The sequence below is a fragment of the Arabidopsis lyrata genome (genome assembly GCF_000004255.2).
Source record: "Arabidopsis lyrata subsp. lyrata unplaced genomic scaffold ARALYscaffold_2, whole genome shotgun sequence".
NCBI lineage: Eukaryota > Viridiplantae > Streptophyta > Magnoliopsida > Brassicales > Brassicaceae > Arabidopsis > Arabidopsis lyrata.
This window is the reverse complement of record NW_003302554.1, coordinates 18,741,539-18,869,564: the sequence shown is the minus strand read 5'-3', so window position 1 is coordinate 18,869,564 and position 128,026 is coordinate 18,741,539. Positions and strand designations below refer to the sequence as shown.

At 35.8% G+C, this 128,026-nt stretch overlaps 30 protein-coding genes, 1 long non-coding RNA gene and 2 pseudogenes across 50 annotated transcripts in view; 19 read left to right on the top strand and 14 right to left on the bottom strand.

Moving 5' to 3' along the window:
- The window catches only part of LOC110224260 (cinnamoyl-CoA reductase 2), a 2,130-nt gene extending 846 nt beyond the window's left edge, over positions 1-1,284 (top strand). The window contains exons 3-4 of the mRNA XM_021010219.1: positions 1-326; positions 967-1,284. The exon at positions 1-326 is cut by the window's left edge and continues 27 nt beyond it. Of these exons, the coding sequence (XP_020865878.1) occupies positions 1-326; positions 967-1,153 (513 nt within the window). The 3' untranslated portion in view covers positions 1,154-1,284. The remainder of the gene's footprint in view (positions 327-966) is intronic.
- Positions 1,285-1,595: 311 nt separating this feature from the next.
- On the bottom strand, positions 1,596-4,869 carry LOC9325336 (metal transporter Nramp1). Its single transcript, XM_002887763.2, has 12 exons — positions 4,749-4,869; positions 4,428-4,540; positions 3,970-4,048; positions 3,846-3,886; positions 3,688-3,766; positions 3,501-3,605; positions 3,295-3,404; positions 3,021-3,202; positions 2,701-2,944; positions 2,378-2,614; positions 2,194-2,289; positions 1,596-2,100 (listed from the first exon to the last, which is right to left on the bottom strand). The coding sequence occupies exons 2-12, from the start codon at positions 4,524-4,526 to the stop codon at positions 1,792-1,794; spliced, it is 1,581 nt and encodes a 526-aa protein (XP_002887809.1). The 5' UTR covers positions 4,527-4,540; positions 4,749-4,869; the 3' UTR covers positions 1,596-1,791.
- Positions 4,870-17,208: 12,339 nt separating this feature from the next.
- Positions 17,209-19,148, top strand: LOC9323873 (probable WRKY transcription factor 40). Its single transcript, XM_002889226.2, has 4 exons — positions 17,209-17,532; positions 17,976-18,317; positions 18,413-18,529; positions 18,644-19,148. The coding sequence occupies exons 1-4, from the start codon at positions 17,446-17,448 to the stop codon at positions 19,004-19,006; spliced, it is 909 nt and encodes a 302-aa protein (XP_002889272.1). The 5' UTR covers positions 17,209-17,445; the 3' UTR covers positions 19,007-19,148.
- Positions 19,068-21,755, bottom strand: LOC9323872 (DNA-3-methyladenine glycosylase 1). 2 transcript variants are annotated; one of them, XM_021034976.1, is made up of 5 exons: positions 20,495-21,755; positions 20,032-20,089; positions 19,848-19,931; positions 19,619-19,760; positions 19,068-19,525 (listed from the first exon to the last, which is right to left on the bottom strand). In XM_021034976.1, exons 1-5 carry the CDS (start codon positions 20,910-20,912, stop codon positions 19,256-19,258), a joined length of 972 nt encoding a protein of 323 aa, XP_020890635.1. In that variant the 5' UTR covers positions 20,913-21,755; the 3' UTR covers positions 19,068-19,255. The 2 variants fall into 2 exon arrangements, with proteins under 2 accessions (XP_020890635.1, XP_020890636.1); XM_021034977.1 differs by having other exon boundaries at positions 19,068-19,471.
- A 100-nt stretch (positions 21,756-21,855) lies between these two features.
- LOC9325335 (phosphatidyl-N-methylethanolamine N-methyltransferase) lies at positions 21,856-23,025 on the bottom strand. The gene is made up of 2 exons (XM_021034978.1): positions 22,620-23,025; positions 21,856-22,302 (listed from the first exon to the last, which is right to left on the bottom strand). The coding sequence occupies exons 1-2, from the start codon at positions 22,859-22,861 to the stop codon at positions 22,053-22,055; spliced, it is 492 nt and encodes a 163-aa protein (XP_020890637.1). The 5' UTR covers positions 22,862-23,025; the 3' UTR covers positions 21,856-22,052.
- A 3,178-nt stretch (positions 23,026-26,203) lies between these two features.
- LOC9325334 (probable N-acetyltransferase HLS1) lies at positions 26,204-29,326 on the top strand. Its single transcript, XM_002889225.2, has 3 exons — positions 26,204-27,213; positions 27,367-27,497; positions 28,318-29,326. Exons 1-3 carry the CDS (start codon positions 27,007-27,009, stop codon positions 29,162-29,164), a joined length of 1,185 nt encoding a protein of 394 aa, XP_002889271.1. The 5' UTR covers positions 26,204-27,006; the 3' UTR covers positions 29,165-29,326.
- Positions 29,327-31,744: 2,418 nt separating this feature from the next.
- On the top strand, positions 31,745-34,196 carry LOC9323871 (putative receptor-like protein kinase At1g80870). Its single transcript, XM_002889224.2, has one exon. The coding sequence runs from the start codon at positions 31,936-31,938 to the stop codon at positions 34,030-34,032; it is 2,097 nt and encodes a 698-aa protein (XP_002889270.1). The 5' UTR covers positions 31,745-31,935; the 3' UTR covers positions 34,033-34,196.
- Positions 34,197-34,505: 309 nt separating this feature from the next.
- LOC9325333 (pentatricopeptide repeat-containing protein At1g80880, mitochondrial) lies at positions 34,506-36,830 on the bottom strand. Of its 3 annotated transcripts, none has more exons than XR_002328886.1 (3): positions 36,205-36,830; positions 34,906-36,120; positions 34,506-34,834 (listed from the first exon to the last, which is right to left on the bottom strand). XR_002328886.1 is itself a non-coding variant. In XM_002887760.2 (2 exons), the coding sequence occupies exons 1-2, from the start codon at positions 36,777-36,779 to the stop codon at positions 35,070-35,072; spliced, it is 1,626 nt and encodes a 541-aa protein (XP_002887806.1). In that variant the 5' UTR covers positions 36,780-36,830; the 3' UTR covers positions 34,506-35,069. The 3 variants fall into 3 exon arrangements, 1 of the variants encoding a protein (XP_002887806.1); XR_002328887.1 differs by having other exon boundaries at positions 34,506-34,807; XM_002887760.2 differs by having other exon boundaries at positions 34,506-36,120.
- LOC9323870 lies at positions 36,756-37,695 on the top strand. The gene is made up of 4 exons (XM_002889223.2): positions 36,756-36,834; positions 36,936-37,109; positions 37,321-37,461; positions 37,533-37,695. The coding sequence occupies exons 1-3, from the start codon at positions 36,804-36,806 to the stop codon at positions 37,410-37,412; spliced, it is 297 nt and encodes a 98-aa protein (XP_002889269.2). The 5' UTR covers positions 36,756-36,803; the 3' UTR covers positions 37,413-37,461; positions 37,533-37,695.
- A 484-nt stretch (positions 37,696-38,179) lies between these two features.
- On the bottom strand, positions 38,180-40,484 carry LOC9325332 (magnesium transporter MRS2-10). 2 transcript variants are annotated; one of them, XM_021034504.1, is made up of 5 exons: positions 40,091-40,484; positions 39,273-39,882; positions 38,739-39,200; positions 38,606-38,653; positions 38,180-38,518 (listed from the first exon to the last, which is right to left on the bottom strand). In XM_021034504.1, exons 2-5 carry the CDS (start codon positions 39,861-39,863, stop codon positions 38,288-38,290), a joined length of 1,332 nt encoding a protein of 443 aa, XP_020890163.1. In that variant the 5' UTR covers positions 39,864-39,882; positions 40,091-40,484; the 3' UTR covers positions 38,180-38,287. The 2 variants fall into 2 exon arrangements, with proteins under 2 accessions (XP_020890163.1, XP_002887805.1); XM_002887759.2 differs by having other exon boundaries at positions 40,241-40,483.
- A 213-nt stretch (positions 40,485-40,697) lies between these two features.
- LOC9323869 (vacuolar fusion protein CCZ1 homolog B) lies at positions 40,698-43,686 on the top strand. 3 transcript variants are annotated; one of them, XM_021034502.1, is made up of 11 exons: positions 40,698-40,789; positions 40,869-40,971; positions 41,152-41,360; positions 41,496-41,589; positions 41,686-41,869; positions 41,949-42,058; positions 42,139-42,234; positions 42,388-42,813; positions 42,894-43,049; positions 43,149-43,363; positions 43,464-43,686. In XM_021034502.1, the coding sequence occupies exons 3-11, from the start codon at positions 41,179-41,181 to the stop codon at positions 43,492-43,494; spliced, it is 1,494 nt and encodes a 497-aa protein (XP_020890161.1). In that variant the 5' UTR covers positions 40,698-40,789; positions 40,869-40,971; positions 41,152-41,178; the 3' UTR covers positions 43,495-43,686. The 3 variants fall into 3 exon arrangements, with proteins under 3 accessions (XP_020890161.1, XP_002889268.1, XP_020890162.1); XM_002889222.2 differs by lacking the exon at positions 40,698-40,789 and having other exon boundaries at positions 40,796-40,971; positions 41,153-41,360; XM_021034503.1 differs by lacking the exons at positions 40,698-40,789; positions 43,464-43,686 and having other exon boundaries at positions 40,796-40,971; positions 43,149-43,367.
- Positions 43,687-43,736: 50 nt separating this feature from the next.
- LOC9323868 (chaperone protein dnaJ 8, chloroplastic) lies at positions 43,737-44,790 on the bottom strand. Its single transcript, XM_021034505.1, has 3 exons — positions 44,386-44,790; positions 44,201-44,269; positions 43,737-44,094 (listed from the first exon to the last, which is right to left on the bottom strand). The coding sequence occupies exons 1-3, from the start codon at positions 44,626-44,628 to the stop codon at positions 43,915-43,917; spliced, it is 492 nt and encodes a 163-aa protein (XP_020890164.1). The 5' UTR covers positions 44,629-44,790; the 3' UTR covers positions 43,737-43,914.
- A 688-nt stretch (positions 44,791-45,478) lies between these two features.
- On the bottom strand, positions 45,479-49,771 carry LOC9325331 (pre-mRNA-splicing factor CWC22 homolog). The gene is made up of 7 exons (XM_002887757.2): positions 48,167-49,771; positions 47,876-48,065; positions 47,474-47,577; positions 47,254-47,350; positions 46,848-47,149; positions 46,413-46,718; positions 45,479-46,208 (listed from the first exon to the last, which is right to left on the bottom strand). Exons 1-7 carry the CDS (start codon positions 49,505-49,507, stop codon positions 45,855-45,857), a joined length of 2,694 nt encoding a protein of 897 aa, XP_002887803.1. The 5' UTR covers positions 49,508-49,771; the 3' UTR covers positions 45,479-45,854.
- A 931-nt stretch (positions 49,772-50,702) lies between these two features.
- LOC9323867 (protein HEADING DATE REPRESSOR 1) lies at positions 50,703-52,116 on the top strand. Of its 3 annotated transcripts, none has more exons than XM_021033969.1 (4): positions 50,710-50,848; positions 50,929-51,046; positions 51,294-51,625; positions 51,709-52,116. In XM_021033969.1, the coding sequence occupies exons 2-4, from the start codon at positions 50,929-50,931 to the stop codon at positions 51,901-51,903; spliced, it is 645 nt and encodes a 214-aa protein (XP_020889628.1). In that variant the 5' UTR covers positions 50,710-50,848; the 3' UTR covers positions 51,904-52,116. The 3 variants fall into 3 exon arrangements, with proteins under 3 accessions (XP_020889629.1, XP_020889628.1, XP_020889627.1); XM_021033968.1 differs by having other exon boundaries at positions 50,924-51,046; XM_021033970.1 differs by having other exon boundaries at positions 50,703-51,046; positions 51,294-51,548; positions 51,709-51,815.
- Positions 52,117-52,205: 89 nt separating this feature from the next.
- On the bottom strand, positions 52,206-55,285 carry LOC9325330 (lysophospholipid acyltransferase LPEAT1). 2 transcript variants are annotated; one of them, XM_021033967.1, is made up of 9 exons: positions 54,409-55,285; positions 53,931-54,056; positions 53,758-53,795; positions 53,559-53,623; positions 53,287-53,355; positions 53,074-53,207; positions 52,825-52,965; positions 52,656-52,719; positions 52,206-52,358 (listed from the first exon to the last, which is right to left on the bottom strand). In XM_021033967.1, the coding sequence occupies exons 1-9, from the start codon at positions 54,916-54,918 to the stop codon at positions 52,339-52,341; spliced, it is 1,167 nt and encodes a 388-aa protein (XP_020889626.1). In that variant the 5' UTR covers positions 54,919-55,285; the 3' UTR covers positions 52,206-52,338. The 2 variants fall into 2 exon arrangements, with proteins under 2 accessions (XP_020889626.1, XP_020889625.1); XM_021033966.1 differs by lacking the exon at positions 52,206-52,358 and having other exon boundaries at positions 52,470-52,719; positions 54,409-55,284.
- A 2,119-nt stretch (positions 55,286-57,404) lies between these two features.
- On the top strand, positions 57,405-59,542 carry LOC9323866 (aspartyl protease family protein At5g10770). Its single transcript, XM_002889220.2, has 2 exons — positions 57,405-57,678; positions 58,113-59,542. The coding sequence occupies exons 1-2, from the start codon at positions 57,492-57,494 to the stop codon at positions 59,393-59,395; spliced, it is 1,470 nt and encodes a 489-aa protein (XP_002889266.1). The 5' UTR covers positions 57,405-57,491; the 3' UTR covers positions 59,396-59,542.
- Positions 59,183-61,800, bottom strand: LOC9325329 (probable folate-biopterin transporter 3). Of its 5 annotated transcripts, none has more exons than XR_002333730.1 (6): positions 61,205-61,799; positions 60,856-61,115; positions 60,676-60,771; positions 60,433-60,603; positions 59,634-60,303; positions 59,183-59,272 (listed from the first exon to the last, which is right to left on the bottom strand). XR_002333730.1 is itself a non-coding variant. In XM_002887755.2 (6 exons), exons 1-5 carry the CDS (start codon positions 61,578-61,580, stop codon positions 59,713-59,715), a joined length of 1,494 nt encoding a protein of 497 aa, XP_002887801.1. In that variant the 5' UTR covers positions 61,581-61,800; the 3' UTR covers positions 59,483-59,556; positions 59,691-59,712. The 5 variants fall into 5 exon arrangements, 2 of the variants coding, with proteins under 2 accessions (XP_002887801.1, XP_020889623.1); XR_002333728.1 differs by lacking the exon at positions 59,183-59,272 and adding an exon at positions 59,465-59,553; XR_002333729.1 differs by lacking the exon at positions 59,183-59,272 and adding an exon at positions 59,472-59,556.
- A 2,148-nt stretch (positions 61,801-63,948) lies between these two features.
- On the top strand, positions 63,949-67,113 carry LOC9323865 (AP2-like ethylene-responsive transcription factor At1g79700). 3 transcript variants are annotated; one of them, XM_021034888.1, is made up of 9 exons: positions 63,950-64,244; positions 64,333-64,415; positions 64,650-64,658; positions 64,991-65,079; positions 65,315-65,388; positions 65,470-65,520; positions 65,604-65,680; positions 66,567-66,956; positions 67,030-67,113. In XM_021034888.1, the coding sequence occupies exons 1-8, from the start codon at positions 63,979-63,981 to the stop codon at positions 66,938-66,940; spliced, it is 1,023 nt and encodes a 340-aa protein (XP_020890547.1). In that variant the 5' UTR covers positions 63,950-63,978; the 3' UTR covers positions 66,941-66,956; positions 67,030-67,113. The 3 variants fall into 3 exon arrangements, with proteins under 3 accessions (XP_020890548.1, XP_020890547.1, XP_020890546.1); XM_021034887.1 differs by lacking the exon at positions 67,030-67,113 and having other exon boundaries at positions 66,567-67,004; XM_021034889.1 differs by lacking the exons at positions 64,650-64,658; positions 67,030-67,113 and having other exon boundaries at positions 63,949-64,244; positions 66,567-67,004.
- LOC9325328 (nudix hydrolase 3) lies at positions 67,056-72,252 on the bottom strand. 2 transcript variants are annotated; one of them, XM_021034885.1, is made up of 22 exons: positions 72,145-72,252; positions 71,975-72,072; positions 71,440-71,619; positions 71,290-71,367; positions 70,989-71,085; positions 70,769-70,902; positions 70,513-70,594; positions 70,320-70,406; positions 70,125-70,231; positions 69,738-69,909; positions 69,405-69,652; positions 69,225-69,306; positions 68,976-69,041; positions 68,719-68,796; positions 68,521-68,616; positions 68,327-68,433; positions 68,073-68,241; positions 67,900-67,983; positions 67,732-67,826; positions 67,560-67,650; positions 67,326-67,472; positions 67,056-67,245 (listed from the first exon to the last, which is right to left on the bottom strand). In XM_021034885.1, the coding sequence occupies exons 2-22, from the start codon at positions 72,037-72,039 to the stop codon at positions 67,192-67,194; spliced, it is 2,319 nt and encodes a 772-aa protein (XP_020890544.1). In that variant the 5' UTR covers positions 72,040-72,072; positions 72,145-72,252; the 3' UTR covers positions 67,056-67,191. The 2 variants fall into 2 exon arrangements, with proteins under 2 accessions (XP_020890544.1, XP_020890545.1); XM_021034886.1 differs by lacking the exon at positions 72,145-72,252 and having other exon boundaries at positions 71,975-72,103.
- A 274-nt stretch (positions 72,253-72,526) lies between these two features.
- LOC9323864 lies at positions 72,527-75,234 on the top strand (annotated as a pseudogene).
- Positions 75,235-76,338: 1,104 nt separating this feature from the next.
- Positions 76,339-78,653, top strand: LOC9323863 (wall-associated receptor kinase-like 22). The gene is given in 5 exon segments (XM_021034131.1): positions 76,339-76,984; positions 76,987-77,100; positions 77,209-77,331; positions 77,423-78,511; positions 78,514-78,653. Coding segments are annotated over 5 exon segments (1,644 nt in total). The 5' UTR covers positions 76,339-76,785; the 3' UTR covers positions 78,633-78,653.
- An 82-nt stretch (positions 78,654-78,735) lies between these two features.
- On the bottom strand, positions 78,736-79,881 carry LOC9325326. Its single transcript, XM_002887752.2, has 2 exons — positions 79,559-79,881; positions 78,736-79,237 (listed from the first exon to the last, which is right to left on the bottom strand). Exon 2 carries the CDS (start codon positions 79,197-79,199, stop codon positions 78,918-78,920), a length of 282 nt encoding a protein of 93 aa, XP_002887798.1. The 5' UTR covers positions 79,200-79,237; positions 79,559-79,881; the 3' UTR covers positions 78,736-78,917.
- Positions 79,882-81,918: 2,037 nt separating this feature from the next.
- On the top strand, positions 81,919-85,384 carry LOC9325325 (ubiquitin receptor RAD23b). Its single transcript, XM_002889216.2, has 12 exons — positions 81,919-82,196; positions 82,459-82,620; positions 83,031-83,069; positions 83,158-83,187; positions 83,270-83,340; positions 83,560-83,737; positions 83,814-83,939; positions 84,022-84,087; positions 84,388-84,435; positions 84,527-84,636; positions 84,759-84,843; positions 84,930-85,384. Exons 1-12 carry the CDS (start codon positions 82,131-82,133, stop codon positions 85,044-85,046), a joined length of 1,098 nt encoding a protein of 365 aa, XP_002889262.1. The 5' UTR covers positions 81,919-82,130; the 3' UTR covers positions 85,047-85,384.
- A 304-nt stretch (positions 85,385-85,688) lies between these two features.
- On the top strand, positions 85,689-90,942 carry LOC9325324 (serine/threonine-protein kinase OSR1). The gene is made up of 23 exons (XM_002889215.2): positions 85,689-86,023; positions 86,142-86,195; positions 86,309-86,489; positions 86,579-86,833; positions 87,052-87,176; positions 87,281-87,325; positions 87,419-87,500; positions 87,572-87,640; positions 87,731-87,901; positions 88,006-88,071; positions 88,187-88,255; positions 88,334-88,429; positions 88,574-88,641; positions 88,759-88,989; positions 89,213-89,325; positions 89,423-89,517; positions 89,615-89,659; positions 89,786-89,905; positions 89,999-90,047; positions 90,151-90,215; positions 90,306-90,367; positions 90,445-90,496; positions 90,609-90,942. The coding sequence occupies exons 3-22, from the start codon at positions 86,331-86,333 to the stop codon at positions 90,494-90,496; spliced, it is 2,037 nt and encodes a 678-aa protein (XP_002889261.1). The 5' UTR covers positions 85,689-86,023; positions 86,142-86,195; positions 86,309-86,330; the 3' UTR covers positions 90,609-90,942.
- A 2,259-nt stretch (positions 90,943-93,201) lies between these two features.
- On the top strand, positions 93,202-96,138 carry LOC9325323 (probable protein phosphatase 2C 18). Its single transcript, XM_021035945.1, has 5 exons — positions 93,202-94,017; positions 94,438-94,866; positions 94,943-95,060; positions 95,144-95,367; positions 95,463-96,138. Exons 1-5 carry the CDS (start codon positions 93,763-93,765, stop codon positions 95,940-95,942), a joined length of 1,506 nt encoding a protein of 501 aa, XP_020891604.1. The 5' UTR covers positions 93,202-93,762; the 3' UTR covers positions 95,943-96,138.
- A 343-nt stretch (positions 96,139-96,481) lies between these two features.
- Positions 96,482-101,420, top strand: LOC9325322 (probable leucine-rich repeat receptor-like protein kinase At5g49770). Its single transcript, XM_002889213.2, has 19 exons — positions 96,482-96,905; positions 96,985-97,108; positions 97,237-97,308; positions 97,396-97,470; positions 97,580-97,651; positions 97,734-97,895; positions 97,981-98,055; positions 98,139-98,210; positions 98,296-98,367; positions 98,455-98,523; positions 98,605-98,679; positions 98,764-98,835; positions 98,916-99,050; positions 99,128-99,603; positions 99,686-99,838; positions 99,979-100,118; positions 100,222-100,441; positions 100,508-100,743; positions 100,817-101,420. Exons 1-19 carry the CDS (start codon positions 96,797-96,799, stop codon positions 101,321-101,323), a joined length of 2,916 nt encoding a protein of 971 aa, XP_002889259.1. The 5' UTR covers positions 96,482-96,796; the 3' UTR covers positions 101,324-101,420.
- A 257-nt stretch (positions 101,421-101,677) lies between these two features.
- Positions 101,678-105,976, top strand: LOC9325321 (sodium/hydrogen exchanger 6). Its single transcript, XM_021010238.1, has 22 exons — positions 101,678-102,002; positions 102,109-102,160; positions 102,327-102,386; positions 102,519-102,543; positions 102,636-102,721; positions 102,810-102,921; positions 103,014-103,076; positions 103,183-103,202; positions 103,291-103,385; positions 103,639-103,667; positions 103,754-103,785; positions 103,884-103,931; positions 104,048-104,108; positions 104,199-104,296; positions 104,397-104,472; positions 104,573-104,592; positions 104,720-104,817; positions 104,902-105,011; positions 105,145-105,228; positions 105,339-105,439; positions 105,548-105,648; positions 105,753-105,976. The coding sequence occupies exons 1-22, from the start codon at positions 101,816-101,818 to the stop codon at positions 105,800-105,802; spliced, it is 1,608 nt and encodes a 535-aa protein (XP_020865897.1). The 5' UTR covers positions 101,678-101,815; the 3' UTR covers positions 105,803-105,976.
- Positions 105,977-106,142: 166 nt separating this feature from the next.
- On the top strand, positions 106,143-108,978 carry LOC9323862 (uncharacterized aarF domain-containing protein kinase At1g79600, chloroplastic). Its single transcript, XM_002889211.2, has 4 exons — positions 106,143-106,641; positions 106,725-106,952; positions 107,062-108,507; positions 108,594-108,978. Exons 1-4 carry the CDS (start codon positions 106,321-106,323, stop codon positions 108,720-108,722), a joined length of 2,124 nt encoding a protein of 707 aa, XP_002889257.1. The 5' UTR covers positions 106,143-106,320; the 3' UTR covers positions 108,723-108,978.
- A 1,319-nt stretch (positions 108,979-110,297) lies between these two features.
- Positions 110,298-115,175, bottom strand: LOC9323861 (annotated as a pseudogene).
- Positions 115,176-115,255: 80 nt separating this feature from the next.
- LOC9323860 (metal transporter Nramp1) lies at positions 115,256-116,881 on the top strand. The gene is made up of 3 exons (XM_021034137.1): positions 115,256-116,121; positions 116,199-116,442; positions 116,531-116,881. Exons 1-3 carry the CDS (start codon positions 115,793-115,795, stop codon positions 116,795-116,797), a joined length of 840 nt encoding a protein of 279 aa, XP_020889796.1. The 5' UTR covers positions 115,256-115,792; the 3' UTR covers positions 116,798-116,881.
- Positions 116,882-117,325: 444 nt separating this feature from the next.
- Positions 117,326-119,043, bottom strand: LOC9323859. The gene is made up of 3 exons (XR_002333781.1): positions 118,749-119,043; positions 117,841-117,890; positions 117,326-117,570 (listed from the first exon to the last, which is right to left on the bottom strand). It is a non-coding gene; the product is annotated as an uncharacterized LOC9323859 (long non-coding RNA).
- A 2,524-nt stretch (positions 119,044-121,567) lies between these two features.
- LOC9323858 (syntaxin-52) lies at positions 121,568-123,674 on the bottom strand. 3 transcript variants are annotated; one of them, XM_021035988.1, is made up of 6 exons: positions 123,562-123,674; positions 122,848-123,069; positions 122,521-122,726; positions 122,337-122,437; positions 122,211-122,255; positions 121,568-121,969 (listed from the first exon to the last, which is right to left on the bottom strand). In XM_021035988.1, exons 2-6 carry the CDS (start codon positions 123,063-123,065, stop codon positions 121,838-121,840), a joined length of 702 nt encoding a protein of 233 aa, XP_020891647.1. In that variant the 5' UTR covers positions 123,066-123,069; positions 123,562-123,674; the 3' UTR covers positions 121,568-121,837. The 3 variants fall into 3 exon arrangements, with proteins under 3 accessions (XP_020891647.1, XP_020891648.1, XP_020891649.1); XM_021035989.1 differs by lacking the exon at positions 123,562-123,674 and adding an exon at positions 123,370-123,509; XM_021035990.1 differs by having other exon boundaries at positions 121,848-121,969; positions 122,207-122,255.
- A 2,271-nt stretch (positions 123,675-125,945) lies between these two features.
- The window catches only part of LOC9323857 (protein SOMBRERO), a 3,045-nt gene continuing 964 nt past the window's right edge, over positions 125,946-128,026 (top strand). Inside the window, exons 1-3 of one of the 2 annotated variants that reach the window (XM_002889209.2) lie at positions 125,946-126,336; positions 126,871-127,110; positions 127,834-128,026. The exon at positions 127,834-128,026 is cut by the window's right edge and continues 79 nt beyond it. In XM_002889209.2, the coding sequence (XP_002889255.1) occupies positions 126,921-127,110; positions 127,834-128,026 (383 nt within the window). In that variant the 5' untranslated portion in view covers positions 125,946-126,336; positions 126,871-126,920. Of the gene's footprint in view, positions 126,337-126,363; positions 126,612-126,870; positions 127,111-127,833 lie in introns of those variants that run through there. The other variant, XM_021034173.1, reaches the window with a different exon arrangement.

Genomic DNA, 128,026 nt, shown 5'->3' with positions numbered 1-128,026 from the left:
GCGGAACAATCCGCGTGGGAGACGGCGAAGGCAAAAGGTGTGGACTTAGTGGTGCTAAATCCGGTTTTGGTTCTCGGACCACCGCTCCAGTCAGCGATCAACGCCAGTCTAGTCCATATTCTCAAGTACCTCACCGGCTCAGCCAAGACCTACGCTAACTTGACTCAGGTCTACGTGGACGTCCGTGACGTGGCACTAGCCCATGTTATGGTCTACGAAGCACCCTCCGCCTCAGGCCGTTACATCCTCGCCGAGACCGCCCTTCACCGCGGCGAGGTTGTTGATATTTTGGCTAAATTCTTCCCGGAGTATCCACTTCCCACCAAGTAAGTCATTGTTTGGCTCTTTGACACTTTGGTCAAAATTATATCAAAGTCAACACGATTTCGTCGGTCTAATAAATACAACCTTTGATTTACAAACTATTTCTGTTTAGTTTTTAAGACGCCAAAAAAATTTATGACTACTTGAACATATCTATTCAAAATTATACGTAAAAAAGAAATTAGTTAGGATAAAAGGGGCATGAGTGGTATTGGCCTATGGGGTATTCTTATGACTGTTGTCCCATTTCCCATATGTTTTAAAAATGAGCACTTGTGCTTGTGGTGAGATTGGTGTGTACTCACTCTCACATCACAAAGTCCACGTCATCTGTCACCTACTGCTGACGTTGAGATCTTACAAGATCTTATAGTACACGTGTTTGGGTATGTGTTTGTACTGAAAACTCAAAAAAAGTGTACTCTTGCGAAGGGTCAAATACCGTTTGACAAACACGGGAGTGTGTGAATGTTTTTTCTTTACCTACTCCAATATTTGGTCACTAGTTTCATGACTTGTGTGTCTCCTTTAGTAAATTAGTTCTATAGTTAATACGTTACTTCAAAGTGATATACAAGAAATCCTTTTCACATTTCGTATTCTGCTGATTAACCAATGTACTTTGTTTTTTAATGTTACTAGGTGTTCGGACGAGAAGAATCCGAGGGCTAAGCCATACAAGTTTACTACCCAAAAGATAAAAGACTTAGGCTTGGAATTTAAACCCATTAAGCAATCTCTTTACGAATCTGTCAAGAGCTTGCAAGAGAAAGGTCATCTTCCTCTTCCTCAAGATTCGAACCAAAACGAAGTCATCATCGAATCTTAGAACACATCCACGACCCTAGAATACGATCATACCCACATAAAAAGCTTTATTCTGAAGTTATACATACGTTTGATTTTGACTAAATTATTGATATATCTTAAATCATTATATATAGCTGATTGTTCTTTCTTTCTTTTGTTGTAATTGAGAATATGTACGCATATGTATTATATGATAATGGAAGCGGAAGCAATGGTTTTATTATCCGATGTTATTATAACGCTGCTTCTTATATAACTGACTAAAAAAACAAAGACAAAGCGATTCTTGTAAGGTCTTCCACTAGTACTATCGAAAAGTCTTTGTGAACTTGGTTTCAGTCTAATTATTGTTTAATCTTATATCATTACATATATATATATATATATATATATATATATATATATATATATATATATTGTTCTTCCTTTTCTTTATTTTTGAATATGTTACATCATGAGTATGAAATGATAATGGAAGTAATGATTTTATTATCCCATGTGTTATTTATAAGGTTGTTCGTACGAATATCTGATAAAGAAAAGATGCAAACCAATTCTTATAAAAAGGTCGAATAACCTTTTTTCTAGTACTATCGAAAGGTCTTTATGAACTTGGTTTGCATCTAATTTTATTGGAATCCTAAGTTTTATGAATACTCAATCAACATCGGAGGTAGACACTCTACATGGTAACTGCATGTTGACAATGTCCTGTCTTGGAAGTGTCTCCACATTTTGTGAGTTTCTTGATGCAAGAAGAGGAGTGGCTTCTCTGTTTTTCCGGAAGACAAGGTAAGCTATGGCGGCTAAATAGAGAGCAATGCCTGCGAACCCAAGAATTCCACAGAAGACGACGAGGGCAAGCTTCATATGACTATGGATAAGCAGTTTGATGAAACTGCTTACTAGATAGTATATGTTTATTCCCATGATTAAACCACCAATGACCCAAGTCAAAGCTGAAATCTGTGAATAAAGGAAACATATGAAGTCAGAGATGATGATGAAAGTATTTCACCGTTTTTCTTTTAAATGAAAATGTGTTTGATTGTTACATACCGCCATTGGGTTGACGTGTGAACCCATCTTGGTTTTGCAGCTAGTGAACTTGAGAAGAGGAACCAACGCGAACGGGAGCTCAAAGGATAAGATCATCTGTGTTAAGATTTATTCAATTGATGATTTGATATCGTGTAGTAAGTCATATATACATCATAATTAGAGATAGAAATGATTTTGGTACCGAGGCAATGATGATTAGCTTTCCAGCTCCAGCCGAACCGCCTATGAGAGCAACAATTAGACTCGGGATTATGGCTAAGCATCTTGTTAGTAAGTTTCTGAGCCATGGCTCGAGTCTTAGATCAAGAAAGCCCTGCATTACGTATTGTCCAGCATAAGTTCCGGTTATGGTCGAGCTCTGACCAGAGGCAAGAAGCGCTATTGCAAATAGCTTTGAGCTCCATTTTCCCACAACGTTCTGTTTCAAAACAGAGGAAGGACATCACTTAAATGTTCTGAAATATTATGGAAAGAAACAAATTAACTAGGAAACAAGCAATATACCCGTAGCAGAAACGAAGCCTTGTTTAAGTCCAAATCCTCACAATTAGCTCGATCTTCAGGGCTTAAGTTTGGGGCATTACAAACAGCCCCACTTACTGATATCACAGAGACGTTTATGAGAAAGGCCACCATTAGAGCCAATCCGCTTTCTATCAAGTAAAACCTGCAAGCTTCCTTGATACCAGAAGCGGAACGAGGGATTTTCCTGGAGAGAACCAAGGCCGAGTGGAGGAAGAGATTATGCCTGCGGAAAACAGACGCTCTCAGAAGATTTATCAAAGAATCTTATGATGAATAGGGAGAAGAGAGAGTGAGCTTACGGCATAACCATGGCTCCGAGCAAAGAGATTGCAAGACCAGTTGCACCATTTCCTTTAAGTTGAGGAACAAAGAGACCATGTAGGACTTCTCCTGGGTCTGGCTTTGAGTAATGAAGCTCAACAAAGAAGCATATAGCAATTGTGAACACAAGAAACGCAATCAAGAACTCCAACTTTCTCACCTGTAAATACCAAACAAGAACAAATATCATAAGTTTTCACCATACATAGCACCGTGAACGAGAATAAGAGATGCAACTGTCAAAACTAATACCCCGTATTTTTGAAGCGCGAGAAGAATCAGAGTACTTAAGCCTGTCAAAAGAACACCAATCCACACCGGTATGCTAAAGAGCATGTTCAGAGCAAAAGCTGTTCCGATAACTATATATATAAGGAAGCCCATTAAGGCAATTAGTATCCAAAAAGAGGTTAGAGAAAAGTATTGAATCACACTAAAAGAGTAAAGAAGTGTGATACCTTCAGGTATGTCACAAGCGACTACTGCAATTTCTGCAACGACCCATAACATAAAGTTTGGAACTTTGGAGTACTCGGCTCTACATTGCTCAGCCAAATGTTTGCCTGTGATCATGTAGCGGAATTTAGTAAACTTGGATCATAGAACTAAAAGATACAGCGGATTTTTGTGGTTGAATGAGGTAACCTGTGACAACACCAAGATTAGCAGCCAGAGATTGAATAACCAAAGCCGCACACGAGGCCACCAATATGATCCAAAGTAACTGTTTTAACAGAGAAATCAGGATTTTATAAAATTGCAAACTAAGAGATAAAAGAGAGTAAAGGAGAGTAGGAGCACACCTCATACTTGTATTGTGCTCCAGATTGCAGATCAGTCTCAACTGCAAAACACAGGAAGAAGAAAGAAGCATTAATCATCTAAAAGATAGTACTTATAAGAAAGTGATGTGCTTTATGATCTTACAATTTCCAGGATCAATATATGCGATTGAAACAAGAAAACCAGGGCCTAAGTAAGCGAAGAAATTCTTCCAGCTCTTCTTCTGCAATTATGATACAAAGTTAATGATCAAAACAAACTCTTTATCATTTTCTGAATCAAGAAATGCAAAATCAAGATTCTCTGTGGTTTTTAGTCTGATATGTTGACTCTGACAGATATTTCTTGACTCAGAAGCTGGTACTTAATTAGTTTGATTAATTACTAATCAAACGCATGCGAGTTTTTTTACAAGATTAAAAATAAATAAACAGATTTTCAAGGGTTTTAAGCCAAATCCATTAACAGAGTTTAGCCATTAACGATTCTATCCATATTCAAGTCGTGTGTAGACCTAGTTCTTGAGACTAGATTTTTAGAAGAGATAACAAATGCAACAACAACAACAACAAAAAAAAAAAAAAAAAAGGAAAGGAACAAACCTCAGAGACAATAATCTGATTAGAATCAGAGTTCTCGATGCTTCGGTTACCGCCGGAGCTGGAAATGAATTGAGACCGTCCAGATCCTGTAGCCGCCATCGCCGTCTCTCTTCCTAATCTCTTCCTAATCTCTTTCTTGTTAGTCTATAACTCTACAACGATATGCATATATAAGGGATGCGATTTTTTGGAGATAAATGTAAGTTAATTTTATTTTTATTTTTTAACTCGGGGATAAGCTAATTTAGAGGTGGGTTTTATTTAAGATTCTTGTTAGATAATTAAAAAAAAAAATTAGAGGGTTCTTTTCGTTGTACGTACCTCGGAATCTCAAAGGAAAATAAAAACAGAGTGAAAGAAGTGTGTAGCAGAAAAAACGAAAAAGTAAGAGATCTCTGGAAAAGGAAGTTCAAAGGTTGTGAGAGACAAGACGAAGTGTGTTTTTTTTATTGGGTCCTCAAAGTACATTAAAGACAATATTTATATACTTTTTGTCTCAACATGTTCTTTTCTTTCTCAATTTTGTTTTATCAAAGTTATGAATCTAGTCCAAAAATTTGTAGGGTAGGTTTGCAAAATATTCGTGGAAATTGAATTCAAGGTATTTTCCAGATAATATGACTATATACCCAAATTTAATCGGATAGTGTTGTTAATAAAACTACTAGTACGGATAGTGTTGTTAATAATGTTAATTGAGTTAAAGAGTTTAGTTGTTGTTAATTGAGTTAAAGAGTTTGAGATATTAAAAAAAAGAAAGGAACAAGTTGAGTGGGTGGGTCCTATATGAGAAGCTAAACGTGATTGGATCTCAGCGACTGCGATCGAGGGTGGGTCCTATTCACACTTTCAGTTTTATTCTCATAGATTCTCTGTAGAAAGTTTTTTTTTTTTTTTTTTTTTGGGCGGCTTTCTTGTTTTCCTATCAAGATTAGATTCGGTTGAAACATGGATTTGGAACACAAACACAGTTTTCATAAATCTTTCTGCAGTGGATCGTGTTCGTCAAAACTCATTGATAGAACCAAATTAAAGTCTTCTATACATATAACCTAACTATATATATATATATATATATATAGTATTGTGCTTGGTTGCCAAAATTTTCTTTGTTATTTTCTTTTGGTATAGAGAGCCGAATCATATTAACAAATCACGGCACTTGATTTTTCATCGTGCGACAGTTCTTTTAAGCCAATTAGTGCTCCTAATAAGCTCATCGTCGTTGTTTAGTTTTGGAGTAGATATTTTTTCCAAAAATCTTAAAAGTTCACGAAATAACCTTATATTCTAGCAAATAAAAATTGGAATAATTAAACCGAGACTAGAAACCGTAAAATCCGCAAATTTTGTGTTACAATTTTAGTATGCCTTACCAAACGTGTGGTGGACGTGGTCTAATGGTAAACAAAAGGGTTGATTTTATTGTGTGCTGAATACAGACCCGGCTCAAAAATAAATGGGACTTTGTGCCCAGTTAAAAAAAAAAGGTTTATATCTTACACATATGTTTAGATTTGGACCCTTTTTATATAATTTTCAAAAACATAGGACTCTAATTGCTTTAAAAAATGACTTAAAAAAAAAGTGGACCATTTGCAAATGCACTGTTGGCACACCCTCTAAGTCGGCCCTGGCTGAATATAATCTCCCCTTAGAACGGATAAACATTCTTTAAATCGGAATTGACTAAAAGTTGGTTCCAAGCGTCGAGGGCCAAAGGTCTGAAACTTCTGCGGTTTAGCAAAAAAGAAAAAGAATTAAAAAAGTATGTCTTAATTTATTAGTTTTGTGAAACTATGGGTATTTTTTTTATAAAAAAAAAGTTTTTGGCAAAAGGCTTGTGAATTTATTGTTAGAAAAAAAGTAAAAATCTGAGGTATGTGACTTTTTCACATGTAAAAGAAATGAGTTAGCGAGTTAGCGAGCTAAGACCATCCTTATTGGGAGGTCCTTAGCTTAGTTCTTAACTCATGAGTGATTAAAATTAAAGGTTGAAATGTTGATTTTGCTAAGGAATGGTTCTTAGTTAAGAGCAAAAAATTGGCTTAAAAACAAAAAATTTGCTTAAGAACCAAAACTAAGGCCTCCCCAATAATGTTGCTCTAAGAACACTACTATATAGCTTTTATTTGTCTCGTTGTTAAGTGAGTAGAGTAGCACGACCAGCTTTACTTAAGAATAGGAATGTTTATTTTGAAGACGGAAAGAATAAAGTTTTTCACTGTTTATTTTAGTTGACTAAGATGCTTTTATTACCTTTAAGCCGTACGATCTAAGATATGAGCCATTGATTGCACTTAATATTATCCCAAAAACGGAAGCATAAGTATTGAGAATATGCCAATGTTTAACTTATGTGACCCCCACAATCTACGGCCATTATTTATCAAGAAGAAGAAAAACAGCACATTGATAAATTTTAGTAAGATACTAAAGTCTTCTACCACAATTTCGAAACTACAAATAGGGCACTATTTAGAAGTCAAGATAAAATCGGTAGATACAATTATGATTTTTTAGAAAAGTTGACTTACGGACATACGTTCTTATCTCAATTATCATGCATTTATGTATATTTTTGAACTTATTTAGAGAAGCTACCGGTGTAGAGTTATATGAAATGATCGCGACAATCAGTAATATTATATATGAAACCCTTTTTTTGAGAATCTACGAGTGTAATGTTATAGTATGAAATGATCGCGACAGTATGTAATGTATATTTATGCATATGTTACAGACTTATATAGGTGTCACATGATTTACATTGTCACTGGACAACATATTAATGTATATAAGATATTTTAAAATATGTAAACTGGAAAAGACTTTTGATAAATTAAGTTATCTGATAAAAATGAATCTAATAATCGAGAGAAATACTAGTATTTTAATAAGTTTATTGGTTTGTTCGGTTATTATCTTCGTCAACGGGAAAAGGAGAAAAACAAAAAAATAAAGCTTCGTCAATGGGAGAATTTGATTAGTGGCGTGAAACGGTAAGTTTGTGAAATATGGAGCTGGGATTCCAACTTTCTATTATGACTTTTAAAATGTTTGGGCTTTATACGGGAAAGTTTATGGGTTTAGTTTAAACAACCAATAAATGAAATATATGGGCTTTACATATTGAGCAGAGAATGCCCGTGTGATAGCTTTTGAACATCGTTATTAAAGTTTTTAGTATTTAGACCAATATTATTAATTAGTTGGAAACCAAAAGAACTATATAACAAAAAGGAGAAAAAACAATCTCGTAATGTACTTGTTTAGTCATATGTTTTTTTTTTTAATCTTACCTACTGACTATGAATTAGTTGATAATCTTATCACCATCACGTGTATAGAGATATAATAATTTTAAAGGATAAGAGTTTCACGTGTGAATATATGCTACTTTTTAAAGTGTGCAAGCCTAAGGCTAAGGGTAAGAATGAATTACATGTTCATAATTTTGATCGAGAAAGAAAACTGGCCGAAAGAAAATGACATTTTTGACTCTTTTTTTACCATTTATATGCAATTATACGAGTTTTTGTAGGTTTAGATCCAAGGGACCATGCTATAACAATGCAATGAATGAAACATTAAAATCTCTCGCGTCGACTAGACGAATTTTCATGCTACCATAGTCGTCATTTAGAATGGGATCATTTTTTTTTTTTTTTTGATAATTTAGGGTACATCTTAAACCTATGGAGAGGCCCAGACTAACCATGGGGAGGTGCAGCCCATGGATAGATCTTCTCTCCGGATATTCAAATGGGCCGAAAGTAAGAGTCTATATCCATGTGGGTGTCCAGAAACAATGTGTTGGAGTTTCACGCAGCAGATGGATCGAATTTGAAACGTGTTGGCACCTCAAGCCCATCTCTTTACCATTTGACCACAAGGTCCTGGACTAGAATGGGATCATACAATTTTCTTTTCTTTGATGTAAGTTCAGTCTCCAATTGAAAGCACGTGGAATTATTAATTTATTATATATTCGTCAAAGTTTAGACTTCAATTACATCATCAGTGGAAGAAAGACAAAAAGTTGATAGGAATAGTAGTATGAAACTACGTATATTTTATTAGATACACGTTCTAGCGCTGAGTTATCTAATGAATTCATCAGGAGAATAATTCATGGACAGTCCTTTTTGTTTTGGTCGGCCATCTAGCAAGACTACCATAAAGAAAACAAAACTGCTTCAACAAAACAAAACAGACAAGTGACAAAAAAAACGTAAAGCCAAATCGACAGCATCGGAATACAAATATTATTCTACAAAACAAATGTCAAAGAAAACGTGTAATTCACGGATACGCACTGTTCCTCTGATGGCTAAGAGTAATATAATAATAGTATGTGAACACATATGAGTACATTTTGATGGTAACGTATATTAGTTGAAGAATCTTTAATTAGATTTATGTCACTTGGTGCACACAAAAACAAAAACAAAAAAGATTTATGTCACCATATGTAATTGAGTTCCACTTTTGTTTCATTAAATACGCAATGAAGTTTCTGTAGATTTTGTTTTTGCAAAATGAATTGTAAATGGTACTTTCAATACTCTATCACAACTATATATAGAGCAAAATTGTGTATTACTACTATTATGCAGCCTTTTTCAACAACCAATGTAAAATCGAAGTACTAACTACTAAATTAGGAATAGAAGAAAAGTAAAAGAATTCGCCAGAGTGGAATCTAAAATTTGGGATTAGTCTTTGATTTTCAAACTTGGTCATAAAATAAACTTGGTCATAAAACAAAAGCCAAAAGACCATTTCCAAAAAGGCAAGAAATTATATATTAATTAATATTTAACAGACAACACATGTTTTAGACCTTTACTAGTTCATGAACCCTTGAATTGTACGGCCTTTTTTGTTCCTTTAACTAAGTTCAATGCATCCTCTAGTAGACACCTACTGCTTAACTAACCAATATAAAAAACAAAATATCCAAAGAAAAAGACTGATTAAAGTTTTCACGAATAGTATTGTTGTGATACTTTTACACAAATTGAAAAATCCATTGAATATTGTAATATACCGTTAAAGAATTGAGATTTTTCTTATCAAATACTACAATGAAATTCCAAATATTATTTTTTTTAAACAAAAATAATAATAATACGAAACGTTAGTTATTAGTTTTTTTTTTTTTTTTTGTTATTAGTTCTTTTAAAACGAATGAAACATTATTATGCTTAGTTAACAAGTGAAAGTCAAGAATTTGTAAATAGGTATCAAAATAAAACAAATGTATAACTGAAAGTTCGAGTGTGAATTGGTTCTGTCACTAAAATATTCCGTTTAAACTCAAGTCTAAGCAAATGTGCGGATATTATACCTTTCGTTTTCTCCATCTTATTATACCTTAAAAAAATGTAAATCGGATGAGGAACAAAAAAAGACTTAAGAAAGAAATATTAATAAGCTTTTATAAAAGAAAAGGAAAAAAAAGAAGAGATAATTCAACAAGACCAGAAGAAGACAGGCACAAGTAGGGGAGGGAATGGGGAAGTAAAACCAAACCACTCGTGCGTTGTGTGTTAGGATTTTCCCGAGTCAACAAGGTCAACGGTCAAAGAGGTCAAAGTCTTTAAAATACAGGAAAGGAATTGTGCTTTCGTGACTACTTGGCCTTCTCTGTTTTTCTTCGGACGAGAATAGTTTTGTTTTTGCTTTCGTTGAATTTTTGTCCACTTTGTATTTTATTTTCATGACTTCATCACCAGTGACGTCTAACAATTCCATCACCGACTGCCCCTTTTTTTTCTTCTTCTTTTATTGTCTCCACAATTTTGTTTATTTTTTGGTCGGTCAGTCTTCTTATTTTGTCTGTGGACGTCCCATTCCCAACATGCATAGTGTTTAACAAATCAATATATATGGCAGCTATAACTTCTAAGTATAATTCTTTTTTGAATGAATTCTACGTATCATTCGAGATGAATTAAATCGTTGAATATGTATACTTTAGGTTATGAGTTTTTGTCTTCTGCAAGATATTATCAATGATGGTTTGCGACCAAATTGTTCGTTGAGTGTTGTAAGAACCAACCTATTTTCAATCTGTTTTTTAAAAGAGAAGGGAAAACAAAGGAGAAAAAACTATTAGCAGCCCTACTTTTCTATGAGAATAATATTAGTCAGTAGGGAGAATATAATTCGTTTTAATTTGGACCGACTGATTACAATAACTGTTAAAGATTAAACCGGCGGAACTCAATCTTATATAATTAATTAGTGTATAACAATTTTTTTTTGGTACTGATGGTGTATTACCTTTTCGCTAGGGTTTATAGATTATATTTATACTTCCGCAAACAATTAGACTTCCATAAAGTTATAAAACAAATTAAACTGAAAAAATTTCTGTGTTGCCTGTTTTATTATTTGTGGAGAAATATGATTTACGACTTCTGAAATGCTATCAACGATTGGTTTCAGATCTAAAGAAACTATCTGAAGAAATTCCGAGATATCTTAATTAGGATATATATCTTTTTAAACTTTCAAGTTGTTATATGTTAAACAGTAAATGGCGTACTCATATAGTAGATCGTAGTTAGGCACCACTACAGGAAAATGAAGCATCTGTAGCGCCCGAATAACGCTATATAACTCTACTGTAGCGTTTTAACAAGCGCTCTATCATCGTCCGTCATAATAGGTCGGAGACAAATTATAGCGGTTTTTTGCTATGCTACCAAAAAGTTCGTTATTACAGCGCTTTCCTTTATGCAATAATTAATAATATAATAGAGCTTAATATTTGATATTAAATACTATTATTGACAGGATATTTATTTTGCTACATATAAAATGACAATAGCAGTTACTAAACTGCAATTGTTTCAATTAATGGCATTTTGTTTTGGTGCAATATGTGACCATCCATTTCCAGTTCCAATTCTGTTTTGATCAAATTATTTATAAATTAATATTATATAAAACAAATTTAAAAAGACAAATTGAAATTTATATTAGATAAACATGTCAATGTAAGTACTCAAGTCACATGATCATGCCTTAGCAAGTACTGAATTCACCAAAATAACAAGATTATGTTTAGACATACATGATTTTATCATTAGGCCAAGCCACAATACTACCTACTTCATCGACAATGGTTTGAATTTCAGAGTTTGGTCTCCACACAGCTGCACCTCCAACCTTTGACACTTCCACCCAAACCTTGGGTGACTTCATGTATAGCATTCGCAAGGTATCCCACGTTTCATGTCGTAACACCAGCCATACTGCAACCAAACATCAAGAGCCTCAATGATTAGGACGGATTGCATTGAATGTGAACTCAAAGATTTCTAATCAGGAGAAAGTGAAGTACCTGATATGGCCATTGCGGGTCATATAGATGTGATATTCGCTTGTTAACTAAATACCTACTTGGTAACGTGCTCCCATGATAAAGGCGATCCTAACTTCTCAAGGCTTTCTCGCAAAGTAGTTCTCATGTTCTTAAACCTCTTCTCAACTATGAAAGGTTTCGAGTTTCGACAATGTAAGTTGTATATATACGTAGTATAAGTCTCCATATATACTTCTACCAGAAAGAATGGAGATCAAGGAAAAATGAACGTAGTGAATGAAGCTCTACCGAGGCAAAAGAAAAGCGAAGGATAATGGAAGAAAAAAGAGAAAAAAAAAAGGATGATGAGATTTAAATTAAGATTTTATTATTCATAATTTCTGCACTATACAATGTATATATACAAGAATAGGTTTGTGCTAAACCAAACTCGAATATCAGATATATATTACTCTCTCTGTTCCTAATAGTTTGATGTTTTAGAATTTTCACACATATTAAGAATTCAATCAGTGTTTAATCATTTGAACATTAATTTTAATATTACATATTTTAAAATAATTATCAACCAATAGTAATTTAAGAAAGTTAATTATTTTCAATCATTACGCCTTGAAGTTTACGATTTATTATTATAAATTAATAAAAATAAAGAAAAAATGTAAAAAATCAATTTTTGTGGAACAAATAACAAAAGCTAGAACATTAATTTTCTAGAAAAGGAGGGAGTACTTAGGTTCGACTGTAAAATGAGGTGAAAGGAATAAATATTATATGATGTAATACATGAGAAAGTCCAAAATGATCGGCATATGGGATATAATATAATGATTCCATGTAGCTAAGTCAAGTTACTATTTCGGATAAATGGATAGGTTTTAGGTCAATATGTATAAATGGTTTTTTCTGTTATCTCCAAACCTAAGAATCTATTACATTTTGACATTCTTGAATCGTTTAAGGCAAAATAAGTGGGAAAAAATTGAAAATGGAAGAAGGATACTGAGATTTGATAAAGTTCGTCAGCCAAATTTGTCAAGTGTCATTTTGAAACGCCGGTTAAGCTTGACTTTTAAGAAAATACGTATGCTGATCCAAAAACAAACCACTAAATAGATTTTAGTTCAAGAAAAATCGACGTAACAAAAATATTATCCAACATATAGTGTGAGAATTTACCAGCTACTATTATTTATCATAACACGAATCAACTTAATTATGATATAGAAATGTTAAGATATGATATATAGTAAGATACTTTAGTATAACTGTGATTAAACATAATAATTTCACCAAATATATATTTTTCTCAATATTCAAGTTTAACAAAATTATGATACGGGTCATCCTAGAGTAACTAATTTAGCATAGGAAAAATGAGAGGTTTTTTAAAGAGTTATATTAATTGATATGCATAGAAGACTGAAAAATTAAAATTCTATCCCTACTTATTTTTTTATTAGTTCTCTTTCCTTTGATTCAATTAATACCAAAATCATCCTCAGTTATTTGTGAGCGCTAACAAAAATAATAACAGGATAAATTGTTTAGTTCTAACAGTAAAAATAACATTATTATTGTCGTTGGAAATACTATTCATTATCGGAACGAATAAGAAACAAATAAGAAAACAATGATTTTTGTGGTTATCTATTTTATTAATAATGTAAATCGAATTGTATCGCGATAACCAAAAAGTAAAAACATTATTCAACCAACATCGAAAACAGTATTCACCACGAGAGGCAATAAAAAGATAGTGATTTTAGTGATTATTTATTTAATTAGTAATATAAATCATATTGTATCACGGTACTTTAAAAGTTATACGGTTAACTTATATTTATCGTACTAAAATATTTATCATATGATTGTTATCAACTAACTTAAATAATAACATATTTATTTATTTTAAGAATTTATTTATTACCATTAACTTATACATTAGCATATTTATTTATTATGATAATTTGTTTATCAGAGTTAACTTATGTGTTATCATGGACGTTAAAAAAAAATCATCTTCTCTTCTCAAGCATCTTCTTCCGTCATTATGTCTTCCAAAATTTTCTTCTTCTTCTTATATTGTCACCTGCAACTCCATCCCGAAATTCTTCTTTTCACACCTCTTTCTCTTCGTCCTTTCCATAATTCTCATCCCCAAATTCTTCATATTAAAAGTTTAATCCATCCCAAACTCGTGTAAGTACTTTTTATTCTTTTCTTATCTTTGTATTTCTTTTCAAGCTCTCTATTTTTGTAATTTATATGGTAATGATTGTGTGTTGCATATAAAAGCGATAAAGTTGATGAGCCAAATGGAGAGTTAGATTTAGAAATCATTTGTGAAGAAATAGATGTGACAACAAAGAAAGAATAGGGTTTGGAAGAGAGATGGTGATTGGAAATAACAACAAAAAATCTCTGGAAATAATGTTGAAGATCCATAAAATATTAAGAGAAAGACAAATAATTAGATGAAGAAAACAAAGGTAAAACTGTCAAAGCATCAATCTTTCTCGTGTTCACTTAATTAAAAAAAAAAAAAACATGCATAAATACTTAATTATTTGGTTGTCTGAACATAAATAGTTATAATACTCTTTTTTAAAAGTATAAAACTGATTAAAAAAAAACATCCAATTGGAGGGTTCAATGTGAGTATTATCACTTCAGCATATATAATATTAATATATATAATGATTACATATATTATAGTTTGTTTGTAATTTTGCAAACTTTGGTACTCGACATCTAAATCTATTCTGAAAAATTAGTCCAGTTATAAAAGTTAGGATCTTCCTCTTATTTTTTTTTTTTTTTTTTAAGGAAATCGAATTGGTGTTCTTAAAACGAAAAGAAGGAAGAAGGCAATTAAGATTTGTTAAAGTTCGTCACATAAAGTTCGTCACGATATTGATGTCAAAAAAAAAAAAAAAAAAAAGTTCGTCACGATAGTATTGTCAATTTGTCTAGTGGTTTTTGAAAAGCCGCGTGGGCTTGACTTTGACCGAACAAGGCACTCGTATACATTTATTTAAAAATACTTAGTACTATACTACTGAAGAAATCTCTCATTAGAACATACAAACCACGTTCCGCACACTCTATTATACTATTATTATTACTATCGCCAACTAGTTGCACTTTTTTGTCAAACGTGCTAACTAACTAATTCACAATTAAACTTCCTAATTAAGCACGCCTTTACTACATTTCATTATATACATCTAATCAACCATTTCTTTTATCGCACATGTCATTTGTAGTCCTTACTTTATGACTTTTAAGTTAACTAAAAAATAAAATTATTGTCTGATATGTAGCTCTATTAGTTGTTGAACACAAAATAAAAATAAAAATATAGGTCTATTAGTTAAATCCATGAAAAAATTAAACTAAGATGATATACAACATATGTATTTAATCACACATTAAGCTTGTCACACAATAGTTTTTTTTTTTAAGTTGAAAACTTGAAAAGAATAGAAGTTCAATACATTTTTGGCTGAGGCCCCAATCGGCAATAACTAAGCAATTGTTTGCATGTCCAGTTTATACATACGAGGAATTCTTACAAATTATTGATTTAAATTAGAGTAATTTTTTTTAAATAGAGTATACTTGTTATACGACAACCAATTAATAAACGTCAAAAAAATAAAAATAATAATAAACGTCTTCAAACAAAAATATGATGTAAATACATTTTGTTTTATGTATGAAGAGTTTAATATATAGACACGGAAAATGCAAATTATTTATAAACGAAATAAATAATAAGAATTGAGTAATTGAAAGATTCGTTTTGATGGATGTCTTGAATTGCAAAGCTACATATTCTGAATATATTAGGCCGGCTAACGAAACAAAACACAAAAAAAAAAGAGCTTTTGCAAAAATGACACTTTTCAAAAATATCCCTTTTTTAAAACTTTATAAAAAGGAGAAATTGTTAAAAATGCCCTTTTTTCAATACTCTTTTCAAAAATGCCCCTTTTGAGAGTCCATTTTTAAGTTTGTCCTCTTTTACTTTTTAATGACCATTTTACCTTTATTTGAAACAAAATTAGGTCCACAAAATACAAAACACTTGTAAAAAGCTTTAAAATACCTTGTAAAAATTTTCCCGCCAAAAATTTTTTTTTGCGGGAAGAGTGATTCCGCAATTTTTTTGGCGGGAAAAATTTACAAGGTATTTTAAAGGTTTTACAGAGTATTTACAAGTGTTTTGTAAGATTTTACAATGTATTTTAAAAGGTTTTACAAGGTACTTATAAGGTTTTATAAGGTATTTATAACTTGTAAAACCTTATAAAAAACTTGTAAAAGCTTATAAAATAGCTTGTAAAATCTTATAATATCTTATAAATATTTTATAAATACGTTGTAAAACCTTTTAAAATATATTGTAAAACCTTATAAATACCCTGTAAAAAACCTTTCAAATACCTTGTAAATTTTTCCCGCCAAAAATTTTCCCGCAAAAAAAATTGCGAAATCACTTTTCCCGCTAAAAAAAAATTTTTGCGGGAAAAAATTTTACGGGAAAATTTTACAAGGTATTTTAAAGGTTTTACAAGTTTTTACAAGTGTTTTGGCGGGAAAAATATTTTGTATTTTGTGGACCTAATTTTGTTATATTTCCTTATATATTTGTGATATCTTTTATTAAAAGAAGGATAATTTAGTCATTTTGTACATAAAAAAGGGTATTTTTAAAAATGGACATCCAAAGGGGGCATTTTTGAAAAGGAGTATTAAAAAAGGGGCATTTTTGTGAGTCTCCCTATAAAAAATATAAGATTTACCCAAATATGTATGTAATATTATTAAAACACACACAAACTACATTTCTATGTATCTAAAATCTTATAAATACTTTATAAATACCTTATAAATGCATTTTAAATACCTTTAAAAACCTTTAAAATATCTTGTAAAACCTTAAAAATTCTTTAAAATAACTTGTAAAACCTTTAAAAACACCTTATAAAATCTTATAAATACTTGGATCGAGTCTTCAAGTAGTAGTTACAATCCATAAGTACCTTATAAACCTAATAAAACTTTATAAAAATTTCATATTTAAAAAGGGACATTTTTGAAAATAGACATCTAAAAAGGACATTTTTGAAAAAGGACACACCAAAAGGAGTATTTTTAACAATTTCCCAAAAAAAAATAACTAACATATAAATGCAAACGTGGAAAAGAGTCATATTTTTAGTAGACCAATCACAAGCCAAATGTTTGTTTAACAAAAAAGAATGTCAACCAACTATCCAAAATAAAAATCAAGAATATTAGTTGCATTTCATATGTATCCAATAAGTTTTTTTTTTTTTAAATGGTAATAAAGATTGGACCAAATACGTGTGCGGGTGGACCCGATAGAAGCCGAGTTGAGTCTAAAGACTAAAAGTAAACAAGAAATGATAAGACCATCACTTAGTTTATTGCATGAAAATGAAAAGCACAGGCTCCTCTTTCCTCCTACTTTCCTCTTAACACTCCCTTATATATAGAATCAAAATCTTTCTTTCTTCAACAATCCCACAATAAAAAAAGAAGAACCCAAGATCGACTCTTACTACGAATCTCTCTCAACTTTTTTTCCTCAGCTTACGGAAACTTCCACAAGAACCCATATCGAAGATTCATCCTACATATATTTACATGGATCAGTACTCATCCTCTTTGGTCGATACGTCATTAGATCTTACTATTGGCGTTACTCGTATGCGAGTTGAAGAAGATCCACCGGTATGCTTCTTTCGGATTCTTCATACTCTACATCTTCAAAAAAATTCAATTATATTATACATATCCATGGAGCTTTTAAACTTAGTAGTTCATCATTATGTACTATACACATATATATTTTTCATTTTTTTTGTGGTTTTGAAAATATGAACTAAACTCAAATATCCATAGATCATTTCACATGTATAATTTATAAACATAGATATTTTCATATACTACACATAATTTTTTTTTTAATTAATTTATACTACACATAATTTTTTTAGATATAATTGGTGTTCATAAGCATAAACTTTAACAACAAGAAAAAATCGTTAGTAATTCATGTGGTGGGTTCATGAAATATAATTGTAACGGTAGATCATAAAATCAATTAAACTTCTAGTATGAAAAAATAATGTGGTTACTAACTTCATGCAATATATATAAATGATAAATTGCAGACAAGTGCTTTGGTGGAAGAATTAAAGCGAGTGAGTGCTGAGAACAAGAAGCTCTCGGAGATGCTAACTTTGATGTATGACAACTACAACGTCTTGAGGAAGCAACTAATGGAATATGTTAACAAGAGCAACATTACCGAGAGAGACCAAAGCAGTCCTCCCAAGAAACGCAAATCTCCGGCGAGAGAGGACGCATTCAGCTCGGCGGTTATTGGTGGAGTGTCGGAGAGTAGCTCAACGGATCAAGATGAGTATTTGTGTAAGAAGCAGAGAGAAGAGACTGTTGTGAAGGAGAAAGTCTCAAGAGTCTATTACAAGACCGAATCTTCTGACACCACCCTTGTAAGCCTTCATGAAAACTATCAAACTTGGTATCTATTTATCTTTAGAAACTTTATTTTATATGGTTTATTGATTATAGAAGTTGTTTCTTATAGGTTGTGAAAGATGGGTATCAATGGAGGAAATATGGACAGAAGGTGACTAGAGACAATCCATCTCCAAGAGCTTACTTCAAATGTGCTTGTGCTCCAAGCTGTTCTGTCAAAAAGAAGGTAATTGATAAAGAAAATAACCCGATTCTCGCTTAAAATCTATGAATTGGAATAATACAGATTTGATGATAAACTTATTAATCTGATTCTAATTCTGTGTTTGTTTCTATTCAGGTTCAGAGAAGTGTGGAGGACCAGTCCGTGTTGGTTGCAACTTATGAGGGTGAACATAACCATCCAATGCCATCGCAGATCGATTCAAACAATGGCTTAAACCGCTACATCTCTCATGGTGGTTCAGCTTCAACACCCGCAGCAGCTAACAGAAGAAGTAGCTTGACTGAGCCAGTGACTACCGTAGATTTGACTGAATCAAAGAAAGTGACGAGCCCAACATCAAGAATCGATTTTCCCGAAGTTCAGAAACTTTTGGTGGAGCAAATGGCTTCTTCCTTGACCAAAGATCCTAACTTTACAGCAGCTTTAGCAGCAGCTGTTACCGGAAAATTGTATCAACAGAATCATACCGAGAAATAGTTTAGTTTCAAATTCCGTTAGTGTTTTTAGATTGAAATTGTCATGAGTTAGAGAAAGAGAGTACATTATAATCCATTGTGATACTGAAAATGTAAAATGTAATCGTTTTCATACAATCTCCAATACATTCCGGCTTAGAAAATCTTTTTGGTTTGACAACAAGAACATCTGTACAAATACAAACACAGTACAACACCAAACCATCATCCTAAGCAGCACAGTGTTAAACTATTCTCTCTTGGTTTTTCTTTAATTACCAGTCTCGTCCTTTGTCATGCAGTCATGGTGTCTGAAGCAGCAAGTGAGATGGTCGTTTGTGAGACCAGCTGTTTGCATGAATGAGTAAATAACCGTTGGACTGACACTGCGAAAGCCTCTGCGTACTAGATCTTTGCTTATCAACTCGGCTTTGGAAGTCTTCACAGGGACTTGGCGTGGGTACCGGAATTGGCTTTGAGTAGGTTTCTGGTTAACGAAGTTCCAAATGTACTTGTCAAATGATCCAAATTCAACTATTAACTGGATTTGAGAAAACCAATAACAGTAAGAAAAAAGGTAATGTTGTTAAGGAACACAGAAACTATGATCAGGCTTACATAGATGATAAATTACCTTGCAAACTTGGTTAGCATTCTCGAGGATTGACCGTAACTTTTGCTCTGATAGTAACGTAGTGGTAGCAATCTCAGAGGATGTTATCTTTTTATTAGTTAGTTCAGATATTGCAATTGGATCAAAGTCCATGAAAACTTCCCTGTATAAAATAAGGCAAACGCATTTTGAGATTCGAGCTTGTAAGAAGTCTGAAGATGTAACCACAACAGCTTTGGTTCTGGTTTACCTGAATAATTGTCTTTTGGAAAGAATGTCTTTCCAAGATAGTTCAGCAAGGGCACCAGACAAGCTTAACAACTCGAATAGTCTCCTGCAAAAAATTCACTGCATAAGAGAGTGTATAATCCACAAAGAGCATCCCTCAGATCAGTAAAACATAGTCAGTAGTATAAAGAGAAAACATCACGTACTTGTCGTCATGGACAGGAACTCCCCATTCAGTATCATGGAAAGCAATGTAACATTGGTCTTTTACAAGAAACAAAAATAAAATAAAATTATCGGTCAGTCATAGCAGATGAAAAGATTCAAACCAAAGCAAAGTCAAGGCCATAGCCCCATCAGCGTAGAGAAATGACAAAAACTGATCTCTACAAATTCCTGTTTCTGTGGTCGTTGTTCAATAGAGATATGATCTGCCTGATCACAAAACATACTCAAGATTTGGGCTCTACATTAAAAAACTAACTTCCAAAGCAAGAGAGTACAAATCTTTTAAACTAGTCAAACTCAAAAATCTTCTTCAAGGACACTGACACTTCAATTGCTTAACCGGTAAAGCCAAGGATCAATTATTCTATACTGCTATATAACAGTAGCTGATAAGTGGGAACGAAAAAAATGAAATTGATGAATGAAGAGAGATCGAATTACCAGATTTAGGCGTGATCCAAGCGCATCTTTTACGACCGTCAGAGAAGCAATCACTAGCCTTCTCATCTCTCTCCTCCGTCAGATTTCTTCTCAGGGAAGAGGAAGAAGAAAGTGACCCACTTCGCCGCAAAGCCCTCTTCCCGCTCGAAGTCGACGCCACACTTAACGGCGACGACTCGCACGAAGATGACGCATCTGAAGAATACGAAGCGGTCATCGAGATACCGTTTCGTCTCAGAATTGAAGGGCTTAGAGGCGAGCATTGCGGCATATTCTTCGTAAAGGTTAGGTTTTTGGTTTTATCAGCCACCGGCTTCTTCAACGGTTTCTGCTGCAGCTTATTACCGGCGGGACCAAGAACTGATCTGAATTCTCGGTCGGATGAATCCACAGACCGAACTCGCGGTGGAGCCGACATTGACCTAAAAGTCTCCGGTTTTCGAAAATGCCTTCTTCACTTAAAACACACTCTGGATCACGAGTCACGTCGACTAAGGAATTGCAATTTCCCCAAAAGAAAATCTCAAACCAATTTCGATAAACCCTAGAAAGAAAGGACCTGCATTTACAATCTTAAAAGTAATGAGTCGTCACCTAAAAATTTCCCAATTCTTCTAGCGAAATCCCAAAGCTGCTGCTCTTTAGGATCACGGGAATGAATGAGTAAGGTTTACACATTCATAAGAAAGTGAAGAAACACACAAAAGACAAATCTTTGGAATAGTACCGAGAAAATCCTTATTTTTGACTTCGGCGAACCAAAAAAGAGATGATTTTTTCCGATCGAGAACGAAAGGAATCCGGAGAGTACCAAGGAAGAGTAGTTGCTGTTCGCCAGTCACAGTTTTACACGTCATCGTTTGGTTCCTCCTCTTTTCCTAATTAGCCCGACCCGAAAATAACCGGGTCAAAACTTACTAATATATCGGATCCAAAACTATGGGTCGTCTTCTTTAACTCTTAACCCGATAAAGCCAAACAATAGGTTTGCGATCTATATACACTAAAAAATTAGTTTCTTGCTTAATGATTCCTAGACAGATTAGGAATGTTTTGTCTTGTATCAGTCCATGCCATGACAAGAGATTTACAAATAAGGTCGAAAAATAAACAAAACTTCTTTCGTACTCGAGTGTCTCCCGACAATTTGTATTTACGTGTATACAATTTCTCGTTGTTTAGAATAATTACATATATTCCCGATAGTTTGTAACTATTATAGATATTTCCTACAGATTTATTTATGTCAAGATTGCTCCTAAAAGTTCTGTTTATTACATTTTGGTTCCTTCAGTTTTTTGTTTATTACAAATGTTTCAAGTTGGTTCTTTGTAGCAGATGCATCATTGACTTTGGCATAAAGGGAAAGATGAATCTCATACTTGCTTCGACAATTCTATAGACTACCGCTAACCCGAGAAAAAGGTAACTGCATTATCCATGGAAGTGTAGAATCAGTTTGGGTACAACGGAGAATACAAACTCAAAAAGAAAACCTTCAAGACCTGACGTTCCTGGGAGTTTTGCTCTTCGAACACAAGTGGGTTATGCTTAGGAATCATGAGAGGGATTTGGCACGAGCACTTGGATCTTCTTTTGATTCCACAAACATCATGAAAACATAGCCGAGAGACCAGAGGAGAATGTATTGGAATGGAACCCAAGAGAGGCATGCCAATAGAGACATGATACTCCCAACATACTGTGGATCTCTGATGACTCCAAATGGGAACTCTGTAACCCACGGTATGTTCTTCCCGAATCGAACACCGTAATAAGTTCCAGCTTCACCTAACAATTGGTATACCCTGCAAAGATGTGACCTTTTTAAGTTAACCAAATTTTACAACAAGAAAGCTCAGTCACAGAACAAAGAAGTGTCCATATCAAACATCACTCAATATCCATTTTGTTGCGGCATAAACACAACTCTTCACCTAGCAGTCAAAGATGTGACCTTTAAGTATCAACCCTTTACAAGACTAAACCAGATTCGATGATTGAACTTGAGAAAGGACAAGACTTTCACAGCGTCTACAGATGCGATTTCAAACTCAAAAATGGGTTGACTAAAGATCCCTATTTTCATCGATCTCAATTCAACAAATTGAGAGAGGAACTGGACCTGAAGTTGAGAAACTGGCCAAAGGCCATGAGAGGCCAGAAGTAGAGCGGAGGCCAGGAGAGAGAAGCGACGGAGAAGAGAGAGAGGAGTTGAGCAGCCTTGAGCACGTGAGATACACGCGCCATTACCGTCGATGGGTCTCTTCCTCGGCCGCAGAGATTGACCCATGACTGAGGATTCGTCCACAGCCACCAGTAAAACGGAAATGGCAACAGAACTCCGATCGCGGCCAATAATCCCATTTCGCTTACGTTTTTTTTTTTTTTCTTGCTCTGTTTTTTGCTGATGAGAAAATCAGAGTATCGCTCAAACAACTGTTATTGGGTCTCTAGATAGGCCTCAACAGATTCCTTCGGCCCAAGGGTCTCTAAATAGGCCTCAACATATTTCTTCGGCCCAAGGGTCTTTAAATAGGCCTCAACATATATCTTTGGCCCAATACATTGTCTGATTGTCATAGTCATTTTCTCTTCTTCTATTAGTGACTTATCACAATCATATTAATCATACATCTTGAAATCACCATTGCAGCATTAATGACAATGACGTGTCATTGTCCGTTCTTTTTTTTTGTATTCATTGGCTACCTCAATTTTTCTCTTATTTTTGATCAGAGAATTCATACTAAATGAACGGACTTCTTTATATATGGCTAATGATTGGAAATGAATACTCAATTGAATCAAGTTATAAGATCGCTCTAGTACAGGTAGACGACAGATAAGTAAAAATGCCTAGAGGCCCCATCGATTAAACCGGTCAAAGAAAAAGTTTGAAAGTATACATCTTCAATTGAATTGCGCATTTTATGTGGCAGGTATTTTTGGACACAATGACTAAACAATCAATGAAAGATTAGTGTTACGACATGTTGGGCTGCCTTGATAATAATAATATCGACAATGAATTGCATAAAAAACATCATAGACATTTTATATTCTTATTATATCACTGGTACAAATAGCTTTCAGGACCAAGGAAGTGGCCGGTCTTCACAACTGAGTTTAGTGAGTTTGAAACTTTACACGGTTCGTTTTCTGCTTACGAATTGGTGCATGATCCTAAAGATCAAAATATAAAAGCGGATTTCTTTTTGTAAGAATGGTAGGTTTTGTAACATCTTTCGCATCCTTATCTAGCACTCGTATACCTTATTTGCATGCGGAAACATCCATTATCAATAAATGAAGTGCCATTTGTGAAAGCTAAGAAATTGGAATTGAATACTTACATTTAATGATCGTTATTCAACCACAAGACGATTAATACTATAACACTACAAATTACTTTTTTGTGCTTTAATCTTCATCAATAATTTACACACTTAAAAAGTTGGATTAGTATTACAATACACTTGCAAATCACTAGTGTTTATGTTTTGATATTACGTGCCTTATAAAAAAAATTAGCAACTAAAGTGGAACTTAATTATAGTTCGTGAAAAATATGGCATGAGGATTATGGAAAAAGGAGACGAGAATATATAATATTCTTGTGGACGTTCTTTCGGCATATAATATTATATATAATTAATGTTTATTCTTCTAATGAATAAAGAATAAATATTAATTTTGGTTCAATAAAAATTAAGAGTTAATCAGAAGTTACACCTTGTTCCACTTTTAGTTCTAGTTTTAATCTCACGAATCATTCTCCCCACGGTAAGAAATCATTAGAACTTTTTGTTATATTTAAGATATGATACTCATGAAGGGATCATATAATATAATTTAATCTACATGTGGGAAGTGAATTAGAATTTGTTCCATCACCAAAGTATATGGAACATAAATCTTTATAACTCATTGCAAATTGCGACGCACTATCGAAAATTACGGCTCTAAAAGTGGTAGTAAATTATAAAATCAACTTCAAAAGCTTTTCCTATTTAGATTGTATATATAGTTGGTGAAAGTGAAAACACACACACACAGCGATAGATAAATATAGATATGAACAAATTAAAGACTTGATAGAAATTGGAAAAATAGTGAAGGTTTATATTCTTCTGCCCATCACCTATTCACCTATATTTAGAAAATCGTTTTGCTAAAGAGTTAGTAGGTATATTAAGGTTGTGAATGGTGACCAATACCGCACCCAAAACTTCACCGCAACAGTGTTGTAACAGTGTCAAAATATCTGCATATACATATGTATCTATGTATTTTCGTTACTATTTGAACCGCACCGCATTTCTCCCGCACCGCAAAACGCAGTTACCATTCTTTAGTTAGTAGTTATATTACACAGTTATTATATAAAATAAGAAAGAAAAATCATTTTAGAAAACACAAATGGCAAGGAAAAAAAAAAGAGAGCAAATTGAAAGGAACTCATGTGATATAATCATATATGATATGAGTAATGCATTCTTATCCTTACATTCTTATCCTTATGTTTTTTTCTCCTTCAACCTTTTCACATGTATTAGAATTTCTACATTTATGTGCTGTCGATTTTGTAAATTATATAAAATCATATATTCTTCTATTTTCTGTTTCAAAAAATAAATAACAGTTAAATTTAACTACAGTTATTTGCTGTCGATTTGTACATTGGCTTCACGCTGAGGATATTAGTTTCTTAGAGGTAGTTGTCGTTTGGAATTTAGATATTGAATTAGGTTTGAAGTGCTTATCGGATGTCCTTACAGTACGATTTCGTTTTCAATATATCAAAGACACAAAATCTAAAAGAGATATTAGCCAATGAGAGAGACCCAACGACCAAAAATCGCAAAGAACAAAAGAAATCCATAAGTCCCAAAATAAATTATAAATGTAATATGTTTTCTTGGCAAAAAAGTTATTTTAATATCTGTTTTTTTTGTTTTGTCATTTGCTGTTTGTCTCTCTGGTTCATACCATACGATGTTTTCTATTACTTGTTTTTATTTGTCAAATGATGTTTTAAATTCATAAATCAACTATAATAGGTTAGAGCTACTCACCAATATTCAGCACACTCAAGTTCTCAATTATATGAACCTGAAGTTTGTCCTTTTCTGAATTTCGTTTTGTACTATCAATTAGTTATTTCAAATGTTATGTCATGTCATTATCTAATAGCATGTAATCAAGAGCCACTAGCAATCTTACCGACCTGTATAATAACGAGTGTTCTAAAAAGCAGTATAGGCAGTCGTCTAAGTCCCGACTAAGCGCTAAGCTCTTATGCGACGCCTAAATAACCGCTTTGACCACCTAAAATTACACATATCTTGTTTAATGTATTTTTTCAATTTCAATTAGAGTTTTATTGTATATATAGTTATAAATATTTATATATTGTTTAATATAAATATAAATAAATATTTTATCTAGTTTTTGTTTATAATTTCATAATTTTTAGTTTTATATAGATATTTTATATAACTTTTATATATAATATTATATTTATAATGTTTTATGTTATAAACGTCTAGACCTTCTAAAAAATCGCGACCCGATTAGGCGTTCTAAGCCCTAAACTTTGGATCACCGCCAATTTAGCACCTATTGCTTTTTTGAATACTGATAATAACAACTGGTTAAACTAAAATTATTTCCATAATCAAAATCTAGGAATAAAACAAAAAGCTTGATATTTACGTGGCCTTAAATCTGAACTCTTATAGTACTATTTCTCTATAAGTCTTTTATATATCACTGAATAATTACAATTATTTAGCGTAAAGAACCGCCGCCATATGCACTAACGACACACTGATGCCTTGATTAACAATTTACTTCATTCCCTACCATAAGTTGCTGTACAACTTTAGGCGCCTTTCTCTTGGGAATTTATACCTGATTAAAACTTAGTTAAATACTACTAGCTAGAGTTTTACATATCTTGTTTGGAGAGACTAACTCTGTTGATGATTAATTTTTTTCATAGATTTTAATCTAATTTCTTAGGGACCTGTGATCTTATGGACCAATTTGTGGATCAAATGATAAACATAAAAAAAAAAAAAAAAAAAAACTAGCTAGTCTAATCGGCTCTCACATGATCGACGTGCTTGGCACAGTTCTATCGAAAATTTTCGTCCATATTCACCAGATTTCCTGTTTTATTTCTGATCGCACAATAATTAAATTCACATTATTCATACCTTTGTGATTCGACAAACCCAAAAAGTACCTGACCAACCGGTTTAATAAACTCGAATATGATGATTATTATTGTACCATTTAGAAAAAAAAATACATTCAAAGATTTTTAAATAATAAAAAGGTTTCCATAAACTTTGCAAAGCCGTCTCTATATAATATATATAAATGACATCACGAAATAATCACAACTTATAACCACCAATAATAAATCAAGAACCCTCTCTCGATCAGAGTTTTTTACTAAGACCCACCACTCTTATTATTCTTCGTCTCAACAAGTTATATATATGACGAGTAAAATAGTGGCCGCCGCTGCAGTTGCGACCGCGGTGGTGGTGATCAGAGAATACGATGAGGAAAGGGACAAGCGTGACGTGGAAGATATGGAACGAAAATGTGACGAAACCGGGAATCATGGCAAACCGGTAATGGTCTCTGATCTATTGGGCGATCCGGTTCGTCGCGTTCGTCATTTTCCGTCTCACACTATGTTGGTAATATATAACTAATCTCTTATTTTACACATTCACTATTAGAATATGTATGTATCGGTGAGTAAGTTATTGGTTTTTTATCGTGACTAGGGTATTTTTTATATATGGAATTTGATGATGTGATTATAATGAAAAAAATGCGAGGAAGTGTAGGTTGCAGAGTACGGAGAAGGAAGAAAGATAGTGGGAGTTGTAAGAGGATGTGTTAAAACTGTGACTAGAGGCAACTCTATATTTGTCAAACTCGCTTATGTTCTTGGTCTTCGTGTTTCACCTTCCCATCGGTTAGTAATTTCCTTTTTTTCATTCTACTAGATCCATTAATTTTTACATAAAAGTATAATTACTCATGATTTGTAATTGTATGTCTTACGGACTACATTAATTTGTTGACAAAAAAACAAATATGTATTTTACATTAACTTCATTAATTGGCAAACAAATTATAGAAGTCAAAAGTCACTCTCATGCTTTTCCACAATAATCATGGACGAGCAATTTACCATTACCGTTATCTAATGATCATAAACGTGACAAGGACAAATTTGTTCACAAGTTTTTTTCGCTATTTGTTTTCTTGAAGTCATTGTTTTTACAAAATACAAGATGCAAAATTTACGTGTCCATTCCATGTTTACCCGTTTCCTTATCTACCTTCCACATATATAGTCACATCACTCACATAGATATATGATAAATAATTTTTCTATTCATGATTTCGAAATAGAAATTTCTTAGTACTAGAAGAGATATACTTTTACATAAAACTCACTTAACTTAAAAAGCATTAACATCATTTAAAAATATTCATTTTGCTATAGATTATAATATATGACAATATATGTTCTGCTATTACAAAATTCGATTCAATTCCACATATTAAATAAACTCTAAAGATAAAGTTGATGATAGATTCAGTTAGGTATTATTCAAAAGAAAGAAGTTGCCCTTAGTCGACACTTGTATCCACCCAATTAATCCTTCCTCTCACATAATTAATCTCAAAATAAACTAATCTCTTTTCTACAAATCAGACTTAATTTTAAAGTATAATAGGTCAAGCACTAATCCTTAATTAATTTTTGAATTTGATTTCTTGAGCAGGAACTTAGGCATAGGAACGAAATTGGTGCAAGCACTTGAAGAATGGTTCAAGCAACAAGGCGCAACCTACGCGTACATGGCCACTGATTGTACCAACGAGCATTCCATTAACTTGTTCACCAAGAAATGTTCCTATGTCAAATTCCGTACACCGACAATGCTGGTTCAACCGGTTCACGCCCACACCAAACCGATCAGTTCAGATGTCGCAATTCTCCGACTAACTCCCCAAACCGCCGAATCAATCTACACCCGGATTTTCAAAAACTCAGAATTCTTCCCTAGTGACATTGATGCAATTTTAACCAGCCGCAACAGCTTAGGAACGTTTATAGCCGTGCCAAATGAAAAACACGGTCCCAAATCAAATTGCTTAGACCGCGATATCCCGGCTAATTTCGCGATACTAAGCGTTTGGAGCACCAAAGATGTATTCAGGTTGCAAATGAAAGGCGTTTCCCGGTTAACACACGCGTTTTGCTCCGGTTCGAGATTTTTGGATTCTTGTATGCCATGGATGAAATTACCTTCGTTCCCTAACGTGTTCGACAAGTTTTGGGTTTATTTCATGTATGGCATGCACATGGAAGGCAAAGACGGTCCACGGCTCATGAAAAGTTTATGCTCCTTTGTGCACAACATTGGGAGATACGACAGAGGATGTGGAGCGCTAGCGGCAGAGCTTAGCCCATCAGACGCAGTGGCTTTAGTCGTTCCTCATTGGAAACGGCTTTCGTGGGCTCAAGATCTCTGGTGCCTCAAGAAACTCTCCGATGAACCTGAACTGTCTGACTGGACTAGGTCGAGATATACTTCGGTGATTTTTGCTGATCCTCGTGATATCTAATGAATGCTTGAAATTAAAAAGGGTTTAACTTTATTGTACATAAAGATGATTAAACAACATTAATGTGACTCTTTACTTTAAGACTCTGTTCGAAGTTTTAGGTATAGGAGAACATTGTAAGTACTCAGCTTAATTTCTCTGTATCAAGTGCATCAAAATCAGGTTCTGATTGCTTTCTCAGATTTATTAACTCTTTGAACTCTCGGAGATCCTTAGTTTATGATCCTTAAGTTCGTTAGCACCAAAGCTTGATGCAAATACCGGGGAACACAATCTAGAACTTGATCCAACAGAACTATTCACTCCTTGTAGCCATACCCAAGTTATTATCTTCATAATTTATTTGTTCTTATGTATAGACTCTGCATTTTTTCTTCTTAAGGATCCATTGATGAGAGTAAAACCTAAAACTCTGTTGAATCTGACGACTATAAAAACGCCTATAACGACTTGCCACAAATCTTCAGCTTCTAAGGCAACAAAAACCTCTACTTTAGTTAGAGCTTTCACTGTTCTTGTGTACGAAGGTTAGTTTGACGGTAGAAATTTCCCCAACTGTCATTTTTTGGGACGTTAATTACAGCAGAAATTCAATTTACAAAGGTAAGAAAACATAGACGTCAAAAACAAAACAAAAAAAAATCTAAATTGCTTATCTTTAAGACATGCCACAAACAACACAGAAACCAAAAAAAAAAAAGACAACACAGAAACCTGCGACAAATTTTCTCTATTCCTTTTATTTTTTTCAAGTTAGAATTTGTTTTTCATCCAATTTCAAAATCTGTGACTATGCTGGGATATTGTGTCATCGGCAGAAAGGAAAGATCAAAAAGCTCATCCAAACGTAAGCAAGAAGCAGAGAGGTGGATTCAGACTCTGTTCAGGACGAGTAAAGGTTTGGTGTTTTCTATTTCTTATAAGGAATCATATACTTATTATATCTCGAAGCATCTTTATGTCATGTTCCTTGTCAATGAAGCACCATCGTTTTGAATCATACTTAGGATCTGAACGCTAAATTTCGTGATTTCATATACTTTTCCTCTTGTGTTGATGTAAATCGTCTTTGAGAAATTGATGTTTGAGGATAATTAAAATAATGCATGGATATTTAGTCCTTTTAAAATATTTGTAGCAAATTTCTTGTTTTCTTTGTTGCAAATATAACTTCTCCTTACTTATTTGAAGGTTGGTAATCAAAAATCGTCAAAAACAGAAAGATGCCACAAAGAGAGGATTCCGATCCATCAAAGAATATCAATACATTATCGGCAAATCTATGCTTGGTTTGACACCAAAAATCCCATGACCAGCCAATGCTTATTATGTGGTGCTTATTACATAACTTGTAGAGAATAGATTGTACTAGCAATTTTATGGAAAGCATTTTAGACTATGTGAAGTTTTGATAGACTAGAATTTCTTTTATGGATTTGAATAGCTAGTTTCTATAGAAACTTCTGATATTGGTAATTACCTATATAAATTCCCTTTATAGTTTATAAAATCAAGCAAAATAGCACTTAATCGTGTCTTCTTCACCAATTTCTAAAAAGAGAAACTACTGATGATAATAATGGTTCCAATCGAACGCTGTAACTCTGTAAGGCCGGCAAGATAACAAAAGACAGTGGAGATTCTTTTACTCTGACTCACTCTCTTTCATTTTTATTTTGAATAACGAAAAAATTCAAAAATCTGAGTGCACATGACATTGTTGGTCCACATACACCCACTTATGACTTTATCACAAACATAAAGAATGGGACATCCCATAGAGTTTTTTGTTTTCTTACGAACTTGACATTACATTTGTCGTAACAATACCAGAATCGTTATGGATCTTTCTATACCATAATACGTACTCACAAGTTTTTGTCGAGTTTTAAACCAAAATATCCATTTGCAATCTTTGAGATTCGTGTACGTTTTGCCAAACAGCTATAGAGTGTGTCCTTTTCAAACTCGAGTGTGTGATCAAAGCAATGCTGCTTTTCTTATAGAGTCACTTGAACATAATTTCATATGCTAAAATATGTGTTTAATGTGCAAGACTACAAAAAGGGGGTGGGTGGGATATGTGCATATTAAAGATATGGGGCAAAAGTACAAAATTTATGCATAACTCCCGAAGCAGTCAAAGCGGATCTTGAACACTTCGCCTCCCAACTCGATCGTTAACTAATTTCTTAAGTATCTCTTTTTTCTTGAATCTCGTTAACATACTAACTAATCTCTTCTTTGCGTTATCCTAATCACCCAAATATTCAATCCTAACTTAGCAAGTGAACGACTAGGCACAAAAAAAAAAAAGACACAAAAAGTCTAATCTTAAGTTTTTAACCTCATCACTATGTGATCCACTACCAAAAGCAAGTAACATCATCATTATAAACAACATTATCATTTCCTTTCTTTCTTTATTAATCACAATTTTTTTTTGTCCTTTTATATTTTTGTCAAATCCATCCACTATAAAATAATAACTTTTCTTTTCCTATTTTTTTCTCTATATGTAATTATTACGCAGTTTGAACCTCGATTTTCTTCGGTATAGTTTGTTTTAAAAAAGTGACATAATTATTTAATTCGCAAAGTAAACTTATAAAGAAATAAAGCAAACTAATGAAACAGCTTTTTTCGTCTAGACATTCTCAACGACTAGCTAGCTAGATTCAGAGTTAAACCTGATCACAGAGAGAGAGAGAGAGAGAGAGAGAGATACCGAATGTTCACAAACGATTCTTCTATCTTTGTAACAGAGAGACATGCCTTCAAGACCAAATCCAATCCGACCAAAGCTATTCATCAACAGAACAAAAACGCTCTTCTTGATTCTCACAATCTCATCTTCTCTTGTAATCTTCTTCGCAATTCTCTACTTCATCTATCACCTCTGGATTTCTCTTCTTAACCGCTCTAGAACCAACCCTTTCGACGTTGCTGCTGCGTCGCCATTAAAGCTCCAGCTTTTCACTTACAAAGAGCTCAAACTAGCGACAAACGATTTCGACGAATCCAATGTGATTGGTAAAGGCGGCTCTGGTACTGTGTTCAGAGGCATCACAAGAGAGGGCAAGCTTTTCGCGGTTAAGAGACTCGATAATCTCTCTATTCAAACAGAGACCGAGTTTCAGAACGAGTTACAGATTCTTGGCGGGTTAAAATCGTCTTTTTTGGTTACCCTTTTAGGTTATTGCGTCGAGAAGCATCACAGGTTCTTGATTTACGAGTATATGCCAAACAAGAGTCTTCAAGAGCTTCTCTTTAACGAAGATGGAGATTCGTGCTTGCATTGGGAAAGGAGATTCAGTATCCTCCTCGATGTAGCGAAAGCTCTCGAATTTATGCATTTCGGGTGTGACCCACCAGTGATTCATGGAGATATCAAGCCTAGTAATGTTCTTCTGGATTCTGAATTTAGGGCAAAGATTTCGGATTTTGGTTTGTCTAGGGTTAAAGTGGAGGGAGGTTATGGGGTTGATTTGTTCAGCCAAGAACTTTCTGGGAATTTTGGAGGAGAGAGCACTCCTCAGACCGCCATTGGTACTCCAACGCATCCTGAGGTTGATTTTGCTCTTGCTCTACAAGCTTCTTCGTCTTCCAAGAACAGTAGAACAAGTCGTAACGTTAAGGGAATGAATCTGAATTCGATGAGTTTAGCAATGGAGGGTGAGACAAAAGGAAAAGAGGTTTCACACGATGGGGATGATTCTAAAGTCAATCATGTTGTGTTGTCATGTGAGGATCATGAGTTTGATCAGGGCAATGAGATGAATTTGAGCCCTAATTCGGTTCTTGATTTGGGGAAGGGGTCTAAGCAATGGGGGAGAGATTGGTGGTGGAAGCAAGAAGGGAGTGGTGAATTGTGTAGTAAAGACTATGTCAGGGAATGGATAGGGAGTCAGATTGACACGGCGAATCCGGATTGGGATGATGAGAAGAAGGTCATCACTACTCCTGAGCTGGGAGTTTCCACTAGGACAATCGATAAAGCAGAAGATCGAGATGAGTCTGGTTTGAATGAATATAGGTTTGACACTCTTGGAGAGAAGTTTGCGAAAGAAGAGATCAACGAAAAGACGAAGAAGAAATTGAAAAAGAAGAAGAAGCACAGGAATATGGAGGAATGGTGGAGAGAGGAAGAGCATCAAGATGAGATGAATAACAAAAAGAAGATTAGAATTCTGAGAATCAAGTTCAAGAATCATTTGAAATTCCCACATTTTCGTTACTGTTTTCGTCAAAAGGGTGAAAACAGCGTGCATGACCGAGAAGGAGAAGGAGCGGGAGAATTTAGCTTCAGAAGAGCATGGAGAAGGGAAAGCAATAGCAGCAGCAAGAAGAAGAAGAACTACAATAGATCAATGGGGAATGAGATGTGGAGTGGTGATTTGTTCAACCGCGAATTAAGCAGCACGACGACGAGTATGAGAGGAACATTGTGTTACATAGCACCGGAATATGGAGGCGGTTGCTGTTACTTGATGGAGAAAGGCGATATCTACAGCTTTGGAGTACTGATTCTAGTGATAATCTCGGGTAGGAGGCCTTTACACGTCCTTGCATCACCGATGAAGCTTGAAAAAGCGAATTTGGTGAGCTGGTGTAGGCAATTGGCTCAGTCAGGGAATGTTCTTGAGCTGGTCGACGAGAAATTGAAGGATGTGTATAACAAGGAAGAAGCAGGATTGTGCATTAACTTGGCTTTGGCTTGTCTGCAGAAAGCACCTGAGTTACGGCCTCATGTTAGTGAAATTGTGAGAATCTTGAGAGGGGAAATGGATATTTCCTCGACTGCTTACGAGTTTTCTCCATCGCCTCCGGCAAAATTTTATGGCAGTAGATCGAAGCGGAGAAGTTAAAACAGGGAAATGCGGAGTAGTACGTAGTTCGAGGTTTGATCTGATCTTTTCATTTACGAAATTGTTAGATGTAACTTGAGAGAGTTTTCGCTTTTGAGAACTGTATTATGTTGTAATGTTTGTAAACTATAGTATATATGAATGAGATGCAAATTTCATCAAAATCCAGAAGAATATATATATATATATCAATTATTTCATCTAGAGACATTTCTCGCTTTGATCTTCAGGCAAATTTATTGCGCTAGACCGCTAGTGAAGTGCCCTAAAACCTATGGCTAATAAATATTCCTTTTGTGTTTAATGGGCATGCTCTCAATGATAGCCAAGTTTGGTTTTAAAATAGCAATAATCAATTTTCGGAAGCTGCAACTAAATAAAGTAAGCGAGCCATAATCAAGGGACCCATAGCTTTTCTGATGGAGTAAAATGATGGTTCCTTGAAATGTGGCATGAAAATTGCAACAGTCAAAAGCGAGCCATAATCAAGGGACCCATAACATTCATTATTGATTCATGAGTCATGATACAGAAGAATTATAAAAAACGAAGTCCAAGGACAAAAGAATACAGAAAAAGACATAATAGACAATGAGAGCTCTGAAGATCTTGCCTTCGAAACACATTGAGCATAGCCTTTGCCTGTTGTGCGGTCTGGCTCTTATCATAACACATTGAACCGTAACTTCTTGTAACTTGAACGCGCAGCGATGCGTGGGCCGTGGGCGTGTAACAATCAAGAATCACACTAGTTTCTAATGTCTTTCATGTAATTCTGGAGAGAGATTCCTGAATCAGCATACTATAGTCGCAAATGATTAGTATTACAGATTCATTGATATTCTCCTTTAGGAAAACGGACGAAAAGACTACCTGGAAAACTGCACGGCAGATGTAGTGAAAGCAGACAAACCAAATGGAACGGATAGGCTGGGAACCAAGCTTCTGGTGTCGTGCAGATTGCACATAACATATTTCAGAAGAGTGGAGACCATGAGGTCTGAGAATTGATACATGAGTTGTTTGATCCACACTCTTCAAGTCTTACCCGTATCTGATTCTTTTTTGTATATTGATCGCTGACCCTTATAGCCTCCCTGAGAACCAACTTTTTGAAGATCTATCCTCTTGCTTTTTCTGATCCCCTTCACCTTTTGCTCCTCCAGAAGTTTCTGGAGCATAGGATTTCCTGGGAACCCCTTTGATTTCATCTCTGAATAGATCTCTCTGGCCTTTTCAAGCCACCCACATGACAAGAGGCCCTGTACTGTAGCCAAGTAAAGAGCAGGATTAGCCACTATCTCGAAACGATCCATTTCTGCCCAGATCTTCAAAGCATTTTCTGGTTGCTTTCCCTTGAACAATTTTCCAAGAATAAGAAGAAAGGTGTCTTCTGTAGGACCTAAACCAGAAACCTTCATTTGGCCTAAAACCTCCAAATTTGTATCGAAATTTACAGCCTCAAGGAATGCATGAAATGTATCAACTGTTGGACTAAGGTTCTCACTTATCATGGTTGCCAATACATTCCTGGCTACGTCCAGCTTTCCAGCCTCACAAAGGGGACGTATCATTGAGTTGTAGGTGACTGAACCTGGTTTTAATCCTTCCTCGTCCATCTTTTCCAAAAGCTTCATAGCTTCATGAAAGCAATTCTCACGGGTCAACACATAAAGCAAAGAATTGTAAACTACAATCCCTGGAGCCAATCCCCGTTTCTTCATCTCATCGTATAGCCTGAGAGAATCAAAAAGGTTCCCAACTTTAGAGAAGCAAGAGATCATGTGACTGTAAGAGTCCTTGTTAGGCGTGATACAGTAATTCCCCATCTCTCGCCAAATCCTCTTTGCTTCAGTCACATCAGTCCAAATGTTACACCAACCATTAAGAATGATGTTGAATCCCTCAACATCGACCGGAAAGAGCTTTTTGCTTGCAAGCATGAACTCTTGAGCTTTTTCAATGTGCCCATGTCTACACAAGGCATATAGCAGTCCTTGAAATGCTTCGTCATCAGGGGTGTGTTTAAACTTATCCATAATATCAAATGTCCGAATAGCTTGGATAGTATCATTAGCAGCAGCATATCTACAATGAATACCAAGCCACCAAATTCAATTACCTGGTAAAATCTTTCAATAACAAATTCAACAAAAGAGGCTGAAACCGAACCTGTCCATCATGAGAAACATGGCCTTTCTAGTATCTTTTGAAACATGAAACATATCACGGATCAAACACCAAGCAATGTTGAACTTTTGATGATTACCCAAGACCCAGATCATCAAATCACAAGCTTTCTGATCATCACAGCCGCGTTTCTCTCCCCATTTGAATGCTAGGAAGGCAAGCCTCCATTCCTCTCTTAATTCCCAGATTAAAGAGTAGAAAGAGTCATGATTTAGATCAAAGGATGATTCCTCTAGAGATGCCATGGCATCCGCCTCTGACTCTAGCTCAGAGACATGTCTGATCAAATCAATCAGACCCTGTACCAACGGAGCCAAGGCTTGGTTGACATCAAACATGGCGGAGATGATTTGAGTGGAGAAGTGGTTGGAGGAGACAAAACGTGGGACATAGCTTACGATTTGAGAATGCACAAGACCTGCTCGATGAAATGCTGAAGGGAAGGAGTGGTTTTGGAAAGATGAGTGGGAAAACAATGAAGTCGACACTAAACGTAGAAGATATTGTTGTTGCACAATCGACCATTGTGCAGTTCGCGTTAGTCTCCTAGCAGCCATAGCTCATCATGAGAAGGCCGCTTAATGGTCTTAATGGGACGAGGATATGAAATTCGTAAGTTAATGGGGTCAAAACTCAGTAAATATGGGGTATAAATAATATTGTAATATAAATGGGCCTAAAATTTTAGAAATCTAATTCCTGATAAACCCTAGAAGAAGCAAAACCTGTGGAGATCGAGATGGGAAATGAGAGCAAGAGCAATTTGGGAGGAGGATTTAGGGCAAAGATGGAGCACTATGTCTACAGTGGGGAGAAGAAGCACGTTTTGGCTGGGATCGGGATTATCTCCATCATCTTCGGAATCCCCTGGTATCTAATGAATCAAGGTTCGTTTTTCTGGGCTATTTATATATAACTATGTTTCTCTTTAGATTCCGAATTGGAAGAGGATGATATATATATATATATATATATATATATCTGCGGTACTGATTCGGTTCTTATTTGCTATATGTGACATTTGGTTCCTTGTTTGGTTCTCTTTAGGCTAGTTGTTTATCTTATTGGCTCTTGTTTGGTAAACCTTTTTTCTTTTAGGATCAAAGCATCGATCTCACCAAGATTACTTGGAAAAAGCCGATCAAGCTCGAAAAGCTCGTCTCTCATCATCTTCATCCTCGGATAAGTAGTCATCTCCCCCACTTGGAATCCTTTTTGGAGACTCTAGTCAACTACATTCTGTGATTGAGTTCAGATATCTATTTTTACATTCTGTGATTGGAATCCTTTTTGGAGACTCTAGTCAATGACTGTGAATGATCCATACATTGTTTTCCATGTCTTCAAACTCAGTAATGTCTCTGTGGTTGAGTTCAGATATGTATTTTTACACTCTACTCTGAGGTTTCTATATCGAAGATAATGAGATGGTTGTAAATTTGCGATACGTTAAATGCTGTTTCTTCTTGTAAAGGTCACATGTGGTTAACATATTAATTTAAGGAACATAAACACTAATAGAATCTTCTACTTGTCACACTTAGTTATTTCGTGTAAACATGTTGAATCTAGAAAACCTTTTAAGTTTTGAATACACCTTCTGAAACTTATAATGTGTATTCTATAATGTACTTTAGAGTCTCTTCATGTTTTAGGAAATCTTTAAATAATGGGATTGTGTTGTAAACCACATTACGGATGGACTCCATAACCGTGGCCCATATCCATGTTCTAGAAGGTCCATGTCCATGTTCTAGAAGGCCCATGTCTATCTTCTAGAAGATTCGCCCAATGACGGTTTATGTTAGTCTTAGTGGGCTTTGGGCTTTAGGGTTTCCTAGTCCAATTGGGATTTGTCTCCCTTATTGTATATATTCTATAATGTACTTTAGAGTCTCTTCATGTTTTAGGAAATCTTTAAATAATGGGATTGCCCTTTATTTCCAAAAAAAAAAAAAAAAAAAAAAATACTGTTTCATCTTGTAAAGTAAAGGTCACAGACGATTAATATATAAATTTAAGCAAAAAGTAAAACAATCGTCTACGTGTCAGGGCAGTTATGTCTTCACAGAGGCATGAGTCTTCTACGTTTGTAGAACCAAACGAATGCCAAAAATACAACAAGGCCACACACTCCAGTAATGGTCAAAACCCATTTGAAAGCACCAGGCTGTTCAAAGAAGTCTATTTCAAAATTCATCCCAAAGATCCCGGCTACAACCCCGAATATGGCTACAACGAATGTCGCAGTAGTTAGCAGCAGCTCGAACTGGATCAGCTGATTCCGTACGTTATCCTGCAAATTCCAGAAATTTTCAGCAGACTCTTACGGTTTCCTAAGCAAATAACTTGTCTAAAAAAAGATCAAGATTTCAAGGTATACCAATTGAATGTTGATGAAATCTTCGGTATCATCGATGTATTCCTTTAACTGAAGAGTAAAGAGAGTTGCTTTTAATTGCTGTTAAAACAAGATGATGAATGAACACAAATGAGCAGGTTTTATGTTATGTTACCGAGGTAAGCTTGTTGAGAGTGCTATCGATGACAACAAAGTATGCTTCCAGCAACATCTCTAGCTCCTCTATATTCTCGGTTGCGCCTTCTGAGCTCTTAGCGCTGTCATGCCGGCTCCTTACAATGCTCAAGCTTTTCTCAAGTCTACGGGACCCAGGAGGAGAAGAAACAGGAGACACTGGTGCAGACAGAGAAAAACAATCATTTGATCGGTAAACAGGTAAAGATTGATCACCATATAAAGATCCTTCCATTCTCTTCTTCTTCTCTGTTAGATACATTTCTGCCATATCCCCATCATCGTCCATTAGCTGTTCAATCTCATCCCGAACCTTCTGAACTCTTCTCGTCAATGCTACAAGTCTGCTCTTTAGTCTACGTGCACGCTCCAAGTTTAAAGTACTGATCTTTGAGGTAAGCTCATCCAATAATGGGTATGCCTCAATCTCTAACTCTGAAGCCTACAAAGGGAAATCTAATATTAATGCTGAGCATACTAAATTCAAGAAGTTCTGAATCGATCGATCACTGACCTGGGAATCAAGGAAGGTACAAGCAGCTTCAAGGGCAACTTCAAGAGCCCTGAACTCGAAAGGTAAATAATCAGGGGATGAGTTCTGAAACACATTGTCTAAACTTCTACTCCTCCTCCTGCTCAATTCGAGTGTGTCCTGATTCCAAACCTCAGTAACAGAACTTGCCTTTAGTCTCTGCTGCAGCTCAACAACATAGCGAAGCACATAGTTGTCAAGGGAATTCAAGAGCAAAACCTCATCCGCAGTAATAATACAACGGATCTGCTCTAAGTTAACAACAATAGCCTTCTCTCTGCCAAGAATGGTTGACGGATACACAAACAAAGGATCAAGCAGCCTTAAATCACGTGCTGGTAAATCACATCTGCGCATCATAGTGAACTTATCAACCTCAATGACCTGAGAATTGGCAAAAGTATCAACACGAATCCAAGACTTAAGCCCTTGTCCACGCTTCTTGAGACCCAAAACATCAACTCCAAGGAGTGGTTGTCTCCCTGATGGAGAAGGACGAGAACCTGCATCCCCTCTAAGGTTTATAGCTGACGCAGGTCTTGGAGGAAGCAAACGCTCTTTGAGTTCAGACATTGTTGGCAATCTCCAGATACTACAAAACCAAGTAAGTACAAGGATGAAATATAATAAGAATCTCTTCAAGGTCTATCTGATAAAAAGTCAAGAATGGAAATGGAAATTTAATAAATACATCCTACTCAGCTGTAATCAGAAAACGAAGAAGAAGCCTCACAAACTGATCAAAGATGGAAGCTTTTTCGCACAAAATAAAAAATTTCAGAGGAAAAAGAAAAGCATACATGACAAGGCAAAGATCAGAATATATGATTGAGTGTTTCCTCGGTCTAAATGCCACAAAATCAGATGGATCGTCCCAAAACAATAAAACAGAGAAAAATATACCAAAAAGGTCGGAAATTGTACAGAAGAAAAAAAAAATCAACAAACACCTCCAATAAACAATCTCCGAACCCTAACGAAAGGGGGATTGCGGAAGTGACTGGGCTGGATTCCGTCTTCTACTTTGTTTGAGTGAATGCGAAGAAGAAGCAAAAGTTTTAACTTTTTTTTGTGGACGGGAAAAAAATCATGTAGAAGAGAGGTTTCAAACCGAAATGCAAACCGATTCTTAACTAATTTATATTGGTTTAGGCTCTAACTTATCGGTTTAACACAACTTCGTTCTCTAGGTATTTATTTAATTAAGTTTCAATGCATTAATTCAATTAGTAGTTAGTATCGTACTAATAATCCAATTATTTGATCCAAGCGTGACGATTAAATAAGAGAATGATATGTCAAAATGTTACTATAACCGGTTTAGGAATTATTATTCATAGATAGATTGAGGAGACAAAATCAAATTATTCGAGTGTACGTAGGTGACAACAACGTGCGATTAGAAAATAAGAGAATCATTGGAAAAGACAATGGATGACGTAAGCCGATGAGAATCTGAAGATCCTCTACGACCCGACTCCATTTTAGATCCTAACCCGGTAACTTTATCGACCCGTTTCCTCTCACCACCTACCCGCTGCTAAATTTTTCTTGATCGGTTCGAGTTTTGATTGGTAGATCTGAGTCCACAATCATCGAAATCAACTTTGCGATTCTCGTTGTTGAACTAATTGAAGGCCGATCACTCCTTGGACTTTGTTCTTAGGGTTCATCCTCAAAGGTAATCAATTTATATGGATTACGCATTTTTCTGGACGAAAGTGATCACTTTGCAATGATCTGAACCCCCAAAACCGTAAATTTTAGGGTTCGACGGTGATGATGTGCCTGAAAGTTATGAATTTCAGATACAGAGTTAGTTTTATTGCCTAATTTCCGATACACATTTTTTTGTGCTTTAGGGGTGGTTGATGAGCTCTTAGAAGCTATGGGAATGGCGTCCATGAGCTCTGGTAGTGAAAGCCTTCGTCTTTGCGTGTTTGACTTAAGAAGAGGCCAACACGAAGGACAAGAACTCGACAAGATCTTGTTCTTCTATCCTCCTGATCTTACCTTCTCGACTCAGCTATCCGTTATCGGGCTCAGCGAAGGGCTTATCACGTTCACCAGGTTAGCTACTAGAGATTTTCCTTCTTTACAGAGATGTTCAAGCTCATGGATTGATTGGTGTTGTCTCATGTTCACATGAATTTTGCCTGTATTTTTGGTTGTTTCTGAGATGTGGTTTATGGAATATAAATGCAGACTTTTCTCCCCGGAGGCAGCTTGTGAGGTAATTGAAGCAGAGAGACATTCCCATGTTTTCTATGAGGCCGAGCCCGATATCTGGATGGTCATGGTACAGCATTATCAACTCTTTCACTTGTTTTAGCACTTAATTCGTACTTTATTCATATGCATAAAGAGAACAAAAATTTGATTTAGACTTTGGTAGGTTGTAGAGAAAAATAAGGAGATTGAAGCTGTATGGAGGATTGATGCATTGCGGAGAGTTCTTAAGGAAGTACACTCTCTCTTTGTTATGTTTCAAGGGTCAATTAGGGCATTGCTTGAGAAAGAACCAACTGGAGGACTTATAAGATCGCACTTGTATCCATTCATCACAGACTATTTAAATGGTAAGCAATATCCACCAAGTCTAGCCCATAAACTCCCTGTGTAATAGCACTTATCAAAAGGTTTTCTATTTTGGCGCAGATCTTTTTGTTTGTAAGAAACATCAGTTACCTTCCTTCCGTGAAACTTTGACAGAGCGTGGAACAGTTCAGATGCTAACTTTAGCAAGAGATGCAGCACTTGAAGTTCAGGTTTGTTTCTCCGTCAGAAGATCTGTTTCGCAATACAACAATAGTTCACTATTTTGACTACTATTTATTTAGATGTACAGTCTCTTGTCGGAGTGCTAGATTCATGTGCTGGGACCGTTCGATGCCACTCTGTGATTCTATTTCATGATCTACTGGTGTCAACAACTCTCTCACCTGTATGTTTTCAAATCCCCCACTCACAATATTCATTTTAGCCAAGATTGTTGAGTCGTTAAGATTCTTAAATTGTTGTGGTCTGTGTAATCTATATTTTCCACTAATACTAAAAGTGTAGACCATATCATCTCTCTCTATCTCTCTTTTGACAGGATGATACCGTCGACTTGTTTGCATTTTCTGTCATGAGATTGACCACAAACGCACTATCCTCTGGCACAAGTTCCTGGTCATATCTACGCAAGGGATCCGTGACACCTCAAATATCTTCTAGATCTACCTCAGTGCTCCCTCTTGGTTCAGGTGGTACATTGCCTTCAGGAAATGGTAGTAGCACAGGTCGTGTTATTAGACCCTTGCAGCAAGATAAGTGGTCGAAAGGGAAAGACGGGTTTCTTGTAACTGATATTTGGGGTATAGATGCCACACCGACAATTTTGATACAGAAGACACAGGAAAGATTTTACTTTTTGACATATCAATACAAAAGTCTGACCTTGGTTCTTCTCGTGCCTACCGCTGCAATTGTTAATGGAGAGCTAGACATCTCATTCGTGAAGCAGCAAGTTATTGAAAACGTTAGCTCACCTCTGTAAACCTCTCTTGCTTCATTGTAAAATCTTTTTCCATCCCTTATCATCTCTATGCTATTTTGTAGGCATCGGCAAAAATCTTGAAAGTCGAAGAGAAGCTATCGAAAGGGTGGGGTGGTGAGAACGCTTACCATGTAAGCGGTTACCGTTACTTACTAGTTGATAATGACATGGAAGTTTCCAGAGCTTCTCCGGCAGGAAAGGTAGCAACTCTAGCAAAGGTGAGAGAACTCCCACCAATCATATTCATATACTGCGACCTCTGTGAGTAGCATAACCAAGAGTGTATCAAATTTACAAAATTGTCTCTGATTTCGTAGGAGTCTTTGCTTGCACTAAACAAGCTAAGGGAAGAAGTGGATACAGAAAAGAGCCGCTCGAAGCAAGAGAAAGACATGGAAACATGCATTCGAGCGAAGAACAACACGTGGGTCATTGCGCGTCTAAACAGAGGTAAAGAGCTTTACATGGCTTTAGAGAAAGCAAGTGAAACTCTTCTTGATGCTACAGACTCTGTCCAAAGATTCAGCAACAGGTAAAACTCTTTAGTTCCTAATACTAAAGTCATAATCCATGAATTTGAGTTTCCAAACAAAAAAAAAAAAAAAACGAAATGATGTTGCCATCTTCTTCAGGTACTGCAGCGGAGCATTCTCCATGGATTAGATTCTGCAATTGTCTGTTTTGATAGAAGGAAAGTGTTTTTGAAGTATTTTGATATGTTTAGATTTTCATTATAAAAATATAAAGAAACCGTTACAAAGAATGAGAATTTGGTGACTTTTTGTCTACATCTAAAAGCAAACGTGGAACTTGACCCTTGTCGGTTTGAAGAAGTCAAAATTAACCTTCTCATAATCTTAAAGATTACTTGCAAATTCAGGAAAGCTAAAAAACGCTTTAAATTCTGAATGTTTGAGATTTACACGAAGAGGAGAAACTACTTTATTCACATTTAAGAAATCATTAAATGAGACAATTTTTCACCTATTTACATTGTTGTGCTTTCAGTCTCTCTCTGATTGTTATTTATATACATAACACATTTCGGATGATTTCGAAATTAATTAGTGAAATCATTCGTTTTCAAGCGTAAGGATTAACATGAGACGAGTAATCACGGGTCCCTGCTCCCTCCCATCCCATCCATTCTTCCCACGTGTCGCAATCTGGATCATTCATTCCGTTCAATCCCTCATCGTATACATCGAACGGCTCAAATTCCTCCGTCCCTTCCATCTGATTCTTTATTTGCTTCAACACAATCTTCAAAAAAGAAAGAAAGAAAAAAAAAGAAGAGATCAATTTTTCATTACCAAAGAAGCGAATATAAATCTGTTTTAAGTTAACCAAAAAAAGAATAGTTGCTTACATCGTAAGCTTCGTTAATTGTCTGAAACTGAACCCCACAATTGCTTCCTCTACAAACATCAGGATGATACTGCAACAATCAAAAACAAAATCGATCAGAAACCCAGATACCCAAAAACGAAACTCAGTTTTGAAAACAAGGTTCATCAGATCTAAAATGATGGAGCTTAAGGAAAAAGGTCAAACCTTTTTAGCGAGTTGTCTGAAAGCTTTCTTGACCTCGTATTCAGACGAATCGGGTCGGATCTTAAGGGTTTTATACGGATCCATTACAGAAGATGAAGAAGAACAAACGACTTTTGATCTGTTGAGCATCTTCGTGTTCTTTCTTCTGCTGTTTTTTAATCGAAACGATGAAGATGATGATGAAAACGACGATCCGGGTAGACCCGAGAACCCGTTTCCTCCGATCGTTAAAGCAATTGTCATTTTTATCTCCGGTGGTTCACAAAATGGAATCAAAGAGAAAACTCAGAGAAGATTATGATTTTGTAATAGAAAGTGAAATAAAGGAGAGTTTTTTTTTTTTTTTTTTTTTTTGGGGTTCAATAATGGATTTAGGATTTAATGAATTGGATAAAGAGAGAAGCGGGATTTATTTATAAAGAAAGGAAACGGTGACTCATCCTTAAAGTGTCCTTATCCATAACGCTACCGATTTCCACGGCCCAAAATTTTTTTTTTTTTTACTATTTTTAATCTACTACAGATTAAAAAAAGTTATCCAGTCCTACTTTTTTGTTATTATGTTTAAAATTTTAATATTTTTTTCCAAAATAAATTTTAAAAAAAACATCTACTTTGTTCAAACAAAAAAAGAAAAACATCTACTGTATTGAGGTGTAAATTCTGGTGTGGGTTAACAAAATGTGAAAGACCAAGGAAATGGTTGATAGGTTGGTACTTGGCATGTGTTTAAAGCTGTAGTTAAGTACAATTCAGTTTTCTTTACTAATTAAGTATGTTTTAGATACTGTGGGTAGATTTAACACTAAACTAAGAGCACCCAAAACATTTTATTTTAAAAAATAAAAGTAAAAACCATTAGTAGCTTTGGAAAGCTTTTCACCATAGTATACTTTGAAGAAATAATTTTTGCATAGATTTGTTTTTGAAATGGTGATATTTTGACTTTGAAATCAGAAAGAAATAATATCCGTTCTTATCCAAAAACCAAAATCATCTGAAGAACAAATATACGAAAAAAAGATTCCTTGGCAATTTGATGCTTTTCACCATTCAAAATATCTCATGATTCCCATCCAAACACGCAAATAAATTTGGATCACAAAATATAAATCTACGGACCTATCGAATATCGATCAAATTTAATTAAAACAGTTTAATACAATTGATATTACATTTAGTACAAAGCTATTACGTAGAACTTAGCTAATTTTCCATAAAAACCATAGCAAATTATGTATAAATGTCATTAAAATTTTACGACAACAACACAAACAAAAACATTTCCGTTCACAACCTCCATTGTCTAGCGTAGCTAGTCTCTTGTCATCAGGTTATTACGTAATTGATATGCAAGAACAGCCCCATATGATTGCTCAGCGAGTTCTCATGAAAAATTCAAGTTGAATTACCAAAACAAGAGGTGAAAATTTCAAGAAATTTGGTGGAGATAACAAACAGAACAGTCTTCAAGATCTTCTTCTTCGCTTCCTCTTCTCTCTGTCGCTTTCATCCGAACTAGAAGAAGATGATGAGTCTGACTCAGATTCAGACTCGGAACCAGAACTGTCAGATCCAGATGATGATCCTGATTCTGATTCCGCAACTTGCTTCTGCTGTTGCATGATGAGGCTTGGCATGTTCTTCAGATACTCTCTGAGATTCTCTGTGATGCCTCCAAGACCAATGGATGTAAAGAAGTTGATTGCAAACCTAGTGTTCTTTGGATTATCCTTAGGGAAGATAGATTCAAGTGATTCCTGCATTGTTGGATCCTGAAGCCTCTCATTAAGCAGCCTAATCCCCAAGTGTTCTGACAATTCCTGCAATCAATGCAAAAGTTGTAACACCAAATCATTACAACAGTCTCAAAACCAATTTCCACACCTTTAACAAAATTCATCAGCAGAGTCCTAATTGATCAATCACATCAACCTATCTCCAATCAAACTAATGAGATGAACAGCTCTGAAATGGTAAAATGAGTTTCATGGAATGGTGAAATGAGTTTTAAGAATTCCAGTTACCTGGAATAGGATCTTAATGAAGATACGAGATGAGGAAGTTGTGTCCTCCTCGGTTAACCGAATGTAGGCAAGCACATGCCAGGGGAGAGCATCTGTGCCCAGTAAATGGGCAAAAAACTTAGCCACGTTACGCAATTTGTTTGTCTCCAGACGATGAATCATGGAATACTGCTGAACAAAGCATTTCTCAAAATTCTCTTGATGAATTTTGTTGATCATACAGAAACGCTGACCCAACAATCCATAGTACCGCAGATAGGTTCTCTCCTGAGAGCAACATTCCAGGAGCATTATGCATAGTTCCATCTGCAACATTGATTGGATAAGAATGTTATAAGACTTGTGTACTTCCAGCAAGTCACAAACTTTAAGATGGTTTCATTGCAACATCAAACAGTAAAACTAAAAAAAAAACATAAGAGTATCATAATTTACCTCTTGACCTGGTTCAAGCTTAATTTTAAGTAATTTGTGACCTGCTTCCTCAAAATCAACACTGGACATAATGGTCAGGTAGATTGTCCTCCTAAGATTAACAAGATTAGTCTCTGTCTCGTCTCTTATTCTCATTTGTTCTTCATCTTCTTCATCAGATTCATCTTCATCCTCATCGTTATCTTCTGAACTAGCATCAGAGCCATCGTCATCCTCAGACTCCTCGTCACCGAGTAACTCTTTCTTCAGCGCCTCATATTTCTTCTCGTTCTCAACGAAGTCAGGATCAGGTTTGAAAACATCTGCAATCAGAAAAATGTAGAATTAAGAGCAGTTTAAGTAATTCCAAAATAGTAACCTATCTCTAGAGCATGGAGTAAATTTTAAAATACAATACCAAGCTTACCAAGAGCAGTTTCAGGATCAATTTCCTGATTAAGAGAGAGATCGTGCGAATATTTTTCTTCAACAAGATCTAGCTCAGGACGAACGGCCGGATATCCCTGAAAGTAAACCATCAACAAGATTTTATGAGCATTATGCTATCCGTGACAATAAGCATACTGTTACATCTATCAAAACTGATAATATCAGATTCGAATTCAATGTGTCAAGGAGTATATTACCTGAAATTTCGCCTTCCTAGTAGCATGGAGACTTTCTATCAAATACTGAACTCTCTTATCTATCTCTCCCTCGTGCAGTATACCACGAAACCGCTCAAAAATCCCTGTATTAACAGCTGGAAGAGCTTAGATATGCAAATAAAAGGAAGAGCCGTGGAAATATAGAGCATGTATGTATGCCATGAAAAACTGTTGAAGTTTGAAATGAAACAGCTAAGACACACAACCAAATTTCAACATCATCTTTTTCCAAAAGAACTAGATTATCATACCAGTGTATGTCAATAGTCATTGGTGAAAGAATATGATGGATTAAGTGTAAATACAAATAGTCTAATGTTTCTTCAACATATCAAAACAAGATTTCTATCCAATAAAAAGAGAGGCTGAAAGGATTTTTACCATTCAATCCTTTTGGTGTAACGTCTTGAAGCATCGCACCACAATCCCTCACAAACCCAACAGCCACCTCGACACTGTCATCAGTCGGCTCATCCAGAAGTACCTCGACTAATTCAAGTGCTATGATCTCCTCAGCGACTTGCTGGTTTACTAGATGCGCTATAAATTTTACAGCAGCAAGCAATTGAGGCTGCCACAACAAATATGATACATAACAATGTATAAATATGATATATATAAATCAAAATGCTTTAAAAAAGAATTAGATTCGGACAGCAAAAAAAGACAAACCTTGTCGTTACGCTTATACGCTCTCTTTAGCTGCAAAATGACCCTTTTCAATAGAAGTTCAGCAACTTCAGGGAATTTGGCATTAATAACAGCGACTAAAGCTGCAAAGACATCAGTGAATCCAGGAGATGCCATTTGAGACTTCATACATGAACGGCAGAAAAGTCCCCTTCCTCTGATGAGATTTTCAGCAAACAGTTCAGGGATTATGTTCTTGATGTTGCTTGCATTAACCTTATTAACGAGCCCATTAATACTTTTACGGAGAGCATCCCATGTAAGCCGTTGATACTCTACGCTGCTCTTATCTTCCACCTCCTTCATCATGCGTGCTAGCTTGAACGGAGGAATATAAACTCCTCCTGTTTTTCCCAAGGCCATAGCATTGTTCTCAGATGGATTGAGTTCTGCCAGCTTGGGCTTTGGAACCTCAATCTTCTCTTCCCTTTTCCTGCTATCTTCCTTTCTCGCCTTGTCTCTTTGACTATCATCATATCTATCATTGTGTCTCCTTTCTTTTTCATCTCTAACTCCATCATCCCTCCGACTCCTATCTTTCCTTTCAACTTCCCTACGCCGACTCCCATTCTCATGCCCATCAGTCAAGTCTCTCTCCCTCCGATCCCTCTTTAAGAGACCTTCATTACCTCTATCATTCCTCTCTTTTCCTTTTCTCTCACTCCTAATCTCACCTTCCTCGTCGTCGTCAGATGCTCGATGATCCCTGCGCTTCCTCTCGCTTTCACGCCTACCTCCCCTGCTCCTCTGCCTATCATCTTCTTCATCAGAAGGTTTATCAGCTATGACTCTACTACCCCTATGACTTCTCTCTCTACCATGTTTCTCCATGACTTTGGGGCTTCTCCTCCTTCCACTCCTACCGTAATCATCTTCAACCTCCATAGTTTCCTTTTTATTCCCCTTCGAATCATCTGCTTCTTCATCAGAAGAAGTGTCAGCTCTAACTCTATCCTTATTTTTCCCTTTACTCACCCTCCTCTCACCATCAGCATCACTACCTGCCTCAATTTTTTTACCTCTATCATCCTCAGAACCAGAGTTTACTTCTTTCCGATCCTTTCTCGACCGCCTGGATAATTCCTCATCGGAAGAAGTCTCTTTTCTAACCTTATCTCCACGGCGCCTCTCACCACCACCAATCTCAAGATCTCGTCGCGAGCTCTTATGGTCCTCATCATCAGAAACCCTAACACGACGAGCAACATCATCTGTCTCCGTCCTCGATCGTCTAACATCTGGGCTTCTCTCTCGTATTCTCCTATCCCTTCTTCTAGCTCTCTCTTCTTCCTCCGAGGAACTATCGTATTCGTGCCTACCCATGGACGAGAAAATAGTACAAAGAACCCAACTACGAATTACCAGAGATAAAGTAAGAACCTTTATCGATTAGCAGATATAAAACTCCCCTAGGCCTATCCAAAGATCTGAAACCTGTAGCAAGAACCCTACTGAGATCTGGAAATCGGCGAGCAAAAGTGTGATAGACTGGCCAAACAATAATCTGCTTCGATTTGGGTTTTTGGGTGATGATGGCGCTCTTTCGCCGACACGATGTCCTTTAATTGATTCTCAAAACGGCACAATGTCTACATTGGTTCTCAAAACGGCAAAATAAGCCCATTGGGTCAAGGCCATTTCAATCATACTTTTGACTAAAGCCCAATAAAATCTGCTAATTATTTTGACCAATTCTTGTAACCTGAAGAAAAGAAAAAAAAACAAATTTGAGATTGATGTAATTACTTGTAACCCACTAATAATCTCCAATTAAATTCGATGGTTAGCTTCGTTTATTGGTAAAAACTAAAAACCTACCGAGGTTGTCGCTAAGATCTGAATTGGGGAACAAAAAAAAAATTTTGGGTCGATACGAAAAAGAAAATAAAAGCCTAATGGGTCAAGGCCCAAATTTAGATGACGGTTTATACTAGTACAACTGAGCCCAAGAGTACATTTTATATCAAGAATTAAATTCGAATATTTGCATGTTGTAATAAGACCGACGCACATTCCAAGGATTACTAACTTCAAGAAAGATGCTCTGGTTCGTGGCATCTGCTCTCAGCAAATTCCAAAAATTGATTCTTGTTTTAATGTTGACCCAAAAAAAACACAAAAAATATATTTATCTATTTCAAAAACAACTTGTGCGGCCTTAATATTTTTTTCTCTCCATGGAAATATTTTTTTTTTTTTTTTTTTTTTTTTTTTTTTCCCCCCCATGGAAATATAACAACTAAATTTCTTATTAATTTTAAGTTCAAATTAGTACTACCAAATCAAATGATAATATGACATTGTTTTGAAATAAATCTAAGCAGTCGGTCATTGATTATAATACTATTACTTTGACAATAGTAAAAAAAGAAAAAAAAAAAAGTGTTTTAGGAGAGTACTTTTTAAATCAATTAGGATGCATGAAAATTTAGCGAAGGAATAAAGAGGGAAGGGGTCCCACATTAAAAGAATACGATAAGACAACTATTTTCGACTTGTAAATATTTTGTTTTTTAAAGAATAAAAAAAAACAGTTCACAAGTTGTGAATTCTGATGCTGAAACACAAAGCAAAAGCCTTTGGTAGTCGTAACCAAAACGCCAAATCATTACCGTTCAACTGAAATCTTACAGAGAGCCTCTTTCCTTGGAATTTCGATCCCGTGTACGTTATCTTCTTCTTTTCCTCCACCTCCTTCAACTTCTCTTTCTCCATAATCGTGTGTGGGGAAATTTTCAGATTAGATGGAGAAAGGGATTGGATTTGAGAAAGAGAAGAAGACAGTGAGTGATGATGGGTTTGTCGGAGGTTTTTTCCCTGTCTCTACCACCAAGATCGCGTGGAAGTCAAGAAAAAGATCAGGTTTTTTCCACTCTTTCTTATTTTCTCAGACCATCAAAGATTCTAGTCTTTTATTAGCTACCTTTTCTATTTCTGGTCTGAAAGATTTGGGCTTCGTTTAAGCAGTCTGAAATTATCAATCGTTTAAGCCATGCTTGAAATTTAGCGAGCTTTAGCTTGGAAAATCAATGACTCTACAACTTTAGTTTTGATCTGATCCGTTTGCATGTGAGTTTGGAACTCATAGCATTAACTATTTTGATTGCAGCGTCTGCGAACCCAGACAAGGCACCGGAGGTTGTTATGGAGGTCACACCAGAGAAGAACGAGATAACAGAAATGGAGACCGACAAAGTTGGGGAACCAACGACCACAACTCCTCTCCTGTCCGAGAAAAGGAAAGCTCTGTTCGAGCCACTTGAACCCATTACGAACTTGAACGGAAAGCGACCAACAGCGGCTGATTCATTGTTGCCACCGCCGGATTTCGAGACTGCAAACTACCCGAAAGGCTGGTTGATCGGTAAGAAGAGGAAGCTTGTGAATGTTGATGTAGTTGAGAGCATGCGAAGAATCGCTGTCCTAGAAATGAACAGAAAGGTAAAACAAGCTATACACAATGCACATTTTTGCTGCTGGTGTTTTGTTGTTGTTGGGGATCTTTGATTTAGGGATTGTGACAGGATCGAGAGATAGATGGGTTAAACGAGCAGCTAGAAGAGGATTCACGGTGCTTAGAGCATCTTCAACTTCAGCTGCTACAAGAAAGAAGCAAGAGAACAGAGATTGAAAGAGAGAACACAATGTTGAAAGAGCAAGTCGATATGCTTGTCAACATGATACAAGAAGATGAAGAAGAAGAAGCTGAAGAACCCTAAGCTATTTTTCCATCAAACTTATGTCCCACCTATAATAGCTGTGCTCTGTTTGTTTATTCTTTTGTAGATTTGTCTCGTCGTCCATAAGAAGGAAGAAAAGAAAGAAGCTTTACCATGTATTATTTGGTTAAGCTACTGTTGTTCCCTTGTGTTAGAACAATTACATATCAAGAACATTATTATATATTCTAAGTTCTGAGTTCTCCTGCAAGATTTGAACCTGGCATTTGATTGAATCATTGAAGTTCTTCCGAGGATGAAGAACCATTTGGTGTGTGTGTGTGTGTGTTGCTTCAGCAAGAAACAGAGGCAAAAAAATACAAATTTCAGAAATGAGATATGTTCAGTGTATACTACTAAAGTTGTGTTAAACGTGTTGTTTCCTTCTCCTATGAATAAATGAAATATTCAGACCACGAATTTCGAGTGTCCATATTAGCTTTTGCAAAACAAACCTGCACGAACATGAAAGAGATGCTTCAGATTTACATGCCCAAACTTTCCATCCCAGCCACAGCTTCTTTTCTGATTTTTTTGAAAACTCACTATAACACAATAGCTAAAAAGGACACCAATAAAGAGCTGAGTTGTGTTGTGTAATCAAACTTTTGGTTTTTATTATCATCACAAGAACCATTATTCAATCATGGTCATGGTTATTTTTGGTAAAGACTACTACATTACAAACATTGTCAGGCCAGTAAAATTTCATTCTTCTTTCTGATGGAAATCACGGGTTTGACTAAGATTACCATTGAGAGTTGCGTGATATATCCTTTTGTCGCTAAGTCCCAACTCCGATAGAATCAAGTTACCCTGCAAGTAACAAGAAGAAAAGTAGAGCCAAGCGTTGGTAAGTAATAACACACCAGCCAAAATTATATATACAGCTCTAGTTTTACTGTGTTTAAAAGCAAATACCTCGGTGGCCATTAATCTCCGAACATTGCTAGCATAAAGTTTGGGATCATCTTTCTCTTCTTGGGATGGGTAGTATACAGGTAACCGTATGACTTCCAAGTGATTTACGAATTGACAGAGAAGGAATAAAATGTGGCGTGCCTAGAAAACAAGAAACATGACTCTTAAAACTCTACTAATGCAAAGCAGATTTTTAAAGCGGAAACTTCTGAGAAAACCGGAATTTTTTAAAGATGAATGAATACTCACCCCGGATATTGTATCCCATGCCACACTGAAGCGCTCGTACGGATATTTTAAAACTACCGGAAGGACAGGAGTTCCAGCCAAAAATGCACCTGTCTTGAATGTAAGTAAGTAGTCTCCATTGGTCGTTGTTCCTTCTGCGGTGAGACCAAATAACAGTTGTAAGGAATCAATGATGGGTTGGTCGATAAATCGATTGTGAGAGCAATACTGAACCTGGAAAAAGCATAATAGTTGGAGCAGATTTATTCCTATGTGCTTCTCGAACTCTTTCATTCACTGTGCCTGTAAAGATTAAAACAGCGGTTAGATATACCATATGAAGACTATTTAGAGTAGCATTAGAGATTTACAGAGGATTCGGTTCATAAATTTCTAACTATCAGATAGATAACGCAAAGTGGTAACAAAGGAAATTAAAAAAACTAGAAAAGAAAACACTAGCTGAAGATTTTTAAGATTTCTCTTTTTTTGCAAGCATCACATACCAGATACACCCTTGAAATCAGGCGATTTTGCTTCTCTTTGAACATAGACACAACCAAGGCATTTGCTGTCAGGCAAAAAAGAGAGGAGATATAAGTTTGAGATGAACAATACAAACGAATAACAGAAACAAGGACACTTTGAAGTTGTGATGAGATACAAAGATTGTTTCAAGAACTTAGATAATCATTCACAACTAACCTAATGAGGCCAACAAGAGGAAGTTTGCCCACTGATCTCTTGAGCATCAAAATCATGAGGAAGAACAGACAAACAAATGTTAATGTCATTGCCATTATAGAATACCCAAAATGTGAACTTCAGATAGTAGTTTAATAAAGCTATGATGACATAGCCTATTTCTATCAACTAACCTTAGCAACAAAACTTGGAAAAGAAGCAGACATATGATACAAAATGTCCAAGTACGAAACGTGATTGGACACAATGGCTCCAGGTCTTTCAGGTTCCTCCGTGGCGGCTTCCCCTTTCTGGTTAATCTGCAGCCAAAAGACAGGACTAATGAAGATAAAAGACAAACGCCAAGCCATCAGTAGGAACTAAACCTTAAATCAATTTCAGCAAAAAAGAGGTCCCAAATAAGGACGATCTTAATAAATTGTACAGCAACCTAACTACTCCTTTGAGCAAAATCGTCGTACCAAGCTAGAATCCTACAAATAAACTGCCCCAAAACTATATCTTCGTACAACAAAGTCTGACACTTTAAAGTTTCTTATTAACTAACTATCCAAACGTAGAAAATCCTCCAACACTATCAAATACAAACACAATAAACAAACGGAAGCAAAAACTTTAGCTGGTTTATAAGAGACTTAGCTAAGCTTATACCTCTGTAGAAGTATTTTTATGATTGGAATCCATGTCTGAATCTCGATCAGGACGGCTCTCGTGAATCCAATAAAACCCAAAAACGAAAAGCAAAACCCTAGAGAGAAACCTCCCAGAGCGCACGATAACAGTCCGTTTCCATCCTTCCATGTGAGCATAATCTTCCTGAACAACAACACCACCTTCGTCTTCCTCTTCCTCTGCCCCACGATAAGGAGCAGAAAAGAGCGTAAATACCCTACAAATCAAGTAGTACAGAAGCAAGATGCTCATCGAGAGAATAAACCGCAAAGGAACAAGCGTCACCAATGCAACCGCCAACTTAATCTTCTCCGTCATCGGAAAAGGACCCAAACCCATGGTCCCATACAAATCAGTCCTCGCGTAAGGTGCGAACTTTTTGTCTAGCTCTTCAATGGCAGCCGCCAAATCGGAATCTGATTTCAGTAACGGCCTTTCCTCTTTGCTCGACGGAGGATTCGAATTCAAATCTTTGAGCTCTGATTCCATTATTGTTCGTTTCACCTAACCTAAAAATCTAATCTTTTTTGTTTTTTTAAGAAAAAGAGAGAGGGTTTCAGATATTGAATCACACAAGGAAGAGTGGGTTCGTGTAATGTTTGGATGGAGAAGATGATAAAATAGATCGCGGATCTGAAGAAAGTGTCATCCTTTTTTCCTCGTCGTCTCTAGATTTCCCGTGAAGATTTCAGCTTTCGCGCACACGTAGATTCGCCGTAAAAGGTAAACATGAAACTAAAACAAGTGTTTTAATCCTGTGGATCAAGGTCCATGTTAACTTATTATACGCTCTTCTATCTCAACCGTCGGATGGATGAGTTTGCACGAAAAAAACCGCCCACGATTGGAATCCGAATTTTTTTATTTTCCAGATAATGTCAATGAGATTTTCCTTATATTTCTCCATCTTATTTCGTCTTGTTTTTGTTCTTGTAGATGTTTTTTCTTATCCAAACGGAAAATTCCTTGTTTGATTTGGATATAAATTGCGTTCTACATATTTATCTTCTTCTCTTTTTTTTTTTGTTATATAATAACTATCTATCTTCTTGGATAATATTTGTTCAGATTGATGCACCCATATGCGATGAGAAACTCTAGTAGAATATAGAGAAATAAGGTAGAGGTATAAGGTAGTGATACAATGAAAATGTAAAAACTAAAAAGTTTGAAGCATAATTTTGTTTTTCATAATATTTATACAAAACAATATTAAATTAATATACGTAAAGATAATAACTAAATGTAATGGTTTTACTTTAGAGTATAACCAGTCATATATTATATATACCCATAAGAATATTAAAAAAAATTATAACCCAAAAATCATTTGATTCATTTCGATTAATTGGTTGCATGTAGAAGAATGATTGAAAAAACTGAGTTAAACAAAAAAATTTGAATATCATTCAACTCATTCATCTCTGAAATAATAGATTAATGAGTTGAATAATTTTTCTATTTATAATTTTAACATTTTTGGTTGAATGGATTAAATTTATTTTCTAATTTATTTGTTTCAAATGGTAGAAATGAGATGAATGATCATTCAATTTTTTCTAACTTTTTATTTTAAGTCAACCATCCCATGTAGCCATGTCGGGATGGAAACAAGTTAGAGAAAGAAATTCTATATAAGTTTGAAACAAGTGAATTAAGTGGTCTGACCAAAGTCACCAAACCGATGTCCTTCAAGGCTTTTACTCTCTCTTTAGTGGAGCAAATCAAATCACGTACCAACTTGCCCTCCTTATAATAGAGAACCGTACGCAAAATCACAAGGCATGTTCCTTTCAACTCAAGAGCAAGATTATTCATTTGTTTTGTATTATCTCTTAATAGTTAAACGTCTTTATATGATGACTTTTATCGAGAAATAAGACTTGGAAAAATAACAATCAACTTTCTAAAGTTTATAATAATCTGAAGTTTGCAGAGTCCAAGACATAATCCACGACTGAAATCTAGTGAATACAATGTTAAGATTAAATTTAACATGGAAGTGATCACTGGTCATGGTAGGAAAAAGAAAACAATTTCAATAAGAGCTACGTACCAGTAAAACTTAATGATGCTTATTGTTTTTTCTCAGACAAACCTAAAAACAAAAGTGGAAGTTGCGACAGTTAGATTCCCTGCGATGCTGAGTAGTCTTTCTTCTGCAGTATTTGTTTGTTCTTTGTTGAAAACCAATCAGAAGCATATATTGCGACGCATATATTCAAATCTAATGTCATTTGTCTTTTTTCTTGATCATGTCAATGACCTTCATCAGTGGTCTACCGTCTATAACAGTAATCATTATGAAACAATCATAATGATTATCATGATTATGATTATAATTAACTTGGTAATCATTATGAAACGATGTTTTTCTTTTGTTTGAAACCATTGTGAAACAATATTATCAGCGCCGGCTCATTAGGACGAGCGAGGAGGAACCGTCTTGGATTCAACAATAAAAAGAGCTTAACATTTTCCCAACAAAACACTTAGATAAAGAAATACATAATCTGACCAAAATATGGTATTTACTGAATGTTATATATGAGTTTATAACATCAAGTTGTATATAGAAGAATATGGTAAAATGTCTATAAGATTCTGCTGTAACATTAAGCTATAAAATATTGTTATACCATCTTTGTTAATTACAAGAACTATAGTGCGCATACAAAGATTTTTAAAAAATGTTGAGAACTTGAAACCCTCCACTTGCACTAGCGGCCAACACTGTAAAAATTAACAGAAGTAACTAGCACCACCATCCACACATTGAATTTTGTTTTTTCTTTGACAAAAACAAATTGATCCTATACTAAAACCACCAAAAAGACATAGTAAATCTTCAGTAATTTGGTAACAAAATTGCAGTAATTCACGTGAATCCCCAATAATTTTCTCATGCACACATAGTGGGGTCCTATTTTTTTTTTCTCCTTTGCCACTTCTCGCCAGCCTCTCTTCTTTTGTTCTCTTCACTACCTCCAAACTTCCCAAGAATCTCTCTTTCTCCTTCTCTCACCTATTCTTTTCCTCTGAAGACAATCCTCCTAACGAAAATGCTGAAAAAAGCAACATATCTTCCATTGAATCTTTCACTAGCTCCTTTGCTTCTTGTTCTTATTTTCCTTCTCTTGTGTGTTGTTCATGGCGTCGGCGAGAAGAAGATTCTCAGTGTACACAACAACATCTGGTCTCCCAAGAAATCGTATGAAGCTTCGAGTTCATGTTTCTCTCGAAGTCTTGGTAAGTTTTGTTTTCCTCAAAGGCTCACCAACCATAGTGAAACTCAGAGACTTGTAGATACTGTTCCTTTTGCTTTAGTTTAATATTTAATGGCGTGATTTAAGGTTAGATTAGCAATAGTCTCAAGTTTAATTTGTATTAACTCGTAATTAAAGTCATTAGCTTTTACACTACTTTATAATATCCTTTTTCCTTAAATTGGGATTAGTATAGTTATTTTTCTAAAGGTTAACATATAGAAGAATCTTGAGCTTCTTTCTTCCATGGAAGACAACTCATCTATCACATATGTTACGTATACTCTGTTACATCCTAAACCTCTGTTTTTTTGGTTAAGCTCTCTTCTAAATTGTTGACTCTTTGCTCGGTTTAATTGGTAGACAAGATCTGTTTATCTTTATAAAAAACTGATGAGTCTGTTTTGAAAAACTTAGGAAAAGGAAGAGAATCCACTACATTAGAGATGAAACATAGAGAACTTTGCTCAGGGAAGACTATAGATTGGGGTAAGAAGATGAGAAGAGCCTTGCTTCTTGATAACATTCGAGTTCAGTCACTTCAACTCAGAATCAAAGCAATGACCTCAAGCACCACTGAACAATCTGTTTCCGAAACTCAGATTCCGTTAACCTCAGGGATAAAACTTGAGACTTTGAACTACATCGTCACAGTTGAATTAGGAGGGAAAAACATGAGTTTGATCGTTGACACTGGAAGTGACTTGACTTGGGTCCAATGCCAGCCTTGCAGATCCTGTTACAACCAACAAGGTCCTTTGTATGACCCATCAGTCTCTTCTTCTTACAAGACAGTGTTCTGTAACTCATCCACTTGTCAGGACCTTGTAGCAGCTACCGGCAATTCAGGCCCTTGTGGAGGATTCAATGGTGTTGTAAAGACAACTTGTGAGTACGTTGTCAGCTATGGAGATGGATCATACACTCGAGGAGACTTGGCCAGTGAAAGCATCGTATTAGGCGACACAAAACTCGAAAACCTTGTCTTTGGTTGTGGCCGAAACAACAAAGGTCTGTTTGGGGGAGCCTCTGGTCTAATGGGTTTGGGAAGAAGCTCAGTTTCTTTAGTCTCCCAAACTTTGAAAACTTTCAACGGAGTGTTCTCATACTGTCTACCTTCTCTTGAGGATGGAGCTTCTGGTACATTGTCATTCGGTAATGATTTCTCTGTTTACAAGAATTCAACTTCAGTTTTCTACACACCGCTAGTTCAAAACCCTCAGCTTCGTTCCTTTTACATTCTGAATCTCACTGGTGCTAGCATTGGTGGCGTGGAGCTGAAAACTTTAAGCTTTGGTAGAGGGATTCTAATTGATTCAGGAACAGTTATCACGAGATTGCCACCTTCCATTTACAAAGCTGTGAAGACAGAGTTTCTGAAACAGTTTTCCGGGTTTCCTTCAGCTCCTGGTTATTCAATCTTAGACACTTGCTTTAACCTCACAAGTTATGAAGACATAAGCATTCCCACTATCAAAATGATCTTCGAAGGTAACGCTGAGCTCGAAGTTGATGTCACCGGTGTGTTCTACTTTGTCAAGCCTGATGCATCTCTAGTCTGTTTGGCCTTGGCAAGTCTGTCATATGAAAATGAAGTCGGGATCATCGGAAATTACCAGCAGAAAAACCAGAGAGTAATATATGATACCACACAAGAGAGGCTAGGAATTGCAGGAGAAAACTGCATGCCTACACCATAACTTAATATCCTTTGTGTGTTCCCTTCAATATCATGAAAGCCAATCATCTCTTTTGGCAAAGCCAATTTGAATTCTCCCACTATTCTTATAAACACATATGTCTGTATCGGTATAGCAGTAGCAAATGATGAAATTGTAAGCGAAAAATGTTTGATGATCTTCTGCGAGGAAGGAAAATTATCTAAACCATAAGAACAGACAATGAACGGAGAAAAAAAACTTGAGAGATTTCTTAAACCTGGAATTCCAATGAATCCACTTGATAGGTTTTCTCAAGAATCTGACGTTCCTGTACCTAAAAACAAAAAAGATTCAACTCAAGCTTCATCACTGATCAGAGCGGTCATCTCTATCTTCTCGGTATCAACACCTTCACTTCTTCTGTTTGTTAACATCTCAGCCGGGAGAATGGTTGAGTTTGAATCAACATTTGGTATCAAAAAGACCAATCCAATTGGAATTACCCTCAATAAACTCCTGATCACAATAACCAACCACAGATTATCAAACTGAGTACGTGTGACTTTCAGGGCATGGAGTACTACTCCTCCGCCCCATGACGACATTAGGTGTCCTACATGTTCAATAGACATGAGCAAAGCAAAGAAAGTGCCTTCCATACCGGCAGGGCAGAGCTTGGAACTGAGAACAAGTAAGGGTAACCACTTGATTCTACTTATCATATGTGAAACAAACTCATCTACCACAATAAAGAAGTAATCAGGGACACCAAGCTTCAGATTAATGCGCAGCACCAGGATCAAATCCAGAAATCCTGACAGGACAGATAGGGAAAGTGCCCAGAAGACGACATTCCTGAAAGGGAAGTTCTTCAGAAAGTTCTGATAGAGAAGTATGCCCACGAGAGAGCCGATTGCACCAAACGACATAATGGATCCAACAGCTTCCTAAGGAACAGAAAATAACCACATTAAGCCGAAAAACATTACAGAGAGTTCCCAAATGTTTTAAGCAAGGGCAGGGAAGGTGAAATCCAGCTCTATTTGTGTTAGAACTTATGCAAAAGGTGAAAGCACCTTTGAAAAGGAAGGACCATCTTTTGAATCTGTGTACCAATAGAACATGCCTTCGTGAATGTGCAAGCTCACTGCAGCTGACAATAGCATGAACAAGCATGGTCGCCACACCTCACCATATTGAAAGGTTTTCCATATTGCACTTCCAGCATCCAGAAACTTCTCGTTAACCTGAAAGCAGAGTTACTGGATTACTAACTAGCTTAAAGAATCTGGCTGGACCAAAGGGTAGCAAAAACGTACATGCTTGCGACCTAGACTGCGAGAAGGAGATTCTTTAAGAACCATCCCAACCACAACAAGCAATCCTGCAGTCACACCGAGTAAACCGTACACACCCTGCCAAGAAAAAGGACAAAATGAGTGGAAAACACTTGAAGCATTTCGACTCTCTGAATTCCAGGAGAGCTTTAAAGAGCCTACCTTGGACCCAACCAAGTGCACCAAAAGGCCGCTAAGGGAGAAACCAACCAAGGAACCAATGGATGAACTCAAACCACACAAACTTTGCATATCTGCAGCAAGTGTAGGATGGCTTATGCTGCATTGTGTCACACAAGCATCAATGGTTACATCTGCTATAGCAACTCCAGCACTTCCTGCCACAAGACAGGACAAAGCCAGTGCAAGATGCAGATTCGTGTGAAGCCATAAAACCATCATGGAAATCATAGCAAGAACACCTACAATCAAATAGACAAACAAAAAGATTACATCTTTAATATATCAAGAACCAAAGGAACTAACTTTTTCGCTTGATCAGTGAAATTACCAGCGAATACGAAATAGGGTCGTCTCCTGTAACCCCAAACTGGGACAACATCAGTCAACAATCCCCAGAGAGGTTTAATGATCCAAGGAATCTGAATCAAACCAACATAAATCTGAGCTTGAGAGGGTTGTATCTTCTGCTCGTCTTTGAAGTAGTACTGAGTGCTGACTTTGCTAAGACCTTTACCAAGTCCTTGGCTAACTCCATAGACGACAATCACACCGAAGAAGAAGCTCCAGTGAAGCTCTTCAATGAGCATTCTTAACCACCGTATAGGCCGTTTCAACACCAGATCTAAAACTCCTTCTTTCTTCTTGTCTTGGTGATTTCTCCGAGAATCGTTCTCGTACTCTGCTTCCTCCGATCGATTCGCCATTTGCGTCCTTCAGAGAGAAGTTGACGAACAAGGGATCTGAGTAAAGAATTGGTACTAAACTAACTATAGAGCAGACGAGAGAATTTTCTTAAATAACTAATGGTTTGATGACGTCACGGATGACGAAATCAAAAAAAAGTCTTGGAATTTGAAACTCAAGATCAATGGGCTTCTTCTATCTCTTGACTCGAGTTCAAGTTCCATGAAAGATGGACTGCATCTTCTTTTTTACTGCCTTCTTATAAGAGATTTACAACAATTAGAGTTTCATCTTCTGCATTTAATTTATGTGCTTTATTTTCACGGTTATGTTATTTTCTTTTAATTTTTGCACGAGTCGTTATGTTATTGTTAATACAAACTATTTATTTAAATGCTTACTTATGATTTCAATGGCAAATTTCACAATCACCTAGATTCTTCACCTGTCACTACCAAATACATTTGATTTGAAGGGTGCTTAGTTGGTAATATTGGACTCTAATTGACAAACTTTTACCATAATTGTTGACAACTCCTTCCACCTGCAAAAATTTGAGGGCAGGTAGTAGACACATTATTATATTTAATAAATTATGACTTTTGTTCATTAATAAAAACAGATAATGGTTTGGAAGTTATCAAATTTATTATAAATGATGTTCATATCCTCTTTGACAAAAAAAATGATGTTCATATCCTATTTATGATATTTTTTCACACAATAAAATTCTTCTATTTGTGTGTGCTCTGTTATGATCAAAAAAACGTTATCTTTTGTTTACGAATTGCTAAATTATTGGGAGGACAAGTACATACAATCAGATATTCAATATATTTACAAAAATGAAAAATATAACAAAGTTTCTTGCTCTATTGGCATCACATCTCTCATGGGCCGACCAAGAAGTAGATAAACCAAGAAGCGATAAATTTTGAGGCATCCAATTTTGCTTGCCCTACTATCTCCATTTTCTTCTTTCGCTAAGTAGGTTTTTCAACATGTCGAACTCTAATTAAAATGAGCAGATTTGAGAATTTATAGTAAATAGCCATGGATTCAAAAAGAATTAAGAAAATAGCCATGAGCTACAGTACTTTGTCTGTTGGATGTTGGAAAGCACGTGTAATTACACACATGCCCTTTATAACATGTTTTTTTCTCGAATTACATGTGATAGAATAATATCTTTTTTTATCATATTATTTTTCGGTTTTACACGTTATTTATAAAGAGCACATGATATTTTTTGAAAAAACACTCTATTCAGTTTAATATCTTTCTCTATCATGTTATTTTATAGTAATACACGTTTTTTTATTATGATCAGATGTGATTTTCTTTTAAAAAATATTCTTATTTTCTAGTAATTCACGGTTTTTATTAAGATCACATGTTATTTCTTTGAAAAAACACTCTATTCAGTTTAATATCTTTCGCTATCATGTTATTTTGTAGTAATACACGTTTTTTATTATGATCACATGTAATTTCTTTAAAAAACGATTTTTATTTTCTAGTAATTCACGGTTTTTATTAAGATCACATGTTATTTCTTTATAAAAAGATTCTATTCAAGTTTAATTTTTCCGTAACAATGTTTTTTTAAAAAAAAACACTACGTAACAATGTTTTTTCTTAAAAATTCACTACGTTTTTTTAAATAGCATGTATTTTAGTTAAATATAACATGTGAAATTTAGATCTTACGTGCTATTTTGAAAAATATCACGAAACAATGTCGCCTACTGTAGATCTCAAAACAAACGGAGGATGGTTTTGTTATTTCACCTCTTCAGACAAGGTGGGTCCGTACTGTTTTCCGACAGAATTTTCTCTCTCAGCTAGTTTCTTAATTTATGTGTCAAATTTGGCTAGTTAGTAATATTACCCTAAATACATATGTAGATCTTGTTTGCTAGTCAATATCAACTGAAAAATGGTTCATTCCGATTTGAGAATTTCTTAATGGTGGTGTTTAATAATCAATCTGACTAAGAAAAGTGCAAAAATGGTAGCATATATGAATCTAATTAAGAATCCATGACAGTTGACTAGACACGGCTATCGAACTGGAAATAAAATCTAAAAAAAAAAAAATACAAGATAATCAGTGCCATAATCTTAGTGACTTTATCATATGATCAAACATCTTTGTACAATTTAAAGTTTGAGTTATAAATTTCTAAAATTGTAATTTGTATTTGTACAGTTTAAAGTTTGAGTTATAAATTTCTAAAATTGTAATTTGTAAAGTTTGTAAAGTAGTATTATAATTTTTGGTAAATGATTAACTTACGAAATTTTTCATTTCAAATTATTTTACAAACTTGATTAGTCGGCTGAGAATCTATATTTAAACCAAAATTGTTATAGAATTTATATATATAAAAAAAAAAGAAACGAAAGAAAGATGTGATGGATTTTAATATAAATACTCAACCATTTCCAACTATCTGTTTCTCATTTTCACCATTGTCTCTCATCCTTTATTATTCTCATTCACCGGTAATGGCAAAAGTCTCTCGGAGGAGCAAGAAAACAATCGTTGAAGATGAAATCAGCGATAAAACAGCGTCTGCATCTGAGGCTGCGTCCATTGTCTTTAAATCCAAACGCAAACGTAAGTCGCCGCCTCGAAACGCTCCTCCTCAACGCAGCTCCCCTTATAGAGGCGTCACAAGGTCTCTCTCATCTCAGAAACCCCTAAACGACATCGCTTGTAGCGCCTTCCTTATCGGGTAATTTAATTTCTCCGATTGTTGAATATAGGCATAGATGGACTGGGAGATACGAAGCGCATTTGTGGGATAAGAACAGCTGGAACGAGACTCAAACCAAAAAAGGACGACAAGGTTTGTCTATTACACATATATGCCCCTAACAGCTAACAAGAGGTTGTTAGGTTTTTTCGGTCTTAGATTGGATTCCGATGAACTCGGAAACTCCTTTTTCTTCGGACCAGACTTTGTCCTTCCACTGTTCTTGATTTGATTCTTGATCCTTTTCATTTTATTTTTATTTTTATTTGTGGTATTTTTATGATGGTGATGTGCAATGGATGATGAATGCTGACTCATCAAGTGCAGTTTATCTAGGTGAGTTTTTTTTTTTTTTTTTTTGCCAATATCCTTTTTTTTTATGATAAAGTAATGTACTTTTCTTTTCAATTTTCTTTTTTCTTTTTTTTGCCTATCACTTTTTCTTTTAAATACTCTTCGACAAAGTTATGAAAAAGTCCATATATACATGTGTGATATGGTTGTAAATTAAAGAATGAATTCCACCGAAATTGGTAGAGCCTGTTTACTATTATTAGCTGTTCTTTTTGGGTCCAACGCAATTCGTATTTGTCATTTTATACTCATATAAAAATAATTTAAACCTTATTGTAGATTCTTATTAAATCAATATATGGTTTTATGGATAGGGGCTTACGACGAAGAAGAAGCAGCAGCACGTGCCTACGACTTAGCAGCATTGAAGTACTGGGGACGAGACACACTCTTGAACTTCCCTGTATTTTTTCTCCCAATCCATATTATTAGTTTTGCTAAAACATATTTTTTTAATTAATTACTTCTCTCATGATCTTTGTAATTAGTAGCTACACAATCTTCTCGGTTCTCGCCTACTAGTTTTTAGAACAAAAGAAACAAAAAACTACATGCGTATACTCGCATAATTTATTCATCAAAAATGTGTTTTATAAACGGGACTGTTTATTATTTCGTGTTTTTGGTGAATCTTTTAGTTGTTTACTTATGACGAAGACGTCAAAGAAATGGAAGGCCAATCCAAGGAAGAGTATATTGGATCATTGAGAAGGTAAATTAACTAATTAAGCAATCAATTTTACCAAATTGATTAATCACAGTTATAAAATTAGCTTACAATATTCCGGTGTAGAAAAAGTAGTGGATTTTCTCGAGGTGTATCAAAATACAGAGGCGTTGCAAGGTAAACAGAATTTCAATATAAATAACTAGACTAACTACTCTAAATCTCTAATATACATAAGATGCTGAATCATGAATTTGCAGGCATCACCATAATGGGAGATGGGAAGCTAGAATTGGAAGGGTGTTTGGTAATAAATATCTATATCTTGGAACATACGGTATTTAATCCCACTTTATATATTTTTCTATCGATAGTAATATTTTATGAAATGTATTAATTCCTACTTTAGTAAAATCCAGTTTTAGCAAATCCAAATCTTGAAATTTGAGATTAGTATAAAATTGGAGGTATTCTTTGTTCTCCTGTTAAGTGGGACACTAGTAGACCATGACATGATATCATAATATTTATTTTATACTACACATATGAAAATAGAAATGATATTAAAAATGCTAGGGAACAAAGAAGGTCACGTTATGCATGAATGTAGTCAAACGAACAACTCTTAAGATTTTATTTCTTTTCTTGTCAACAACTTCAAGAAAATTTAAGTCACACACATGATAGATCTCATACAAAATTCAAAAGAATATGTATTATTGATTAATAATTATATATGCTTGGATGCTTGATATATGGACTTAGTGTTTATGAACCTTTAAGAGGGTAATCAAATCATGTTGGTTGGGAACTAGATCACCAATCCCATCTACTTACTCAAGCTATTTATTATATTGTTTTCACTTCTTAAGTTACTCACCCAACTTTATTGACAAATTCATTCCCTTACATATTATATATCCCAATTATTATTATTTTTGTCGTATGTGACTCACCCATAAGCACATTACCAAATTTAAATCCGAATTATGATTATGATGTAAGTATGAAAAGATTATACATGCAAAGATAATGTTTTTATTTATAAATAGATCACATGACATGCATATTTCTGTATTAGGCAAGATATCCACTTAATCATTGGGAAAGTTGTTAAAAATAAAAAATCCATATTTATACAAATGGGATGGAAGTTGTGTGAAATTATGGTATTGTACTAAATGTTTTTGATTTATAACATTTTAAACCCTGTTCACGTGCAGCCACGCAAGAAGAAGCAGCAATCGCCTACGACATCGCGGCAATAGAGTACCGTGGACTTAACGCCGTTACCAATTTCGACGTCAGCCGTTATCTAAACCCTGACGCCGCCACAAATCATCTCCCGGATTCTAAGCCAATTCGAAACGATCCCGAATCGTCGGATGATAACAAATGTCCGAAATCAGAGGAAATAATCGAACCATCTACATCGCCTGAAGCTATTACAACTCGCCGGAGCTTTCCCGACGATATCCAGACGTATTTTGGGTGTCAAGACTCCGGCAAGTTAGCGACGGAGGAAGACGTTATTTTCGGTGGTTTGAATTCATTCATAAATCCTGGTTTCTATAACGAGTTTGATTATGGACCTTGATCGTATTTCTTTACAAGTTTTGTTTTGATTATCTATTATAATGCATCGAATACTATTTCTTAGAGATGATTATCTCATAAAGCTCTCAAATTTCTTCGCCATTCAAAGGAATCAATATGTGAAGGTAGCAACTTTATTATGATAAGAATACAACACCATTCAGATGAATTTGGTTGATGATGATCATCTGAGTTTTTATTTATAAAAACCATAGTCTTGCTGAAACTGAAACATTGCCTGAGACAAATCTCTCAGTTCATCAATGCTTCTGCGAATGGAAATGTGGGAGATATATCCACCGGTACCTAATGAACGCAGATCATCATTGTTCTATGTGCATCATCATGTTGATTTGGGTTTCATTTATCATGTTAAGAGACTGTACCTTAACTCGTTCGAGATTCTCCAGAGCGGTTTTCAATGGTCCGGTGATAGTGCAGTACTTATTTAGAAGCAATGTTGCTCCGTTTTTGTCACCTTTTCCTTGAATGGTTAGTATCTCATGGCTCAGACTCTCAACTGCACCTTCGATCTTTACATATGCAGAATAACAATATTTCAGGGGAGAGAGTTTCCATATGACAAATCAGAAAGTTTTCATGTAAACTTGGATGGATACCGTAGCGAAATCAACCGAGAATGTAGAGTCCTTGTGGAAAACAAAGGCTCCTTTTTCATATAAATAGTTGAATTGCAAGGCTTGCCCTTTCCTGAGGCCAAAAGAGACGATAATGTCAGGAACTATATATATATATATATATAGTATATAATTATCTTATATCATTCATTACCCATGAGCTTCTGTGAGACCAAACCGGATGGATCGAAAGCAACCAGCTAGGAAGGAAACATACATACTCTCCACCATACTCTTCGAAAGCAAACCCTGTTGATTACATGGTTTGCAAATTGGACTTAGATGAACAAAGTTTCAATAACTAGCAAATATGATCATTAACCTTAGTGATGAGAAACTTCAGTGCCCAAAGACCAACTATATCTGCCTTTGCTTCTTCCATTGCAGAATGAACTTCTTGTAGTTCCTAGATTGAAGTAAACAAATGTGAATTACTAGTCACAGGGCAACCAATTCTTAATTAGATGTCTGCATTCTTCCAATAAGAAGTATAACCTTTCTCACTGTTGAGGTTTGACCATCAGGAAGGGTTATGGTATGGGGACCAATGCCATGGCAACATTCATGGCAAATGGTGTGAGTGAAGAAAGAATCAAAATCAACTAATCCTCGCTGTTCCTTGCTGATGGTGATTTCAGCTATAGGCTTTAAAATATGTTCAAACCTGGACAAGCAAAAAGGCTTTAGTTATACGTAATTATGACACACACCGTTTCTAGATGAAATATGGAGGGAAGAAGGAACATTACTTTGCCTCTTGGACGTTCTTGAGCATAACCATTGATGTTCCTCTATCTTTGACGATTTTTTCATCGTTTGGCAAATTGTAAGCAACAGTCTGAGGACCCTTCACATCCTGCCACAATCAAGAAATACGTGAATCATGAATAGAGGCGATACATTTTCTGAGCGTTTCCTATCTCAGATGGATGCTGGAACTTACTCCGGAATTGTAAATTAACTGGATGACCCGAATAGGAGCAGCAGATACATCTGTCGATTTGTATACACTGTCAAGCGGAAGATTATCTTCCAATAGCTACCGGAAAGTGGAAATTGAAAAATGATCTTAGAGAAAAGAAAATGGAAAAAAGTAAAGAAATGCAATTTTGATTGACCGCAGCTATGAAAAGAGCAGTACCTTTAGATTGTCACCAAAGAGTTTCAGATCGGCTGTGGCTTTATCATCTCGAATACCAATGAAAGTTTCAAATGTAGCCTAGACGGAAAACAAATACAGATTAGAGAGTAAACTTATGCAACGAGCCTATCATTGATTGAAACTAAAATGGTTAAAGGGAGTTGCATTTTATGAAGGTTAATGTATGTGAAGGCAAGGATTGTGAGCATCAGCATAAGCAAATCATTGCGAAAGAACATGCTTATGTAAAATCTTACCTTGTACCCAAAGATTTCATCCTCGTACGTCTCATATGGACCAATGGTAATATCCAACTTTGAATCCTACAAAAAATGATTAGACAAAGCAAAAGTGACTCAAAACTATGATGCAAGACTGATAATAACTGTAACACGAAATTACAGACCATTAAATAGGCAGAGATTGTCTTACAAGAGCAATCCTCGTTTATAATGAAGGAAAATTACAGAAGACTAGAAGACCATGAATGGGCGAAGAAGAGTTACCAAGTCCATCCATGCAATGTCTGACTCATAGTACTCATTTGAAAGGAAGGCTTCAGCTTTGCTGTGCAGTAGCTTCTTCAAACTATGGGAAAGCATTGTGAAGTACTTCAATATACTAGCCAATCGAATGGGTGAATACCTTTTATCTGGTAAAGGTACGAAACTGTATGAAATATTTACCTTGGCGAACTGACCAAGTCCCCAGCTTTGTGCAAAAGTTCAGAAGCTTTCGTGAGGAGAGGTCGATATATTTCCGAATAAGGAACAGTATACAGATCGGAATTAGAGTCTGGGAACTTCTTTGTGCTGCCGGCAAGATGATCAGAAGCATCTAGATTAGCTTCACTTCGCCTTTTTATAACACTGAAAAATCCTGTCGCAGCATGCTTTTGCTCTTCCGTAAGACCATTGAGCCACAAGGTGAACTCCTATAAGTTTAGAAACACATGTCTTACTACGGGTAATGGGAACAGAAAAGTAATTGGTAAAGACACATCAAACATGTGTGAGTACCATTTTATCCATGTCCGGAGGATAGAAATTGGCACCAGGTGGTTTAGTCACTGGAAAGGCTGCTCTATATTCAATACCCTTCCAGCCAGCAATGGATTTTGTTGCGCCAGGAAGCAACATTACAGCTGAATCCGCCGTACTCAAGAATGCCTCATTTTCATCAAGAGACGACCTGCGAATAAAATACTAAACATCAATCTCTTGGATCTATCTCTCCTAAACGTCATGAGGTTGACACATCAATATGTTAAACGAATTATGTTCAAGACAACATCTTTTGCAACTTTAATTAGCACATAGTTAAATTCTGCACCAGTTCCGTTGATGAATCCTAACCCTTTCCCTAGATCTTAAATGTTATAACAAAGTTAGTTTGATGATAATCACCATGGGCTTTTGTTGATCGTGAAGTAATCCCATTTTAATTTGTTCAGTTCTGATGCATTGGCATGATCCTTCAGCCAATCTCTTAGAGCTGGATTGCTGTTCCAAACCTGATAAAGGATAACTTTCTAAATCAGTTTAAGATCTGAGATTTCATGCTCACGGCCCAAAAAAAAGAAATTTCGGACTCCACAGAACCTGCTCATAGAATATATCGTCCATAATTTTTGCAGCCTTCACAATTAGACTCAATGCTTTCTGATCTGCTTCAGAAAGTTCTGTCAACTGCATATAAATGAAAGGGTGTCTCAAAATGCAAACTTCTTTAATACAATTTATTTGGTACATATGAAACAAAGAAATCACAATAATAGATGTGACAAATTAATACCATTGCTTCAAGGGTGACTGGAGAATATCTCTGGAGTTGCTTCTGCAGAGATAAACTACGCGCCTCAGAGTTCACTTGGCACCTTCACCAAATTCAGAAGAGATACTCTACGTAAGAAAAGACATATCCATATAAAACATGCACCTCAGCGATAGATGACTCATAAAAGTTTTCATTTGGTACCATGGAAGATATTAGATATGAGCATGAAAAAAAGAAGTAGCTAGGAGAAAAAAACCAATAATAGATAATGTACCTCTGCTTGATAATGTCAAATAGTTTTCCATACTCTCCATTTACATCATATGGCACATAAGCAGGATCTTCCTTAGCCAGAAAGTTTCTGTATTCTTCGTAAGGTACGTAATTTACAGCAGAGACTTCCTCTTTCTAAAACACATAAGAAAAATGTTACTTAAGAATCCAAGTGATTTTTAGTACTTAAACTTACAGCTTCGTGAAGGAAAAAATCTCACTTGAAGAGTAAAGGCTTCTAATGGGATTGGATGCAGAATTGTAACAAGATACACATCATTGAACTCATTATTTATGAATTTGCCATCGTTTGTGACACTGTCAAAGTACACAAAAGAAAAGCAGCACACTGTCTGATAAGAATATCTCTGCGATACTTGAGATTATCAAATCACAAATTAGCGAAACCAAGTTAGGTTCAAGATATACCAATCAAACAAAGCACTTTCAGCAACAAATAGTGTCTCTTGAGACAAAAGATTTGAATTAGAGAACATGTATGAGATAGGCCAAGAAACAAACCATTCCTGCAGAAAAACGAATATCTTTTCAAATGCATCCTTTGGGAGTTTGACGCCAAGCTCTTCATGGAGCTCCCGCCTACACAAATTGTCCTGAAAACGTTAGTAAACGGATAGAAGAAGTGACGAAAGCAGAATGGGATTTACTTACTGTGCAGATATAAGCGATGGATCACCAGCTGAGATATGGCCAGCACTAGAGATGTCCCATTGTCCAGGCCATGAATCTTTATCATCAGAACGGAGTTGGAGAAGTAGCTCTTGAGTAGTCTCCACAAAAATCCAAACATGAACAGCACGATGGTAATCTCCATCTCTGTGAACCTCTCCCCTACAAGGACATGAGACGAATTGAGGTTAACAATGAATGGAATTGACTGGAAAAACAACTCCCAAGTAACTTTCGATTAGAGAAGAGCTGATCAAAAACAAAATCCCAAAATTTTCAATCCTAAATCGGATTGAAGTTTTCTCGAATTCCTTTCGTCGAGTTTGTTGTGTAGTTGATGGGGTCAACGAAGCATCAAATCAAACCCCAAAACCAAAAAGGACGACTTTTTCCAACAAAGACGTAAAATTTATATATATGTATAAACAAGAGAGTTTGATTCAATCAAAATCACCTCTCAGTGTACGAATTCGATTACTGGGTATATCTCATCAAACAAGAAAGGGAAAACACATGCCTGGGTTTGGTCACACCGGTCTTCTCACCGGATTTAGTCAGAACGTCCAAGTGCTCCTCCGCCATTGCTCTCTCTCTATCCCTATCAATCTCCGTAAACTGGAAAAAATAAAGTGCCCAATTTATAGAAGAGAAGAGATAATGTCCGTCAAAAAATGGGACTTTGCTTACTTGGCTTCAATAAATCGGACCCTCTTCACTTCATTTTCACAGCTCTTCTTAGTGGTCAAGAGTTCATTTCATTTTTGCTAATGTTAAGACAATTTTTTATATCAGCAGCTAGCTAGTTCATGTTAGTAGTGTGGATTATATATATATCCAAGGTAACAGTTATAAGATTTCATGATTCTTGCAACAGAGACAAAATGAGATAACTCTGTAATGGTAATGACAGGTGAAAACAAGTTTAGTCAAGGTTTTTGGATCATTTTTTCTAACATTTCTTAGCCACATTTTCATCCCGGACTGCATTTTTATTGCTGATAGAGTGATGAAAGTAACAACAACTTTGTTGTTTTCCACAAGTACAATAATGGTGAGAAACAAAATACAAAAAGTACTCATGTGACATGCTTCTTTGTTCTAAGTGTAAACCTAACAAAATTTAGGTAAGGACAAAGTACCATTGAATAAATATGAGAGGTAGATTCACTTCTCTATGTTACTTGCGTTGATGCGTGTAACTTTCTACACCTTACAAATAACGCAACTTTTTCCTTACAAATACCAAGACATTATAGTTGTTCGTCAGCAGATCATAAACATGAGCTCTAATAATACTTGTTCTCTTTTGATATTTCTCTTCTCTCTGCTTCTTTTGTTGATCCTTGATTCAGCTGCTCTCATTTCTTTGGACACTTGTCAAAACTATTGTGGAAAATTCGATATCCCGTACCCATTTGGAATCGGAAAGGGTTGCTACCTCGACAAAGGGTACGAGATTGAATGCAAAACTGTTTCCGGAAAAGACGTTCCTTTCCTTTCGGTTAGCAGCAAAGAAGTTGTAGATATCACTCTTCCTCGTCAAAATCCTGATAGGTCCATGTCACATGCCTCACTTCACATCAAAAGCCCTCTTACTTCCCTCAATAAACAAGAATTCGGATCGCTTTTGAATTCGACGGGGCAGCGAAGTTCTCAATGGTTACATGCTAAACAGTATGCTACCCTAGAGCTTGAATGGTCTTTCCGAACGACGAATCTTTCACTCATTACCTCCTTGGGATGCCAGAATAAGTTAGAGTACACTGGACTCTCTCACAAAATAAGTTGCACATGCCAGAATAAAACTGATTCTGGTATTATCTACGCAAGTTGTGGCTGCACAAAGGGCTATAGAGGTAATCCATACCTCTTGGGTGGATGCATAGGTAATAAACTTTTTTTTTATCTAACATTATGTTCATCTTTTTTTGGTTTCCTTTTAAATTATATAAGATTTCATCTCCTAACTTTTGTTATTTTACTTATTTAGATATCAACGAATGTAAAGTATATGATGAAGAAGAGAATCCTAAATACTGTGGGGAATACCCTTGTGTGAATTTCCAAGGAGGCTATCGTTGCAACTACTATCCTTAATTCCTTATTATGGTCTAACGTCGCTTACTCTACGTAGGTCACTGAATTTCTTAAATGTTAAAAGATTATATTACCGGTGGTATAACACATAGACTGCATATCTAGAATACAGTACCAATCTCAAAGTGTGCTTTTTCACTCTTCTTATGTGATTTGCAGTCGGGTACCTCCTTATTGTTGTAGGCGTGTTGATGTTACTTGGAGTATGTGTGTTGTTATTCATATTTATTAGAAGGCGAAAGCGGATCAATCGCAAAAAGAATTTCTTCAAACGTAACGGAGGTCTATTGTTACAACAACAGTTAACTTCAACGGAAGGCACCGTCGAGAAGACAAAAGTATTTAGTTCGAGGGAGTTGGAGAAAGCTACTGAAAACTTCAGTGAAAATAGAGTTCTTGGACAAGGTGGTCAAGGCACTGTGTACAAGGGAATGTTGGTCGATGGTAGCATTGTGGCAGTAAAAAAATCTAAAATCGTGGACGAAGACAAGTTAGAAGAATTCATAAATGAGGTCGTCATTCTTTCGAATATCAACCACAGGAACATTGTGAAGCTCTTGGGATGTTGCCTTGAGACGGAAGTCCCTCTTCTGGTCTACGAGTTTATTTCCAATGGAAATCTTTTCGAGCATCTCCATGACGAATCATCTGATTACACGATGGCCACTTGGGAAGTGCGTCTGCGAATGGCTATAGAGATTGCCGGAGCTCTTTCATACCTACACTCAGCCGCATCGGCTCCCATTTATCACAGAGACATCAAATCTACAAACATAATGTTGGACGAGAAATATCGAGCTAAGGTGTCCGATTTTGGTACTTCAAGAACGGTAACAGAGGATCATACCCATCTCACAACACTGGTTTCAGGTACTGCAGGATATTTGGATCCAGAATATTTCCAGTCAAGCCAATTCACTGATAAGAGTGATGTGTATAGCTTCGGAGTTGTGTTGGTGGAACTCATCACAGGAGAAAAACCGATCTCTTTCACGCGACCTCAAGAAAACAGAACATTGGCAACTTATTTCACTATTTCAGTGAAGGAAAACAGAGTCGTGGATATCATCGATGCTCGAATCAGAGATGATTGCAAGCTGGAACAAGTCATGGCGGTAGCACAAGTTGCGAGAAGGTGTCTGAATCTGTAGAGAATCAAGCGACCAAGCATGAGGCAAGTGTCGATGGAATTGGAAATGATTCGTTCGTCTCCTGAAGATATGCAACCACTTGTGTATGTTAGTGAAAATGAGGAAGAAGCCATGGAATTGAATATAAGGGTAGAATCGAGGAACAACGTATATTTTACGGCACCAGCGTCTCAATACAACGTTGCTGCATCATCTTCATCGTGGTCAGATGTTGAACCATTGTTTCCTTCTCAGACACGTAAAACCCCAACCTCGCAGATGACTGTATAGTCTTTGCTTTGACCTTCAGTTTTGGTGATTTTGCTATAAGGTATTTCTATAAAGGTCGTCAAGTCTCTAGTGATGGAATTCGTTTGTATCGACTCTGTATTAATCATACACTTCCGAACAGAAAACGTAAGAATGTATAATCATATTTTGATCGTTAGTTTTTTTTTTTGGTCATCTGAGTTTTTATTATTGAAATTTTGAAAAAGATACAACAAACCATACAGACACTCATAGCCCAAACAAGGGAAACGTAGCCGACGGACGAATTGATGTCCTCGGAAGCAAAGCCGGAGGAAGACGTGATTTCCCCGGAAACTAGACCCTAAACAAGGGAAACGATAAAGCAAGACAAACATAACAGAACTTATAGGAAATACTCGCAAGAGATCGCACCCTTAAACTAAGAACAAAAGCCTAAAATCTTAAAATCGAAAGGATCCAAAAGCCCGAGAAAGCAAAGCGACCTCTTCAAAAGAACCTCTGAATGTGATTTATCAAAGCTGCCCCCGGCCAAAACCATGATAACATCCACCTCCTCCTATCACAAAGAGAGCCAATCTCTCGAAACCAAGAACCAAGACTTCATAACCCGACAAGCAAGACACCAAATTGAATCACAAACACGCTTTCGGATGCGACGAGGACGAACTCAACGTCATTTAACGTCTAGATAAAAGTCTACAAAAAGCAATCAGACCTAAACAGATCTAGAAAGCAGAGACAAGGAGAGAAGTCTAACCCCTCGATACACACTATTCCCATGCCCGAGAACAACGAATCGAGCCAGCTAACAAACCAAAGACCAACAAGAAGAAGAAGAAACACTTGCAGACTCAAAAGCTAAACCCGATTTCAGAAAAGACGAGGCCTCTGCTCGGGAAGGGTAACGATCCAAAAAGGAACCGAAGACAGATCCGAAGAGAGAAGGAGCTTGCGGGAAGAAAGATTGGGCAAACGAGAGTCACAACCAAACAACACCTGCGGCATAGAGACGAGAACAAGCACAAAGAGGCAAACAGATCTAGGTCGGGGAAAGCAAAAGGAGGCGTAATAACACGAACCACACCGAAAATCAAATAAATCCGGAGACAACCTCAACGCAGAGACCACCAAACCACACAGATCTGACCTCTCAACCGCTTCCACAAGAAAACCCAAACCACAGCTCGAACAAGACCGACGGCTCCCCAAACGACAACCCAAAGGACTGCAAACCCAGAGCAACAAAAACCAAAAACAAGGGAGAAGAACCGGCGCCGGCGCTAAGGAAGCCGCCCAACGCCGGTAATCGGAAAGCAAAGCTAGGTTGAAAAAGGATGAGAGAAGCCATTTTGATCGTTAGTTACATTAATTTTTTTTTTTTTTTTTTTTGTTATACAGAATTAAAATAGACATATTCCACAAGTTTTTGTTAGCTGCACATGGGTTCTCTTAAACTTTTAATGAACCTGACCAAAAAAAAAAAAAAGACTTTTTCTTTGGTTCCTGAATAAGCCATGTACATACAGTGGGAATTTCTCCTCGCGACCTAGTCAAATGTTCCCAAAATATATTTCTTTTTCTCCCAAGTAAATGGAGGACTAAAATATTGAAATTCAAACACGGAGGCTCACTGAAAGTGAAATGCTTTCACTAGGCCTACACCAGAGAAGCAAATGTGAAAGCGAAATTCAAAGATGAAGACTTATGACTTATTGCTGTCTCAAACTAAACACAACATTTCTCCTCTGCTCTTCCTTACAAAACCCGTCTCTGCTTTAGCTTTTCTTGAGAGCAGATCATAAACATAAACATAAACATAAACATAAACATGAGCTCTAATAGTAGTTGTTCTCTTTTGATTCTCTTGTCTCTCCTGCTGATCATTGATCTCACCGCTGCTCGCTCGTGTCCTGAGACATGTGGAGGAATCGGCATCCCCTACCCATTTCATACTAAAGGATTTACTGTGATTGAGCTTGGATGGTACTTTGATACATCAGATTCTCGGTTAACGAATCCTGTGGGTTGTGTGCACCAAGCTGTGTTTGTGAGTATGGTTACTTCTCTGGCTTTGGTTACAGCAACTGTTACTGCAATCAGATTGGTTACAGAGGGAATCCATATCTTCCTGGTGGATGCATTGGTAAGATTTGGGTTTCTTCGTCTATTTGGCTTCAATGGGGTTTCAATTTGAAGTGATTACGGATTTGTTTTATTTGATTCTGCATTTTTTGTTCTTTTTGTTTTTAAGCCATTGATGAATGTGAGGAAGGAAAAGGACGAAACAGCTTTGGAGAACAAACTTGTGTGAATGTTCCTGGATCGTGGAGGTGCGAGCCGAAGGAAGCACAGAAGATCAAGCCTGTGTTTCAACGTGAATCAATGGAGTTTTTTTTCCAGATTCTAGAGTCATATAACAGGGCAAAAAGGAGTGATCTTTATAGGTTTTTTTCGTCGTTGTGCAGATCTTGTTCTAGGTTTTGCATTATTGTTCTTGGTTCTTGGGATATGGGGATTTATCAAATTGGTTAAGAAGAGAAGGAAGATTATCCGAAAGAGAATGTTCTTTAAACGTAATGGAGGCTTGTTGTTGAAACAACAGTTAACTACAAGAGAAGGAGGTAATGTGGAGACATCGAAGATATTCAGTTCGAAAGACCTGGAGAAAGCAACGGATAACTTCAACAAGAACAGGGTTCTTGGGCAAGGAGGTCAAGGCACTGTCTACAAAGGAATGTTGGTAGATGGACGAATCGTCGCTGTGAAAAGGTCTAAGGTTTTGGATGAAGACAAAGTTGAGGAGTTCATCAATGAACTTGGTGTTCTCTCGCAGATTAACCATAGAAACGTTGTCAAACTCATGGGGTGTTGTCTCGAGACAGAGGTTCCTATCTTGGTTTATGAGCATATTCCAAATGGAGACCTATTCAAGCGTCTTCATGATGATTCTGATGACTACACTATGACTTGGGATGTGCGATTGCGCATTGCTGTTGAGATTGCAGGAGCACTTGCTTACTTGCACTCGGCTGCATCAACCCCGGTCTACCACAGAGACGTCAAGACCACAAACATACTTTTGGATGAGAAGTATAGAGCCAAGGTATCGGATTTCGGGACTTCGAGATCCATAAATGTAGATCAAACTCACTTGACTACTCTAGTTGCAGGTACTTTTGGATACTTGGATCCAGAGTACTTTCAAACTAGCCAGTTTACGGATAAAAGTGATGTTTATAGTTTTGGGGTCGTCTTGGTTGAGCTCATAACTGGGGAAAAGCCATTTTCTGTAATGCGGCCTGAAGAAAACAGAGGACTTGCGTCTCATTTTATCGAGGCCATGAAACAGAACAGAGTTCTTGATATTGTTGATTCTCGGATCAAAGAAGATTGCAAGTTGGAACAAGTGTTGGCAGTGGCGAAACTTGCCAGAAGGTGTTTAAGTCTAAAAGGGAAGAAACGACCAAATATGAGAGAGGTTTCAATTGAGCTTGAGAGGATCCGTTCATCGCCTGAGGATTTGGAGGTGCATATTGAAGAAGAGGACGAAGAAGAACCGCCATGGAAATCAACATGGATGATTCTTGGAGCGTCGACATGACTGCTCCAGCTTCCCTCTTTGATTTATCGCCCAAGATAGATGTTGAACCGCTGGTTCCTCAAAGAACATGGTGATGATGGAAACTGAAACACTACAAATGTGCAAAGTGCTGTTCAATTGTGTGATGACAAACTCTTCATTATAATCCAACATTTGATGATGTCAAATAAAAAACTATTCTCAAAAACTTTTAGCATATATATATTCGATTACAGAAGATTCATATTTGTACAATAATTGTGAATCTTGGGACATAATCCAAGTAGAATAAGGTAAGAGTAGATTCTCTAGGCCGTCACACAGAAAGACATTGCAATAGAGAGACAAATGAAAACAAATGTTCAGCTTAGGCTGACAGTCTACAAGAATTTCAGTTTTCCTTTGGAGAAAGTGGCTTGGACGTGTCCCAGTTGACACATTGCCTTGTCTTTGCCAGTCATCCCAGAACAGGACAAGTGCCTAGCGCCTAGTGTGACAGCAAAGTAGATATAAATGGTGCAGAGGAATGCCAAAAGAAGCATAGCGGTCAAAAGGAAGCGATGCCTCTGAACAACAGTAGAGCAGCTACCCAAGTCATCCCATTGCTTCTTTAGAGCATGTGGCCTCCGTAATGGTGATGAGACAATCCCATCAAGAACCATAGCTTCTAAAAGACCGTCCTTTCTAGGTTAACACCTACCTGAAAATGACACATTGAATTCATATGAAAACCAAAAGCAGAGAGGAGATAAGAATGGGTTGTTGGATGCAAATTGTCAAAATCATTTATAAAACTTGTAACATTGCCAAATTTGAAAACAATCTTCCTTGAAGCCACTATGCGGGACATAAAAAAAACGATGCTTTGATCTGTGTGTCGTCGACGAGGTTAGGAATTTTAAGACATTCATGGACCATTTATCGAAAGTAAAACGAATTCGACGATCCAATCGAGGAAAACTCAAAACATGAGGCCAACAAATAAAGGAAACAGATCGAATCAGGGAAAGAGATAACGAACCTCGGGTGAGAGAGAAGGAGCTGCTAAAAGAAACGACTAGGGAGGGATCTGGAGAAGAAGGATGAATAGCTGATTCCAGCTCCGTCGACCAAATAAATTTCTTCCTGCAGCTCCCAGAAATTGCTATATCTTAGGCAGAGTCGCCAAATTGTAGATCTCGTCTCCGGCTAAAGAGTAAGAGCCGATTCGCCGGTAAACGCGGGTTTTCTCAAAAGAACACAGTCCGTTACATAAACCGGATATTTAGGGAAAATATTGATTTCACAAAAAAAAAAAAAGAGAGAGAGAATTAATTGCGTGTTGGGTTGGTCTGGAATTCAGTTATTTTCCACTTATTACTTTACTTGCTTGTGTGACTTTTATAAATGTCCCCATGTGGTGTGGAGTTGTTAGTATTATTCTAGCTGGCTTTTAAGTCTTCGACCGACATTACATGACTCTCTATTCATTTAAATGTCCAAGTATTACTATATCCTAATAAAATTGATTGCTAAATACCGACAACAAAACTTAATTGTTACTTACTCCTACTAATCAGACTATTAAAAGGGAGCAGCCCACTAACATAGGGCCTTATTGTGCTATTAATATGGTTCTCGATTCCTCTTCTTGTTGTTGTTAAAATACAATTGTGACCAGATGGGCCATTGCTGGACTCTCTATGCTCTGATCCTCTTCCCAGGCCGCGAGTTTTGAGTTTAAGCCATGCATATCATGGCCCACTGGACCTTGCTTGACAGGCCTATGGTAATATAAATATTTTTGACTCGCTTATGTAAATAAAATAGGATCGGACCCGCGGTCCACCGCGGGAAAATATTAGTTTACATACGTTGATTTTAATATTGTGCTTGTTTCCGGTAGAGCGAATCGTGTAGTGTACTTATAAATATTCATAATAACGAATTGTAGAGAAAATGTTAAATTGTTTATAGTTAAACCCATCATATTAATTATGATTTACAAAATGGAATTTTATGTTTTAGAATTCTAAAGTTAGACGATTCATGGGAATTAGAGAAGTCAAAATAGGTCAAAAACCGCAGGTCGAGCCCAAATCATCTCACTATAGGGCAGATTTGAGAAAATATATTAAACCCGCAAATAAGTGGGCCACATGGATTGCTTCGCAGTGGATCATCGGTTTTAATCGGTTTTCGTCCGCTTGTTAGTATTTATTGATAAAAATATAATTTATTTCAACATGTGGTAATTTTAAAACTTTTAATAAATGAAATTATAATATTTATAAATATAATGATATATAAAATTATTTTCTCTAAATTTTTATTTATTTATTTTAGTAGTATTTTAAATGTTGGTTACTTTAAAATTAGTTAAACAAAATCTACGAACAACCCCGCAAATCAGCATCATTCGCGGGATGGGTTTGTGTTTCATATATGCTACCCGCGGGTCGTGCGGACCGACTAACTACAGGTCAAAATATATTTTGCCTATCGCAAAGTGGGCTTAATGGGACGAATCAACTCGCTTTGACAGCTATAATGGGAATATTATTTAGTCATACAACAAAATAGAGTTTGGACATAGGAATAATATAATATGTATCTTATGTGGTAGATGAGAGATTGAAAGGTGAAATATAATGATTAAAAATTAATTAATATTTTTTATGATTCACAAAATTTAATAAATATTTATCATCTTGTTGAATAATTCTAAAAATTATATTCAAGAAATCTTTATAATTTGAAAATTAAACTTCTTTGGTAAGCTATAAGTATGAAAATACCATAATTTCGATTTAATCTAATTAAATTAAAATTAGTTACATAGATTCCATATCTATTTAATTTACACAACCAAAATAAAAATATCTATTTAATTTATAAAATAGATGGGTTAGTTGTGATAAATTTTCTAGAAATCTTTAGAAGCAAGTAAGATATCTTTGGCTAATGCTTGGTGAAAATTCCAGTTTTATCTCTACTGTTTTAATGTTTCGGCCAATGAATTTTTTTATAAAATATATTAATAAAGGGTAAAACATAAAATTTAATACTTTTCTTAATTTGTGTGAGAAAACCTTAAATGACAACTAAAACGAAACGGAGGGAGTATAAAACAGTAAAGAATGGCGGTAGATATTTACTTCTTTTTTAATTTTAGAAGTAATTATTTAATCATCTAACCAATTACTTCTTTCTAAAAATCCATACTAAATATTTATAATTATTTAATCATTTGAATTTAAATTAATTTTAAAAAATTGTAAATAATGTTTTTAAGGTGGGAGGATTACGAAATTGTTAATAAAAAAAGAAAGGAAAACTAGAGATGTATTTCACACAAGAGAATTAGAAAAGGAAAATTAGAGATAAATTTGTGAGGGCATGTGTCACGTGGATTACACATGGAGATCTGTTGCCGCGTTTAAAATCCAAAACGCTCGGTTGATAGAGAGAGAGAGAGAGAGAGACTGTTGTAAGTTTTAACTACGGTCGGCTTTTCTCTAGCGTCGGCCTCGATCTCTTGATTGGAGCTTTTTTTAGGTCTGCCTCTCTCTCTGTGCCCTCTCTCCGCCGTCGATTTCACATTTTCCGACGATATGAAGCTCACCGTTAAAACTCTCAAGGGCAGTCATTTTGAAATTAGGGTTCTACCCTCCGATACGGTTAGTTCTCGTCTTTTCTACTTTCTTCGTCCAGGCGTTTGCGTAATTTTGCATAAGAGAGTAGAATAAAGTAAGAATAATAACCTAGAAGAGCCTCAGATCCACAATTTTGAATGTTCGGTGATCAAAAAATTTCATTCTCTAAGTGTTTATTAGCTTTGTTAACTGCTAAAATGATGACTCGCGAATCCAATCTGGTTTGGTCAAATTGGTCTTCAAACCATTTAAATCTGGGCATGATGTGCTTTTTTTTTTTTTAAAGATAATGGCGGTGAAGAAGAATATAGAAGATTCACAAGGAAAAAACAATTATCCATGTGGCCAACAATTGTTGATTCACAATGGAAAAGTTTTGAAAGATGAAACTAGCCTGGTCGAGAACAAGGTTACCGAGGAAGGCTTTCTCGTCGTTATGCTTAGCAAGGTAACTGTTCATATTTGGTGGCTACTGCACTGATTGTATTTTCTTTTATCTTCAATAAGTCGTCAGCCTTCTTATTTACCTTTTGTTGCAAATTTTATAGAATTTAACATTATGTGTTCTAAGCAAACTGGGACTGGGTATCCAGTTAATTTCCACCAGCCACTGTTTTAAATTGATAAGCACCTTATTGAAGTAGTTAATTCGTTAACAATTTATTGTAAGAGAAGAATTGTAATCAGTGGAAACTCTTGCTCGAGGATCCTTTAGACAAGGATAAAAGCTGGTGAATAAGTGTCTTTAGGCACATGTTGCTAGATGTCTCTTTCATCATTGTTCCCTTGCTATGAAACATTGTTTAGCTTGTGATAGCACTAACATTGTCTTTGCCTTTGGTTATTGATGAATTGTAGAGCAAAACTGCAGGTTCTGCTGGTCAGTCTTCGGTTCAGGTAGTTTATTTATTTCTTATATTTTTTTACATCACTGGCTTAGTCTGATGATTCTTAGTTTAAAAGCCTTCTTTCTTTTGTTTCACAGCCCGCTTCCGCCACCACATCTTCGACTAAGGTAACTTTCTTGCATGTCTTTACATGTGGAAATATGCTATGAGTAGCTTGTTATACTGGTTGTTCTCGTCTTGGAAAAACAGCCTGAAACACCATCTACAACCCAGTCTATAGCTGTGCCTGCTTCACCTATTACTGCTCAAGAACAACCTGCGTAAGTTTTATTATTGAAAAATGAGCTTCTTAAGAGTTTTTTTTTTCCCTCTCTCTTCTATTGTCTATGTTTTCATTTTTTCGTTTGTGGGTCTTGCCTACTGCTCCTTTTATGGTTTTCCAAAGTTTCCATGTTTGACCTCTAGTATATGTTATAAACCTTATCTGTTCTGAATTCACTGACACACTATAGTCTTCACAATTAAATGGTATGTGTCAGGGCACAGACTGACACCTATGGACAAGCTGCGTCAACATTGGTTAGTGGCAGTAGTCTTGAACAAATGGTCCAACAGATAATGGAAATGGGAGGCGGAAGTTGGGACAAAGAAACAGTTACTCGTGCACTTCGTGCAGCTTATAACAACCCTGAGAGAGCAGTGGATTATCTGTACTCTGTATGGGCTCTCTCTGTAACATTATTCCCTAAAAGTTCAAAGGATGAAATTATTGACAAATGTTTTCTTCTTTTAGGGAATTCCTGAAACTGCTGAAGTAGCTGTGGCAGTACCTGGGGCTCAGATGGCCGGATCCGGTGCAGCCCCTGTCGCACCTGCATCTGGAGGACCTAACTCATCTCCTTTGGATTTATTTCCTCAGGTATTTTAGTATTAATTGTGTATCCAAAAGAATTGAAAGGTATATTTAGTTACCATCTCACTCTGTAGTTTGATTTTCCCAGGAAACAGTTGCTGCTGCTGGCTCTGGTGATCTCGGGACACTTGAATTTCTTAGAAACAATGACCAGGTTGCTATTCTAACTTTATCTGCATCTCGCATAACTTTCGAAGTTCTTATCTTATAACCATTTGGATCTCTCTTCATCATTCATGAATCATGATAGCGGGTGAATGATTGTGAATATGAAAAAGGCATCTAGATTGGTTAGAACCACATTTCATCAACTTATGCGGAGATTGTTTGTCTGTTATAACCATTCTAGCAGGGGATGATTAACCGAGATGATGTTAACATGCTTTGACTGTTTGTTCCAACTTTTGTAAATTTACTCCATATGCTCAGTCTCTTGTATTTGCTATTGTATTAGTTCCAACAATTACGCACCATGGTCCACTCCAACCCTCAAATTCTTCAGGTAAGACTTGTCTAATTTTCGTTATACTGGTCCAGTAACTTCTCACTGATTCTTAAGCCTCTTGTGTTGGAACCGCTGCTTTTGTTACCAGCCCATGCTTCAGGAACTTGGAAAGCAAAACCCTCAACTTCTGAGGCTAATTCAAGAAAACCAGGCAGAGTTTCTTCAGTTAGTAAACGAGCCCTATGAGGGATCTGACGGGTGAGTCCTCCAATCTGTTTATCGTAATCTAAGGTTCTGTCAGATGTATTTATATGCTTCTTATCGATATTTCATTAAACGAAATAATTTGATTCAGAAAGTTTAAAATTATAACCCATCAGGGATGCGGACATGTTGGATCAACCCGAGCAAGAAATGCCACATGCCATTAACGTTACCCCAGCAGAGCAAGAGGCGATTCAACGGGTAAAACACCATTAATAGTAACACTCAGTTTCCATACTCTTTTCTTTGCAATCCTTCTTAACGCAGTTCCCTGGCCTATCTAACAGCTCGAGGCAATGGGATTTGATAAAGCCTTAGTAATAGAAGCCTTCCTCGCATGTGACCGTAACGAAGAATTGGCAGCTAACTATCTATTGGAGAACTCAGGAGATTTTGAAGACTGAGTTCAGAAAACATTCTCTCTTCTTCGAAAAAGTTTTGGCTCTTTTCTTACGTTTACTTATCTTCCGAGAATTAATGTGTGGGATTTGATCTCTCTAGTCTCTCCCTCTCTCTGTGACTTAGAATTTTTTTTTTCCTGGAATTTTGTTTTCTCCGTTTGCGTCGCGATTGGTGCGGTTGTTGCGTTTGTGATAGATATTTTATGTGTAAAAGCAGCAGAGAGATACAAAAGTGTGATCACATAATTCTTGAGGGATAAACATAAAAGTGTAATAGATATTTATCCTAACCAACATGTTCCTATGATGTTGTGATTAATGGCAGTTCACGGATTTTCCGATGTCGACCGGTTTTATTTGGTTCAGGAAAACCGATGGCTTCACTGGTATAGTTTTCCGAATTTCTCAAATTCTTTACCAGCAAAAGTGTTCAAAATGTGCTGTTTCATCTGGTTTCTACCGGTTGGTTTGGTAGAAATTCAAAAATTTGATTTAGAATTTTCTTGCATTGGTTAAGTTAGTAAACCGGATTTGGTTATTTCATCAGGAAAATTAATTAATTAAATATAATAGCTTTTCCTTATCCATTCTAGGTTAAACAATTAATGAGACGTAGACGGTCAGTTAAAAAAAAAAAAAAAAAGGAAATTTGAAGGGAAGAAAGGAGAAAAGGGCAAAAAAGCAGAAAGAGACCTAAAGTGGCGGGATTCCAAATTTAACACAGCCCATTTGAGCGGCGATCCGATTGTGACTCTCTCTTTCTCATTCCCTCTCTCTCTCTCTCTCTCTCGTTTTCTTTTCAATATTGTTTCCCGAGAAAATTTTGATAGAAAGTAGGGAGAAAAAACGTAATAATAATAAGATCATCATCGTTCGTTCAATATCTTCATCAGCACGATATCTCTCTCTTTCCTTATCTCTCACTCTTCTCATTAATTTTTGTTTCCTGATTATTTTACATGGGTGTCGTAATTTTCCCGGTACGACAATTTTTTTTTTAATTTCGTTTCCCATCGTTACGCGAATAGTTTATTGCGACGAGATTTAGGTTTTTATGAATCTTATTTGTTTCCCTTTTTTTTTGAAATTATTCTGTAGATTTACTCCAGTACTGGAACCAGCTGCGTTTTTGTTTTCGCCTCTCAATTCCAGGTAATCTTTGATTCTCCCCCAAAACACTTGATTTCTAAAGCGTTTCCTCCAATTTTGTTGCTGTAGGAGGGATTTGGATATTGAGCTTTTTGTTTGTTTTGAATTGATTTTAGTGAAACCAAAAGGATCTCGACAATGGAGAAGAAGAAGTATCCGATTGGGCCAGAGCATTACTCTCTCTACGAGGTTATCGGGCAAGGTGTTAGTGCTCTAGTGCATCGTGCTTTGTGCATTCCGTTCGATGAAGTCGTTGCTATTAAGATTCTTGATTTTGAACGCGATAACTGCGATCTGGTGATTATCCTCTTGCTCTCTGAATCAATCTGGGATTTTCTTTCTTTGCATTGTCCACTAAGCTGCTTACGTTTTTGTTTTGGGGGCAGAACAACATCTCTCGTGAAGCGCAGACGATGATGCTTGTTGATCATCCCAATGTCTTGAAGTCACATTGTTCCTTTGTTAGTGATCACAATTTGTGGGTCATCATGCCATACATGTCTGGTGGTTCTTGTCTTCACATCCTAAAAGCTGCATATCCTGATGGTTTTGAAGAAGCTATTATAGCTACTATATTGCGTGAAGCTTTGAAGGGATTAGACTATCTCCATCAGCATGGCCACATTCATCGCGATGTCAAAGTCAGTTATTCAACCTTTCTTTCTGGATCTCTCTTCAGTTGCCAATTCTTTTGGCTTATGTTACGTTTTAATCTTGTGGTTGTAAATTGTGTTTATCATCAAATGACTCTGTGACCTTAACTTCTTTAACTCATATCCTGATGGCTTGATAAACAAACGTATTGGGACCATATTTGAATATCCTTCCTTGTGATTATATTTTCATGTTTTCATTTCAGGCGGGGAATATTTTGCTTGGTGCTCGAGGTGCAGTCAAGTTGGGAGACTTTGGTGTATCTGCATGTCTCTTTGATTCAGGTGATAGGCAACGAACAAGGAACACATTTGTTGGAACACCTTGCTGGTAAGTGCTAGGTGCCCCAACACCTTCTTCTTCTCATATTTTTTTTTTATCATTGTTTGAGTTTAGTTCTCATGTGCATGACCTACTGTTTCTTATTTTCTCAGGATGGCACCTGAAGTCATGGAGCAGCTACATGGTTATGACTTCAAGTTAGTTTAGCCTTATTCAAAGTTATATCATTCTATTTGCTTATGTTTACTGGAAGAATATATAGTATATCTTATTTGGAGCATCTACTTCAGGGCTGATATTTGGTCGTTTGGTATAACTGGGCTAGAGCTTGCTCATGGTCACGCTCCTTTCTCTAAATATCCACCAATGAAGGTTCATAGCCTGTTATATCTGGATTTCAGCTCCAAAATCTCTGCTTCAATCTAAACCAAATATGTTTTCAGGTTCTGCTTATGACGTTGCAAAATGCACCACCAGGCCTGGATTACGAAAGAGATAAGAAGTTTTCCAGGGTATTCTCTTGGTTTTAAAACTTTATATTCTGTTCAGAATGTTTGGCTTATTGTCATCTCAATTTTTGCCTCTCTTCCTGGTATTTTCAGTCTTTCAAGCAGATGATCGCCAGTTGTCTAGTTAAAGACCCTTCCAAACGCCCCTCTGCAAAAAAGTTGTTAAAGCATTCCTTTTTCAAGCAAGCAAGATCAAGCGACTATATTGCACGAAAACTTCTGGATGGGTTACCAGATCTTGTTAATCGTGTTCAGGCAATAAAGGTTAGATCTGTAAAACTAAGTAGATAGCCAGAAGCTATAATGTTGAATGTTATCAATCAGCATCTTATGGGGAAAACTGATGGGGATATTCTTTCTGCATGCAGAAAAAGGAAGAAGATATGCTTGCACAAGAGAAAATGGCAGATGGAGAAAAGGAAGAATTGTCCCAGGTTTGTGTTTCCAGTTTCCAGTTTTAGCTCTATTTATCTTTGTTTTGAGTCTCTGGCTTTTGGTTTCTAGTTTCAAAGTATTTAGCCTTTAAACGCTTGTCATAGTACCATGCAGAATGAATATAAGAGAGGTATCAGCGGGTGGAATTTCAATCTCGATGATATGAAAGCCCAGGCTTCATTGGTATGTTCTCCTCTGACCCAATAAAAAGTTGTCAACTGAAGACAGTGCTTCATATAATGATTCTCTTATTTCCATCAGATCCAGGACATGGACTGTGGTTTTTCGGACAGTTTATCGGGAAGTACAACTTCGTTGCAGGCTCTAGATTCACAGGATACACAATCGGAGACTCAGGTGTCCTATTGTAGAATCTTTTTCAACTTCTAGAGAACATATTGCTAGATGTTCTGGAAATATCCAGTATCAGAAATGTTTCCTTGTTCTCATCTTCGTTTGTTATTTAGTCGAGGTTTAAATTCGTTATAACCATCTCTGCAGGAGGATGTTGGTCAAATAACAAATAAGTATCTCCAACCCCTGATTCACCGAAGTCTAAGTATCGCGAGGTTTATCTCCTAATTTTAACTCTGTGATTTGTCTATTTGGAATTTTCATATCGTTATCTACTTATCTGGAACTGCTAGAGATGAATATACTGAACAAATAATATTTTGGTTGGTCAGGGATAAATCTGATGATGATTCAAGTCTTGCCAGCCCCAGTTATGATAGCTACGTATATTCCTCCCCCCGTCATGAGGATCTATCTTTAAACAATACAACTGTTGGTAGTAATCATGCAATCAATGGGAAACCAACGGATTCCACATCAATCCCAACCAATCAACCAACAGAGATTCTAGCAGGGAACTCTGCTTTGGCAGATAGAAATGGTATTCCCAATAAAGGAGAGAGGTTAGTCCTTTAACATGTACTGCTATTTTAAGAGTCTTTTTTTGGTTCAGATTTCCAGTCTTATTATATATCCAATACCTGCCTCTGAAAGTCTTTAAAAACTTGAAGGTCGTTTTTAAAAATAAAATACTAGACGCAAACTTGACTTCAAAGCTCATATCCACTGACCACACATATACTCTGCATGCGACATTGAATTTTAAATCAACCTGTGGATTCCCAGTGATAAAACTCAAGATCATCTTCAAAACGGGTCAAACTGCAATGGGGCACATCCTACAGTGGGAGGAGATGAAGTACCAACGGAGCTGGCTGTTAAACCACCCAAAGCAGCATGTAAGGATTTACAGAAATTTCTTTATACTTGAAATTCATTATAAACATCCCTGTGGATGAATGCATTTCTGATTAAATAAATTTGTCTCGGTATCAGCAAGCCTAGATGAATCTGATGACAAATCAAAGCCACCAGTTGTGCAGCAAAGAGGGCGTTTTAAAGTAACTTCTGAAAATCTCGACATCGAGAAGGTAACTTTTGTTTTTTTGGTTTTAAGAGGAAAAAAGAGGTTTCTTGTTTCAATCACGTTTGTGAGGTTTTCCTTTGTATTCGCTTTCTCTTTATCAGGTGGTGGCTCCCTCTCCAATACTGCAAAAGAGTCACAGCATGCAGGTTTGTAATTGTTTTGAGTTCAGCCTAATCAGCTGCAGACGAAGAATCAAATGTCTATTACCACAACTATTCATCTCAAGGTTTCTTAAAGAAAACAAAATAACATTTTTACTTGCGGTTATGTAGGTGCTCTGCCAACATTCTTCTGCTCCTCTACCTCACTCTGATGTCACATTACCAAACCTAACCAGCTCATATGTTTATCCGCTGGTCTATCCAGTTCTGCAAACTAATATTTTGGAAAGGGTATGGCTTTTGCTTCTTATACGCTACTTCCTTTCTTTATATCTATTACCAATAAGAACGTTCATTGCGTAATTTAAATTTTCCTAAAAACAGGATAACATTCTGCATATGATGAAAGTACTCACCAACAGAGAGCTGACAGGTTTATTTCATGCAACTTTCACTCTTTTTCTGTCTCAGTTTTTCCTTCTGATTACATTTTTTCTTTCCACGGGATTTAAAGTTCCTTTATTTCTCTGATGTAGATGGACGTGCAGTTGAACAAGGAAGCGTACAACAACCTACTGTGCCTCCAACTGAGAAATCCATGGTATGCAATTGTTTGCAAGAAAAAAATGTATTGAATCACATTGCTTCAGACAGTGGAGCTTAATGGAACTGTTCTTCTGTTGAATCACAGCTTGAAGCAGCACACGAAAGAGAGAAAGAACTGCTCCACGACATAACCGACTTGCAATGGAGGTAACTATCGAAACCATCTATTTGTGTAGTTTAGATCAAAATCCATCATTCTTACTTGTTTTTGTGTGTGGTCATAGGCTCATTTGTGCAGAAGAAGAGCTTCAGAAATACAAAACCGAACACGCCTAAGTAAGTATGAGTAGCTAAACACAATCGTTCTTTTATGCAATCTATTCAATTCAACTAATATGTGTCAAATTAATGATCACTAAAACTCATCACTTGCCTGATCAAATTCCAGGTTTGATTTCCTAAGAAACCTCAGAAGATATGTGGCTAAGTATAAGAAGTTTGATTTCATCGTCAACAATAAGTACTATTTTAATAAGATAATACATCTAGTGAAGGTAAGATTTGCTTTCAGATGTTTTGTAATTTGATTCATAAAATACATCACTCCCTAGTCCCTACTATCATTCTGTGTTATCTTGTTTTTTTCTAGTATTTTTTTTTATATAGGTTTGTTTAAGGAATATGTGTTATGTACCATGGTAGCTATTTACAACCATGGTTACATAATATGATTTGTGTAATATTGATGATACAAAAAGGGTTATTGAGAAACATTTTCGTAAGATGGTGATTAAAAAACTTAGCATCTTGATAAACAAATACTATGTATTATGTGTTTTTGGATGCGTGTGAATGAATGCATTTCTCTCTCAACAACTCAGTGGGACAACTAAAACTTGTCGTCGTGTCGCATTGGCCAGCACACAATCCGTGAATTCTATTACGGTCATAATTGCTTTTCTTTCAAATGCTCAAATGTGTACATCTTTATTTATATTTTTGTGTTATAGATTAAACTAGCAGATATATATATATATATCTATATAAAACTAGTATAAAAATATTGGGAAATTGTTAAAAATGCCCCTTTTGGTGTGCCCCTTTTCAAAAATGCCCCTTTTAGATGTCCATTTTCAAAAATGCCCCTTTTTAAATCTGAAATTTTTATAAAGTTTTATTAGGTTTATAAGGTACTTATGGATTGTAACTACTACTTGAAGACTCGATCCAAGTATTTATAAGGTTTTATAAAGTGTTTTTAAAGGTTTTACAAGTTATTTTAAAGGATTTTTAAGGTTTTTCAAAGGTTTTACAAGATATTTTAAAGGTTTTTAAAGGTATTTAAAATGCATTTATAAGGTATTTATAAAGTATTTATAAGATTTTAGATACATACAAATGTAGTTTGTATATGTTTTAATAATGTTACATACATATTTGGGTAAATCTTATATTTTTAAGAACATTTTTTATAAAGTTATAAAGAAGGGGCATTTTTGAAAAAGAGCATTGAAAAAGGGGCATTTTTGTAAAAGCCCCAAAAATATTTTGTAAATTGTATCTCTTTATAAAATATTTATTTATATTATAGTTTACAATTGTTATTAAGTAACAATATACCACGAGTCCACGAGACAATTATTAACTAGGGATTTAACCCGTATTAAAACGGCATGTTAATGATATTTATAAATATTGATTCAAATTCGCCCGCCATATAAATCCGTTCCAAAATATAAGCCGTTCCGTAATTTTTTAACCGGTTCCGTAATTTGTTTTTATTTTAGAATTTAATAATTATTTATTATACATAAAAGTTTACAAATCATATCATTCTCTAAGACATTTATATTTTAATAAACTGAAGATTTAATATGTATTAAAACGGCATGTTAATGATATTTTAAAATTTTATAAATATTGATTCAAACTCGTCCACCATATAACGTTGTTCTGAAATATAACCCGTCCTGTAACTTCTTAACCCATCTGTGATTTGTTTTCTAAAAAAGTAGTAATTTTTAAAATTTAACAATTATTTATTATATATAAAAGTTTGCAAATTGTATCATTTTCTACGATATTTATATTTTATAGTTTACAATTGTTATTAAGTAACATTATACCACGAGACAATTTTTGGGTTTATATAATCTTTTCTAAATAAGACTGATTTAATATGTCTAATATTGGTCGTATTAAAAAAAATTAAGGATTTAATCCGTATTGAAGCGGCGGATTAATGATATTTTAATATTTTTATTATTGTTGATTCAAAAACCCGTTCCGCCAAACCCATCCCGCCAAAAAAACTTATTTATTTTATTAATGTTGATCTTATTTATGATATGATCTTGAATCATTGTCTAAATATTTTAATCGATGTAGAACGTTGAACACACATTTTCATCAATTGGATAATATATGTCTGTTTTTAAAATTTCGAATCACAGTATATGCAGAAAAAATTGATTTTTTTTTTACTTTATGTATTATACGATGATTCAAAACAGTTAAAAACAAATCAAACAAAGATGGTAGGAGAATCATAATTCTAAATGTTAATCAAATCTTTTAAATATCTAAATTATTAAATATATAATATCCGGTGTATGAGTTGAGTTAAATTTAACCCGACCCAACAAATTTTTTATGACTAAAATTTATAAACGGGTCAGATATCTAAATAACTCGTAAACATTTTTACCCATCCGTCACCAAAATAATTGAAAAAATACTAATATAGATTTATTGGACGAAAGACAAACAGAGTTAATATATTTTTTGCAAAACTTGGGTGGCTTCAGAAATCAGAATTTAGGTTTAATAAAGGTCGAAAAGGACCGTGTGACTGATCAATTGTTACTATTAACTAACCATTAATTAACAATCAAATTCGAACCATTACACAAAGACAGACGACAATTCTGACACGTGGCAACGCGTAATTGGGTTAATTTCTGGTGAATGGATACGATGCAGCCAAGAACCAAATTTTCCCACAATTATTATTATTCAGAAAAGAAAAGGAAAAAAAAACTCAAATGAAAGATCTCACGTGCGGAACCAAACTATGACCTTTGTCTGATCATTTCGTCTCTCTCTCTCTCTCATTTGTTCTATCTATGCATCACACAAAATTTCAACTTTTTTTTTGGTTCAAATTCTCTATACGCAGAAGTGGAGTTAGTAGTAACCGTTGGTCTTTGTGGGTTTGCAAGTATTATCGTCGCTGTTTCCAATAATCCTAAATCAGTTCACAAGAATCTGATTTAAACAGATTGTGATGTTCTGTTTTCTTTCTCTTTTTTTTTTTTTTTCCTTTTAATCCTTGCAATATGCGAAAGTACGAGTCTTTTTGCCCGAGAAAATAGCAGTTTTCCTAAAGCTAAAGCTAAAACTAAAAGCTAAAGTAGTGTGGATTTTCTAGATGCCAAGTTTCGGTTTTTGAGCCTTTTTAAGCTCTTTTCTGGTTTTCGTTTTTCTCGTTTCTTCGCCGACAAAAACCCCCGGAAATATCGTGGATTTCTTCGATCGGCGATTTCAAAAATTTGAACTTTTTTTTTTAAAGCTTTGAGCTCTTTCTTCGGAAGATTTTCAAAATGGGTCTGTGTTACTCAGTAGATAGGACTACTGGGAAGGAACCTGGAGAAACAAGCACCACCGCCACTACGGCGGATGAGAGATTAGGCTCCGGAAGATGGCGGCGGCCTAGAGATTTAAAGGGCGGCGGCGATATCGAAGGGATTCCACAGGTTTTGGGTCGTTTGGTTTCGAATGGTTCAAGTAAGATTGCATGTCTTTACACACAGCAAGGCAAGAAAGGAACTAACCAAGACGCCATGCTCGTCTTTGAGGTTTGTTTTCTTATATCTTTCTAAAAATTCATCTTTCACTCAGCTTTTTGCAACCCATTTGGAATTTCAGGATTTTGGTGAACAAGTGTTGTTCAATGTGTGATGAAAGATACTTGATTTGATTGGATATGTGTCTTGTTACAGATCAATGGATCTTCAGAACGTGATTGATTTGTTGCTAGTGCTTAGAAAGAGAGAGAAACTTGGAATGATGCATGACTATTATCACTTTTCTGGGACCATTACAAAGCTTAGTGTTTTGCCATTTCTGTTGTTCTTGTGCTGTCTTGAGTCTTTGACTGTTTCTTCAGGGACCACTAGTTACTTGACTCTTAGATTCTACTTCTGCTTACTTCTTTTAGTGTTTCATTGACATATCAAGACAAATTTCTAATTTATGAAAACTACTTCAATTTCCAGAACTTTTGTTCCAGAGACGATACAGTGTTTTGTGGTGTATTCGATGGACATGGACCATTTGGTCATATGGTTGCTAAGAAAGTCCGAGATACATTGCCCTTCACACTCTCAACCCAGTTGAAAACGGCCTCAGAGTCAGACCAAAGCAGCTTAGTTGGTGCGAATGGTTTTCTGATCAAATGTACAGAGGAAGAGGAAATGCAGACAACTGAGTCTGAAGAAGTGCAGAAAACTGAGTCTGTTACTACTATGGATGAGCAATGGTGTGAGTTAAATCCAAATGAGAACAACGATGAACTTCCGGAGATGTATCTGCCTCTTAAACAAGCGTTGCTTAAGTCTTGTCAGCAGATAGATAAAGAGCTGAAGATGCATCCAACTATTGATTGCTTCTGCAGTGGAACAACTTCAGTCACTTTGATCAAGCAGGTTCTCAGCTTAGATCTGCTTTTAATCAAAAGACCATTCATCGATTGTATACTAATTTCTGTGATTGTTCTTTTAGGGTGAGGATTTGGTGGTTGGAAATATTGGTGACTCGAGAGCCGTTCTTGCCACGAGAGATGAAGACAATGCTTTGCTCGCTGTACAATTAACTGTGGACTTAAAACCAGATTTGCCAGGTACTTCATCACAAAACTTGATCTTAAACTCTGAGAAGCCAGAGGCAAAAGTTTCTCAACTTTCTCTTTCTATGTACTGTCAGGTGAATCAGCGAGAATCCAGAAATGTAAAGGAAGAGTCTTTGCATTGCAAGACGAGCCTGAGGTAGCTCGTGTATGGTTACCAAACAGCGATTCACCTGGTTTAGCAATGGCTCGAGCTTTTGGAGATTTTTGTCTCAAAGATTACGGATTAATCTCTGTTCCAGATATCAACTACCGCCGCCTAACGGAACGAGACCAATTCATTATTCTTGCTAGCGACGGGGTAAACTAAAACCTTCAGTTACTTGCCACTAAAAATGCAAACTTTTTCCGAATCTTTGGAGCTGAAAAATGTTGTGTTTCTGAATTGTATTAAAGGTATGGGATGTGTTGTCGAATAAAGAAGCTGTTGATATTGTTGCTTCAGCTCCTAGTCGAAACACAGCGGCTCGAGCTCTAGTGGACACAGCGGTTCGATCATGGAGAATCAAGTACCCAACTTCCAAGAACGATGACTGTACTGTAGTCTGCCTCTTTCTACAAGATTCATCAGTAGCCATGGAAGTTTCAAGCAATGTAATGAAGCATTCACACAAAGAAGAGTCCATAGAGAGTGTCAGTAACAGTACAAGCAAGGAGGAGGATGAGATTGTCCCCGTTAAAGACGAGAAAATCCCTGCAAGTTGCGGGATTGAGTCGAAGATGATGACAATGACACTTGCGGAATGTATCTCGGTTGCACAGGATGATGAAGAGTGGTCTGCTTTGGAAGGATTGACAAGGGTTAACAGTCTATTGAGCATTCCAAGGTTCTTATCTGGTGAGCTTAGATCAACTAGTTGGAGAAAATGGTTGTGACTTTTTTTTGACTTGTGTGATTCTAAGTTAAAGCCCACAAATACACAATGGATATCACGATGTTCTTTTGTTTCATATCCAACTCTTTTTTTTTTTTTTTTCTTTTCTTGGAAGTTATTTGCAGATATATAATCTTTTGTTTCAATTAGTCTTTCAGAAGACATGTGAGACATTGGTCACGTTTGTTGTAGACAAACATCATTCACTATAAGACAACATATAATTTAGAATTAACAACTTTTTGGGGGTAAATGTAATTGGCAAAGGATAATTGTTGACGAATTGGATCTGTATTCTTGGATACTCTCTGTTTCTATAATTTAATAAATTCTAGATATTACTACATGTTAGACAAATGTAGTTTCTTGAAAATTGAAAGAAGTGGCTTTTACGTTTTAATTATTTATTTTTGGTTTTGGAGATGGTTGGGTTTTTGGGCACTTTTTGATGGGTTCCACTGTCTTGTGATTCTCAGCATAATGATCAAAGAAGGTTGCTTTGATTAGAAAACAGAGCTTAAGGGTAACCTAAGTTTACATGATTAATTTCGTAGTGGCTATTTGAAATTATTTTCTACTAATTATTTGGAGATGTTGTAACACCCAAGTGTTTTTTAATAACTAAAGTGCTTTGAAAAAGAGACACTTGAACCGTTAAATTGACTTCGAAGAGAAGGAAAATTGATTGAAACCAACTTTTCTTGGTGTCACTCGTGTTCCTATTGGCACACTTCTCAGAACACATTTTTCTTGATGAGACAATTATGAATCTTGTCTCATAAGGAAGCTACTTTAGTCCAAGACTTCACTTAAATATCAAACCTCCTCAAGAACTCATGTCTCTTGAGGAACAATATGGTGGCTTCCAACACTGTAACCGCTATATCGCGGTTGCTCTTGATCGGTTTCGCTTACTCGTTCACTGTCTTCTCAATAATTTCATCAGTGACTGACCCTCGTGATGGTATGTGACGACTTTTCCCTTGTGTTGAATCCGTTCGTGGAAATGATTGTAATTTACTTGTTTTGTTGCTTTTTATTAGCGGCGGCTCTGCGTTCTTTGATGGATCAATGGGACAATACGCCACCTAGTTGGGGAGGTTCTGATGATCCTTGTGGAACTCCTTGGGAAGGTGTCTCATGCAATAACTCCAGAATCACTGCTTTGTGAGTGTTCCTTATCATTCACTCGTTTTTATGCATGTATATATGTGTGAAAAATAAAAATAAAATATTAGAGCACTTCTCTTACTTATTTTGGTAACGTACTGAGCAAACAAGTATTTTGTGTTTAGGGGTTTGTCAACAATGGGTCTCAAAGGAAGGCTTAGTGGAGATATTGGAGAACTAGCTGAACTAAGATCCTTGTCAGTCTCTTTTGATATTATCATCGATGAGAGGAACATCTCATTTTGTTTCTTCTAACCTGTATTGGCGACTTGGTGTTGTTTCAGGGATCTTTCGTTTAATCGAGGACTCACAGGTTCTCTTACTTCCCGGTTAGGAGACCTGCAAAAGCTCAATATCCTGTAAGAATCTCTCCCGCGCAGACATCCTTTCCTTTTAACAATTATACCTCCTTTCTCTTCCTTGTGTTTGTGTACATACGTATCTAAACAGTTGTTTTGGTCTTTTCAGTATTCTTGCTGGCTGTGGCTTCACTGGTAGCATCCCAAATGAGCTTGGCTATCTCAAAGATCTATCTTTCTTGTAAGAAATTCGCATTTTGCAAATGCTAATATCTTGTACTTAAAACCCTCAGACCAACTTATGTTCCACCATGTTTTGTCAGGGCCTTGAACTCGAATAATTTCACTGGTAAAATTCCGGCGTCTCTAGGAAATCTCACCAAGGTCTATTGGTTGGATCTTGCGGATAATCAGTTGACAGGACCCATTCCAATTTCATCAGGCTCAAGTCCTGGTCTTGATCTTCTTTTAAAAGCCAAACACTTGTGAGTAATTTTATTTTCTCTGCAGAAATTTTCTTCAGCTTCAACTATATCTATCATCTGAATGCAAATGTTATAAAAACTGCAGTCATTTCAACAAAAATCAGCTCTCAGGCACCATTCCACCAAAACTATTCAGCTCTGAGATGATACTGATCCATGTGTAAGTCAAATACTCTTCTAATCATATTAAATGTATGTCAACCTTACGGTAACTCATCACAACAGATTTGTTTCAAATCTCAGATTATTCGATGGAAATCGATTCACAGGGAGCATACCTTCCACTTTAGGACTCATTCAGACACTAGAGGTTCTGTGAGTAACACATCATCTCTTTCTCCTTAGTTTCATGTTTCCTCCCTATCTTCAAAAAGATTTAACTCTCTTGTATTTGCAACAGTCGGCTTGACAGAAACACTTTGACCGGAAAAGTTCCAGAAAATCTCAGTAATCTCACAAACATCATTGAACTGTAAGTGTTGCCAGAGTTGTAATATAAGTATATATATCATATTAGGCATCACTTATGAATGTATACATCTTTGTTTCTGCCTCTCAGGAACTTAGCTCACAACAAGCTTGTAGGTTCATTACCAGATTTGTCAGACATGAAGTCAATGAACTACGTGTAAATTTCTCAGCTACAGAGAACGTCTTTGTCTACATTTATGCGTTTGTGTGTTCTGATTAAGTGTGATGTCTGTCACAGGGATCTCAGCAATAACTCATTTGATCCATCAGAGTCTCCTCTGTGGTTCTCAACCTTACCTTCACTGACCACACTGTAAGTGCTGCTCTGCTACAGTAAACTTGCGCATTGTCTCATGAGAAACTCTCTAAATACATACTCTACCTATTTTGGATTTAGGGTGATGGAATATGGAGCTCTTAGAGGACCACTGCCTAATAAGATCTTTGGATTCCCACAGCTTCAACAAGTGTAAGTTTCAGCATTTAGTCTCTACTGAAGTTTGATTACAGCTTTAGACATCATCTAACTGCTGATTTTGACTTGCACAGGAAACTAAAAAAGAACGCATTCAATGGAACACTGAGCTTGGGAGACACAGTAGGTCCACAACTCCAACTTGTTGATCTACAAGACAACGACATTTCCTCTGTAACACTAAGCTCTGGATATACCAATACATTAATGTAAAAAGCTTCTTTCTTCCTATATTTACTTCAACCTGTCTATATCAACCTATTAAATAAGCTCTCTCTTGTTGCAGCCTCGTCGGAAACCCTGTATGTACAACAGCTCTCTCAAACACAAACTACTGTCAGATTCAGCAGCAACAAGTCAAACGAATATACTCGACCAGTCTTGCTAACTGTGGCGGAAAGTCTTGTCCATTAGACCAAAAGATCAGCCCTCAGAGCTGTGAATGCGCCTACCCTTATGAAGGCACACTCTACTTTCGAGGGCCTATGTTCAGAGACCTGTCCAATGTGAACACATACCATTCACTGGAGATGAGCTTGTGGGTGAAACTAGGACTCACTCCAGGCTCGGTCTCTCTACAAAACCCTTTCTTCAACAATGATGATTATCTTCAGATACAGTTGGCACTTTTCCCACCTATGGGCAAGTATTTTAACAGAACTGAAGTTCAGAGAATTGGATTTGACTTGAGTAACCAAACATACAAACCTCCTCCCTTGTTTGGACCTTACTACTTCATTGCATCTCCCTACACTTTCCCAGGTAGCTGTACATATAAGAAGCTTATACACCTGTCTTTCAAGTTGAAGACATTGGGCTCTAACAATCTAATAACTTTTGGCAGCTGAAGGTAACGGACATTCCTTGAGCTCTCGGATGGTCACTGGGATAATAACTGGTTGCAGTGCTTTGGTCCTGTGCCTTGTTGCACTAGGAATATATGCGATTTGGCAGAAGAGACGAGCAGAGCAAGCTATCGGTTTGAGTAGACCATTTGGTAAGTCCAAGGTTCTAGCAGAATCTCTGAGGTCCATCTGATAAAAAAATGCATTAACTTACATGGTAGATTTGCTGTAAAGTAGAAGACTAAAATATCTTTTAGTAGAAGGTTTTACAATTGTCTTTTGATTCACTCAGTTTCATGGGCATCGAGTGGAAAAGACAGCGGTGGCGCGCCGCAGCTGAAAGGGGCACGATGGTTCTCCTACGAAGAACTCAAGAAGATCACGAACAATTTCTCTGTGAGCAGTGAGCTGGGTTATGGAGGTTATGGAAAGGTGGATTTTTGAAAGATCGATCAATGCTTTTGAAACTATCTAGGGCTTCACTTTCAGGGTTTGACAAGTAACGCTCCTCTGTTTATCTCTGTAATCTCCGTAGGTGTATAAAGGAATGCTTCAAGATGGGCACATGGTGGCGATCAAAAGAGCACAACAAGGATCAACACAAGGAGGGCTCGAGTTCAAAACAGAAATTGAGTTGCTTTCTCGAGTTCATCACAAGAACCTAGTTGGACTTGTCGGGTTTTGCTTCGAGCAAGGCGAGCAGATTCTAGTCTACGAGTATATGTCCAACGGATCACTAAAAGATAGCTTAACCGGTACGGCAAAATCTCTGCTCAATAAATCATAAGACACAAAACTTGACCTTTACGCATTGTTGTTAGGGCGATCCGGAATTACGCTGGATTGGAAAAGAAGGCTGAGAGTGGCTCTAGGATCGGCAAGAGGACTCGCATACCTCCATGAACTTGCAGATCCTCCGATCATCCACAGGGACGTGAAATCAACCAACATTCTTTTGGATGAGAATCTCACAGCCAAGGTTGCTGATTTTGGGTTGTCCAAGCTGGTTTCAGACTGCACCAAAGGCCATGTTTCAACACAAGTCAAAGGCACATTGGTAAGTTTTAGATAAATCAACGAATCATTGCTTTCAGTTTTAGGAACTTTTGTTTCTGATGATTCAATGGCAGGGATATTTGGACCCGGAGTACTACACAACACAGAAACTGACAGAGAAGAGTGATGTTTACAGCTTCGGTGTTGTAATGATGGAGCTGATCACCGCGAAACAGCCGATAGAGAAAGGCAAGTACATTGTTAGAGAGATCAAGCTTGTAATGAACAAGAGCGACGATGAATTCTACGGACTGAGAGATAAGATGGATCGTTCGTTAAGAGACGCCGGAGCTCTGCCAGAACTCGGCCGGTATATGGAACTAGCCCTGAAATGCGTAGATGAGACGGCGTCTGAGAGGCCAACGATGAGCGAAGTGGTTAAGGAGATTGAGATTATCATCCAGAATAGTGGGACGAGTAGTAGCTCCTCTGCATCTGCGTCGTCTTCGGCTACAGATTTTGGAGAGAAGCTTTTGTACGGAGGTAGTTTGAGGAAGAAAGAAGCAGGAGACGGAGATGGAGGCGGAGCGTTTGATTATAGTGGTGGCTACTCTGTTCCGACCAAAATTGAGCCCAAGTAATAATTTAAGAATTATGAACATTTTCTCTGAGATTATTTGTCGTTACTTTTTGCATGAATGAAAAGTCAAGGTATATAAAGAGTTGAGTTGACCAAAACAAAGAGTTTTTATACTACTTGCGTAATCATTAATCTTGTGTATATCGAATTAAAACTGTCCACGTATAGACAGACGTCATTTGCCTTTTCAGGCCCAAAAACGGTATGCCACCACCATATACTAGAGTAGTTGGGCCCAAATAAACTAGAGTAGTAGGCCCGTAAAAGCCCAAAACGGAAAGCCACCTGAGAAGCAGTGGGGACGCAGATTCCTATAAAAAGGAAAATGCGTCCTCACAAAGGAAGAAGAAGAAGAAGAAGTCTATCTCACGAGTTCCCGTTTCGTGAATCTCTCTCTTTCTCTCTCTCTCTCTTTGAACAAAGACGACGAAGACGAAGACGACGTACCACTGATAGAAACCCTAGTTTTTTTTTTAAATTCCGTCGAGGCGTAATGTCGTCGGAGCTGCAGATTTCGCCGGCGATTCACGACCCGCAAGGTCAAGAGAAGCAGCAGCAAGCCGCCGGAGTCGGTATTTTGCTTCAGATCATGATGCTCGTCCTCTCTTTTGTACTCGGTCATGTCCTTCGCCGTCATAAGTTCTATTATCTACCTGAAGCTAGTGCTTCTCTCCTAATCGGTTTGTTTTCTCGTCTTCTTCTTACTCCTCCTTTGCATTGCGATCGTCCTTTTCGTTTTCCATCGATTGTTTTGTTTGATTCCTTGTGAAATTTGTCGAATTTTAGGGCTGATCGTTGGTGGTTTAGCGAACATCTCGAACACGGAGACTAGCATAAGGTTCGTTGAACTTCTTCTCTTCAGTTTTTTTAGTATTTTTCTGTCCTTTCCTCCATTGACCTGGAAACTCAAAGGATTGTAAATTACTCACTCATTACATACACGAATATGTGTATATATGTATGTAAGTGTTCTTCAATGCTAATCGATTTTGCTTTTTCTGCAGGACATGGTTCAATTTCCACGACGAGTTCTTCTTTCTGTTTCTGCTGCCTCCCATCATATTATATCCTTAAAATCGAGTTTGAATGTTCTTGCCTTTAGTTTTAATTACGCCTCAGTGTTACATAATCTTTTCAATGAATCACAACTTGGCTACAAAATACTATGTTGTTTTCCTTGACCTACTTGTTTGCACCCAGTCAGGCTTCAGTCTACAACCTGTAAGTGCAGAGACCTCTCATGTCTTTATGGTTTTCTTGTTTTACCATCAGAGATTGCATCCTTGCTTACGTTGTTGCTGGGTTTTATGCAGAAACCTTTCTTTTCAAACTTTGGAGCCATTGTCACTTTTTCAGTTCTTGGAACTTTTGTAGCTTCCATGGTTACTGGAGTGCTAGTGTTAGTATCTCTGTCTTGTGAATGGCTTATCTTTGTTGACGGAAAAGGTCCTCTTTCCATTATTCATAAATGCTTTTTTCTTTTGAAGGTACCTTGGCGGTGTGATGTTTCTCATGTACAGACTTCCATTCGTCGAGTGTCTCATGTTTGGCTCTCTTATCTCAGCCACTGATCCTGTCACTGTATTGTCGATATTTCAGGTACTTTCTTTCACTGCTATACGGGGATATATTCACTATTTTTTTAATGATAGTAGTTTTCAACCACTTCTTACTACTGTATTTTTTGGCAGGAACTTGGTTCAGATGTAAATTTGTATGCCTTGGTGTTTGGAGAATCAGTTTTAAATGATGCTGTAAGTAGTTTTTGTGAAGGGATTTCTGATTCCTTCTATGTATATATTAGGATGAAAAATGTCATTACTTATCAGGTCTTTCTCTTTCTTATGTTGCTTTTGGCAGATGGCGATATCTCTGTACAGGTCTGTTAGCTAATTCAAAATAGGGTTTGAAACACGATATTCAGAAGGTAAGGTATTTTAACAAGGCTATAAATAAACTGGGATGCAGGACAATGTCCTTGGTGAGAAGTCATTCCTCTGGACAGAATTTCTTTATGGTGATAGTCAGGTTTCTCGAAACGTTTGTCGGTTCAATGTCGGCAGGTTTGCTTTAATCATACTTTTTCTCTGTCCCTATATTTCATGCATACTTTGGCTCTTTCAACTTGAAACGGCTTGGTAGTGTTTGAGTTTGAGAATGCTGCTAATAAAATTCGACGTTATGATTCTTATGAACAAGTTTTAACCTAAGAAATATAGCATATGAATATCATACTAAATTTGACTTTCTTATGCCATTATATATTCTTATATTTTGCTCTGTGGGTTATTAACAAAAAACTATGTGCATCTGCAGGCGTTGGAGTTGGATTCACCTCTGCTCTAATATCCTTTTTGTGTTTTAGATTCTTCTGAAACATTTCACTTCATTCCATACACATAGACGAGTTGTTAGCCTTAATGCAAAGCACCTATTCAAGTATGCAGGACTGGATGTTGACAAGTGAGTGACTGTAGTCTGTGTTTGAAAATTTCTTTATTTCGGGTTCTAATGGTCAGCAATGAAAGATTTTATTCTGATTCACTCGCTCCTTCTTCCAGTCTACAGAACTTGGAGTGCTGTCTCTTCGTGCTTTTTCCATATTTCTCGTAATAAAACTCTTCTCTTCTATATTAGCTATGTGTCTTCTATATTAGCTATGTGTCTCCTATATTTCACTCACATAGAAATGTGCAGTTTGTTAACTTTGTTTTGTTTGTGCTAGATACATGCTTGCTGAAGGTCTCAGTCTATCTGGCATCGTATCGATCCTATTTACAGGGATTGTGAGTTGTCATTTAATTATATGAATTCTATGTGTAATGATTTTCGGCCAAAAGTAAAGTAGTGTAATGGAAACTGCCTGTGCCTTCCAGGTCATGAAACATTATACCTACTCAAACTTGTCTGCAAATTCTCAGCGATTTGTGTCTGCATTTTTCCATCTGATATCTTCACTGGCAGAGACTTTTGTGTATGTATTTAATTCTTATTTTCTCATGCATATTAATAGTTGGTTTCTGTAATTTGCGTCAATGACGTGACCTTCTATTTTCAAATGATCAAATCTGCAGGTTCATCTACATGGGTTTTGATATTGCCATGGAAAAGCATAGTTGGTCACACTTGGGATTCATCTTATTCTCTATTGTATCCTCTTACTCAAGTTTTACTGCATTGAAATTCAATTATTTCCTTAGTTTATATGTTGTTCCTTAACTTTCTTTTTATCCTTGGTGACGAACCTCAGTTATTTATCGTAATAGCAAGGTATTCTTTTTGTTTCACTTACATGATCTGTATAAGTACATGTATTTATTTCCGAACAGTATTTCTTTTTCTGCTGTTGTTTTTGATGTCTGATACTGTTACTCTTTGGCATATTTGTCTTACTCAGGGCAGCTAATGTGTTTGGTTGTGGATATTTGGTCAATCTGGCACGACCTGCTCATAGGAAAATACCAATGACGCATCAAAAAGCACTTTGGTACAGTGGTAAGATACTGCTCTGTGTTTCCTTAAGTAGTTATTGTTTTCAATTAATCAGTAATAATTAACAAAGACATGTGGATTGCATAGGACTTCGAGGTGCTATGGCTTTTGCTCTTGCTCTACAATCTGTTCACGATCTCCCAGAAGGACATGGTCAAACTATATTTACTGCAACTACAGCCATTGTTGTTCTGACGGTAATCCATCCTTCTTTAGGAATTACAGTTTTCTTTAAACTGAGCGTCCTGATCAAAGGTTTATGTTGCTGACAGCTGAGCCAAACTATATTGCTTATTATGTGATCCTTGATGCTACTGGAAATGATTGCAGGTGTTGCTGATTGGAGGATCCACTGGTACAATGCTTGAAGCCCTAGAGGTAGTAGGTGATAGCCACGATACATCCTTAGGTGATGTAAGTCAACTGAATATATATATGAGACATTTACGTAGACTCCTAAAGATAACGTTAATGTCTCGGTCTCTTGGTGTGGAAAACGACATGATTGATATGTTTATTGTCAGGGCTTTGAGGTGGTGAACAGTCGTTTTATGAATAGTTATGATGATGAAGATACACCGCCAGGAAGTGGATTCAGGACAAAACTAAGAGAGCTCCATAAGAGGTAAATGACTGATCAACTAACGCCTCACAACATATTTTGTTGGGCTTTCAAGTTTCTGTTAAAAGAAAAGAATCCCATTTGTGTTTATTGTTTTGTTGTTGTATGCAGTGCGGCATCATTCACAGAACTAGATAGGAACTACCTAACACCGTTCTTCACAAGTAACAACGGAGATTATGATGATGAGGGTAACATTGAGCAACACCATGGTAACAACATAATATACTTCTGATATCTTGTTTCACTACTACATATGCTTTATTTGTTATTTTTCGCATGCAAAAACCATGAAATTTACAATTGGGTTTTGCAGAAGAGCGAATACCATTTACTAGAAGAGGAAGTGTAAATAACCGCGGCTAAGTTTCGGAGACAAGAAATCTAATAGTTTTTTCAGCGGCATATATATGTACATAAAACAAAGTGGATGTATGGGAGGAAGTAGTGACAAAGGATTTGTTGTAGCTAGGTTTCTCTATAATATGGGACTGTGTTGTTTGGTTTAAACCTCAATGGATATCGTTAGGTTGAAACTAATTACCTACACAAAAAAAAAAAAAAAAGGAAAAAAGAAAGGCCATGGCTGGTCGTGTTAGTTTTAAACTAACAAGAATCGTGGGATAGTTTAAAACCTATCGTGCTTGTTAGTTTAAAACTCTTATGGTAGTCGTGTTTGTTTGGGTTGAATTATTATTAAAAAAAAAAAAATAGAGAACGTCACGGCACGCCAAAAGTGTGGACCGAAGTAAGTAACCAAAACCGCTTCTAATCTCTCTCTCTCTCTTGTTCTTCTTTCATGGCTGTTACTGGCTGGGCAATCACAATCTGAATTCTTTCTTATTTCTTCTTTCTTCTCTATCTGATTTTCGCCGAGTTACACGATGAGCCTCGTGGTTGGTCAGTCGCTGGGTTTAACTCTAGTCGGTGATGGTCTTTCGTTACGCAATTCGAAAAGAAATGTCGGAAAATCCAAGTTTTTCTCAGTCAATCGGAGGAGATTGGCGCGTGCGGCTCTGGTTCAAGCTAGGCCTAAGGAAGATGGAGCGGCATCGAGACCGACTACGACGTCCGTTGTGCAGTACCGACGAGCTGATCTCGCGGATGATCTTCAAGCTGAGGCACGAGCTTTGGGTCGTGCTGTTGATGCTTCTATTTATTCTCCGGAGCTCATCGCCAGGAAACATGGCTCTCAGCCTTTCAAGGTTAGCTACTTGCTCAGTTTTTGGAGTTTTCAAGTTTTTGTAAATGATATACTGAGAGACGCAGCTCAATTCTTGGGACTTAGGCTTTGCGGAGAAGTTTGGAGATATTGGGAGCTTTGGGTGGTTTCGCTTTGAAATTGGGGATTGATCAGAAGCAAGGCAACTTAGAGAAGAACATGAAGAAGAGAGCTGGTGAGCTCCGTCGGATTTTCACTCGTCTCGGACCTACTTTTGTTAAATTGGGTCAAGGTTTGTCCACCCGACCCGACCTCTGTCCACCCGATTACCTTGAAGAACTTGCAGAGCTTCAGGTTCTCCTCTTTCCTCTCTCTATTTTATGTAATTAAGAAACTTTTGTTTGAAATAGGTAAGAGAACATCTCTAACTTTCTCTATATTATGTGTTTGAGTGCCTAAGTAGGATGCTTTGCCTACCTTCCCTGATGCAGAGGCATTTGCTTGCATTGAGAGAGACTTGGATTTGTCTCTAGAGTCCATTTTCTCGTCTGTATCCCCTGAGCCAATCGCAGCAGCTAGTCTTGGCCAGGTTTACAAAGCTCAGCTGAGGTATTCAGGTCAGGTTGTTGCTGTCAAAGTTCAACGCCCTGGGATCGAAGAAGCCATTGGCCTTGATTTTTACCTTATTAGAGGAGTTGGTAAACTCATTAACAAGTATGTAGACTTCATCACTACCGACGTCCTTACCCTTATCGATGAGTTTGCCTGCAGAGTTTATCAGGAGCTAAACTACGTCCAGGAGGCCCAAAATGCCAGAAGGTTTAAAAAACTGTATGCTGATAAAGCAGATGTTCTTGTTCCTGATATATTCTGGGATTACACGAGCCGCAAGGTGCTAACAATGGAGTGGGTTGAGGGAACTAAACTGAATGAGCAACTTGCCATTGAGAGTCAGGGATTGAAGGTTCTGGATCTCGTGAATACAGGAATCCAGTGTAGCCTAAGGCAACTCTTGGAGTATGGCTTTTTCCATGCTGACCCTCATCCTGGTAATCTCTTGGCAACACCTGATGGAAAACTTGCCTTTCTAGACTTTGGCATGATGAGTGAGACACCAGAGGAAGCTAGATTTGCAATCATAGGTCATGTTGTCCATTTAGTGAACCGAGATTATGAAGCCATGGCCCGCGATTACTATGCTCTGAAGTTCTTGTCTCCTGATGTGGATGTTACTCCCATCGTACCAGCTCTCAGAGACTTCTTTGACGATGCACTTAATTATACCGTGAGCGAGCTCAATTTCAAAACTTTGGTTGATGGTCTAGGTGCTGTCTTCTACCAGTATCCATTCAATGTCCCGGCCTACTATGCTTTGATTTTGAGGTCTCTTACTGTGCTTGAAGGTTTGGCACTTTACGCAGATCCTAATTTCAAAGTGCTAGCTGCTTCATACCCGTATTTTGCCAAAAGGCTTCTCACTGATCCAAACCCGTATCTAAGAGATGCCCTTATCGAGCTTCTATTCAAAGATGGAAAATTTAGGTGGAATAGACTCGAGAACCTTCTACAACAGGGAAGTAAAGATAGAGACTTCTCGGCAAAGGATGCTCTACAACCAGTTTTGAAGCTGTTGCTGGATCCAAATGGTGAAGAGCTTCGACTGTTAGTAATTAAGGAAGCTGTACGAGTCAGTGAAGCAATTGCGCTGGGCACTGTTGTTGATACATACAATTCCCTTCCTGAGTTTCTGAGATCTCTTGTCTTCAATGGAAATGGAAATGGCCCTCTTACGATGAGTACCACGGAACTTCAAAGTACGCTTGAGCTTCGGGATCAGGTTTCTAGAATCTGGGGCCTTCTTCAATCTTCAGAAAGCTTTGATCCTGCTATTTTGCAACCAATACTACAGGTGACTTTATTGATCTTGTGCACTGAGACTGATACACAACATAATTGATTGATGAGCTAAAGAAACTCTTATTTTGTTAAAATCAGGTGTTACAACAACCAGAGGCACGAAGACTTGGAGGACGTGTTGCAGGCGGTGTAGGCCAACGTCTTGCCGCTCGGTTTCTGCAACAACTTCTTCGAGCCACAACACCATCTTCTGCACCAACACCATAGGTCCTCTTTTCTTCTCAGTGAAATGGTAAATTGTATATTAAGGCGAGATACTCGCAAACCACAGAATTGCTTCATGTTACAGTTACAGTAATATAGTATCATTCTTTCTCTTTGTATTTTACTAGTAAAAAATATGACCGATGAGAGATGGCTCCACAAAGTAAGCATATGATTGCAAAATTGTGGGATTTAACAGTATGATACACTCAACACAGTAGAGCAATGTACAGTCCAAAAACTCAAGGGCTTGTGCTCATATCCTTTTACTGTTGTAGGGAGGGCTCTGTGTAAGTTTCTCTTTTCTGATTTACTGCATCGAGCTCGAGCTTGTCCTATTATTTGCAGAGACAAACAATGTTCATCAAAAGAAACAAAAAAAAACGCAATTTTTGAGCTCACTTCTCTCTTAAAACCTTAATGCCAGAGAACCTACTTTCACTTATAGACATTATCCAGGATCTACATGATTACTACATTAGGAAACCAATGTAATGGGCAAAACAAAATTACACTAATCCAGGGAATACGAAAAAAATGCTTCTACACCGCATCTTCAATTACCAAATTCCCTCGACTGACAGAATTAGAGGAGACACCAGAAATCAATAAGAATCAAAATTGATAAATTTATGACGATGATTCAGCATGCCATCGAAGGCTTATTGGGCATTTTTTTAATTTTACGGGCCTATAATTATCTGAAAACTAAGCTTCTTCTAGCCCAATGGGCAGTATAATAACGTCTGCCCAGATGTGAAGCGCGTTGTTGCGCAGCAGTGAAATCCAAGTGTCTTACCCACTCGACATAGTAAGCGCGTCGACGCCACCTCCCCGAAATCCCTGGACTATAAAGCATGCGGAAATTGCTGTTTTTGCTAAAATAAATAAAATAGTCTTTCGGGCCTATTTTAAGGAGCCCATGTCCGTTTTATCTGTGGTCAAATTTTTAAATAACCATTTTTTTTCTTTCAAAATTCGAAAGTTACTTTGTATTTTTTTTTCAAAAGATTTGATGGGTTAAAAAATAATAATAATAACGGGTAGAGGAGAGCTAGCTAGCTTTAGGTCCGTGAACATGTGAAGATAGATATTTGCGTGACCAAGCAAAGAGTCTGAGTGTGGATGTTGTAATCGCTATGGATCCACTAAAGAACATGTGATGGATAGACGTCATCTACTACTATAATTACATATCCTAATATATATCCTAATTCATGTTTGACTGGTATTATATATATATATATATATATATACCTTCGACAATACATATAATACCTGAGTTGACTTCCAAAACTTTGATAGCTTGGGTATACGATATACAAGATCATTTTCTTATGATAAATGAACTTTTCATGAGGTGGATATCTAAAGCTCAAAAGTCAAGACAACTGATTTTTTCAAATTAGTTTTTAAACGGGAATTTAAAATTCCGTAGGAAATAAAAAGACTCATACTACAATATATCAAGTTGCAGATGTCAAATAGTACATGATAATTAAAGAAAGCAACAAAAATAACAAGCAATGAAATATATTATATATATATATATATATATATATATATATATATATATATTCACAGATCGTTTGGAATTGTTAAACGAACAGAGTGCTCAGGCTTATGACGGCACTCAAAGTCGATATGTACGAAAGCTCTTTCAACTTCTGGAAGGTCTTCAAGCTTGATCTGCATTGCCTCACCAATCTCATGAGCTTCCTTCAATGACATATCCTCTGGAAGCTCTATATCCACCTGCCAAAACATAATATTATTTATACTTAACTCTACAATCGTTTCTAATCACATGATCTTCAAATGTTTTGTGATGAATAATGCAATGTTCAAGTGTAACTAGTGCTAGAGTATTTCCAACTTGTAACTATGTAGACGTTTTCAAGTAAATGATTGCGAGATTAATATGCATAGACCTCGACAAAGTACAGAACGCCAAGGCTATATGCACGAATAGTGTCCACATGTTTATTGTTATCCACTCCTTGTCGTAACACTAGGTACGTAAGCTTTTGCAATACTTCCGGAGGAGCTGATTGTCCTATCAACGAGACTACATATATAGAAAACAAAAGCTTAGTGAAAATCTCAAGTATTGTTATTAGGTTTAACGGTACGACGAAATGTAAAAATTACTTATTACCTGCATTTTCTATAACGGTCCCAGACCAATTGATTATAGTGTAGATTGCTAAGAGAATAGCACCAGATGGATCAATCCACCAATACAAGGCATTCCCAAGAACAGCAGCGACCAATCCAAGAATATTTGTCACCACATCAAACTGATGATCCTATATCAAACCATCATCAATTAATCTCCATTTTACATGAATTTATAAGAATACATATGCGTATTTATTACCTTTGCGTATACGCGAACAATATGATTTCTTGAGCTTTTACAGTATATCCATAGGACGAGTTTAATAGCGGTTGCACTTAGCATGATTGAATATAACCAACACAATTGGTCATGATTCATTTTTTCTGAAGGTACATTTGTAAATAATTGTTCAGCTGCCACAAGAAGCAATTGGAATCCTACACATATGTATATGGTTAATTTAGCATTACATTTTCATAAAGAAACTTATGAGATATAGTTTAGAGTTGTATAATTTATGGAAAACGATAAAATATATACCAAGAGTGGCCATAACAGCGGCGAAGATAATGATTCCAACAGGTTGTACCCTAAGCTTTCCAATGGGATATTTGTAGATATTAAAGTTCTTCATAGCCACATGCGTGAACCATAGAATTCCTCCAGCCATTAGATCAAGCAAAGAGTCTAGTGTTGATGCTCTAATTGCTATGGATCCACTCTTTATCGTAGCATATATCTACACATTATAGAACATCAGATGGATACACGTCATTTAAAAATGTTATAAAATGTTTCAATGGATAAAGGTACACACCTTGAGAGCAAGTAAAAAGATGTTAGCCCAATTGGAGATTTGCATGGCAAACTCTTGTGCAGCTCTCTCAGCTCGATCTTCTTCTTCTTATCGATGGTATACTCATCTGGTCGAGCTAAGAAACTTTCTACATCTTCAAATGATTGGAGGGTTGCCAACTGTTTTTCGTAGTACTCCTTTTCACCTTTAAGAATCAGTTTATAATTAACATTCTTGGTTTAGTAGTTGTGAATCTTGTAACAATTTTCTTTTTTTTTCAATAAGTATCTTGTAACAATATTATAATCTAACTTATATAGTCAGAAACTTTGATACTTGCCTCTTTTGAGGCCTACGGTTTTGGCGACATCAAGGTGCAAAGGGTTCTCCGGATCGATTTTGGAACGAAGTTTTTGTGGCAAATCCGTAAGGAATTTCGATTTCATTGAAGAAACCAAACCGGTTAACTTTGGATTATGAACATCAGGCCCATGATTGTTGGACGAAAGCAACGGTGTTTCCGTATAATTTACTTCCACTTCTGAAAATTATTAGAAAGGTAATATATAAAGGTTGTTGTTAGGTAGTAAAATCGAAATCTTATATACGTAAAATAAAGGTAAAATAAATAATTTAGATTTTGTTGTTAGAAAAAAGAAGAATATACCAATATATTCCGATAAAATATATAAGGTTTGTTCGTAAATTAATATTATTTAGAGTTGTTGGGAAAAAGGTTATAAGGTTATTAGATATATTAGGAGATGTTGTTCGTAATTGATAAAATTGTTAATTAACATATATATATTTTGTCATAAATATATTTATCTTTTCTCTTGATCTAACATTATAGTCTCTTCAATATCTCACACTCTCTATACATATCTATCAATCCAACTCGTGCACCAAAAAAAAAAAAAAAAAGAAGGAAGAGAAATTCCAAATAATGACGACTGTTAAAAAGGTTGAGTTTTCTTACTTAATTTTCTTAAAGTTTTTCTAGTTTATAAAACTGAAAATTACCTAGTTTGACTCAAATTTAGAGAAAAATAACTAGATTAATACCCAAATATTGTGGTTTACTAAAATAACACAAATTTTGTGTTAAAAGACCAAATACCAATTTTATTTTCAGTTCTATTAAAATAAAATAATTAAATTAAATAGAAAATTAAAAAATACAAAAAAAAATTATAAAACCAAAAAACGAAAATTGAAAAAAATAAAAAATACAAATGAAAAATATATATAAATTGAAAAAAATTAAAAAATAAAAAACAAAAAGAAAACAACTACCCATTTTATTTTCAATTCAATTAAAATAAAATAATTAACATATAATAACTAAATTAAATAAAAAAAATTACAAAACGACAAAAAAATTAAAATGAAAAAAATACATAACAAAAAAAATTAAAAAAACAAAAAAAATAAAACAAAAAAAATACAAAAAAAAAATTAAAAAGAAAAAATATATAAAAACGAAGAAAAAATTATTTTTATCATATATTAACAAGGAGATATCCACACATGAACCATCTATTATAAATAAGTCTGTCGCGATAAGAATATGTCTGTCATTACCTTATTGTGCAGATTAAAATTTTATTTTCATCAATAAAACTGTCATCATACGACAGATTTTTTTATAGTCTATCTGAAATCTGTCATAATATAAAAAAAATCTGTCATAACATAAAATATTTCGGTTGTGAGTATATGTCATTCTAGCAATTTATATTTTTATATAACAAATCTGCTATCACACTCCAGATTTTTGTTAAGAAAAAAAAAACTGTCATAACATAAAATAAATCTGTTATCACTAATAAGTCAAACTAGTAATTATATTTTTAATAACAGATCTTCTATATTATGACAGATTTTTCTCGAAAACTATAAGTCTGACGCCACTAAAACAATAAATCTGCCACACATTTTAATAAATCTGTCAAAATTACGAAAGTATGTGGTGTCATCATAAAATAAGTCTGTCGTGAGAAAAAAATCTGCTACAAATTAAATATCTGTCGTAACCTATTTTAAGTAAGTATGTAAGAGAAAAAAAATCTGTCGCAAAAAATCTGTCATAGAAAAATAAGTCTGTCATGGTAAATAAACCTGTCACAACTAACCCAGCAGATTTTTCAAATAATTTTTTTTTTCCAAATTTTTTTCACCAAGTTTTTTAAATATATTTAAGGGTACTTTTGACTTTTTTTTAATTCCTAACAAAGAAAGAAAGGGTATTATGGTCATGAAAATAACTCATTTAACCCCTAAATTTTTTGAGACATTCTAGTAATTAAACTCATAATTTGGGTTAATCTAGTAACTTTCCCTTTATAATATTCTAACTTTTTTCTACACGTACATTTGCAGAATAACATAGGCCCTGGATTTCTTGTTGCAATCGCATATATTGATCCTGGAAACTGTAAGATCAATTTTTTTAAATGTGTTTATTTTTATTTTTATCAAAAAATTTATTAGATGATATTTAAATAGGATCTTTTAAAAAAAAAGTAATCAATTATACAAAAACTGTTTAAATGAGAATTGATTTGTTTTTTGTTTTTTAGATCTGTTTTATTTCTGACTTTGAGAATTGATTAATTTTTGCACAATAAAAGCTAAGTTTTGTAAATATGTTTTATTTCTAACCCAAAATCATGATTTCGGATACAAGTTTTAATTTCATTTATAATGCTAACCAAAAATCTCGGTTATTTAAGTTCTAAAATCGTTAAAATTTAACCAACAATCTAGGTTTGTTAAGTTCTTTAATTTGAAATAATATTTAAAGAAACCAAAAATCTAAGTTTGGTAATATTCTTATTTTGAAATCATAATTAATATAACGAAAATAATCTAGATAAATTTAGGTTTGGTAATATTCTTATTTTAAAATCACAATTAATATAACAACAGATTCTAGATTTGGAAATATAGTTATTTCGAAAATTATCTCCAAAAAACCAACAATCTCTGTTTCCTAATATAATTATTTCGAAATATATTTACAGAAACAAACAATCTTGGTTTGGTAGAATTTTTATTTCAAAATCTTATTTAATATAACCAATATTTATATTGTTTGTTAAAATTAGCTTAACAATTAAACTAAAAAATCGGGTATATATTAATTCAAAGGAGATCTAAATCTATCCAAATAAAAAAAATAGATAAACGTACAAAGGCTATGTCAAAATTCACAATTAAATTAGAATGATTCAATTTGAATAAGTATCACAAACTAAAATAATAACTCACAGATATATAAAAATAAAACATTCACATTATATATAATTATTTAACTTAAATAAGAGATATATTTTCCCGGTCAAATTCTAGTTAATATCTTAAATCTACAGCCTAAGCAGCTTATGGTTTTTCTCTAACTGGTTAGTGAAACAAACTAATGGTCCCAATATTATTTAAATCATGCGGGTTATATATCTTGTTTGTTAACACATATTAAAAAATCTGGAATATCTCAGTTACGTTCTCGTAATGCTACCTGGTTTCGATTAACCATTATTTCTTTTTCTTTTTTCTTGCCTTTTTCCTTAATTCTATTTCCACCCGACTTAATTAATTAATTTTTTTTTTGCAGTTGAGACTGATATGCAAGCTGGAGCACAGTACAAATATGAGGTGCGTTCCAACCGTCTGTTTTTCAAATTTACCTTATAGTTTGCAATTTTCAAAGTCTTGATTTTCTTTGTGAAAACAGTTACTCTGGATCATATTGTTGGCCTCATGTGCGTCTTTTGTGATTCAGTCTCTGGCTGCTAATCTAGGTGTTGTCACAGGTTAACTAACTCATTCAACCACAAATACTTGCTCTTTGATTTTAGTTTTATGATCACTGTTTACTAAATTCCGTTACATGCATGATCACAGGAAAACATTTAGCTGAGCAATGTAGATCAGAGTACCCAAAGGTTCCAAACTTTATGTTATGGATCATTGCAGAAATTGCAGTTGTCGCTTGTGACATACCTGAAGGCATCAACACTTCTTTACTCTTTTGTTACTGTGATTCAATATTTTTCTCTCTGTATAATACTAATTGCCATATATATAATATGTGTTTTCTTTTACAGTAATCGGAACCGCTTTTGCTCTGAACATGCTCTTTAGCATGCCGGTATGGATTGGTGTGCCTCTGACAGGCTTAAGTACTATGGTTCTTCTCAAAATTCAAAAATACGGGGTAGTGTAATTTTGACAGTTGCATCTCTTGTTTTGTTCATAGTGCTATGTATGGTCAATTCTTATGATGGGTGGGATTTACAGGTGAGAAAGTTGGAGTTCTTGATTGCAATTCTTGTATTCACAATGGCTATAAGCTTCTTTGTTGAGCTTCACTACTCAAAGCCCGACCCAGGAGAAATCCTACATGGTCTCTTTGTTCCTCAACTGAAAGGAAATGGTGCAACTGGTCTCGCAATCTCTTTGCTCGGAGCCATGGTTATGCCGTAAGCTCACTCTCTCTTTTACCCTATTCATCATCATATTCTTTGATTAATCTTCTGACACCGTCTAAGTTCCGCAGGCATAATCTCTTCCTCCACTCGGCCTTGGTTCTCTCTAGAAATATCCCTCGTTCCACTACTGGCATCAAGAAAGCTTGCAGGTTTTACTTGATAGAAAGCGGATTGGCTCTAATGGTGGCATTTCTCATAAACGTCTCTGTGATATCAGTAAGTGGTGCTGTTTGTAATGCCCCGAACTTAAGCCCTGAAGATCGAGCTAATTGTGAGAATTTGGACTTAAACAAGGCTTCGTTTCTGCTCCGGGTAATTTGCTTGCTTGCTGCTTAATTATTTTGTTCGTTCCCTAAGATTCAAAACATTTAAGTGCTTTCCTTCCTCTGTTCTCAAACAGAATGTTTTGGGGAAATGGAGCTCAAAGCTATTTGCGATTGCACTACTTGCTTCTGGTCAGAGCTCGACGATAACCGGAACTTATGCCGGACAATACATAATGCAAGGATTTCTTGACCTAAAACTCAAGCCATGGCTCAGAAACTTACTAACACGATGTTTAGCTATAATCCCGAGTCTAATCGTTTCTCTCATTGGTGGTTCTGCTGGAGCCGGAAAGTTAATCATCATTGCCTCGGTAACACAATCATTCTCATCTCTAATCTAGTAATCTTGATCTATAAATATATATATATATACATCGACTGCATAAAGCATCAACTGATGACATCTTAAAACAGATGATCTTGTCCTTTGAGCTCCCGTTCGCGCTGGTTCCCCTCTTGAAATTTACAAGCTGCAAAACCAAGATGGGTTCACACGTCAACTCAATCTGGGTATGTGATCACAATCAAACACATTTACATTTAACAAAAGAAAAAAAGATTGAATACAATCTCTGATTTCATGTGTTATTTTTTTTCCACAGATCACAGCTTTGACTTGGATTATTGGATTACTCATCATGGGAATAAACATATACTATATAGTAACCAGTTTCATCAAGCTGCTTCTCCATAGTCATATGAAGCTTGTCGCCGTCATCTTCTGTGGAATTATTGGGTTCGCAGGTATTGCTATCTATTTAGCGTCCATAGCTTACCTTGTCTTGAGGAAAAACAGAGAAGCCACTCCTCTCGTGGAGACACTCCCAAGACAAGACATTGTCAACATGCAGTCTGATGTTACCTTGTAGAGTGTCTACGTCCCATGTCGACGTATCATTATGATATTGATAGTTTCTTAGTATTAATAAGTTTCACACTAGGCATTGCTTTCGTCTGTCAAAAAATTGAAGCTGGTAATGATTTTGATTGCCAGTCTCTCTTTCATCTCCATTAGCTCGCCGTAAGACATGGTTGCTGCTTCTTCTTTTAACGCCTTATGTTGAGCTTCTTCTTTCTCTTTCTTTTCATCTTCTTTCCTCTTCTCTCCAAGTTCCTGAGGATATCATGAGGCATATGTTGGCCAGAATGAACATGGTGGACAAACACTAACACATGACTGAAATCTCTATAATAACTAATATCAGTTTAATAACAAACAAGACGGATAACTCACTGCGTCCATGATCTTCATTTTAGGGCGAGCATATTGAGCAACAAGATACACGGATATAACAGAATCAATAGCCAACACTGAGAGATCTTTGATAGAAAACATTGAATAGAACAATTAAGAGAGAAGTGTGAAGTGAGTAAACTGCAATACCTAGAGATGGCAAGCAGACGTTGATGAATTGCACCACATGCCAATCAAACCTAACACAAAGCAAAATCAATATTTCCCACAAATCAAGATGTTAAGTGTTAATGATGCGGGAATCATGTTGTTATGCACCATAATTATCTCACTAATCCCCCACATGATCCTAATACGTCACATCGATTAAGTTTTTTATGAAGATACCAAAATCATACTTCACAGTGGAAAAAGATAGGTAATGACGTTTTGATTTTAGATACACGGAAGCCTTATAGGTGTTAAATAGCCCTTTTTTAAATATGATTACTTTTCATCATAATCAAATGAACAGAAAATCCAATAGTTAAGTCATCACTTCAGATAAACAAACCTATCCAAAATGAATTTTTAAACAACCTTCACTGTATTTTCTAAAAACCGAATCAACAACACTTCTAATCATAGTAGTCCATATTCGATATCTAATCCATATAACTGAGATTAATGGAATGTCTTCACTAATTATGTGGATTTAGCTGGCTTGTCCCTTTTAACTTCTGGTGTTTCACTGTAAATTCACAGTTCCACACTATGGATTAGAATTAAAATTTTTAAGTTGCTCCTCTGTTAAGGAACACTAGAATTGATTTGGAAGTCACCAAATCAGCCAAAAGTGTAAATAGCAAGTTCCTGAGTGGAAAACAAAGTCATCATTTTACTAACTTAACTTTGTAAGGCACTTTCAAGCAACAGAGCAAACAACACCAGAAACATGTGACATTATCGCTGAAATGATGTGAATATATGACCGTCAATGCTCATAATTATGCATATAGGGTAGTTTTTACACAATCTGCAAGCTAAAGAACCCAGCAAACAAAAACATATAACTGAATTTATCTAAGAAAATCCAAATCAAAGAGAGTCATACTCACATACACACCGGCCACTTCATTCTTTGGAACCGAATTACGGTACTGCAGGCTGGTGTCTATTTTTGCTCGACATACGATTTAGCGCTCTCCATCCATCGAACGTACTCACCTTTACCTTTGTTCTTCATATACTGATGCAAGAAAACAGCAAGCTCGTCGCTTATACCTCTTTCCTCTAAAAATTGATAAAGAGCGTCTTTTTGATAAATAGCGTGTATTCGAAACTAAATGCAAACCCAAAAAAATCCAATGTTTTAATATATGCAAACCCAAAATTCAACTGTTTTCGGACATATAATAGCAGGATCCTATATGGATGTTAATATGGGGATGAACCCCCATTTAATAAATTGGTATGTTATATGAAAACAAACTCATTTAAGTCCATTTATCAGAAATAATTAAATAGGTTTAAATGAGGTACCCAATTAGACCAATTATTAAATGGGGTTTCGCACAAATAAATGGATATCCATTTAAACCAGCTAAAAATTAAAGTATTTAACTTAAATTAATTTATATTTATATTTTAAACTTTGATTTCCCGCTAAAATCACATAACCGTGTTTTTCCGTCAAAATCGCAAAACTCTGTTTTCTTGTCAGAATCACAAAATCACGTTTTTCCGCCGATATTACAAAACCACATTTTTTGCTAAAATTGCATAACCACGTTTTCCTGCCAAAATCGTAAAACCACGTTTTCACGCCAAAATCGCAAAACCAGGATTTTCCGCCAAAACTGCAAAGTCATAATTTCCCGCCAAAACCGCATTATCACGGGTTCCCGCATAAATTACAAAACCACATTTTTCCGCCAAAATCGCAAAACCACGATTTTGGCGGGAAAATCACAGATTTACGTTTTGGCGGGAAAATTACGGATTTACGTTTTTGGCGGGAAAATTTTACATTCTCATTTTTGGTTAAAAATTATAAAATATTTTGGCGGGAAAATCACGGATTTACTTTTTTGGCGGGAAAATTACATATTTTCGTTATTGGTTAAAAATTATAAAAAATTTTGGCGGGAAAATCACGAATTTATATTTTGATGGAAAAATTGTGTATTCACATTTTTGGCGGGAAAATTAAAGACTATATTCAATCGGTTTAGAATTTTTGGTTAGACTCAAATTGAAATCGGTTTAGAGATTTGAATTGGTTTGATTCAATTTAACAAAAATTGATGGGTTAAATGGGTAAACCATTAAAACCATTGACCCATTACAACCCAACTCATTTGATCTATCAACCCATTTGACTCAATAACTCATTTGAGTCAAAATTTTCAACTCATTAGGGTTCATGGGTTGACTTGAGTTGGGTTGAACCATGAATCTTGACCCATTTTGACATTCCTACCCGCGGTGTACTGTCCCGTATTAATATTGAGCCAAACCCGTCCCGTAATATTTTATTTTTTATTAAAAATTTATAGTATACTTTAAACATTTTATAATGCTTAAACCTCTTATAAAATATTTATAATATTAAAAATTCATATAAAGTATAAATAATTATTAAATATTTATAATAATTTGAAACTTTTTAAAAGTTTAAATATTTATAATAATTTGAAACTTTTTAAAAGTTTAAATATTTATAATATTTTGAAAGTTTTTAAAAGTTTAAATTCTTTAAAATAAAGAACCGGTATAAACCCAAAAAACTTTTAAATTTAGACGTCTTATAAATCAACATTCCAGCTCACTCGTATTCGGAATCATATTGGTTCTTTTTATAGTATGACTTTTAACCATTGTCCAAACTTTTTAGGCGATGTGGGACATTGTACATATATATTTTTCCTTCATAGATTGAGTAATATATGTTCGTTTTTAAAAATTTGAATCACATCATATGTAGAAAAAAATCTAAAATTTTATCAACTATATGTATTTTATAATAATTTAAATATACTATCAAATAAAAGTGAAAGTAGAAATCATCATATTTGTTCAAATTTGTTTTAGGAAATTAATTCAAATTTGGTTTATTAGCATTAAATCATCATATTTAGGAAATGCAAGATAAATGTTAATTACCAAAAAAGATGTGAGAATTGTTTGGTTGCAAGGATAGCTAGCAATTAAAATGAGGGTGTTTGGAAACGCATTTAGATACCCTCCGAAAATACTATAGTAGATTATTGAACTATGTTGAAATCATACATAATATAAATGCCAATAAACAATTTCCCTGTTTTTTCGTATACGCTAGTTTTGGACCTTTTTGGTCACAATACGCTATTTTTTTCGTATACAAAATTAAACATAAAGAAATTAGAAATATCAAATGGACCAATAATCAATATAGTGAGAATTATGAGACAATTGTTGTTTACATTTAATTTTTGATTTAACAGTATTGAAATAAAACAAAATGTAACCAAAAAAGTTTGATTAATCGTTAACGTCGACCCAAACCTATCGGTCTTTAAAAAAATTATATGAATCCATTTATTGGTTATAACAATTTCGAGTTATAACCGAAATTTTTCTATATATTGGTTATAGAAATATATAAATCTATATAAGAAATTTTTCTCTATCAATTTTGTTAAACTGATTAACATTTTATATTTAGTTAAATTGATATTGATATTAGAGATGTTTAATGCATATTCAAATCCGGAATCAAACAATGAAATCACCCAAAAGGAGGTGAATGTCAATACTCCCATCAGAAGCAGCGCCTACATAGCTAAAAGGCTAAGTGGCTAACCATACAGATTCAAATGTGACTGAGATCAAGATTCGCACACAAAAAAAATAGATTGTCGTTTTGACCATTATGTCTCTGCATTGTCCTAGCCACTAGTTCTCTTAATTGAAAGTAGGAGCCATACCATATATAGACAAACTTACTTTACAATTCGTGGACAATACGAAGGTAATACAGATTATGTACTTCTTAAGGTTTCTTACACGCAGTGGTATTCTTCTTTGCCTCACAGACGAAGAATCAATGGAAGGAAAAGAAAACCAGAGCATAAATGTCGAAAGAAGGAATAGAAAACAACCATTAAGAACAGAGGAGAGGCTGAGAGAACAGGATAAGCTTTCACAAGTTGCCACCATGTTGGCACTAGAGGTACTTAACCAGCAGCCAAATCACAAGAGCAAGACCAACGATTCCAAGCACAGACAAGACCATCGACATGCATGAGCAACCACTTTTCATGCTCTTGTTCATCACGGCAAGGCTCTTTTGCACACGCTGTCATCATCAAGAAACATAAACAGGCCACATCAAATCCAACACGAGATGTGAATCACATTAAACTAAGAAATTGTTGTTTTTTATGATTTAAAAAAGCAACTACAGAGAGGTTCTTGGACATAATAGACCAGTGGATTGTTAAAATCACTTCCTTGCCTTCGTATTGGTCTTTAGCTTATCAATGGACCAGCTTAAGCTAGTGACTAATGAGACTAATTTGTTCAAAGCATATACTTACCCGTAAGCGAGAGTCAGTGACATCCACCTGGTAATCTAAGTCATCCTGCATGGAAGAGAGCCAGATTTCGTTAGAACGAGAAATCAAAATCAACAGGAAAAGCAATGAACAACACCTGAGACATACAATTAGCCTTGTCTGCAGAGTGAGCTCCTCGTTGACAGCGAGAGCAATGTGTTTAGTACTCATAACTGTTTCCTCCAACTTCTCAAGTCCCTCGTCTTGTTCTACTCATGGAAATAAAATACAATCAATACAGAGGCAATATCATTACTTTGGTCCTGGAATAATGTAACAAACCACAGCTTACCTCTCATAATTTGCCGTTGAAATCCAACAATTCCTTGGTTGTCCATGCCCGAGACTCTGTTGATCGCATCATCTGGCTTTATATCTGGCCCAAGCAAGCTGTCTCTGTTTGCAAAGTTTGACATATTCAAAGCAGAGGCCACCTGATTTGTTTTTGATCTCAAATTCCCAACCATATCCTTGCGACGATTCATCTCTTTCTCCGAACTGTTTACCAGCAAATTGCATGCATACACATAAACCATAATTACATAGGTCAAGACCAACATGAAACTTATTGTTCTCTAATATGGGGAGTTTAACAGGCAACCATATTCAAATGGCTTACACATGCTGCTTCCCAGGAATTTTCACAAGAAGAGATTGTAAACTGTCTAATCGGGTCCCCAAAATGGTGATCTTTCTTCGAATTGCAGAGGCACGACGTTGAGCATCAGGCCCGGTTAACCCTGACGCATTCCTTTCTGACATCATGCCATTAATATCCTCAGAGAGTTTCAAAGCCTCATTGTACTCTCTAATCCATGAATCCGAAGAAGACGCCATTGACCTGAAAACATGTCCCTAACTAATTAAAGCCAGCAACACTTATCTTCAAGTAGCTCAAATAAGTATTTGATCATGAAAAGAAACAATTAAAGGGTTAAAAACTAGCAGCAACTAGCTGATATCTCTTACATCCCAACAAAATTACCATAAGCCGTGTTATGGCTTATGAGCTTTGCACCAAAAGGCGACAAATTTGGAAGCTTTTAACGAGCCACAATGAAGAGAATCAATTCAGATAGAAAAATTAGGCATCAGTACAGACACAAAATCTCTCGACCTTTTCAGGCGGAAAGATAAAAACTTTACTGTTGCGTGGAAGAAAATTGAGACAGCAGAATTCGCAACTAGAGTCAGCCACTGAGACCCAAAATCGGCGATACCCATGATTCGTAAATTCATAAACAGGGAAGATTTCGCGTCCGAGAAATCCCCAAATCAAAGAAGCGACGGAATTGACCTAAATTCACAAGGTGAAAAGAATCGAAAAGCTTACCCTTTAAATTCTATGCACCGCGATTTGTGATTGTTTGATGATCGAAACGCGATCGTCGTGCTGACTTTGCAGGCACGAAAATAATGATTAGTCCAAAATCTAACGAAGATTTTATTTTTATTTGAAGAGAATAATGAATTGGACCTTTTTTTTTTATACCAGCTGTATGAAACGACCTCGTTTTGCCGAACGGCTCGCTCGTTGAAGAAGGTTGGATTCAATACTGATTAAATAAAGTTAGGGGTTTAGATGACATAACAGAAAGAAATTACGGGTTCAAAAGTATAAATACATAACAATAGTAATAGGTTTATTCGCTGTTGGGCTTTCTACATTAAATAGGTCGATTTCAAAAACGGGTACACGTTTAGGCCCATTTAATATACCCACGTCGTGTTTTTGTTTGTGATACAAATAGACTACATGGTTTTTCTTTAATCGAATGTGTGTTAATTAGCATCATTTTATTATTGATACTAATTTTTGTATCTTTTATTTAATTGATGTTTTATTTTGTATCATTTTTATTATTTTATAAGTGATGCTAATAACAAATTAGTAAATACAACGATTATTTATTGATGTAAATATATAATTTTGTATCAATATTTCTAAAATTCATTTATATTTAAGTGATTTAAAATAGTATCACTTAGTTTTTGTGATACAATTTAAGTGATTTAATTCAACCTTTTTTTTTGTAGTGTGGGGATTCTAAAATAACATTATAAGTTTCAGAACATGTTGGTATCTATCTCTCTATATGATTAAACGCTCATTAATAATGGGTTTAATGCATGACGTCTTCGTGAAGGCAACGGCACATCTCAATAAGATAATATTGGTCCAACAGAAACTTGTAAGTTTCATAAATTGTTATACGAAGAGATTATTTACCGTGAGAATCCAATGTTTTTATGTGTTTCGTGTATCTTACATGGAATTTAGGAAATTAAAAGTTACCATTCATATCATATTCGTATTTATCTTAATATTTTATGTAATTCGTTTGGAGAAGAAATGAGAAGAAGAGAAAATTTGAGGCGAATCTCAAGAAGAGAGGGTTAAGTCAAACGAGGGACCTTGAATTGTGGATTTGGTGTTGGACCATCACGTGCTCTCCTCCACGGCCTTTCAGGATTTTGCTTCTTCTACCGCACGTGCCACTCCCCCTCCTAACGTACCGGTTTCCATTATTATCTTTTTTTTTTTTTTCTGATAAGTAATTCCATTATTATATTCTTCTTCTCTTTTTTTAGCATTCCAATTCTTCTTATTCTTTTTGTCAAAGACTCAAAAGTCTCTATATCAATTTGTTTGCATAGTGACTTTTTATTATTATTTAACATGGATGATTTCATAAATCCATAAGAATTCTGTTTCAGGAAATCATATCCATAGTTTACAAGATCCCCCATGCCTTTTCATACAAATTAAACATATGATTGTTTGATGGAACTGCTGAAAAATCATGTGTGTACACATTATCTAGGTAAACAATACTAGTCCTGCTATTTGCGGAATCTTAAAAACGTTTGTGAATTGAACGTAATTATGTATTAATATTTCAACTTTTAAGTTTAAACTAATATTTATTTATCTGTTTGACAAAAAAGTTTAAACTAATATAAGAAAAAAATAACAGAAAATGATTACAGGAACAGTCTTATAGGGAACAAATATGGAACTTTAATTAAGGTTATTTGTATAAAATAAATAGCGTTAACACTTGGGTTATAAAGTAAAATCTTATTTCAGCGAAACTGCACTGAAATTGATGCAATAAAATAGTAAGTGGGAGCATAATTCAAGGTACGATACATAAGTATTCTTCCCAACATTTGACTGCAATTTTGAGGGCATAGAAGCTTCAATTCCTGTTTTGTTTTGTCCTTGGGATACATAAACCAGATCTTGTATTATATTATACTTACCATGTATTATATAGTATTCGAAGTTCATTCTCATTAATCGATTCCTACTTGTTTTCAAAGCAAATTAGTCAGCCTTACTAAATAACAGCTGTAATCCATAGTGATTACTTAATAGTATAGTTAATCCTCATAATCATACTCACGTCACAGACAAAATAATAATATTGTAGCTATCTAATACGTAGTATACACAATTCTTTAGATGTATATGTAGGTATTTATACTCGATGATTAGTATAAATATGTAAATCAAAGAACTTGATATGTATTGATTAGAAAAAAAAAACGAACATATATAGTGTCGAATAAAAAGATTGTTATTAGCACAACATCATGTACATTTCTTCTTCATTCGCTTTAGACCTCCGAAGCCGCCTTAGCTAGGCACAACATTGGACATGGTGAATCTTCAAAATTATTTGCAGATACCATCTAAGAGAGATTACATATATATATAGTCTAGATAGGAATGATGATCGTCTTTAGCTGATGTATACCAATATGAATATGTGACAAGAAAAATTATTTAATGGAAACTGCCTATACATATTAAAGTAATTCTCATATATTTCTGTGACCAGCTTTGGTTTATTAAATTTAATACAAAATAATAGTGGCACTGATCCATAGAAGCCAAGCTTCTCTATCTTTCTCTTTCCTCACTTTCTTTCTATCTCAAAGAAGAAGAAAGAGAGAGAGATACAAACCCTAAACATCGTGCCCTTGAAGCTAAGATATCTTCAGTTTTGTAGAAATTCATTTTGCTTACTTCATTGCGCTCTCTCTTTCATTGTCTTCTACCTCTTGCCTCTAACAGAAGCAATACTTTCCGGCCTCCAAGGTTCGTTTCTTCCCTCATCCATCTTATATCTTTCATTGTCGTCATCACCAATCTGCATCTACATATATATACACACACGCACTCACTCACACACCCTCATATATCACGTGTACTTTTCGCTTCAAACATCTCTCTATTTTAATTTCTTCTCTTTGATTACTAGTTAAGAGCATGACTAAGTCTCTATCATCAAACCTCTCTTGTTTAAGAAGCAGACAAAGATCGTTCATCAGCACCTTCATGTTTCTCTTGGGCATTCAAGTCTTAGTACTTATGTGGGTATATGTTAGAAAAGATCCATCTTTTGTTTTTAAAAGGAAAATAAGTTGGAGCCTTTGTACTTCATGACTATGCATGCATGTTGAACCTAGGGTTTTGATTTTTAGATCTAAATATAACTCAGACCCCAATTAATACCTTGAGATTTATTGGATACTTGCATGTTCAAGCCCATTCATTTCTCAATTTGTTAAAACTTAAAACCTTCAATATAATTTGTGTTTCTTTCTTTGGGGTTAATTAATATTTCATTAGGGCAAAGGTCGAAAAAAGCATCAAAGTTTGCTTAAAGAAGAGTACGGATAATGGAGATAGGGTCGTCATCCACAGTGGCCGGAGGAGGACAGCTTTCTGTGCCTCCGGGATTCCGGTTTCATCCAACGGAGGAGGAGCTTCTTTACTATTACCTCAAGAAGAAGGTTTCTTATGAACCAATTGATTTAGATGTAATTAGAGAAGTTGATCTCAACAAGCTGGAACCTTGGGAACTTAAAGGTAAAATTTATAACCCTTCTATAGTTAACTTCTTCTTTAACTATAATTATCACCACCTAATCCACACATTTAATGTATGACTATTAATCATTTCTTGATCAGTACTATATAGACTATCACAATCAAGATCATATATATTTCAAATTAATTCTATATAGAGCGAGAGAGGTAAGACAGATAAAATATGGGGAAGTATGTTGTTGGCCTTGCACAAGATTATAAGTTAGATGTCAAAGGACAAATGTATACATAGATTGTGGTAATATTGTCTAGGGAGTTGTCTGTGTCTCCAGGGAAACATGCATCTACTTGTGTCTTTTTAAGTTTGAAGAGTTCTTCTCATATATCCTGATAAATTATTTTCCAGTTTTTATGGAATCATGAAACCTTTATACGTGTGTGCGTATATACACCAAGAAAGAGACAAAGTTGTCTATTCACTTATGTCTTTTAGATTAGTAACAGAAGACCAGAGTGTAATGTCTTGTAGTATATGACTACGAATGTTATTTTGTAATATTATTTTGTACTACCCTCAAAATAAGCCAATGTCACATTGCAGACATATAACAACCCATCGCCGTAAGCCATAAATATATATATATATATATATATATATATATATTTGAAATGACTGAATAGATTTTGATTTAAGACTATTATTAACAACAATTGTTTTTTTCCATTATATTTATTACAAATTTTGTTGTTGTGTATATGTAGAGAAATGCAGAATCGGGTCGGGTCCTCAAAACGAGTGGTATTTTTTTAGCCACAAGGACAAGAAATATCCGACTGGGACTAGAACGAACCGGGCGACTGCAGCCGGGTTCTGGAAAGCTACTGGTAGAGACAAATCCATACATCTAAACAGCTCCAAGAAGATTGGACTTCGTAAGACTCTTGTCTTCTACAC

Coding starts and splice junctions, on each gene's coding strand:
- LOC9325336 (XM_002887763.2), bottom strand. CDS start 4,526: ATGGCGGCTACAGGATCTGGACGGTCTCAATTCATTTCCAGCTCCGGC. Junction 3,606..3,687: donor TAATCTTGGTGTTGTCACAG/GTTACCTCATTC, acceptor ACATGATCACAG/GCAAACATTTGGCTGAGCAA. Junction 2,290..2,377: donor AGCTAATCATCATTGCCTCG/GTACCAAAATCA, acceptor ATCTTAACACAG/ATGATCTTATCCTTTGAGCT.
- LOC9323873 (XM_002889226.2), top strand. CDS start 17,446: ATGGATCAGTACTCATCCTCTTTGGTCGATACGTCATTAGATCTTACT. Junction 17,533..17,975: donor GAGTTGAAGAAGATCCACCG/GTATGCTTCTTT, acceptor GATAAATTGCAG/ACAAGTGCTTTGGTGGAAGA. Junction 18,530..18,643: donor GCTGTTCTGTCAAAAAGAAG/GTAATTGATAAA, acceptor GTTTCTATTCAG/GTTCAGAGAAGTGTGGAGGA.
- LOC9323872 (XM_021034976.1), bottom strand. CDS start 20,912: ATGTCGGCTCCACCGCGAGTTCGGTCTGTGGATTCATCCGACCGAGAA. Junction 19,932..20,031: donor GTTCCTGTCCATGACGACAA/GTACGTGATGTT, acceptor AATTTTTTGCAG/GAGACTATTCGAGTTGTTAA. Junction 19,761..19,847: donor TCCAAAAGACAATTATTCAG/GTAAACCAGAAC, acceptor TATTTTATACAG/GGAAGTTTTCATGGACTTTG.
- LOC9325335 (XM_021034978.1), bottom strand. CDS start 22,861: ATGGGATTATTGGCCGCGATCGGAGTTCTGTTGCCATTTCCGTTTTAC. Junction 22,303..22,619: donor GGCCAGTTTCTCAACTTCAG/GTCCAGTTCCTC, acceptor ACATCTTTGCAG/GGTATACCAATTGTTAGGTG.
- LOC9325334 (XM_002889225.2), top strand. CDS start 27,007: ATGACGAGTAAAATAGTGGCCGCCGCTGCAGTTGCGACCGCGGTGGTG. Junction 27,214..27,366: donor TTCCGTCTCACACTATGTTG/GTAATATATAAC, acceptor GAGGAAGTGTAG/GTTGCAGAGTACGGAGAAGG. Junction 27,498..28,317: donor CGTGTTTCACCTTCCCATCG/GTTAGTAATTTC, acceptor TTTCTTGAGCAG/GAACTTAGGCATAGGAACGA.
- LOC9323871 (XM_002889224.2), top strand. CDS start 31,936: ATGCCTTCAAGACCAAATCCAATCCGACCAAAGCTATTCATCAACAGA.
- LOC9325333 (XM_002887760.2), bottom strand. CDS start 36,779: ATGGCTGCTAGGAGACTAACGCGAACTGCACAATGGTCGATTGTGCAA. Junction 36,121..36,204: donor ATGTTTCTCATGATGGACAG/GTTCGGTTTCAG, acceptor TATTCATTGTAG/ATATGCTGCTGCTAATGATA.
- LOC9323870 (XM_002889223.2), top strand. CDS start 36,804: ATGGTCTTAATGGGACGAGGATATGAAATTC. Junction 36,835..36,935: donor GGGACGAGGATATGAAATTC/GTAAGTTAATGG, acceptor GATAAACCCTAG/AAGAAGCAAAACCTGTGGAG. Junction 37,110..37,320: donor CTGGTATCTAATGAATCAAG/GTTCGTTTTTCT, acceptor TTTTTCTTTTAG/GATCAAAGCATCGATCTCAC.
- LOC9325332 (XM_021034504.1), bottom strand. CDS start 39,863: ATGTCTGAACTCAAAGAGCGTTTGCTTCCTCCAAGACCTGCGTCAGCT. Junction 38,654..38,738: donor CTCTCAACAAGCTTACCTCG/GTAACATAACAT, acceptor TTTACTCTTCAG/TTAAAGGAATACATCGATGA. Junction 38,519..38,605: donor ATTTCATCAACATTCAATTG/GTATACCTTGAA, acceptor TGGAATTTGCAG/GATAACGTACGGAATCAGCT.
- LOC9323869 (XM_021034502.1), top strand. CDS start 41,179: ATGGGAATGGCGTCCATGAGCTCTGGTAGTGAAAGCCTTCGTCTTTGC. Junction 41,361..41,495: donor GGGCTTATCACGTTCACCAG/GTTAGCTACTAG, acceptor ATATAAATGCAG/ACTTTTCTCCCCGGAGGCAG. Junction 42,814..42,893: donor AGCAGCAAGTTATTGAAAAC/GTTAGCTCACCT, acceptor GCTATTTTGTAG/GCATCGGCAAAAATCTTGAA.
- LOC9323868 (XM_021034505.1), bottom strand. CDS start 44,628: ATGACAATTGCTTTAACGATCGGAGGAAACGGGTTCTCGGGTCTACCC. Junction 44,270..44,385: donor TCAGACAACTCGCTAAAAAG/GTTTGACCTTTT, acceptor TGATTGTTGCAG/TATCATCCTGATGTTTGTAG. Junction 44,095..44,200: donor CAATTAACGAAGCTTACGAT/GTAAGCAACTAT, acceptor TCTTTTTTGAAG/ATTGTGTTGAAGCAAATAAA.
- LOC9325331 (XM_002887757.2), bottom strand. CDS start 49,507: ATGGGTAGGCACGAATACGATAGTTCCTCGGAGGAAGAAGAGAGAGCT. Junction 48,066..48,166: donor CGTATAAGCGTAACGACAAG/GTTTGTCTTTTT, acceptor TTGTTGTGGCAG/CCTCAATTGCTTGCTGCTGT. Junction 46,209..46,412: donor TCATTAAGATCCTATTCCAG/GTAACTGGAATT, acceptor CATTGATTGCAG/GAATTGTCAGAACACTTGGG.
- LOC9323867 (XM_021033969.1), top strand. CDS start 50,929: ATGGAGAAAGGGATTGGATTTGAGAAAGAGAAGAAGACAGTGAGTGAT. Junction 51,047..51,293: donor GAAGTCAAGAAAAAGATCAG/GTTTTTTCCACT, acceptor TTTTGATTGCAG/CGTCTGCGAACCCAGACAAG. Junction 51,626..51,708: donor TCCTAGAAATGAACAGAAAG/GTAAAACAAGCT, acceptor GGATTGTGACAG/GATCGAGAGATAGATGGGTT.
- LOC9325330 (XM_021033966.1), bottom strand. CDS start 54,918: ATGGAATCAGAGCTCAAAGATTTGAATTCGAATCCTCCGTCGAGCAAA. Junction 54,057..54,408: donor ATAAAAATACTTCTACAGAG/GTATAAGCTTAG, acceptor TTTTGGCTGCAG/ATTAACCAGAAAGGGGAAGC. Junction 53,796..53,930: donor TTCCAAGTTTTGTTGCTAAG/GTTAGTTGATAG, acceptor TTGATGCTCAAG/AGATCAGTGGGCAAACTTCC.
- LOC9323866 (XM_002889220.2), top strand. CDS start 57,492: ATGCTGAAAAAAGCAACATATCTTCCATTGAATCTTTCACTAGCTCCT. Junction 57,679..58,112: donor ATGTTTCTCTCGAAGTCTTG/GTAAGTTTTGTT, acceptor TGAAAAACTTAG/GAAAAGGAAGAGAATCCACT.
- LOC9325329 (XM_002887755.2), bottom strand. CDS start 61,580: ATGGCGAATCGATCGGAGGAAGCAGAGTACGAGAACGATTCTCGGAGA. Junction 61,116..61,204: donor ACCCTATTTCGTATTCGCTG/GTAATTTCACTG, acceptor ATTTGATTGTAG/GTGTTCTTGCTATGATTTCC. Junction 60,772..60,855: donor TGCACTTGGTTGGGTCCAAG/GTAGGCTCTTTA, acceptor TTTTCTTGGCAG/GGTGTGTACGGTTTACTCGG.
- LOC9323865 (XM_021034888.1), top strand. CDS start 63,979: ATGGATTTTAATATAAATACTCAACCATTTCCAACTATCTGTTTCTCA. Junction 65,080..65,314: donor ACACACTCTTGAACTTCCCT/GTATTTTTTCTC, acceptor TGAATCTTTTAG/TTGTTTACTTATGACGAAGA. Junction 65,521..65,603: donor AAATACAGAGGCGTTGCAAG/GTAAACAGAATT, acceptor ATGAATTTGCAG/GCATCACCATAATGGGAGAT.
- LOC9325328 (XM_021034885.1), bottom strand. CDS start 72,039: ATGGCGGAGGAGCACTTGGACGTTCTGACTAAATCCGGTGAGAAGACC. Junction 69,653..69,737: donor CTCCGGACATGGATAAAATG/GTACTCACACAT, acceptor CTAAACTTATAG/GAGTTCACCTTGTGGCTCAA. Junction 69,307..69,404: donor GACTTGGTCAGTTCGCCAAG/GTAAATATTTCA, acceptor GCTTTCCCATAG/TTTGAAGAAGCTACTGCACA.
- LOC9325326 (XM_002887752.2), bottom strand. CDS start 79,199: ATGGTTCTTGATGGGATTGTCTCATCACCATTACGGAGGCCACATGCT.
- LOC9325325 (XM_002889216.2), top strand. CDS start 82,131: ATGAAGCTCACCGTTAAAACTCTCAAGGGCAGTCATTTTGAAATTAGG. Junction 82,621..83,030: donor TCGTCGTTATGCTTAGCAAG/GTAACTGTTCAT, acceptor GATGAATTGTAG/AGCAAAACTGCAGGTTCTGC. Junction 83,188..83,269: donor CCACCACATCTTCGACTAAG/GTAACTTTCTTG, acceptor TTGGAAAAACAG/CCTGAAACACCATCTACAAC.
- LOC9325324 (XM_002889215.2), top strand. CDS start 86,331: ATGGAGAAGAAGAAGTATCCGATTGGGCCAGAGCATTACTCTCTCTAC. Junction 87,501..87,571: donor CTAAATATCCACCAATGAAG/GTTCATAGCCTG, acceptor ATATGTTTTCAG/GTTCTGCTTATGACGTTGCA. Junction 90,368..90,444: donor ATAACCGACTTGCAATGGAG/GTAACTATCGAA, acceptor GTGTGGTCATAG/GCTCATTTGTGCAGAAGAAG.
- LOC9325323 (XM_021035945.1), top strand. CDS start 93,763: ATGGGTCTGTGTTACTCAGTAGATAGGACTACTGGGAAGGAACCTGGA. Junction 94,867..94,942: donor CAGTCACTTTGATCAAGCAG/GTTCTCAGCTTA, acceptor TTGTTCTTTTAG/GGTGAGGATTTGGTGGTTGG. Junction 95,368..95,462: donor TTATTCTTGCTAGCGACGGG/GTAAACTAAAAC, acceptor ATTGTATTAAAG/GTATGGGATGTGTTGTCGAA.
- LOC9325322 (XM_002889213.2), top strand. CDS start 96,797: ATGGTGGCTTCCAACACTGTAACCGCTATATCGCGGTTGCTCTTGATC. Junction 97,309..97,395: donor CTAGCTGAACTAAGATCCTT/GTCAGTCTCTTT, acceptor GTGTTGTTTCAG/GGATCTTTCGTTTAATCGAG. Junction 99,839..99,978: donor CGGTTTGAGTAGACCATTTG/GTAAGTCCAAGG, acceptor TGATTCACTCAG/TTTCATGGGCATCGAGTGGA.
- LOC9325321 (XM_021010238.1), top strand. CDS start 101,816: ATGTCGTCGGAGCTGCAGATTTCGCCGGCGATTCACGACCCGCAAGGT. Junction 102,161..102,326: donor AACACGGAGACTAGCATAAG/GTTCGTTGAACT, acceptor CTTTTTCTGCAG/GACATGGTTCAATTTCCACG. Junction 103,077..103,182: donor AATCAGTTTTAAATGATGCT/GTAAGTAGTTTT, acceptor TGCTTTTGGCAG/ATGGCGATATCTCTGTACAG.
- LOC9323862 (XM_002889211.2), top strand. CDS start 106,321: ATGAGCCTCGTGGTTGGTCAGTCGCTGGGTTTAACTCTAGTCGGTGAT. Junction 106,642..106,724: donor ATGGCTCTCAGCCTTTCAAG/GTTAGCTACTTG, acceptor CTTGGGACTTAG/GCTTTGCGGAGAAGTTTGGA. Junction 108,508..108,593: donor TTTTGCAACCAATACTACAG/GTGACTTTATTG, acceptor TGTTAAAATCAG/GTGTTACAACAACCAGAGGC.
- LOC9323860 (XM_021034137.1), top strand. CDS start 115,793: ATGGATTGGTGTGCCTCTGACAGGCTTAAGTACTATGGTTCTTCTCAA. Junction 116,122..116,198: donor CTCGGAGCCATGGTTATGCC/GTAAGCTCACTC, acceptor TAAGTTCCGCAG/GCATAATCTCTTCCTCCACT. Junction 116,443..116,530: donor AGGCTTCGTTTCTGCTCCGG/GTAATTTGCTTG, acceptor GTTCTCAAACAG/AATGTTTTGGGGAAATGGAG.
- LOC9323858 (XM_021035989.1), bottom strand. CDS start 123,467: ATGAATTTACGAATCATGGGTATCGCCGATTTTGGGTCTCAGTGGCTG. Junction 122,438..122,520: donor TCAACGGCAAATTATGAGAG/GTAAGCTGTGGT, acceptor TTCCATGAGTAG/AACAAGACGAGGGACTTGAG. Junction 122,256..122,336: donor CTCTGCAGACAAGGCTAATT/GTATGTCTCAGG, acceptor TCTTCCATGCAG/GATGACTTAGATTACCAGGT.